General features: G+C 45.2%; 3 protein-coding genes across 4 annotated transcripts; 2 read left to right on the forward strand and 1 right to left on the reverse strand.

Annotated features, from left to right (window-relative positions):
* Positions 1 to 29,472: 29,472 nt before the first annotated feature.
* COTL1 (coactosin like F-actin binding protein 1) lies at positions 29,473 to 50,454 on the reverse strand. Its single transcript, XM_063410506.1, has 4 exons — positions 50,225 to 50,454; positions 49,820 to 49,902; positions 40,024 to 40,181; positions 29,473 to 30,794 (listed from the first exon to the last, which is right to left on the reverse strand). The coding sequence occupies exons 1-4, from the start codon at positions 50,299 to 50,301 to the stop codon at positions 30,684 to 30,686; spliced, it is 429 nt and encodes a 142-aa protein (XP_063266576.1). The 5' UTR covers positions 50,302 to 50,454; the 3' UTR covers positions 29,473 to 30,683.
* Positions 50,455 to 50,618: 164 nt separating this feature from the next.
* On the forward strand, positions 50,619 to 68,405 carry KLHL36 (kelch like family member 36). Of its 2 annotated transcripts, none has more exons than XM_063410505.1 (5): positions 50,619 to 50,758; positions 54,864 to 54,945; positions 58,567 to 59,640; positions 60,573 to 60,730; positions 67,067 to 68,405. In XM_063410505.1, exons 2-5 carry the CDS (start codon positions 54,886 to 54,888, stop codon positions 67,620 to 67,622), a joined length of 1,848 nt encoding a protein of 615 aa, XP_063266575.1. In that variant the 5' UTR covers positions 50,619 to 50,758; positions 54,864 to 54,885; the 3' UTR covers positions 67,623 to 68,405. The 2 variants fall into 2 exon arrangements, with proteins under 2 accessions (XP_063266575.1, XP_063266574.1); XM_063410504.1 differs by lacking the exon at positions 50,619 to 50,758 and adding an exon at positions 54,412 to 54,750.
* A 7,156-nt stretch (positions 68,406 to 75,561) lies between these two features.
* USP10 (ubiquitin specific peptidase 10) lies at positions 75,562 to 121,109 on the forward strand. Its single transcript, XM_063410526.1, has 14 exons — positions 75,562 to 75,718; positions 95,006 to 95,074; positions 97,699 to 97,744; positions 102,202 to 103,206; positions 107,919 to 108,010; positions 109,559 to 109,668; positions 110,089 to 110,144; positions 111,302 to 111,405; positions 112,158 to 112,257; positions 113,410 to 113,590; positions 115,995 to 116,160; positions 117,758 to 117,902; positions 118,941 to 119,006; positions 119,994 to 121,109. The coding sequence occupies exons 1-14, from the start codon at positions 75,698 to 75,700 to the stop codon at positions 120,179 to 120,181; spliced, it is 2,349 nt and encodes a 782-aa protein (XP_063266596.1). The 5' UTR covers positions 75,562 to 75,697; the 3' UTR covers positions 120,182 to 121,109.
* The last annotated feature ends 787 nt before the right edge of the window (positions 121,110 to 121,896 follow it).

The raw sequence follows: 121,896 nt of genomic DNA on the forward strand, positions 1-121,896 counted from the left end.
GGGAGCCCTTTGTTCCCCGGTTTCTGAGCCTCAGCTAACACAGCTGCTCTTGGAGTCAGGGGGAATATCAGGAGTTTGTTTTCCAGTGCCTGTGATCAGGAGGATCCTTGCAATGACCCCACCCAGTCTGGAGGCTCTCAGGGGTAAGGTCTGTAACTGCTGGACTTGCATTGCTCTGCTGGCAAAACCCTCCCTTGCTGCAGCCAGGAAAGCACTGGTGCATTTTCTGTGTGCCGGAATTTCAGAGCTCTGTTAAATCCCAGAGGAGTGGTGTGGGAGATTCTCATCTAGTCCTTACACCCTGCTCAGAAAGGTTGCTAATTTGGTTGCAGAAGCAAGTGCTAATTAGCTGTGTGCATGCCTCCAGCCTCAGCTGAGAAGAGCACTGTGAGCTTCCATGGATGGAAATTTATTTGGCTGCTTCTTGGGATGTTTTTGTCTCTTTGCCTGCTTACTTGGTCCTGTCTTGGATATCTGTTTACAGTGGTATAAATAGAACTTTATTTTTTTTGTCCTTGTCCTGCTTTATGCTCATAACATGCACACAAAGCTCTGTCCATCAGATGAACTTTGTGATGAACAGGAGATTTGTGGAATTCCTTGGTGTGCCCACAATGAAGCAAGGTAGCTCAGGGGATCTCTCATTATGTTTTATTTTCTGGATGCTGAATGCATTTCAGAACCATCTTTCTCTCCCAAAGTGAAATGTGAAAAGCAGTTCTGCTCCAGCCACTGACCTTCATGTCCTTGCCCCAGGTAGAGCAGGAATTCCTACAGAGCTGATATTTTCTCTGCTTCTGAGGGAAAATTTCTTTATTTGCTCTGAGTCACACTGAGTTATCTGTGGCTCTGTGGTTACACAATTCATGATCCTATTCCTTGCCTAGAATTTGCCCAGGATTATCAGAAAGCAGAAACTGGAGGACCTTTATAGGTGTGAACACAAATTTCCCTGATTTATCTTGACTTATTCTGACCATTTGCTCTGAGTCCAGCGAAGATTTTACACAAATGAATGTGGTGTGCAAAACTTAGAGCAACACATTTGTACTTGCATCCTTTGGCTGAGAGGGGGATGAGCTCTGTGGCTGGGGGGAATTCCTGGATTGTAGCAGCTGGAATGGGAAATAGGGAAAACTGAATCAAAAAGACCTTTTCAGTTCTCTGAAGAACAAATCTGACTTTGATTGCCTCTTACTTGATATAATGAAGAGAGATCTTGGGTGGGTTTTGGGTTTTTTTAATTTTTTTTTTAAGAAGTAGCAGATGAACACGGCCAAAAGTGAATGGGAACAATCTGAGAAATTACAAAACTAAAAGAAAATAAAAGCGCTGTGAGGGGTTATATTATTGGCTGAGCTTTAAAGCCAAAACGTGCAGTATTTAATCATGGTCTGCCAGGGTTGTGCTTCATGGATGCCTGTGTGGAGCAGTGAGTTGGTTCAGCAGTGCCCTTGGTGCCCAGTGTGGGGACAGCTCCTGTTTGCTGGGACCCCAGCTCTGACCCCAGCAGCTGCAGCCCCTCCAGTGCCACCTCTCACCCTGAATAAATTCCAGTGCACCTCAAATGGCTGGTGCAGCGTGAGGGCTCTCCCACAGAAATAGTTCATCACCCCCTCTCTGTCTCCAGCAGACAACACAGCAAATGTTTGCAGAGCACAGCAATCCATCAGTCATTACAGTGTCAATCCTATTGCTTCTGAATGGAAATGCGCGAGGGAACTCTATGTACAAACCCCAAAAATATTTCCTGGGCACAGAGCCAAGGCAGAATCATTTAACTACACTGAAGTGCTTCATGTTTGGGGGAGGGTTTTTTTCATGCCAACAAATGAAAGTCGACATGTTCTCAAGGAAAGCAGAGGTTTAATAGAAGCAGTGGTGGCAGAATATTCAATTTTTTAATTGAATTTTGATCCATTTTCCTGAGGCATACTGTTGAAAACTCAGGGGCACATGCAAATTAGGGGCAAAACTCTAATTGGCACATGCATTTGCCATGACTGGAAGAACAGAATGGAAGTGATTTGGGTGTTAGGGGATTAATAATACCCTGAGTCTGAACAGAACGGGGATGTGAGGGGGTGGGAGGTGGTTCCAGTTCCATGAGTGCTGCCAGTGTCAACTCTGGCATATATATAATTAGCCTACTCGATTAACATCTCAGAATAAAAGTGTGAATAGGGGAGCTATTCTACTCTGGCAGCCCCAGGCTGAGGGGCTGGAAGGTGCAGAGAGGCTGAGGGTGGGCAGCAAAACCTTGTGGGCAGAACAGCTGGTGATGAACTTTTGCTCACTGGAGGCTTAGCATTACTTCCCTTTCCCTTGTTCACAGCAAAGCTCCAGTCACAGCCTCTTCCCTGACTGTTCTCTCTCAGAACCTTGTACAGTCCTGCCCATGGCTCCTCTGCCTTTCCTCTGCTGTGGAATCGTGGATTTGTGCTCCTCAGCCCTCCAGGAGATGCTGAACTCCACAATTCACACAGACAAAAGAGGGAGCATTAGCTGCTCTTTTTTTTTTTCTCTGCTCACGAGCAAAATAACCAAGGGAATCCATCCTTCCCCAGAATGTGGAAGCAGGAATAAGTAGCTGTAGAATCCCACAGGGCAGATGTCTGATAACAAATCCATGCATAGCTCTCCCTCGTGGAAAATAAAGGAATATAAGAACCCATTATTACCCGTGCCCCAAGCAGAAGCTTAGCAGCTCGCAGGAGTGACAGCTCAGATTATTGGTGTATTTATAATAAAGTCTTTTAAGTCTGCCACATGGATTTGTGAGTCAGCAAAGAGAGCAAATAGGTCTGCAAGGGACAGGCCAGCACAGAAGGGAAAACTGTCAGGAATTACTCGACCCTGAACATGCCCCAGTCTGCCTCCGTTTCCTTTAGCAATAACTATTGTTCTGGGAACGAGAGATTTATTTTGAATTTCTTTGAAAGCGAAGTGCAGGGAAGGCAGTGAGGAGTGTTGGCTCACCAGGAGCAGGTCAGGCTGCCCGAGCTGGCACCAGCAATGGGGTGAGCTCTGCACAGGGGGGTTCCCCAAATCGCCCCCCAGGCAAAGGCTGCTCCCAGGGGACCCTCTGACCCTGCATCTGCAAATCCACCGTGCATGCTGCAGTAGGTTTGGGGGAACTCATTGCCTCTCTAATGGGTTTACAGCTGGAAATACCAATTTAGGGCTCATAGGAAGGAGAGTCCTTAATCCTGTTCAATCCTTGCAGGGCTGAGACCACCAAGAACCCAGAAAAAAACCCCACAAGAGGTGACTAATTAATTTTAACATTTATTAGTTGTTATTATTTATACAGTGCAGAAGACCTTAATGGTGTGTAATTTTTTTGCACTGAAGCTTTAGAAAAAAATAAATCCCCCTGTTGTGACTGGCCAGAAAGCAGCAGCTGAATGCCATGGCATAAAGGGGAGATTTGAATGGAATGGATGCACAACTGGTACCAAAAATTGGTTGGAATGGAACACTAATTCACATTAGGATCCTCCAAAGCCCTGCTAAACACAGCTCCTAATCACTCACTGATGGTCCCACTCTGCTTTTTATAGCAGTGGTAATCCAGGTAACCTGGACAAACTCCAGCTTGGATAATTACAGTCTCCTGACCTAAATTCCCCTTGGTGTTTCAAGTGAATGCTATTCTTGGGCTGATATCCTTAATAAGCAATTGCTGCCTTGTGCACTCTGTGTTTCACCTGGCTGAGCTGTGTCTCGCTGGACACACAGCCTGTCTGAGGGACATTGTGGGAGGTTTGTAAACTTTGAAAGCCCTTTGCAGGAGTAAAGTGGGAGAGGATTTAGTGTGTTTCATTTTGTATTGCAATTTACAGCATCTACTTAAAAATATTTTTGTTGATATATATCAGATGTAGTAATTAAATCAGATATTTTGGCATAGATACAGGCTCTGGGATGTGGGCATTGGAGGCACTTTAACAGACAGTCCTAGAAATTCAGCTTTTCTTGGCATTTATCACTGGCTTCAAAGAATGAATGCTCATAATTCTGCCAAACACTCAGTAATGAGGATTTCAGCTGAGCATTTCCAGCTTGCTCTTCCCAGTTCCAGCTGGTCAGTACCTGAGACAGATCAGGGGTTCCTGGAACCACATCTCCTCCAGGAAGGCTCAGCACAGAGCACAGACAGAGATCACTTGCAGATGAACCTCCTGGAGTTTTTTTGAGGGGAAAGCAGCAGGTGGGGGTGTTTGGTTTTTTTTTTTTTTTTTTTGGTGTTTTTTTTTTTGTTTTGTTTTTTTGGTTGGTTTTTTTTGTGGGTTTGTTTTTTTTGTTTTTTGTTTTGTTTTGTTTTGTTTTTTTTTGTTTTTTTGTTTTTTGTTTTTTTGTGTTTTTTTTTTTTTTTTTTGTTTTTTTTTGTTTTTGTTGGTTGAAAGCTTTTTTAAATAAAGACTCAAATACGAGGCAACAGCCTGAGGGAAGTGTAAAGCAGATCTATTGGATCACCCTGGGGACATCAGCTGAGTCAACATCAGCTAAATTTACCAGACTTTCCTCCCTTTCTTGATTTCAGTCTGCTCTGAGTGTGAAATATTTCTCTTCACTGCTGTCCCCTGTCTGATTTGTGTTTTTATCAAAGTAATTTTAATCATCCTTCAGCTGGTGCTTGGGCCTTATCTGCCCTCTTTCACCAGCTGCCCTTTGTCACATTTTTGTATGGTCTGAGTTCCTGGGACATTCCTGGACAGGCTCCCTTCACAAACAAGAACAGGAAAGGTGCAAAGCAGGACCAACATTTCAGGAAACAAAGAAATGAGTTTAGAAAGGGATCAGAAGGGAAATTTGGGTCAAACCTCCAGATTTGAGGAAGGATGGGGCAGGAAGTAGGAGGGTGGCTGGAAGGAAAAGCAAAGCTGCTGCTGTTAAAGGATGTGTCAGCAGAGCATGAAAAAGAGGGAAGTAGAAAGGTGGAGTGTCAGCCGGTGAGGATGGAGGCACGAGTAGAAAGGGCAATCCTGGGGCTGGGAACAGGAAATAGCACAAAGCCCCTGCTCAGAGGAACAGGCAAAATTCCAGTGTCCCCAGCACCCCAGCCATGCTGGCACTGCCCCCCTGACTGCTCCCAGTGTGACACCCACAGTGAGCTGCAGCCTTTCCCAGTAAAACCCCACAGGTTTACATCAGGGCATGGCCACAAAGCTGTTGCATTTTCATTGTGCAGTCAAATCCCCAAATTATGCATGCTTGACTGTGTAAGTCCTGTTCTTTGCTTGGACACAGGCACAGTTGGTGTTTTAAGCAGTCAAACAAATTGAGATGCACAGAATGGGCCAGATCATTCCCCAGCGCATTAAACATGGATGAACTTGACCTAAAATCTTTTAAAATTGCATTAACTTTCCTCTGTCTCTAGCAAAAACGTGAGTTATGAATGATGGAGCCAGCTGAGGACACCAATTCCTTGAAAAAAGGACATTATACATGTAAAACTCTTTGTGATAAGCACAAGAATGATTGCAGGTTCAGCCCAGGGTCTTGAATAAAGCATTCCTGGGATTTTGGGGAGGGCTTGGTGTTACTGTGCTGTGTTGCTGCAGCCACTCTGTGGATGCCTGAACCCACAGCAGAGCCCACCATGATATTTTCCAGAGATGTTACAAGAATTAAAAAGAGATTGCAACTTCACTTTCAACTGGCTTCACAAACAGTTTTATTAATGGTTTCAGGATGTGAGTAAATTAAGCAGATTAACTGGGGAGGTTATTTCCTTTTATTTCAATGGAAAGGAAAGTAGGAAAGCCCCTTGCAAACGAACCTGCCGTGAACTCAGTGCTTCTTAGCATAATCATTTTTTGCTCCTTTTCACTTTTGTTTTTGGGCTGCTTTCATGTTTCAGTCTTGGGCAGTTATTGGAGGTAGAGGAGCCCTGCCCTCCCAGGATTGATGTTGTGCTGAGCCCCATTTTCTGTGTAAGCACAGGCTGGAGATGAGCGAGGCAGCTGGGGCAGGAACAGTGTCTGAGAGGAACTGAGAAAGAGGAGAGACTCTGAGGGGAAGTGGAGACTGAAGCAAATTACCAAAACATGGTCAGTGCAGCCACTGTTGAGTGTGGAATAGGAGAACTTTTGTCCATCTGTAGCACTGCTTTTAATCTGTGATTTTACCATTCCACCTCTGCACTCTGAAATGGGTGTGAAATACCACCCTTGTGATAGGAAGAAGAGCTGAGGAGCTGAAACAGCTGCAGATCCAAAACTTTTCCTTGGGGCCAGACCTACAGAAGCCCAGATGAGTCCTACGAATTCCAAAAAGATCCAGTGAAAACTCAAATATTAATATCACAAGCTGGAGCCAAAGGCACTCTTGCTTTGGAGAATGCCTGGAAGAAATGATCATTCAGAGACACAAAATGTGCACCTTCTCCTTAGATCCATGCCTGAGACACAGTGGGCATGCGAAAGAGAAAGGAGACACAGCTCTAGTACACACTAAAAAAAAACCTCTTCCCCTGCCCACAAAAGCCCTTTTCACTGGAGGGAGTTTTTCTTTCCTATTCATCATTTTCCCACCAATAAAAACCTGGTTTGGGGGTTTTGGGAGTCTGGCTCCAAAACTGAAATCTGAAATAAGACAATTCCAATTTTTTTGCACAGCTTCTGCTCTTTCGTGTCAGAAGTCAGTAAAATGCACAGATGCTGGAGCTCATGCAGATGACACAGATATTTCCTGTGCAGTGCAAAAAGCAGTGAGCAAATGCACGCTGTGAGTGCCCCGTTGCACGGTTACCATAGAGACTGCACATTAACAGAGCTGTTCTCCCTATTCCTCCCAGTGATGGAGAATCAGGCACAACACCTTTCCTGCTCTTTTCCCTTTTGTTGCACGCAGACAGGGCGCTGCATTGCTGCTTCTATCAATCAGCAATTGAGATCAATGAAAAACCCATTCTGTGCATTTTCCTCCGAGCTGCTGAAACACAGGCTCAGTCCCAGCACCTCTGGGGTTCAGCAGAGTTCACACCTCAGCTCTCCCCGCTTTGTTCCTCAAACCATGCTCACACAGTTTCCTGTTTAGAAGCAAAAATGGGGCTAAAGAGCTCTTGGTGCTTCCTCTTGTGTCTGTGTGCAGTCGTTTCATCCCCAGAAGCAGCTGACAGTCAGGATATTTCTCTGATAGGCACTTGAGCTATTTTTTCACATTCTCTTCAGTTCAGATGGCTCTTTGTAAGAGCAGTTTCAAACCCTAATTTCAAGTGGCTGAAAAATAATCAGAAAAAATAAGTTCTTTGAGTCGTAAAAGCATTAGCTGAGCAGGCTTTGCTGAGTGTCAGAGAAGCACAAAGCAGAAGGGACAGAACTAATACCCAAGAAAAGCTCTGTGAGCTCTGTAAAGAAGGTACAAGAAATCTGAATCACAGTTCTGCAGACATTGCTGTTCCTTTGCTGTGTTCTCTGCTCTTCTCTGAGCTCTAAAAAAGGCTTCTGATATTTATTAACTCCTTCCATTTAAACATTGTTTTACTGAGTTCAGAGGTAGAAGCTTTGCAGATAAAACCTTTGGGTTTTCGTTCCTCCTTTCTGCTTGGGGAAATTGAAGTGTCACGGTGACCAGGGTTAACAGATGCACCAAAAGGTCAGCAAGGCACGTCATGTGTGAGCAATGAAAACCAAATCTTTCTCTGGTGGGTTTGACTGAAGCCTTTCCAAGAGGGCAAGACTGAAGAGAAGCTCTGGGGAAGCAGAGGGAGACTTCTGAGAAGAAAACAAGTTTTTAAAATACACAGGGAGGTCAGTGCAGTGCAGGTGATGGAGGATTCATATTACAGGAGCCCTCAAAGACCTGGCTGCAAAATCTGCTGAGTGCAGGCAAAGCCCCTCTTCCAGATTATATTCCTTTCCCCAAGATTGATTGTGTCCAGGAGATAAAGGGGCATAAACCAAGTGACATCGTGGTACCACCTTTTCACCACCTTCAAAATCCCCTCCCCGATGTTAACATCTACCCTGAATCCATTTTCTGCTCTGTATTATTTTGCCACTAATTGCACAATAATTCTTCAATTACTGTGGACTGGAGAACAGGGAAATCCATCTGTCGAGTGCTCTGTGTCCTTATGACTCCTCCTGACCTGAATTTGGAAGGGCTTCGCTTTGCACCTCCTTTCCATTCCCTCGGGGTGTTGACTGCCAGGATCTGAGAGATTAAATTGAAGCTCCAAGCCCTGCCCTGCCTCACTCCCAGCAATTCATGGGCTGGCAGAAGGCACAGATGAGCCACATATGAAGCAGCATCTGAATCAGGCTGTAATTTGTAGCCCAGGATATTCAAGTTGTGAAACTGGAGCTGTCTGCCTGCTAGGCGAGGCCAGAAATTGGTGATGTGAAATTCCCTTTCTGCTCAGAGAAAAGCAAGCTTTGGACCCCAGGGGATATCTTTGGGGTGAAGCTGGGAATCTGAATTAGCTGATGCCCCTTTCTCTCCTCACCTGGGCAGGCAGTGGGATTTGGGCAGTGGGAGAAAGAGCAGCCCAGGATCCAGGGTCAGGACTCAGCATCCAGCTGTGCAGGTGAGTCAGGAGTGGTGTCTGGCATTTATTCTTTTTTAATATATATTTTTACCCTGTAACTTTATGATTCTGTTGACTTTTCAAATCCAGTAATAAGCACTTTAACATCTTCAAAGTGCTTACAGATACTATCTCACCTAATCTCCCAGGGAAGGAACATAAGAAAACGATCAGTAACAGATAAGAAACTGATTTAATTTTGTAGAAGAGCTCAAAGATTATGATGAATTAAAGACCCGATGTCAAACTACATCAAAGCAATGGAAATGGGCTGGAACTTTAACCATCCAAGGTTTCTGGTATCCACTCTGAATTTGGCCTGGGTGTGGAGTCCCTTTTCTGGTGAAAGGGCAGAAGAAAGAATTCCACAAAGAGCTGAGCTGATATCCCTGGGGAGCAGGGCTGATGGCTCCTTGGATGGTGGGGCTGCAAGAGCAGAGAGCTCCTCTCCCTCCAGCCCCTCGCAGTGGCCATTTGAGCCCTTCCACAGGGACAGGAGCTCGTGGCTCTCTTGGCAAGTGCCCACATTGCCCTGGCCAGAGCCAAGCCTGCTGCAGCCCTTGCCAGTGTCCCTGTGCTGGGAATAAATGTCACACCAAGGAATAAATTACAGCTGGGAGTGCCCAAATCCCAGAGAAGCGCCCAGTTTGCAGGTTAACACAAAGATTCTGGCTGATTTTGTTACAGGGGAGGCCAGCTGGATGAAAATATTTCTTTTTGGACAGTAGTTGTAGAAGAATGGGAGGACTGGGGTCATAGAAAGCCAAAATCTTTGCAAGTGCCAAGTGCTGGTTTGAATGCTCTCTTTTCTTTCAAGACCTTCAGCTACTCCCTGCATGCTGAGAAACACTTTCTGAAGGGCCAGTTTGAAGTAGTACAGCACAAAAAAAGCATTTCTCCTTCAGAGAGCACGGAATACTAATTTAGGGTTGGCAAGTCGTGGGGAAAAAAAGGCTCCTCATGCTCCCCTTTCAGGCATGTTTCAGAGGATGTTTTTCCCCCCGTCCTTTTTGAATTTAATAATGTGTCAAATTAGGGTTAAAGTGCTCTGTTTCCTCAGCTCTGCTCTGACTTTGAGGCTGTACAAGACCTCCCCAGTTCTGCTTTTCTCTGGCATTGCTCAGATGTGAGAAAGTCCCAAAGGAATTCCGTAAAGGTGCTTGTTGAGCAAAGGAAAGCAGAGAAGGGGGCATTTAAACAAGGCAGGCATCAGCTCCACCCCAGCATCACTGGGTCTGGGTCTGCCTTGGAAAGTTTTTGTCACCTGCTCTTAAATAGATTTTTAGTGAGTCAACCCTCTGATATCAAACATTTGAGCACTGTTTGAGTGAGGGATGTCCCTGCTTTAGGTTAGAGTCCTTGTGTGCTGAGTAGATTGCTCATGTTCAGAACTCCTTTAGGACAAGATGGATTTGTTAAAAAAAAGCCAAAAGAAAAAAAAAAATTCCTGCACGGTTCCTCAAGCTTTACACATCTAAAATCTCCCTCTGTCCTTGTGGGACAGGTCAGGGTGCTTTTGGAAGTGCTTGATGTGCCTCAGTGCCACTGCAGCTGTAAAAAACCCCCTTGGTGCAGAGCTCAGCCCTGCCCTGTCCCACAGAAATCTCCCCAAACTGTGCCCACACTGCCAATACAGACACCAGGAAAGTCTAGACTCAGGTGCAAATTGGCAATAATTTCTGAGCCAGGCTGGGTTTTATCTTGTAATGATGGTTCATTACACTAAATTATGCCCTTAATGACATCTTTGAATTGGTTTATTTTTTCCAAAGAATTAATTATGAAGACATTCTTGATTTGTGGAGCTTAAGTAGGAAAGTGCATCTACAGATGTCATCCAAAACCTGGGTTATAGGATTATGTATTAATCTTTTAGAGCCATGAAAACATGTGGAAATTAGTGTTCAGGTTTTCTCTTGGAGCTCATCCCTGCCACACACGGGACAATGCAAATGTGTGAAATGTGGCAAGGCTTTAAATGCTGTGTGTGTGTGATGGCCATAAACCACGGACTGGTTCACTGTGTAAAACAGATCCACTGCACTCCCAGACCTCCATCAATCTCCAGATTTTTACAGGGGCAGTTTCCTTTTCTTACCTGTGATCAAATAGTGCTTTAGAGCAGGTCTGGCTGATACCTGCCATGTCCAAACCTTTCACACAGAAAATAAAACTGATGTACTGTGAGAAGCAGGGACTTAAATCCCTTTTTATGAGAGATACTGAGATGACTCTAAAGAGCTGTCATTGCCACAGTTGGGGTGGCCTAGAGCTGAAGGGATATTCTAAAATCAATGAAGCTAAACAAAGCTTTTGGAGGGAGATCAAACCAAACTGGTGTTTGGTTCATGTGCTGTGCATTTTCCAGATATGGGATAAATAAAAGGTTGAATGAGGAATGAACAGTAAGAGAGTGAATTGCAGGTATCCAATTAACTCACTAAATCCAAGGCTTTTGGTAACTTAATTATAACTCTGATGTTATAATCTTCTATCCTGCATGAGCAATGTCAGGAAACACAGATGACAACCTGGTATTCATTATATTGACCTGAATTCATGCACAAAGTATTTCAGGTCCTGCAGGTTTTTGGAGATGGATTGTACACTGAGATTAAGGAGAATGGCCCTGAAAATCACTGGGCTCTCTGCAAACATGCACTGCACACGTGGCCGGGGAAAAGTTGCATTTTTCATCTTTTCTTCTCTGGGGAAATTCCATTTTCACACCTGTGAGGTCAGGCCTGGAAATGCCTCCCAGTTCTGAATGGTCTCATATTGGACCATGTAGCTCTAAAATGCACCAAGATTTCCCTGATCTTATCAGGGAGCCTCTTGTCAGGCTGAAATGGGACCAGGTCATGTTCTCAAATCCAGCAGAGCCTCTCCCTGGCCTTTGGCATGACTCCCATGTTTATATTCATGACCATATGTAGTTATTACATGGATGATAAATTGATTTACATGATTAATATCCACATATATAATCCAGAGGGAAGCACAGAGAGCAGGATTGTATCACCCCAGAGTTTAAAGCTGGCTTTTGAAATTATATGTGTGCATGGAGATATCCTGAGCTGACAGCAAGGCTCAGCCTGCTGTGTCGGGCTGTGGCCTTGGTTTGTCCTGCTCCCAAGGACAATTACAGGGGACTCTGTGGCAGGCATTGTTTGGGTTAGAACTTTCTTTTCTTGGTGTAAATCAGAGCCCAGCTCTGACTCAGTTGCAACATCTGCAGCAGAAATTCCTTTAACCCAGCAGAGTGTGGAGCACAGCTCAGTCCTGTTCTCTTCCACCCTGTATCTCTCAGTGTTACCTCAGTTCCTTTGGGACCTTTTGAAAAATACAGAAAAAAAACTCATTCTCAACCCTCATTCTCTCCTTCAGCCTTTTATTTAATAGTTTCTTCTTCTTCTCCCAATGCCTTCTCAATCTCATTTTCTCTTTTCCTTCCTCATTTCATCTAGACTTTGTTTCATGTTGAATAAAGTGCATCTCCTGTAACAGGCAATTTAATTTAAAAAGAGATAACACCTATTTCATTTTTCCTTTTTGCAGCAGTCTCCTTCAAGTAGGCAAAGGTTCTCTGCACTGTGTTCTGTAATTAACTTGTCTTTGAGTCAACCGATATGCTCAACTAATGCAAATTATTTTCTGGCTAAGATCATTTATTGGTTGAAAGAAAATTAATATTTTAATCAAAGTAACATTAAAAAGTAACTCAGCTGGTTTAGTGATTTGAAACTTTGGTGAAAAAAAATGGAAAATTTCCAAAGGATGTCAATATTCAGGAGGATTTGATTGGATCTGAATGGGGTTGTGTTCTGCATCCTGCAGTTTTATGTAAGCCACATTACATTTCATCTTCCAAAATACTCCATGCTGCAGTAGAAAGGATCTTGGGCCTTTCAAAATGTCTTGGAAAAGAATCTGGGGGAGAGATGGGAGAAGTGGCTTTTATCCAGCTCTGACGACTCAGTCCCTGGCTGGAAGGACACCAGTGGCAGGCACAGGAGGATTAACCCTTTCCAAAACAAGGATCATGTCAGTGTTCCTGGCTCCTGCCTGAAGCAGGGTAGATGTGAGAGCAGCAGCTGTAGCAGTGGGGCAGAGACACTGCAGGATGGCTGTGGCAGAGAAGAGGGAGGAAAAATTCAGGGTGCTCAGGGTCCTGTGTGAGCCATCCCCAAGGAGGGTGCGATGGCCTCTCCACCATTCTGAGGGAATCAGAATCCTCTCCTCAAAGCCTCAGGCCAGAAATTCCAGCCACACCAAACCTGGTCCACATGTTCTCACAGAAAGTTCAGGTTTCAGCCATCCAGTGGGTTTGTTCCAAAAAAGAATACAGAGATTTGCTGTTGACTTCAGCCTGACCGAGGTTTCACTTGTAAACTGCCTTAAAATCTCCAGCCCTTGGCTGCAGTTCATTTCTCTCACAAATCCCTGAGGTCATGATTCAACAAAACAATAAATCCAGCTTAAGGGCTCCTTGTGCCAGCTCAGAAAAGTCATGACACAGAATCACATCACACAGAGCACTGATCCAGAGCAAGCAAACTTGCCTATTTGAGTGTATTAAAAAGTAATGAGAAGTTTATGTTGGACCAGAAGTCTCTGTCCTAATGAGGCATCTCCTGCAGCTACTCTCCAGCATTTTTACTCTATCAGAAATGGTCTGTCCTCTTCTAGGCAGGGAAAATGAGGGTGAATGCTGAGTCCTGCACTCAGCACTTCTCCAGAAGCACAATCCCAAGCCAATGTCTGCTGCACATCAGTGGGGATTTCTGACAGATCAGCAGAGCTCTGCTATTGATGATCCCAGAACCAGGGCCCTGCCCCAGCTTGGGGCAAGGGAAAATGCTTGGAAAAAGCAGCAGTGCTTTCACAGAGGCACTCAGAGAACATCAGGGCAATCGTTTCTCTTGCTCCTTCCATCAGGGAAGTCAGCAAAGCTGCAGGGGCAAATCACTGCAAAGGATTCTTCGTGAAGCACAGAAAGAGTCCAGTGAGATATCACCAAACGGGAGAGCAGCTGAGAAACCTTCCAGCTGTACTGGGGACCTGTTCCTGCCCAGTCCATCCCATGGAGGTTCCCTCAGCCTCTGCCAAACATGCCCTGGTAGTAAATGCCTGAAATCAGGCCTGAAATCATTTAAATTCTTTGTCTAGCAAGGGGAAACTCAGCAAATCCTGGAGATTCATTGTTAGAAGTTCCAGACTGAGCTCCTTTTGAGAAACAGAATTGATCCCTGATATCAAATTTACTTGAGTTTTCTGTTGTGGTGTTTTTTTGGGTTGGTTTTTTTTTTTTTTTTTTTTTTTTTTTTTTTTTGTTGTTGTTGTTGTTGTTGTTGTTGTTGTTGGGGGTGGTGGTGGTTTGGCGTTTTTTTTTGTGGGTTTGTTTTTTTTGTTTTTGTTTTTGGTTGGTTGGTTGGTTGGTTGGTTTTTGTGGCCTGAAGCCATCATACATTTGCCTTAACTATGTCAACACTTTTTCTCTGGGAGTTGTGTTATTGTCTCATGATTTTTATTATCCATTTCCATCTGAGCTCTTTGACTCACTCAGGTGCCAGGTGAACATTTCACACTCACTGGGAACATTCTTTATGTTCCCCCAGCCATGCTGCTAAATCCTCCCAGCCAGAGAAACAACAGCTGAGACATCTGAGGTCGCATTCACAATAGCCAGAACAATCCCAGAGTCTCTTCCAGAAAACAAGGAATGGCAATAAACAAGGGAGAGGCTTCCCAGAAAGTCATTTCACAGTGAGCTCAGTCCATCCCAAGCTGCAAAGGATTTTGCAGAGTTTGTGGCAGCACTGCCAGCCATCCCCGATGGAGAATGAGGGGGAGCTTTGCAAATCTGAAGGCTTTGAGTGACATTTTTAGGGCCAGAGTCCATTCTGAACTCTGCTGTTATTCCCCTACAGCTGTTTTGGCTTTATAGCTGTTAAATATAATCTGTGCTGAAAGGGAAAAAATGGAAATGAGTTCATTAGTGATAATGCTCATTGTTTCCTTGCACAGTTTGTGTGCAGAGCACACAGCGCAGTGCAGCCCCAAGACTTTACCCACTGGAGGAGAGCCCCAGAGAGGAGTTTTCCCATGCCACAGCACTGACCCCCTGCAGCACACACAGAGTGTTTTGTTCTGCTCAAGCCAAGGTCAGCAGGCAGATAATCCTAAAACCTTTCCAAAAGCAAACAGAATTAAATTGTGTAACAAAAGACAGTAGTTCAATTTCTTGGAGTCAACCAAAATCGCAGAACTCCTGGAGTGGATGGATTCCTGGCAATAAAGCAAAATCAGAGAGGCAGGGGGAAAAAAGAGAGAATGTAAAACAAAGAGGCATGTAAAATCATCACAATCAATATTTTATTTTATAAGTGAGACAAATGGAAAGGAAAGATTACAGCAACACTGGGGTGGTCAAGATCTCATTGCAGTCTGCAGCTTCTCGCTGAGGGCAAGGGCAGACACTGATGTCCCTCTGGAGCTGTGGCAGGACCCAGGGGACAGCAGAGCTGGGCCAGGGCAGGTTCAGGGTGGAGATCAGGAGAGGTTCTTCCCCCAGAGGTGCTGGCACTGCCCAGGCTCTCAGGGAATGGGCACAGCCACAGCTCCAGGAGAGTCTGGACAGCGCTCCAGGGATGCCCAGAGTGGGATTTTGAGGGGCTGTGCAGGGACAGGAGCTGGGCTGGATAACTCCTGTGGGTCCCTTCCAGCTCAGGATATTCTGTGAATCTCTGAGAATTCATCCAAGCTAATTGTACTTCCTCTGGAACCACAGGATACCCATATTAACACCAATTTTTGGCATCTTGAATGAGTCTGTGATCAATAATGAAAACATTAACCAGGAATAGGTGTTTTACAAATCTCCATGGAGATATTGTCATGGCAAATCAACAATGCCTAGTGTGTGACACGCATTCATATTAATACCTCTAATTCATCCAAAATATTCTGTTTTTTCATTCTTGCAGCGTGCTAGAAAAAGATATCACATCTTGAATGGGATTCTAATTGCTAGCAGAATGCTCAGTTGTTGACAGATACGGCTTCCTGCTGGAAATAAATGTAAACCAGAATAGGAAAGCTGACCTGATCCAAGTGAGGTCTTTTTGAGGTGAAAAACAGAACAATAACCGGATGCAGGTAGATAAAATTTTTCCTGTGCACAAAAATTCAGTGGGACGTGCTGATTTTGCAGAACTAAAGCCTTTCCCAGGAATACATCAATTCCGTTTGGCAGGGAAGAAAAAAAAGTGAAGTTGAATAGTTTACATTTTTTATACTACCTGTTATTTATTGCTCTTTGAAGAATTAACAATAATAGAAATGTCAGTGGTAAGACAAAATTTCTTATACATACACAAACAGTGTATCAAAATCAACACAAAATGGTTTGGTCGTGTAAAAAATATATTTTGCTTTGTTGTAGGCATAACAACTTTTTGTGGGTTTGTTTTGGTTTTCTTTTCTCTCAATGAGTATTTTCTGAAGTTTTGGCTGTGTTTAAAAACTTTCATCATTTGAAATACAATCAAATTAGAGTAGTCAATATAGAATATATAGCCAATATAGAATATATAGCCAATATAGAATATACAGTCAATATAGAATATGTAGTCAATATAGAATATACAGTCAATATAGACTATACAGTCAATATAGAATATATAGCAAATATAGAATATACAGTCAATATAGAATATGTAGTCAATATAGAATATACAGTCAATATAGACTATACAGTCAATATAGAATATATAGCAAATATAGAATATACAGTCAATATAGAATATGTAGTCAATATAGAATATATAGTCAATATAGAATATACAGTCAATATAGAATATACAGTCAATATAGAATATATAGTCAATATAGAATATACAGTCAATATAGAATATATGTGCTTTTATCTTGTGGGTGTGTGGGGCAGAGAGAGCAGGATTGATGAATAAACTAAAAGGATTCCAGTTCCTGTTTTTGGTACTTTGTGCTGTTGGACAGGACTGGAGACTTTGGCCATTTTTTACTTTGTTGATCACTCAAAGACCAGAAATAAACACCTGCTGAGGGAAGCTGTCAAAATGTTTCTTCCTGGCTTTTTAGAAAACAAATTCTGAAGGCTGGAGACAACATGACAAATAAATGAACAGCTCAGTTACCCAAGTGCCTTTCATGAACAAGGACAGAATACAGAATAAAATGAAAGCCCCTGCCAGAACGGGGTTTTATGCTGCATTCAGGCCCACTCAAGAGAGGAGTATATTTAGACATGTGAGGAGACACCAAGAGAGGATTTTCTGTTAATCTGGAGCAGACAAAGCAGGATCCTCTGTTCCTTACCCTGTCATTGCCTTGAGACGTGCAGGGAGGCAAACAGAGGAGCTGTACCACGGGCTCCAGCCCTTGTTCAGGTCCTTTAGCAACCAAATTAAATTGACACCACCCTCAGCCAGGTCAGGGTAGGTACAAGGACACTGCAGGGTCAGTGGGAATGGTGTGGAACAGAATAATGACATTCAGGGGTCTCCAGATGGGTCTCAGCGATTGCCACAATCATATATCACACACCTCTGGCACTGCAGTAAAGAGAAAGGGACTGGAATGATCAAAAAGGGGGTTTCCACATGGAAATTCTCTTGTTCTGCTTCCTTTGAAAAGGACTGTATGTGTTGCATTATTTCCACCTTTGCAGAAATATTTTATCTCAAAAAGAGTCTTATTAAATAATCTCCTGCTGGGATTGACTTACAGAGGGGGGTTATCTGAGCACTCCAGAGGGCTCTGAAAATAGAAGATGGTAAATGCTTCAGTCAGGGAGAAAGTACATGTCTGTTCATAAACGTTAATGTGAAACGTCCCAGTGTGTTGGAGACACAGAAAATTGTGGCTATTGAATTCATTTTCTCACTAAAAATATTCTAGTCAACTCCAAACAGTCTCCTCTCCTCATCTGTGTTTCCAAAAGCCCTCTAAAGATTTTATCTTTGAAACCAACTTCCTTTCCATCTTCTGCTTTGTCATCTTTGCTTTTGGGGTCAGTTTTTCTTTCTTAGTTTCTTTCTTTGTCAGGCTGCCTCCCCTGTAACCAGTGCTGTGTCTTCCACTAAAACACATGTTGGTTGTGGAGGAATCTCCAAGCACAAACAAGCTCCTGAATGAGGAGGAAATCTTGAGGAACTGTGTGGAGAACTTTTATTTTCATGTGTCTTCAACAGCTTGGGGATCCCTAAGTGATCCCTGACCAGATCAGTGTCCAAAGGGATTATCAAAGCATTGCACCCAGAGAAAAGTTAAATGATGATTCAGAGGTGGAGGACAGATAATGTTATTTCTGAGTCAAATTATCCTTCCTTTCCATACTTAATTAAGAACACAATCTCGCTGGGGGCTGAAAAGCTCTGGCTTCAGTTTGCATGGACACATCGGATGTGTCTGACTGCCCAAATATTTCACCCTTACATTTTACAGCAATAGCTGGGGCTATAAAAAGCATGGCAAAAAGCCTATTGATTCCATCTGAACAGGAGCCAGTAGAAGCTGATTTTACCTGGACACTGTTCTCTAACAGATGTAGCTCAGTAATAATTCACGTTGTTGAATCCAACACAAAGCTGTGAATGCACAATAAAAAAAAATCACAGTTCTGAGTCTGTTATTTTCCTCTCTGCTTAATCAACAGGAGCAGATGACCTGTAATAAAAGATTTTTACCATTTCTTCTGCACTGCTTTGTTGAAATGAAATCATCTTTCCCCCTGGAGGAGTGAGAGGGTAACACTGCACCCCATTACTATTTATGAGACATTTTCTCTGGTGATGCTTTCACCACACCACATTTGTAACTTGAAACATGATCAGGAGCGGAAAGCCTGGTAGAATAAAAAGGTTGTTGTTCTGTAGGAAAGGAAAGTGAGGTACAATTTCAGTCCTGGGCTAACAGAGCTTTATCTCAGGTGATACCAGCAGAGGAGATGTTGCTGTAATTTCCTCCCCTGAAGTAATTTGCTGAGGCACATTAATTAGTCACTGCAGCAGCGACCTGCGGTGTGTCCAGCCACAGGGAAGCTGTGAGTGAGTGAGGGGACAGACAAGAGTTCTCCAGTTCTGTTCTGGAAAATACCAGAGGTCCCTGGGAGAGTCTGGGTACTCCCATACCCCTCAGGAGGAGGATTTTCAGGGTTCCATGGAGGTTTATCCCAAATCCACCTCATGTCCCAATCAACCTCATACATCAGGGTGCTGAATGGGAGCTCTCTGTCCCCTCAGTGTTCAGAGAGTTCTGAACATAAACTGTGGATGTCTTTTCCTCCTTTCCCTTGAAACCGATCTGCCTGTGGATTCAAATACTGAATTTCAGGCCTGGCCATGATTTGTATTGGTCTGTCATGCTTAGAACATGAAAAGTGAATGAGAGGACTCTGTTTCTATTCCAGCTCCCAAACCCGTTTCCATCTAGACCACATTTCCCTCACAAAGAACCTTTCAAAAGCAAAGAATTTCAAAAATCACTGCTATGAGTGGTCTGAGAATCTACATAGTAAAGAAGTCCCCAAACGATCTGTCCTCATTGCAGATTTGTTTGTTAGCTTGAGTTTCTTGCTCCAGCAATGGGTCAATTTTCACACACATACAAAAAGATCTTTTGTTTTCCCAAGTGTGTGTGAATTTTGTGGAATTCTTTTAGGATACAGAAAAGCATATCTTTATTTTCAAAGCCTAGCATGCCAGAACCAGTTGCTTTGAAAACATCCTCGCCTCTAACGTGTTTTTTATTAGGAGAATGTACTCCCAAACTGAAATCAGCACCAGTTTTCAGGAAGAAACCCAGTGTGTTCTTACCTTGACATCTGTTGGTATAAACAATGTAGTAAAATGTGAATTTGGAAGAATTATTTGTGTGTATTTGAGAAGAGTTGTTACTGGGCAGTAATTCTGACAGCTGCTGGTACAGGCAGAGCTGCACTCAGTTCAAATATTAAGGCCAGCAGAAAGGAATGATATCATTGCTGGGCCACTCTTGCAGATCACATTTACAAGTTGTAATCAAATAAAAGAAGGAAGTGTCAGACTGGCACAGAATTGTCACCAGGAGCAGCCTTGGGAACAGTTAAGCCTGGAAGGGAAGTTTACAGTGAAAGCTGCTTTGTTGGGATTTACATTTCCAATAAAGCTGAACCCCAGGAGGAGTTTGGCCTGTGTGGGGTGTGCAAGCTGGTGAAAGCAGGATGGGGGCAGATTTTAAACTCACCCAAAAATATCCTTGTGGAACGGAAAGCTGAGAGCTGTGCACTGATACTGGGGATAGTTGCACCACCAGGGCAATAATTAATTGGTAGTTGCCCTCACTGGACTTTCCTGAGCTTAGTTTGACCTTTACTCATTATCATTTTGCACAGGATTTGCCACTCAGAGTCACCAGTGAGCACCTCCTGCCCTGCTGTGCTGCCCAAGGGATGGGTAAGTTACTCTCATTCTTTCTGCAAACAGAGATCGAATTGCTGGGAGCAGTTTAAAGCCTTGAGTGGAAAAATCTGAAAATTTAGTAAACATTTCACTGCTTTCACTTCAGTTTTTGAGCCCTGTGCCCTCCTGCCTTGAGTGAAGGGTCCCAGTTATGGTGTCTGGGGCAGGAGTGTGACAAGAACCCCTCACCCAGACACTGCAGTGCCTGCTCTGTTTTGTGCCTGTGTTGAGTGAAGGATTTGTTATTTCTCGCTGTTTGTCCTGTTCAGATACTTTCAGTTTCTATTCACATGTTGAGAGGAGCTCTCAGTGATGTGCAGGCAGGTTCTGAGCTGTTTGTCTGGGGTGCAGCAGAGCTGGGGGCCCCTGGCCAGTTCCAAACCTTGTTTTAATCTCTCACAGCTCTTTCCCAACACATCTTGCAGACTCTTTTCTGCATTTGGGTCCAACATGCACTAAAATCAAACTTCCTTGGTTTCTTGCCTGGTTTACATTTAAGGGGATGGGCTTGTGCTGGTTTATTTTAATACAACATCAGTTCTAAAACGCTTTTTCCACTGGAAGACTCCAGCTTTTGTGGCTGTGCTGAAAGTAGCATTTGGTATAAGCCATAAACCCTACTTCAGACAACTTAATCTATTCAAAAGGGGCTGAAAAGGAAAAAGAGCTCTACAGCAAACAAAGGCTTGTGTGTCCTTATTTAAGGCTGAGAATCCCATGGCTCTGAGTTTTGCCTTTGGATCCCTCAAACATTTTTATTCCAGCTGTTTGCCCAGTCTGGAGCACAGCTGGCTCACTTTTGCCTCGCCACTAAAAATGCACCTGAGCTCTGTGAAAATGCCCTTTGAATCATCTCTTCTATTATTATACCTGAGACAGGGAAGATGCTTAAAGTTCATAAGGGAGCTGAGATCAAATCTAATCATCTGTGCCCTGCAGACAATTGTATTTCCTATTTGTTAAATCCAATTGTTGGTGTTTCATTCAAGCATCTGCTGAAGAGAGTTCTTGCTTTGCATTGTAGTGGATCAGCCAATTGTTTTATTTATTTCTTCCAGAGGTTAATCACCTTCCCTTATAAAATGTTTGTGTCTACTTTGTTGTTTCAGTTAATCTGTCTTCAGCCTTTTCCTACTGGTTCTTGGTCTGTCCTGCTGTGTTGAGCTGCGAGACACCAGTTCAGCCCCCCAGTAAAATTCATCTTCTCGCCCCCAGTAAAATTCATCTTCTCACCCCCAGCCCCGTGTCCCACCCCAGCAGCTTTTAACTGGATAAAACTGTAATTTGAATCTCCTCTATGCCCCAGGTCAGTGATTCTCAGAATATTCCACCCCTCTCACTCAATTAAATCAGCAGGCAGGGCAAAAAGTGCTCAATTTCTGACTGACTCCTCCGTGCACCCGTGTAATAATCCTCAGATAAACTGATCATGAGATTGCACTGCTTAAAGCCAGTGTTTATCTTTCCAAGCACTTAAGGCATTAAGTGTCAGTATGAGAGGAAAATGAAATGTTGGCAGAGAGTTTTTGGAAACAAACATCAACTGGAATATTAAGAGGCTTGATGCAAGGAGCAGATTTATGGTTTCATCTGACAGGTTCGAGCTCTTAAATAAGGGAGAGGAAGATAATAAATGTCGTGGTATATCTGATTTACAGCTGTGATGTGAGATAAGCTGGCTGCTCTGTACAGATCACAACTGAGGTTCCCTATCAGATCACTCCATAGCTGGATCCATATTAACCCAGTGAGAATCCAGAAGTGGGATTCTCCAGAAACTTTGTGTTTTAGAAGGAAAATACAGCCAGATGCAAGATGCTTCCTGGAAAAGAGCTTAAAAGAGAAGGAAAGTGCTGATTTCTGACTTAAAAACTAATTTTGTCATTCAGCCCAAAAAGTTTTTCATCATCCCTGTCATTCCAACTGAACTAAAAGTGTTAGGGGGAAAAAAAGGCAAATAATTCTCAAACAGAATATGATATCTGGTGACAGCCAGCACATGGATATGGAAAACAGCTGCTTGTGCAGGGAATATTGACACATAGATATGGGCACTGAAACCCCCCCACTGCAAAATGGACAGGAGTCACTTGGCACCTAGAAAAGAGAACGGTGCTTCTCTTACTCTTACAAGGTATTTCTAATAGCCCACAGAACAATCTGTGACTTTGTAACAGGAATCTGTTTTATGACCAAGAGTTAGGGCTCTTTTTCTAAAAAAATATTGGGAATTTTTGCATAAAACTTTAGGAGCTTTTGCAGGATTCTTGCTCTCAAGAGTTGTATTTTAATCTTGGTTTGGAACTCAGCAAAATTGAAACACTGACATTTTAAGTTAAATACCCTTCTGGTGCTCTTTGTTATGGTAACACCCCCTTTTCTGCTGCATTCAGGAAGAGCTGAAAATTCACACTTTGCCTCAGCACACTTCAGAGCTTGTCTGAGCCCTGCATTCAGATTTCACCTGACTTTCCTCACAAGGAAAGTCCCTGCGAGGAGAACGTTCACACCCCTGCTCAGGGCTGGTGTCACCACAGCTCCTTGGCTCTCACCAAGGACACCCCCGGGGCCTCTCTGATCCCTGATTTTGGCAAAACGCTTCTTCCCACGGAAACTGAACTTCAGTGGGACAAGACTCAGCTCTTAATATGTTTAAATCATGTCACTAATACATTACTGGAGCCTTGCCCTGGTGTAATAAAACCCAGTTTGAACTGCTGAAGGGCTCAGCTGCTGCCTCCAACAGCTGCACGGCTGTAATTTGCCAATGGGATGTATTACATCCTGATTACAGTTTCTTTTTGAGTGATAGGCCAAAATTACAAGGCCGAAATGTGGCTAATCATGATAAAGGAGATAAGTCTATTCATCTCCTGCCCGCGTTTAATATTTGCACAGCAGATGCTGTTTGTTCCCTTCAGCTGCCTTTCCACGGAAATTTGTTCTCGTTCTGGAGAAGTCTTAAGGTTAATGAAAAATTTTATTGGACATTTTGATGGTGGAGAGAGGGAGAAAGGTGAAATATCTTGGAAGGTTTCTCTTTGTTTCCCAGCCCAGATAAACTTACACGGATCAGCCAGGCCTTGAAAGACAAGCAAAGTGAGCTACTCCAGGCCAGAAACAAATGTGTGGGAAAGATGAAGAGAACAGGGATGAAGGCCTAAGTGGGCTGTGAATGTCATTTATTGCCCTCATTCCCACCAAGCCCTACACAGGCTGCAATTAAACCTCCTATAGGTGATTCAGCTCACTGGGCCATAAAGCCAAGCCTGAGATCACAGAATCCCAGACTGGACTGGGATTGAAAGGGGCTTAAAGTTCATCTCCTTCCACCCCTGCCATGGCAGGGACACTTCCCACTGTCCCAGGCTGCTCCAAGCCCTGTCCAGCCTGGGACACTGCCAGGGCTCCAGGGGCAGCCAGAGCTGCTGTGGGCAGCTGCAGGAACACATTGCACCCTCACAGACTAGAGATAACCCCAAAGTGTGAGGTCTGGGGCAGAGGAGATCTCCTTCAGAGCTCAGTGAGAGAGGTATTCCCCTTCCACAAGCCCCTGGGTCCTGGGGAGGCTGTGGAGATGCCCCAGTCCCTGCTTGCAGCTGCCCCTGCTCTGTTGGAGATGCAGAGTCAGACGTGGGCAGGTGAGTGTCCAGGGGATCAGGCAGAGAAACCAGCCTGGAGCTGAGCTTAGAGCCTGTGTCCTGACTGAGCTGAGCTTAGAGCCTGTGTCCTGACTAGAACTGAGCTTAGATCCTGTGTCCTGACTAGAACTGAGCTTAGAGCCCGTGTCCTGATTGGAGCTGAGCTTACAGCCCCTGCCCTGACTGGAGCTGAGCTTACAGCCCCTGCCCTGACTGAGCTGAGCTTAGAGCCTGTGTCCTGACTAGAACTGAGCTTAGAGCCTGTGTCCTGACTAGAACTGAGCTTAGAGCCCGTGTCCTGACTAGAACTGAGCTTACAGCCCCTGCCCTGACTGGAGCTGAGCTTACAGCCCCTGCCCTGACTGGAGCTGAGCTTACAGCCCATACCCTGACTGAGCTGAGTTTAGAGCCCCTGCCCTGACTGAGCTGAGCATAGAGCCTGTGTCCTGACTGGAGCTGAGCTTACAGCCCCTGCCCTAAGCTGAGTTTACAGCCCATGTCCTGACTGAGCTGAGCTTACACCTTGACACAACGTCCCTGTTTGTGCCCTGTTGTGGAGCACTGAACCGAGCTGAGCTGAGACAAATTGTAATTTATGTCGTGCTCTTGTGGTGTGCCAAGCATGAGATCCCAAATGCACCACAAATAATTGATCTCAAGCTTTTGCCCTTCGTGTCCCCGTCTTGCTGCTGCTCTGTTTTTGCCAATTGTTTCTTGCATTGTTAATTCTAAGCCAGTCCCATCCCGTAACTCCCCAAATTCCCTTCCTGTCCCTTCCCCCCTGTGCAGACCCCTCTCCTCGGTGCCCTGCTGCCAAACCTCGAGCTGGAGAGAGTCGATCTCTCCGGGATGCCCCAGGCAGAGCCTCCTTAAAGCCCGGGCTAATCTGGCATTACACACCCTCGGGCAGGGCCAGCGCTGCCTGGCTCAGCTATTTTCTCATCTCCAAAGGCCTCCTTCCTCCTCCTGGAGTGGGAATTTGCTGCTTTGACTCCTCCTGGAGTGGGAATTTGCTGCTCTGACTCACTGCAGCCTGGTTTTCTCCATGCTCCAAGCATGACTTTGCCTCTGGGTACCAAATTTTGGGGGCTGCCCCGGTGTCCTAAACACGTCCCGGGGTGTCACCCATTCCCTCCCTCCCTTCCCACCATCTGCACTGCACAAACCCAGCCAGGGCTGGCTGGAATGAACTCATCTGCTACGTGACTCTGTGTTCATCGAGATCTTTGGAGGCTGCTTCACTCGGCTCTGTTGCTTCCTCCCTGCTAAAATTGGATTCTGCCTCGGATCTGCCGCACTCCCAGTGGGGTGGGAGAGCAAATCCTTCGGCGATGCCAAATATAAAGCAGCCATTGATCCCTTTCCATCTGTTCCTTGCCAGACACAGCCCCCGGAGCGCTGCTGGCGCTGCTGACACTGTCCCAGCTCCCACAGCAGGGTGTCCCCACGCAGGGCACAGCCCCACGGAGCCACCACACCAGGGACACCACAGGACACAGCTCCACGTCCTTGGAGCCTGGGGAAAGGGCTGGGGAGGCACAGCCAGGCTCTGAATGCTAAATGGACAAAAACCAGGGCACCTGAGTCTGTAAAAAATGCCTTAAAATGAGAAAAAGGGAATAGCTGCTAGCATCAATCCCAGGGCGTTACTGCTGTGGGCAGGAGAGGGGTGAACACAGCCAGAGCCTGAATTCCCGGGGTGTGGGGCCCTGGAACACACGGGCTGCTGTTCCTGCTCCAGCTCCATGGTGAGAGGCCCCTCCTGAACAAAGATCTTGTGCTCCAGGAGGAACACCAGTGCAGTCTGGTTTACGTCAGTAAGTAAAAATACAATTTTCAGGAGGAATTTCTTCACTGAAAGGATTGTCAGGCATTGGAAGGGGTGGAGTCACCATCCCTGGAATTGTTCAATGAGCAACTGGAGATGTCACTCAGTGCTCTGGTTTAGGTAACATGGTATTGTTGGACTTGATGATCTCAGAAGTCTTCTTCAACCTCAATGATTGTGTGATTCCGATTTTCCTAAAACACTCTGGGAGCTCCTGATGAGCAGTGTTAGAGCAAGAACAGGCATTTTCAATTCCTTCTTTGCCTCCACCACTCTGGGTGAAAACACCCCAGAGCAGAGTCCCTGATGCATCTGATCAGAGCAGCCACTGGCAGACACTGAGCTCCCCTGGGGTCCCAGAACAGAGACAAATCCCAAATTTATTTTGTGCTCTTGTGGTGTGCCAAGCTCTTGTGAGATCCTAAATGCAAATAATTGATCTCAAGCTTTAGCTCTTCGTGTCCCAGCCTTGCTGCTGCTCCATTTTTGCCAATTGTTTCTTGCATTATTAATTGTTACGCACAGAAGGAGAATGCCTGCAAACACTGTGGGGTAAATACTTTTCCAGCCAAGCAGGAGCAGACCCCAGAGATGAGTTTTAGGCTGCAGAACAGATTGTGACTTAGGCCAGGCTTGTGCAGCTTGAGCTGCTCCTACCACCAGTGTAAGGGTTTGACATAACACCAGTAAAGTCAGTCCTCTGAGGGAAGTGAAAACCATTCCTAATACTGAAGTATAATCAGCATTCTAGAAACAAAGCCATTTAATGGCTAATTCGGATTACTCCTCAGGAATGAGAAGTACAGAGAGAATGAAACATTTAATTCTGGAAACACATTTTACCCCAAACACTCCCAGGCATCCCCCTGGGATGTGCATTCATCAGCTTGGGCTGGGTGTGTTTCCAGGACATTCTTTGTGACCAAGATAATCTTCTGTTTGACTGAGGCTTTGACAAGCAGGGGCTGGGTTAACTTGGCTGTTGCAGCGTTGTCAGAGGGACAGGACTGCACAAACAAGAACGCCCTGGTGGGTTTTCAGCACTGACACTGTGAGGCCAGAGGCAGAGCAGCAATGCTCCCCTGCACCTCACCCCAGCAATGCTCCCCTGCACCTCACCCCAGCAATGCTCCCCTGCACCTCATCCCAGCAATGCTCCCCTGCACCTCACCCCAGCACTGCTCCCCTGCATCTCATCCCAGCACTGCTCCCCTGCACCTCACCCCAGCACTGCTCCCCTGCACCTCATCCCAGCAATGCTCCCCTGCACCTCATCCCAGCAATGCTCCCCTGCACCTCATCCCAGCAATGCTCCCCTGCACCTCATCCCAGCAATGCTCCCCTGCACCTCACCCCAGCAATGCTCCCCTGCACCTCACCCCAGCAATGCTCCCCTGCACCTCATCCCAGCAATGCTCCCCTGCACCTCACCCCAGCACTGCTCCCCTGCATCTCATCCCAGCAATGCTCCCCTGCACCTCATCCCAGCACTGCTCCCCTGCACCTCACCCCAGCAATGCTCCCCTGCAATTCATCCCAGCAATGCTCCCCTGCAATTCACCCCAGCAATGCTCCCCTGCAATTCATCCCAGCAATGCTCCCCTGCAATTCACCCCAGCAATGCTCCCCTGCAATTCACCCCAGCAATGCTCCCCTGCACCTCATCCCAGCACTGCTCCCCTGCAATTCATCCCAGCAATGCTCCCCTGCAATTCATCCCAGCAATGCTCCCCTGCAATTCATCCCAGCAATGCTCCCCTGCAATTCACCCCAGCAATGCTCCCCTGCAATTCATCCCAGCAATGCTCCCCTGCAATTCACCCCAGCAATGCTCCCCTGCATTTCACCCCAGCAATGCTCCCCTGCACCTCATCCCAGCAATGCTCCCCTGCACCTCATCCCAGCAATGCTCCCCTGCAATTCATCCCAGCAATACTCCCCTGCACCTCACCCCAGCAATGCTCCCCTGCAATTCATCCCAGCAATGCTCCCCTGCATTTCACCCCAGCAATGCTCCCCTGCATTTCACCCCAGCAATGCTCCCCTGCAATTCACCCCAGCAATGCTCCCCTGAACCTCATCCCAGCACTGCTCCCCTGCAATTCACCCCAGCACTGCTCCCCTGCAATTCATCCCAGCAATGCTCCCCTGCACCTCACCCCAGCAATGCTCCCCTGCATTTCACCCCAGCAATGCTCCCCTGCAATTCATCCCAGCAATGCTCCCCTGCAATTCATCCCAGCAATGCTCCCCTGCAATTCATCCCAGCAATGCTCCCCTGCAATTCATCCCAGCACTGCTCCCCTGCACCTCATCCCAGCAATGCTCCCCTGCACCTCATCCCAGCAATGCTCCCCTGCACCTCATCCCAGCAATGCTCCCCTGCACCTCACCCCAGCAATGCTCCCCTGCAATTCATCCCAGCAATGCTCCCCTGAACCTCACCCCAGCAATGCTCCCCTGAACCTCATCCCAGCAATGCTCCCCTGCACCTCATCCCAGCAATGCTCCCCTGCACCTCACCCCAGCAATGCTCCCCTGCACCTCATCCCAGCAATGCTCCCCTGCACCTCACCCCAGCAATGCTCCCCTGCAATTCATCCCAGCAATGCTCCCCTGCAATTCATCCCAGCAATGCTCCCCTGCACCTCACCCCAGCAATGCTCCCCTGCACCTCATCCCAGCAATGCTCCCCTGCACCTCATCCCAGCAATGCTCCCCTGCACCTCATCCCAGCAATGCTCCCCTGCAATTCATCCCAGCACTGCTCCCCTGAACCTCATCCCAGCAATGCTCCCCTGCAATTCATCCCAGCAATGCTCCCCTGCAATTCATCCCAGCTTTTCCCCACAAAGTCCTTCATAACATCAGCAGGGTGCTATCCCTACCCAGCCTGCCCTAAAAGATGAAATTGAGGTTGGAAAAAACCCAGCCCAACTGATTCTTTGTAATTACTCTTATTCATTAGGCTCCTTTTTCTTTCCCCCACAGGGATTTATCCTCATATCACAAATCACTAATTCCTTCTCATTTTTCTCATGTGTTGCTCATGCAATGCTGCACTAGTGCCTGCAAACTTGATATTCCTGTGGTCAGCCTGAGATTCCATGTGCCAGGACACCACAGAGGTTATTCAAAGAGGGAATATTGGATTTTTCATGTTCCAAGAACTGGATTAAGGATAGCAAAGCAACCAGAGCCAGGGTGATGCCTCCACATCCTCCATCCCTGGACCCAGCTTGCCAAAGGCTACACAAGTGCTCCATTTGTCTTGCTGAGATGCCTTTGGAGGCTGAGGAAGCTGATTTGCCTCTGCTGAGCTCTTTCTTGAGCCCCCACCACGGCTGGTGCCCATGAATTTCTTGTGATGGTGCTGCCAGGCTTCAAAACCAGGCTGAGATTTGTGCCACAAGGCATCAAATTAAAGTTTATCGTGGTCACTGAACCAGTAAGGCAAAGCCTCTGAGCATCACAAGCTCTCTGCAAAGCTCCTTCCCATTAGTTATGCCTGTCAGTCTTGTAAAAAACAACCTTTTCCCTTCTTCCAGGGCAAGGTTTAGGAAGCCCTGTCCAGAATTGTAATGCCCCACGTAACCCTGTGCAGGAATCTGCAAAACTTGTCTGAAAGCGTTGTTCTTGTTCCCAAATCTGTTCCTGACCTCTCTACATTTATTTTCCGTGGCTGTGAAATTCTCTCTGACCTAATTACAATTCCCACTTGGTGTTTTGGCGCTGGAAATGGAGAAGCAGAGCTGCTGAACAGAAAGTGTGTCAGGTGCACTGTGGTCACCTCTGCCTCTGGGAGCAGGGAGGAGCAGGCAAGGGCTGCAGGCTCTGGGATCATTTCACATCTAAGCCAGTGTTTAATTCTCCCAAAAACCCCAAGATTTCAGGAGCTCAAAGCTTTACACAAAGATTAAAAAACCTCCTAAATACACGGGCTTGTTGCAGGGAAGGTGAAAGAACAACAGAGTCGCTGAGGGCTGTTCTTGAAAAACATTTATTTCTGTGATGGATTTGTAGCGCTGACTCCCAAGCCCCACAGTCTCTCCCAGCGTGGAATTCTGGGGACAGTTACCTTTGATGGAAAAGAAAAAAAAAGCCATACAAAGAAGCCCCCACAAACAGTTTGGTACCAAACTGAGCCCAGCTTCTCTCTGGGCCTCTGCTGTTGAATTTTTAACCCCACTGGGGTGGAGCTGCCCTGCCCCATGGATGTTCACTGCCAAAGGCCCCAAAGAACCGAAGATGTTGTGTTTGACTGCAAAATAACCAGGGGGAACATGGGCAGGGAAGGATTCAGCGGCTGCTATTTTTTTTCAGACATCATTGAAAAAGGAAATCTATGCATTTCAGTTTCACCTCCTGAGCCCCAGCATTAGGAAAGTCAGATACAAACCCAGAGACCAACGTACACAAAATAGCGACCAAGTGTCCAGACATTTCTAAGCCCCTCAGTTTACTGTGCTGTGAGACCTCCAAAAAGCAACAAAACCCACTTCAGGATTGTGGTGGACCTCATTTTTAAGAGGGAGGGACAGAGATGCAGCACAGAGCATAGCAACTGTCAAGCAATGTTTAAGGCAAAATTATTCCCATTTATCAGGAGTCAAAGAAATTTTTTGTTTGTTGGCTTTGCTGTTTAAGCTGTTAGATAACATTTCAGCTGGACATTTCTGCTTAGATGATTTAATCAAAGTTTGAGGGAAGTCATCTCAAGCTGATCTGAGCCTAAAACAGCAAAAAATGTTATTCCCAAGAATATCAGTCAGAACAAATTCTTCAAAAATTAAAGTAATCGATGTTCAGAACTCCCCCAAAACTTTCTTCCCTCAGAGACCAGGCTGAGCCCAAGTAAAACACACAGACATGAAGAAGGGCACATTGGCAAGCCTCTACAAACACAGGGCTGAATGGGACCAAAGCAGAGCCAAACCTAAATTCCACAGGTGTGAGAACACGGACAGAGTTATGAGTAAAAAAAAGGGGGAAAAAAGAAAAACAGAGCCCCAGAGAGGAATGTTTCATGAGAGAGAATGGAAAATAAAAGTCCTCTGTATGCAAAAAAGGGAGTTCTGAGGTGCAGCCACAGAAAGCTGGGGAGTTCAGCTGCCTCATCTCTCAGTGTTAGTTGGTTGTGCCTTTGCCCTCCCCTTGAGATCCAGGTGATGGTGCCAGGAGGTTCCTGCCTTTCTTTACTCAGTCTGTGCATCATAATTAGCCCCCCCTGCTTTCTTCAGCTCGTTCTTGATGTAATCCTCGTCCAGCTCTTTGTGGTCACTGATCACAAATTCTTTGGCAAAGTTCTGCAAGAGATGAAGAAAAAAGCCTGTTAAAAAGGGGAATATTTTCTAAGTAGCTGAATGAAGAGGGGTCCAGCTTCCCTGGGTGTCTGAGCTGCATACCCTGATCTCCTGTGGCTGGGATGACAAATAGAAAGCTGTGGATGAGACAGAGGATTAGTGAAGGCAAACCACAACACTTAACCTGGAAAAATGTCATGTATCTACCACCACAGTCACTGGCTGCAAGAGCCAGTGCAGGGGTGCAGCTGCTCCTCCTGGAGATGCACAGGCTGGGTTAGGTCAAGTTCCTTATGTAGTATGTAAACTAAAACACTCAAAATTATTGACCTGACTGCCACTGACCCTCAGCATGATCTTGGGCAAGTCACTAATCCCCTCTGTGCCCTTTTTAGGGCCCCTTCTCCTAAAAAAAGAACAGCACCACACCAGAGTGCACTAGGGTGTCCCACCTGCCAGCTGGGGGGAGAGTGCCTCGGTGAAATACTGAGCAGCACAGGGATGGTGATGCCTTAGGTTTTAACTTCCATATTTTCCACTTTCTGTACTGCATTTGTGTATAACTCTGAATTCATGTGAAGAGTTAGCAAGTTCTCTTCACAGTTTAATCAGACAAAACAATCTTTTTGCAGCCTGAGAACCAAGGGCACCATTGCAGCTCAAAAAAGCTCACCGTTCAGGCAGCCCAAAAAATATAAACAACAGTGAACTGAGGAAGACAACCTGGGAGGATGGGACCTCATGACCTGAAGCTGTAATTGGACAATTAATCCCAACATGCAGATGGACCAAAACTCACAAAACTGTGAAACCTCGTGACCAGGTGTCCATCCTGGCTGGAGCCCTGGCCAGGCTCTTGTGCTGCCCAAGGTGCATCCTTTGAAAGCCTTTTTCAAAAATATCCACTTTATTCCTTTAACCTGTCTTAGCCTCTGTTCTGGGTAGCCTGATAAGGCATGGAAGGTTCCAGGAGCAAACACAGCTCCTGTAGAGGATTTAAGGCATGGAAGGTTCCAGAAGCAGACACAGCTCCATCAGTGGATTTAAGGCATGGAAGGTTCCAGGAGCTCCTTCAGTGGATTTAAGAAATGGAAGGTTCCAGGAGCTCCTTCAGTGGATTTAAGGCATTGAAGGTTCCAGGAGCTCCTTCAGTGGATTTAAGGCATGGAAGGTTCCAGGAGCAAACACAGCTCCTGCAGTGGATTTAAGAAATGGAAGGTTCCAGGAGCAGACACAGCTCCATCAGTGGATTTAAGGCATGGAAGGTTCCAGGAGCAAACACAGCTCCTGCAGTGGATTTAAGGTATGGAAGGTTCCAGGAGCTCCTTCAGCGGATTTAAGGCATGGAAGGTTCCAGGAGCAAACACAGCTCCATCAGTGGATTTAAGGCATTGAAGGTTCCAGGAGCAAACACGGCTCCTTCAGTGGATTTAAGGCATGGAAGGTTCCAGGAGCTCCTTCAGTGGATTTAGGGCCTCCTCACCCTCAGCACAGACCAGGTCAAAGCCTGGACACTGCCCCAGGCAGGCTCTGCCCTGTGCTTGGTGGTCCCCAGTGACCCCTGAGGACACAGGATGGACACCCCTGTGCTGCAGGGCAGCTTTCTCCCTGCTGGAGAGCCCTCTGCAGCTCCTGGGAGCTGGGCAAGCCCCGGGCAGAGTGCTGTGAGCACAGAAAACCTTCCTGGGAGCAGAGGGGGATCCCGGGTGCCTTTGGGGCTCTTGTCACAGCAGTGGCAGCTCGGGGATCTTTTCCCTTTTCCCTTGTGTGCCCTTCCTGCCTCACAGCAGGGCTGGCCTGGCATCCACGTGTGTGCACAGCCATTTCAGCAAACAGGCTCTTTGCTGCTCGCTTGAGCATTTTCCTCCCTTTCCTCACAACTGAGAGCACTGCGAGAGCCTCCCTTCCCCCACTGCACAGCATGGCAAACACGAGCATCCACGGCACTCTGCCAAAAATGGGAACTGAAATCCCGACAGGATCGCTGTGACACCCTGGGAAAGCTGCCATACCCGACCCCCGGGCAGTGAGATCCCCAAAACCTGATGGGAGCAGGAGGCAGTGAGCTCCCAAAAGGTGATGGGAGCAGGAGGCAGTGAGATCCCAAAAGGTGATGGGAGCAGGAGGCAGTGAGATCCCAAAAGGTGATGGGAGCAGGAGGCAGTGAGCTCCCCAAAGGTGAAGGGAGCAGGAGGCAGTGAGATCCCAAAAGGTGACAGGAGCAGGAGGCAGTGAGCTCCCCAAAGGTGACAGGAGCAGGAGGCAGTGAGCTCCCAAAAGGTGACAGGAGCAGGAGGCAGTGAGCTCCCAAAAGGTGATGGGAGCAGGAGGCAGTGAGCTCCCAAAAGGTGATGGGAGCAGGAGGCAGTGAGCTCCCCAAAGGTGATGGGAGCAGGAGGCAGTGAGCTCCCAAAAGGTGAAGGGAGAAGGAGGCAGCACTTCTGGAGAGCAGCAGGCTCTGTGTGCGGGGCTCTGGCACTGCACAGCCCTGGCACCGCGGGGACAGGGGGTTCTCACTGTCCTCGGAGTCCCAGCCAGGGCACAGCTCTGCATTTGGCAGCGTCTCAAGGGTCCCAGCTCGGGAGCAGAGCCGGGTAAAGGAGGGGGATGCAGCTTGAAAGGGCCTCAGCACCTCTTTCATGCGCTGGGAGAAGAGAAGGGAGAGGAAAGCAGCTCCCTCCTACCCCGGGCTGTGGCTGATCCTGTTCCACACTGCAGGAAACCCTCTCTGCCCAGAGCTGGGGCAACTCCGGGAGCCTCGAGTGCCCTGCCCTGCTCTGCCCTGCTCTGCCCTGCTCTGCCCTGCCATGCCCTGCTCTGCCCTGCTCTACTATGCAAGAACAGTTCTGCTCCACTGCCCGCAATCCTGGGGATCACTGCCCATGTGGGCAGCACAGACTCTCATCCACGGCTTGGCAGAGTCCAGGGAGAATGGGAAAGACATTGCTTTTTGGAGAAAAACAAATTTTTTTTTTCAGGATAGAAATAGAGAGGCAAACTGCCCAAACCATCAGATTTACTCATGCTCACGAGTGACCTACTTCCAGGCCTCCAGGGTGAGATCCCTGCAAAGCTCAGCTCTTGCTAAGACCAGCCCCAGGATTTTCAGCTGTTTGATGCTCACTGAGGTGTGCTGCCTATGCCAATTTTGAGCTGAGCCTTTTCAATCCCTTTCCTATGGCACCAGGTTTAACAAATTCTCCTCACCTTGGGACTCAGATTATCCAGGACTACCTGATTTCAGGGTGAGTCTTTGCCCTGCTTTAGTGACAACTGAGGCAGGTCCATAAAACCATTTCTGAGAGGGATTCCATGAAAAGTGTATTTTACAAATGTGGGGAGAGTTTTCTTCAATGCCCACTCTGCAGAATCCAGCTGATTCTGAAATTAAAACTGCAAGTGCACTCATGCCCGAACAGAGGAGAATTAATTACACAAAATAATTATAATTTCTCAGATGCCTTCTCAGCTGGACACTTATCCAGCTAACTCCTGGGTGATGATCTGTGGGCATCAGCCACGATTTCACACCAGCACCACCAAGACACCTTCCAAGGAATGAACAGCAGTGGCCAGATGGGTTCTGCTCCCAGCCACTCTTAAATATCCTCTTAGCTGACTGGGCCACCTCTTGTGCCAGATTTGCACCCTCAGAGTGCAATCTGGGTCACTGCTATTAATAACTCTGCTTCACTCTGTTCTCTCAGGGTCCTCCTCGGCTCCTCACACTCCTCTTACCCACCACGGTGTCTCCTCAAGCCTGCCCCCAAGGAGGGAAGATGCTTTTGGTGAGTTTGGTGCCTGGAATTTCTGATTTTAACATCCTGCTTTACCTTCTCCAGCCACAGTCTCCCTCATCGCTCTGAATTTACTGTCTGAGCTCTCTGGGGCTGAGCTTTTGTTCCAGGGTGCAAATCCTAAGGTACAGTGCATCACTCTGATGCTTGGGCCCTTGATTTGCTGACATGTGTCTTCATCTTACACCCTCCACTTCCTTTTCCCTTCTCCTCCCCCCAGCCCCAGGCTTTCTACAACCACAACCAGCCCTGCCAGTGAATTCTCGCCTTTGTCTTCACCCCAGTCACCAGCAGCCTGCAGATAACAAAAACAATAATGCCATTTATCTTTATCACCCTCACAACACAACAGCGACCACAGCCTCTTTGCTTTGCCTCTCAAATCAGTGAACAGGACGCAGAAATACTGAGATTCACTCCTGGTTCTCCAGTGCACCTCTCTGGCACCAGCTCCTCTCTGTGCCTGAGCAGCAAAGGTCAATTTTGGAATTCCATCCCCCGTGTCAACCTCCACAGCAAAAGGGCTCCGACCATGCAGGAGCACAGGAGGAGCCTGCAGCCCTCCCTGGGAAGCATGAAATTTGTGCAAAGCTCAATCCTTCTCTTCCAGCCAACTTAAAAGGGAAAAAAAAAAAAGGTGGAGTAGATTTTCTTCCTCTTCCAAGCTCTGAATGTTTAGCATATGGGCCGTAAAATTTCCCTAAATTGCCCAAGGGAAAATCCATGTGGTGCAGATATTATACCAAACTAGGTCTGCAGAGGCCTTTTTAAATCCCTGGCTGAAGCCAGGAGTAAAATCCTTGTCTAGTCTACACACACTTGGGTTTTCAGCAGCTACAGATGGTGCCAGGTAGCTGAGCAGCTCCTTGCCATTTTTTATTTATTTTATCTTTACTGGGGCTTGGAGCAGCTTCTGCTGATGTTCAGAGTCCTCAGTTCTGCTGTGCTTGATGCCACCACTCCCATGCACTGCTCATCTCCTCCCCAGTGCAGATGCAGTACAGAGGAGATGACACCTCCCAGGTTTCTTTTCCAGCGTGGTCTGAGTCCCAGGCCTACAGCAAACCTGCTCCTGCACTCAGCTGTCAGACTCCAGCTCAGCAAAAACCCTCTCTTCAAATCTACTCCCTGCCAATTTTACAGGGACCAGTTCCAGACACTGAGAGAAGCCCGTCCAAACCTCTGCAGACACTTGTCTCAGCAATGGGAGCTGCATTTCAGCTGCTCTGCAAATTCTGCCTGTGCTTCATCCCCCTGGAAGTCACAAGTCTGTGTGTTAGACACAGGGCCATGAGAAGCTGCTGATTCTCACCCTCCTCTCTAGACTGGGAGTTCTTGTAAATCCATATCCATTTGGTATGGTCATTACAGTAAACCAGAACAGCAAAAACAGGCAAAAAGGAGAATTTGGTTTGCCTTCCCAGCAGGATCCCACTCACACTCATGAGTAACTCTCAAAGCCACTGTGACATAGCTGATCCCTGTGAGTTTGATTTCCTGAGTGCCTCTAACAAAGCTATTAAACCTTCTGGTTTAATTTAGCTATTTAATCTTCTGGTCAGAGCTCTGTACTGATATGAGAAAACCAAAGCACATACAGGGAATTCTGTGTGATCCCAAGATCAGGGACAGGGACCCCATCAGTGGCTGCCCCCTCATGGGACACCATCAGCAGGGCAGTGAGGAATCCAGAGGAAAAGGGAAAGGTGAGCAAAAAAAAAGATCTGGGCATGAGCTGCAAAGCAGGAGCTCAGCAGAGCTGTTGACATCACAACAGCTAGATGAATTCCTCACCAAAAATAATGATGAATAAAATGCCTCGAATATTTGCTCACAGAAACAGAGCTGTTTTACCCTGAATATGAATTAGGGAAATAACAGAGCACATGACTTTGTGGGGGAAGGAGTGCTGATGAAAACAGACAAGACTGAAAATCCATGGAAAATCAGACAAACTGGCAAAGATTGGGCAGTCCCGTTGCTGGGAGAGTCCTGCAGGACATGAATTCAGTCCTGTCAGGAAAAAGACCCCAGTGCTGCCTAAGGAAGAGCTAAAATCTCCTGGCAGGAAATGCAGCTATGAAGGGCAACGAGTTCACAGAGAGGAAGGAACACTCAGAGGGGAACCAAGTCCTGCTCCCAGTTCTGTGGTGTTCACATCAAAACCACCCCGTTTCAGCACCAGGTGCCACCCCCAGTGCCACAAGCCCTGTGCCTGGGCTGGTCCTGCTGTGGGGTGTGGTGAGCACAGTGCAGGGGACACCAGGGCTGGGGGTGCTCTGCCAGGTCAGCCTGGGCACAAGGTGACACACAGATCCTGCTGCCAAACAGAGGCAGCCATGCAGGAGCCACTGTCCCATAAAGTTCCCGGTTTTTTGGATTGTTCTAGGGGTAGGTTTAGACTCCAGAAATGATCTCCCAAACATCTTAAGCAACTGCCTGCAATGTTGTGCCACTTCTTCCCCCATTAGATCTGTCCTTGGCATGGAGGGAAGCCCAGTGGATAAAAGATGGACCTGTGCATCCCCCTGCTCCCTGTCTGCATTTGCACAGCAGTCTCACACAGTGGGACTAGGCTCGACCCTGAGAAGATACAGATAAACATTTGTTCCCCATCCTGGCCTTACTTCCAGTCTGCTCCCAGCTGGACTGCTTGGACCAGGCTGCAGGCTTGAGCCAAGATTTCCAGCTGAGTTAAGGAGGAAAGGATGGAAAAATAAATGGCTGTGAGGGGAAAAGAAAGCTCCTGATAGTTCCTCAAATGGATTTTTCTACAATCCAAAAGAAGTACAATAAACTCAAACCCCATTTTTCAACAACATTAAAGAGGTAATAAACATAGGTCTGAGTAGGGCCAGAAGACCTGGCTCTCATCTGGCACAGATCAGAAGAACCACAGCTATTTGTAGCAGATGAGATCCATCCCTGTCTTTTTACAGTTATTACAGCTAAAAATCAATTGTCCTTTCTTCCTGAGAGGTTTTCTGGCAGCCTCCTGCACTCACCATCAGCACTGCCTCCCAAAACTCCTCCCCGGGGATTTCACAGCACCTGCTGCCCCTTCCAAGGGAGGGACACAACAGCCAGGGCAGCCCAGCTCCTCTCTTTGATGAACAAAGTTCACCCCTTTGTTCACAGCCCACAGGCTCCTCCTCACCAGTTAATTCCCTTGTGTTTCCCTTATGGCTGCTGCTCCTGGGAGCCCATTAACCATCCCAGTGTGGGATCCTCTTGATCCCAGGGCTGGGCTGTGCTGGCAGGAGCTGCCTGAGCTTTCACTTTGTGCGGCAGGAGCAGGAACATTTATTGGTGTTTGTTCAGCCCCAGCTCACCAGCCCAGCACGGGACACAAAGCAGGAATCCCCTCACACTTTGGTTTTAAACAAAGACCCACAGTCACTTTGGCAAATAGGACAAGACTGTGAGAGCCCTTCAGGTTTTACTGAGCTGCTCTTCTGGAATCCCAGCCTGTCCCAGCTGTTCAAAAAGCCTCCTTGTGCCACCCTTCCACGGGGTGATGCACCTGAGCTCAAATGCTCCTACATCCCATTCAGGGCTTGCAGACCAAAAAACTCCCACCTGAGGGTACTGCTTATTCCAAAGGATGAACCAACACTGACTCAGATTTGCAGTTTATCATTACAGGAAAAAAAAAAAAAAAAAAAAAAAAAAAAAAAAAAAAAAGGTGTATTTTTCTATGTATAACTCACATCTCAAATAATCTCTGGAAAAAATGGAAGACTGAGAATGTACCTGAAGGTCAAGGGAACTACTAAGAGTGAAATAGCTCTGGGATAAATTCCCTCCCTTAAATTTCAGTTGGATTTTCTTGTCCTTGTTGATTTTAACAGATTATCTGCAAGGTCACAGGCATAAAAAGAAGAAAACAGTTCTGCTTTTATCTCACTCCACTCAGAGGGATTCAGTTGCATATCAAGAACTATTCAAAATACAATGTCAAGATAATTTCTCGTGGACAGGAGATCACCACTGCTGTGACATTCAGAAATGCTTTGCAGGGGTTTATAGACAGGGTTGCTCAGTAAAGTGTATCAAGCACCAGTTGTATTGTTTTTGTATTTTAGTACAGACTAATTGGAATATGAAAGCTTTTAACTAACAGCCAAGAGTGGTTAATGCTCCACCAGATTATTAACTTGCACGGACCACTAATCAAAGATGAAACGAGTGAAATTGCAAATTATATGTAACAGACCTAGGGACAGATCTGAGCACAGTGCTCAGGAATGCTCTTCAACTCAACAAGACTACATTGTCTAAACAGATTTTTAAGAAAATCTTGGGCTTAGTGACTCATATAAGAGTCATTCTTTAGTACTCTATAATTTTGTCTTCAGCTACAATTACACAGCTTCAGCTGCTCCCCATGAGCAGAAACTCACTTTCCTATCTCTCAGGTGTCATTCTGGAAGTTTCTTTGGAGAACAGACACCTCTGAGACCCCTCATTCTGAAACATTTAGCACCAGAGTTTATCTTCTGGAAGGACAGGGATGTATTATCTTCCTCATTCTTCTTATCTAAATGTCTTCTGTGTCATATCAACTACCAAAGAGCTGAAGGGGGCTTCATTCTCACCCTTCTGTGTCCTGTTGGGAGATTTCCTTACACAGGCAGGAGCTCAGTTATGGAGGGGATTTAATTTAATCATCAGCCCATTCTCCAAGAGCATAAACAAAACCATTTCTCAGGCTCTGGCGAGCTGGTTCTGTTTTGTTGGAAGAGCTAATCTTGCTTTAAATATTTCTCCAGGAGAATCATTCCGAACATGAGCATCCTCTCCATCACAGCCAGGTTTCAGCTGTGGCTCTGTGCAGCCTCCCTCGAGTCACTTCTCTCCTGGCTGTTGTTTGTTCTCACTTGGACTGGGCACATTTCTCCTTCCCCTGCTACGCCCAAGGCCAAACAAAGCCTGTTCACATCTAGTTAGCTATTAAGAGTTCGTTAATTGGTGCAATTGGGACTTCAGACTTGGGGTGATTAGCCCCACAAATTCACTGTGCAAAGACAAAAGGCCTCCGGTGAAGTTTAAACAAGGGTGTGGGTTTTCCTGTTTAATTTTACCTGCTTAACCTAATACTGCTCATGGTCATTCAATATTGAATTATTCCCACGTCGAGGAAGGGGATGGGAGACACCTCGGTGGTGACAAGGAGGGGAGTGCATTAATTCCCTCCTCATGAAATGGCTAAGGCAGCCTTAAGCTCAAAAGGTGCTTCTTTATGCCTGAGTGCTCAAAGGGCAGATGTTAAGCCTTCCTAGGAGGAAGAGAGGCAATAGGAAATTGTCTCTTTTTTTAAAGGATTAACTCCTGTGTTGGAGGGAGCCAATCCTTCCCTCTCCCTCCCTCCTGCTGGTGCTCGTACAGAAAGCAGTGAGGGGAGCTGGTGGTTAGGAGCATAAAGGAGATGTTACCTGTACTACCTCCTTGACCAGAGTCTTGTCAGTGCCAGTCTTGGCTCTCTGCAGGCCACTGACATCCTCTCCAATCCAGGTGATGAGGGCAAACTTCACCCTCTTGCTCATGGCATCACCAGTGGTGAATCGGACAAAGCCGAACAACCGCACGTCATCTGCGGAGGAAAAAAGGGACAAAACTGGTTAAACCCAGCAACATCCCTGCCTTGTCCTTTCCCAGGGTGAGCTTATTGCCCTCAGACACCAGGGCAAGGCACTGATCCCATGTTTCAGTGACAGCATTTGGGAATCAGGGGGCTGTACAGAGCTCTGCTCGTATTCCCTGCGTTTACAGGGTGTGCTCTGCCCATGTTAGCTCTGCCTCCTCTGGGTTCTCTGAGTTACTGGGAGGAAACTGGCTGAGCTGGACACCCCACAGCACAGTGGAAATGGCTAAAACACAGTCAGCAGGCAGGTCAAGAGCACAGAGCCAACCCCAGTTACACATTCAGCCAAACGGTTCATCTGCAGGTGAAGAAGGGAAGAAAGTGATATCCTGGTGTCTCTGTCTTACAGAACAACAGGATTAGGGTCACATTTTATAACATCACCAGAAACTGGCCACTGTGCAAATCTTTCTCCCTCCTTCCATCCATTTGTGGCTCACTTGTAGCATGAGTTTACAAGAAGGAGGGGAGGAGAAGGAGGAAAAGAAAAATCTACAATTTTCCAGGTGTGTTTTTCTACTCCTTCTGAAGCCCTGGAGGGAAAAGTCCTGGATTTTAGAACTGTGCCGATCTTTGTTTCACAGCTGGTTTGTGCTACCTCACACCAGACTGATTCAGCCTGGCCATATGTGTGACAACCTTGTAGAGTTTTATCTCAAAGAGCTCCTTCCTCCATCTCCTGGTGACTCATGGAGCCTTCCTGGGCAGGAGCAGCATCCCCTGCATCCCCAGGCTCCCCGGGATGCTGGAGCCTTCCTGGGCAGGAGCAGCATCCCCTGCATCCCCAGGCTCCCCGGGATGCTGGAGCCTTCCACCAGGAGGGGCAGAAGGCAGAGCAGAGGGACACTTGTGCAATTGTGGAACATTCCTCATCACGGCTTCTTCACCTCCCAGAGCTCACTCGAGGCCTTTTAAAGGAGGTGACTCAAAGCAGAAGAACAAACCTGCTCTTTGAGAAGGCTCCTGGTAATCCTGGCACACTTGTTGTGACCAGTTCATCGTGCCTCAGAGGGATTTTCTGGGTTGACTAATTGCCAGGTGAAAATGTAGGCTCCAGGTGTAGGAATGAGTGCCAGCATCCCCAGCACGCTCCATGAGCAGCCAGGACAGAGCTCTGGAGACAGGGGAGGAGCAGCTCTAAGTTGCTCCCATCCCTGGAAAATAAGCTGCTAGAAATCAATGTAAAAAAAAAAAAATTGGGATATTCTCTGCAAGCTGACATATCTCAGAGCTTCTTTAACACTTTGATTTGGCAAAGTGTGGACAAAGTCCCCTTGATAAAAGAGAAGACTTTTTTTAAGTCTGACAAAAATCCACCTCTGCTCTCCCTGTTTTGTTCTCTCTGTTCTTTTTATATTTTTTGTCACTGACTGAATAATACTGGGCAAACTGGAAAATGGATGTTGGGGGGGTGTGTGAGCCAGTACAGTGCTCAAAACAAACTCCTCTGAAGAATTCAAAATAGAAACAAAGAGAAAGATCATATTCAGAGGAGAAACCCAGCTGGATCTCTGGAAGGAGAGAAAGAATCAAGAATGCAGGCAAACAAAACTTCTCTCTCGGTTTCCCTGCTACTGGTGAGTGTGAGAAATGCACGTGGAGACTCCTGGTTCTGAGAGCAAATCCTCTTCCCAAGATTGATTAGAGCCATGAATGAAGCGACAGCCAGGAAATACCCAAAGTGAAGTGGGACAGTAAATCCCCTGAGGTTACAGCGGGCAGATCCAGGAGAAGCCTTGCTTCCCCAGCCCTGCCACCAAAGAACAATTCTCTGCCCAGAACTGTTCTGTGACTCCTCTGGGGGCAGCCCTGGAAGGATCTTTAGTGGCATCGAGTGCTGGGACCTCCTGCACTGCACGGGGGTCACTGAGCAGCCCTGGAAGGATCTTTAGTGGCATCGAGTGCTGGGACCTCCTGCACTGCACGGGGGTCACTGAGCAGCCCTGGAAGGATCTTTAGTGGCATCGAGTGCACTGCACAGGGGTCACTGCCCTTCCCACGGAGCCCTCAGTCCCCACCTTGAGCCTGGGGGGTTTCACCCCTGCCCCTTCTGCCAAAGGCTGTCAGAGGCTGTGCTCCTTTATAATAAAGAGAATGGAAAAAGGTGATGAATGTGAAAAATCGGTGCTTTTTCATAAAAGAGAGAGTTCCAGGGATGTCCCATGCCTGGAAGTGTCCAAGGCCAGGTTGGATGGGGCTTGGAGCAACCTGGGACAGTGGAAGGTGTCCCTGCTTATGATGGGGCTGGAATGAGATGAACTTTAGCACAAACCATTCTGGGATGCTGTGAATTTTTCTGCCAGATCAACTTCCATTTTACATTAACCCACAGCTCACGGGCAGCAACAGGATTTGATTCTCAGCAGAACTTTCAGTGCTTGCCCATCCTGGCTGAAAGCAGCTCCGGGACACTAAAGAGAGCCAAACCCAGCAATTCCAGCTTTCATCCATGAGATCACCTGAGCATGAACAACTCTTACTTCACCGTGTTCAGTCCAGGGAAGCTTCATGAACACCCGAGCTTGGCCTGGGGCTCTGAGTCACCTCCTGGGCAGATTTTCCTGGGGCTGCTTCACTTGTGGGGGCTTGAAGGGGTCACACCCCAGCTGGGTCCTGTCTCCTCCTGTCTCCCCACCCAGTTCACATCGCTTCTCTTCAGCTGCCACCGCTTTCAGCCCTGGGTATTTGGCACAAATGTGACGCCTTAGCTCTGTGTGAATCGCGCTGCTCACAAAGCCGGGAGGGAATGTGAATTGGAGCCCTGAGCAATTAACATGTCTCTGTTCCTAAAAGGGCATCAGGGACGGATGGAGAGGGTTTTTAGCGCTAGCTCAGCCTGGGTATAAGCCTCTGCAACTCAGGTCAAAATCCCCGAGCAGAAGTGGCTGAGTTTCACAATTAGGCTGAGGCGTGTTCGGAGTGATAAGGGGATGAAAACACAAGTTCTTTCCTGCTCCCAGCTCTCCTCTTTCACAGTTAATCAGTTCTGCCCTGCCGGATCAGCTCCCCACGCTGAGAGTCATCAATGCCATCAGTGCCAATTCCCGGGGAAATCTCCAGGCATTAGCATCCACCACCCCCTTCTCACACAGAACCACTCACGGTGGTTTTAGGAATGTGCTGGGAGCGAGGGGAGCAGAACAAATCAGAGAGAGACAGCGCAGACTTCCCCTGAAAGAGGAAATCCTGTGCAACCCCCTTCCCAGCACTGAGACAGGAATTGCAGGGCAGATAGAAGCAAATAACTGATGTGGGGAGACAGAAATAGCAGCTTTATTTGAGATCACACCAGATCCAGACAGCAGAAATTAACAATGTTAATTCAATTAATACCACGGCTCCTTTCACAATGGCTGGACAAACAGTGAGCAGGGCAATGAATGCCTTAATGAGCATCACTTGGTATTTCTCTCCAAACTCTTTATTTATCACTAAGGCAGGATGTTCCAAATATTCTGATTAAGCTGCCCTTGGCTGTCAACAGAGCTTGATGCCAAACTACAGAGATTTCCTTCATGGTATCCTTCCCTTTTTCTACATCCACTCGAGTGCTTTGGTTCAGCTGTACTGAAAATTTCCCCATTAGGCTGAAATGCAGTGAGTCATCAGTAAAAGATAATAGCTGCAGGAAAGAAATACACTGTCAAAGCGTCACGGTTCTCTGAGTGGCCAAGCCAGAGATGTGCCACGATAAAAACACTGCTCCAGCTTCACCTGCCTGCTGAATCAAGGTCACAGGCAGCAGGGCAGGTGATGGGCTGACCTGCTTTTGTCTCCTGTCCAACATGAATTACTACAGCGCGTGGCAGGTTCCATGCAGATTTAATTTCTTTGCCTCAATTGGATTAATTTTAGATTAATTTGTCAATTTTCCACCTCTTCAGTCAGCCCCGTGGTCATGTGGCTACGAGTGCAGACAGAAATGTTCCCTACCTCTTCCTCCACTGTTTTTTTCCTCTTAAACCCTGCACTAAGCCCACAGATCTCATACAGGGCTGCCTTGAAAACCCAACGTGTTCATTAAATCATCTCAGATGTGTCTGAGCCCAGGGCCACCACAGGGCTCTGCTGGGGCACCAAACCTCCTCCAGGTGACTCGGGGTGGCTGCTGTGGGGAAAATGACCCCACAGTGGCTTCTCTGCTCCACTGAAGCCACCAGGGGGTTGCTGCAGGCCCAGGGACAGTCATGGTTTCTCTCCTGACCTCGGCAGATATTGAGGGCAAAAAGGGGAGTGGGGGAAAAAGGAGACCCAGCTCTTCCCTGAAGGAGGCAATGCTGGTGTTGCTTGGCCAGAAAGGTAGACCCAAAACAAAGGGCAAAAGGTACAAAGATCCTCTTTCCCTGTGCCCCCCATGGGATGGCAAAGGCAGACCCACAGCCACAGCACCTTCATTAAACGTCCCAAAGCCAAAGAGTCCCCGTCACTGCAGGCCCTGAGCCGATGGGTTACTCCCACAAAAAGCAGGGGGAAGATTCCCTAAACCCACACCCTGTCCACAGGCTAAGCCTGGGCTGCAGCTGGCAGCCAGGAGATGCTGTGACCCTGCCAGGAGCACGTCCACACTGGCAGGGAGGGCACAGGGGCAGGGTGACAAATTCCATAAGCCACCGTGGCCCCGGGTCTCCCTTTAAATAGCCAGTAAGGGAAAGCAGGAGAGATGAACGGCCAAGAGGAAAAACAAAAGCAGTAGGAGATTGGTTTACAAGGCCCTTTTTAGCAACTTAAGATGCAGCCAAATGCAGATAAGCACCTATCTCATTATATGTCCTCGTGTGTTTTTACAAATCTTTCCTACAGCCCCAGGTGCCAACGTAACCGTGGTGATCTCTCAGCTCACAGCTCCTACATTTCTAATGTGCAGCCCAGGCTTTCTGGGACAATTGATCTAAAGCCCAAAAACCTTGTATTTTTATTAGAAGCCGATTCTATTTCTATTTTCTAATATTTTATGTCAACCTCAAATGATTTTATGGGGTATTTATTTCAGACCAAAGATTTTCTGTTCTTCCTGCTGCTGAATGGCCAGTGTGGTTTTAAGCTGATCTTTTCAGACACATGAATAACTATCCCATTTCATGCTGTCATTGCAATTATTTATCTGGACTGGGGCTTTCCAAATAAAAGGCTCATTATTTCTTTTGTCAGAGATGCATTGAAAACAGCTGTTCACATATGGCATGGGGGGTGGAAATACAGTCTTCTGACCACTCCATTGCTTAATGGCAGAATACACATTAAAAAAACGAAATTAAACCACGGACAGAGCCAATGTGATGCTCTGTAGCTTCATAATGCAGACACTGAGGCAATGTCCAGGGCAGTCAGGTACAAGAGACACACACAAAAGTTCCACAGGATGTCATTTCAGTTCTACCTCCTTCCACTCTTCTCAGCAACACCATCACCAGCCCAGCTGTAAGACTTTGAAATGAAAAACATCACAAAAAAAAAAAAAAAAAAAAAAGAAAAAAAAAAAAGTCCTAAGAGCTGTCACATCCTTCCATACAGTAACCTTCAACTCTTATCTCTTTCTGGCTTCAAATGTACCAGCTCAGCTGATTTTTTTTTCAAAGTGCCCTGATGGCATGTAGCACTAACCACCAAATTAATGCTTCCTCTGGAGCCAGGCCATCTGCAGAGGCAAGAGCTGGAGCTGGGAGGTAAAATGGATCAGAAGCCTTGAATTAAGTCCTTGTTTAATGCAGAGGTAATCTGTGCTGCTAAGACCAACCAAAAAGTCCTCAGCAGAAGACACAGGGGGTGTCTGCACGGGGTGTTTAATGACCCTGACACAGTGAATGTCCTCAGCTTTGGTGTCCATTCTCTCTGGGTCAGACAAGGGCCAGCACAGGCAGGACATTGGCCACCAGGCAGGCCTGCAAGAGGAGGAGCCCCCAGCAGCCACCTCCAAATCACACAAGGATTTTCCAGCAGCTTAAACCAACCCCCCTTGGCTTTTCTTTGGGATGGGCTGGAGGAGAGGTGCTCCCACTCGTGGGGCTGGCCTTTGCAGGGCAGAGGGGATGAATGCCTGGCTCTAAAGCAGGGTCTGCTCCCTCCCAGGCAGTGTTTGAGCTGCCCTGGGACAAACAGACCTTGGCAGCCACAGCACTGACATGCACAGGTCCCTCAGGCTGTGTTTGCAGCTTCACCCCAGGGCCCTGAACAAAAGGGCACTGAAGCAGCTCTTCTTCCAACATTTCCTTCCTCTAAGAGTGGCAATTCCTGTCCCCAGTCTGGGATGGGGAAAATGTGACAATTTAATGATGCTGTTTGTTAAACCTTTCAAAGCTTAGTGAAGATCTAAGGCAGGAAAGACCCCACGCCAGGGTCTGTGAGGTGCAGGTCTGAGGTGAGATGTGTATCCAGGAGTACAGCAGGGGAGGAATGGACCCAGAGCAGGGCCAGCAGCAGCTCCTGGCTCAGGCACGGCCTCACTGCCCCAGCTCAGCACCTCTGCCCCGTGTGCTCCCCCAGCAGCCCCAGAGCAGGGCTGGAGCTGTGCAGAGCTGGTTTGTGACACGGCCTCCCTCAGCTGCTACTTCCTCTAAATGAAGCAATTTCAGTTTCTCTCCTTCCCCTTGTCCCCAGCCACGCTGGTTCCTCAAGGAGGATTGCAGAGTCAGTGATGGGCATGGAAAGGGTTATGGATGGGGGAAAAAAGGCAAAAACCCAGCCCTGTTACCAACAGCCCCTCCCAGCCCCCTGAGCTCTGTCACTGCCACATCTGCCACAAGCAAATATCACCCAGAGTGATACAAAATCCCTCCCTGGTCCCAGAGCACCGGGAATCAGCGGTGACCCCGCCCGCGCTGCCGCCCGGTGCCCGGCAGGGGAGCAGGGTGGACCAAGGTGCTTTTAAAAAGAATGGTTCTTAAAGAAAGGATGTTTGCAGCTCGGAACGGCCCGAAACAGCTGGGGCAGGAAGCGGAGCAGAGCGAGCCCTGAGGGTGACTCTGCACGCTGAGATTTGCAATCCCAGCTCCTGCTCTGGCCTCCAACCACCCAATGATGCTCGGCTTCACCAAGGGCAGCGCTTGGTGGCTTTCAGGGCAGTGTTTCTGACACAACAGGAATTCGAAACAATGAAGTTTATTCTGATACCAAGGGCTTTTAAATTTTTAATCGCATTTTCTGAAGCTGTTTGCATTGAGAGCAGCTCTTCTCCCCTCCAGTGAAATGTAAAAGGAAATGGAAGAGACCAGGAGGAAAGAGATGTAGCAACAAGAAGAAATAATATTTAACAGCTTTCCCCATCCCTTGCTACTCCTTTTTACTGATTTAGTTTCAGTAGAAATATTCCAACCAACTCTACTTCTGCTTTCTTCCAGATGGGAAGGAAAGCTCCACCTTCACTGCTGGCACCAGGTTTGATTCCTGACTGTGTCTAGCAGGCCAGGTGAAAGTTTGCTGCACACATGGAGGCTCCAAAACTTCCATTCCTTCCTTCCCCAGCTGCAGCACCCAAATTCGTGGGTGGAGGAAGATCCTGTTCAGCTCTCAGGCCAGGACCAGGCACCTCAAATTGCTTTTTTGTTAAGCCTCCAGCAGCTGTGGAAGCTCCAGAGGTGGGCTTGAGGACAACTTCTTGGCCAGGGAGCAGCCCTCAGCAGGTGCATGCCAAGGGAAAGGGAAAGAAGGAACGGGGAAGGGGAGCAATGGAAAGGGATTTAGCTCCTCATTAAAGGTTAACAATAGGCCACAGCCTACCCCACGTATTTAACTCTTCCCTTACTGAGCTTATTTCTAATATATGGAAATTTCCCTTTTTCTGCCTTGGGGCCAGCTTGGTTTGAACACCCTGATTATAAACTCTGTTTATAAACCCTGTGAAGAACACAAATGTGTTCTCCAGAGTGCAGTGTGTTCCTCCATTCCTTGTCATCCTCATCCTACCCAGCCCAGCTCGTGCCTGTGCTCTGCCAAAGCTCCTCTGCCTGCTCAGCCACTCCAGAAAAGGATTCCCTTTGCCACAGAATGGAGAAGAGAAAGTTCTTAAGGGGCTCCCATCCAGAAAAAAAGAAAAATTGAAAATCAGCTCAGACAACAAGAAAGATGTGGACTGTATAAAGGCAAGAAGAGAAAATAAATGGGGAGGGCTCCCCTGCAAGCCTCAGGTGTCTGGAAACACTGGAGATGCTCGGTTATGTTGGCCAGGAGAGGAGACAGAGAATTGTTCCCTCCCAAGGGAACAATCAACCACTGCCATGAGCCTCCAAAGTGCTGAGCCCCGGGATTCCCTGGATTCCAGGTAACTGCTTTTCCCTTCTGTTGCCCACTAAAGAGAGTTGAGTGGGAAGGGGCTCCTGCAGTAGAGTGATCAGCTCTTCTGACACCAACCACAACAGGACTTTTCTCAGTTCTGAGAATTTTCCCTGCAGGTTCTCAAGAACAGCTGGAGACAAGTGGCTGCATTAATCTCAGTGAGACCCCACTGCCAACATCATCAGAGCAGAGCAGCCTCAACCATCTTCATTTCATGGCTCCTTTCCAAGGGCTGAAATACACTTTTCTCCTGTGACTGATCAGACCTGTCCTGCCCTCAGTTACATTTCTGGGGGTTTTCCGTTCACTCAATAAAGCACAGCCAAGCCCCAGGGACGGGCACTGCTCTTTCCACAGCCACGGGACTGCCTGAGGTGTCCCCGGGAATTGCCCCACCTTGGGAGGGCAGACAGTGCTCAGCACAACTCCTGCACAGCTCAGACACAGAAATCTGAAAATACAGGTGAATCACAGCACCTGACTGTTCAGTAACTGGCTGAGCGAGGGAGACTTCGTTATAATCCAGTATTAGTAAAAAATCCTCCAAATCTCACCTCACTTGGTGACATTGTTAACCAACAGCCAAGACCGGAGGAAAACTGAGATAAAAACCAAACTCTGCTTTGGTGAAATTCATCAGAAGTCACGATCAGACGAAACTAAACACTCCTCAATTTTCATTTTCCCCGGGCTTTGTTCCTCCCCTGAGTGTTCCACAGCCGGCAGCTCAAGGCTCGACTGCCACGTTTAAACCTGGAGCCGCAACAGTTGCGGTTGTGCAACGCCACATCTGCGATTGTTTGCAGGGCTGTATTGTTCAAGCCCAGCTTTGCAGCGAGCACCCTCCGCTCGGGGTTTGTGCTCTTAAAAAACCCCAGCGACCCTTCCAAGCGCAGTTACTTCCGCGCTGTGATTTTCAGAAGAATTTCAGAAGTATTTCATTCCCAGCCATCTGTATGGCCGCATCTTTCTAGCCACCACAATTGAGTCGGTTTTGCTGTGAAATCGCATTTCCAAGCCAGGCGACGGGTGCTTATCACGCGTTTTATCTGGTTTATAACCGAGGAGCAGCGGGAGATTGTGCAGAGCGGAGAAAGGGCCCAAAGGACCTTAAGTCTAAGGGTGAAACAAAGGAGCCGCTGGACTCTGGACTCGAGGGAGCTGCACTCTGTGGAGCTGGAAGGGCGATCCCGCAGGACAGGGCGGGCACGGGGGAGCAGCAGCACTAACCCAGCTCCCCGAGTTTCTTCCCGTCCTTCCCCCTCGCCCCGGGCAGCGGGGAGGGCAGAGAGGGGCAAAAGCAAAGAGACGGAGCTTACCTGTGCACTTCCTTTTAAAGGTTTCGTAGTCTACCCCTTGGTCTCCAGGGACGATCGTAGAGCCATTGTACTTAAACGTCACCCTTCGGGGAGGGAAAAGACAAGGGGATAACACGGTTAGAAGTCACCCTTCCGGATGGGGGAAAGGAAAGGGGAATAACATTTAAAAGTCACCCTTTGGAATGGGGGAAGGGAAGGCGAAGAATACATTGAACAGCCACAGTCTTAAGGAAAGGAAAGGAGGAGGTGGGGAAGAATAGACTGTAAAAAACACATCCTTTAGGAAGAGGGGAAGAGGAGAAGGGAGCAAGGTCTGTAGAAGTCACGCTTTGGGGAGCAGGGAGAGAGGACGGGCAATCGCAGCGCAACGCTGCCCGTCCGGGGGGATGCCAGGGGGCCACCTACCAGTTCACCTCGGTGGCATCGTCCCTGACGAGGTTGTACGCCTCCCTGCACGCCTCCTTGTCGATTTTGGTGGCCATGGGGCCGAAGGGGAGGCGGGCAGCGCGGAGCGGCGCGGAGCGGCGCGGAGCTGGGGGGGCCGCGGCCGCCGCTGCTGCCGCACGGCGCTGAGCGAGCCGAGCCGAGCCGAGCCGACCGCCGCGATCCGCGCCCGTCCCGCCCCCGCCGCCGCCGCCGCCAATGGCTCCGCTGGGCCCGGCCCTGCCCCGGCCCCTCCCGGCGCGGGGGGACCGCGGTGATGCAATAGCCCGGGGACGGGGGCGCGGGGGCCGCGGGGCTCGGCGGGGGCCGCGGGGCTCGGCCCGGCCCGGCGCCGCAAGGACCCGCCGCGGGGATGCTTTTGCCGGCCCCCCGATGCTGCGGCGGCCGCTGAGGGCCGGCAGGAGGAAGGAGGCAGAGGCGGCGCCCGCGATGGAGCAGGCGGCGGCGGCGCGGCGGGGCCGGGGGCCGGGCCGGGGGTAGCGCGGAGCGGAGCAGGTGAGCGGGGGGCTCGGGCCGGGGCTGGGGGCGCGGGGCCGCGGGGCTGCGGGGGCTGAGCATCACCCGCATCCCCGGCGCTGCGGGCGGCCCCGAACGGCGGCTGCGGGGTGACTTTGGGTGGTGACAGCCGCTGCTGGGGCAGGTGTGTGAAGGCGCTGGGGCCCGGCTGTGTGTGTGTCGGTGTGTCTGTCCGTGTGTGTGTCCCTGTATCTGTCGGTGTGTCTGTCGGTGTGTCTGTCGGTGTGTCTGTCTGTGTGTGTCCGTGCCTGTGTGCGAGCGGCTCGCCCGTTCCCATGCAGCGATCTCCCCCTGCCGGGCTCCCCGCGCCGCCCGGGAGCGGTCCCGCATCTCCGGAGGTGCTGAGCTCCGGAGGTGCGGGTTTGCGGGTTTGCGGGGCTGCCTGGCAGGCTGCGCTTCAGCCCCACACACGGGGACAGGGCTCTGCTCTGCAGAACCCGGCTGGAAATAAACAGCACCCGGTGATGTCGTGCCCAAGGACTGGAGTGCTACAAACCAGTCCTTAGGCATTTCAGTGGGTTTCTACCCAATGCCCGTAGGGCTGGCCTTGCAATTGAATAAAAACTACATTCCTTGATAAAAAGTATCACATCTTGTCTCTTTTAAAGTTTGCAGGGGATGATGATTGCTCGTTTCGCATCAGCGCTGTCCCTGTGGAGGCTGAGCAGTAGGAGCCTCATGACCACAGGGTTACCGAGTGCTGTCACACAGCTCGAGGGACAAGAGCTCCAGCGCCAGCCCTGACTGCCAGGGACCCTGCAGTGCCCCAGAGCCCCGCAGCTCCTGCCAGCTGCAGCCCCGTCCCTGGGTGACGTGAGGCTCCCGGAGCTCCGGGGCCCTACAGGGGCATTGCTGCAGTGCATCTCTGATTCGATGAGGTCATAGGAAACAGGGGAATATTTCTGAAGTCAGTGCAAGTGTAGGACACTGGGTGAATCACACTCGGTATCTGTAGGCTGCAGGCTCTGGATGATAATATAATCGCACACTAATACTTATGGATTTATATAGATTTTCTTTGGTTTTAGGAACACTTTCATTTTTCAAAAGCCTTTGTGCTGACCATTATCTGCTCATAAATGTATTTTTGTAGTCTGCATTTATCATCCATTGGCACTCGCTCCTGTTTATACCTGTAGCACTGCTGCTTGTCCTTGTCCCTGTCCCTCTGATCCCTGATCCTCAGCTCCTGATGTTTCCTAGGGCAGAGGTGGGTGACTCCAATGTCATCCCCTAGGAGCAGAGAATCTCGTCCTTGTGCACGTCTCTGACCCAGTGGCTGGAGCATTAATTCTCTTAATTAGGAACTTCATGCCTCACAGTTTTCAGAGCCCCATCCAAACATCAGAAACGCACATCTGTCTCGTGGGACCAAACCTCTTCTCTTTGCTTCTCTTCCTTATCTTTCTCACCTTTTCATGCTTTTTTTTTTTTTTTTTTTTAATCCATGGAGGGATAAGTATTGGGCTCAGTTTCATCAGGCTGTAACCGGAGAGAAGAAATTGGAAGAAATTACCTACTTTTTTGACTTTGGTGAGCTCTGATTTGCTTTTCATATGGCAGTTCCAAGATCTCCAGAACATGGGGCTTTTCATCCTGCCAGGAAGATGTCACTGGCCTGGCAGAAATACCTGTCCATGTCACAGGAGTCCTTGGAGAGGAAGCACAAGAGAAAGTGAGGACTTATGGACGTCCTCAAAAAACATCTCCAGCAGGCATGAAGTGTTGGGAGTCTGGATTGACCTTCAGCTGTCTAGACTGTACCATGAGGTTCAGGAAGGGTTTCTGAATATTTGGAGGGAGCTGAGCAAACAGGATGGCTCTGCACAGCCCTGTGCCCCCAGGAGCATTACCTTTATCTTGAAATACACCCTTGCAAGTGCCTTGTCCTTGTGTCTCTTTGCCATCTCCCCCACTTTCTCCTTCTTCTCCAACCTTTCAATTTGCCTATCCCCAATCCTGCTTCTCCATCCCTGTCTTTTCTGTGCAGAAGCAGAGAATGGAATGGAGAGAACAGTGCTCTCCTTCAGGAAGAGGCTGCCCTGAATTTTCAGGTCACAGTCAGCATTGGGGTTGTCATTTTGCAGGTCACAGTCAGCACTGGGGCTGGCAGCAAAGTGGGATTTCACTCAGACAGTCCATGGTCTTTACCGAGGTCCCCATGGTCACAAGGGCTGCAGGAGAGACCAAAGCTGGCAAAACCACGTTCCATCTCCAGACTTAGTCATCAGTAGATGAGGCCAAGCCCGTCATCCCCTCTGGTTTTGTGGAGCTGGCTGGGTGCTGCTGCCCCAGCACTGGAGCCATGGCCTGCAGTGCAGGTGGCAGAGGCCAGGGCAGGTGGAGGTGCTGGCACTGGGCAGCCGTGGCACACTCTGGTGTCACAGGCTGTGCACATCATCCTCTGCCATCCTCTGCAGCTGTGGCACACTCTGATGCCACACACTGTGCACATCATCCTCTGCCAGCCACAGCAGCCTTGCCACACTCCTCTGGTGCCACACACTGGGCACATCATCCTCTGCTGCCACAGCAGCCGTGGCACCACCTGGGACATGTGTCCAAGCTGGGCTGTCCTTGGTGGGAGCAGCTGCAGCCTGGACACTCACCCGACCTTCTGCTGTCCCGGGGACAGCCCCTGGAGGATGCCCAGCAGGGCTGGCTTAGCAAAGGGCTTTTCCCTTGGAGCTGTGAGGGGAACACTGCACTGAAACTGGAGCCGGTGGGTCTGTGCAGTGTCTTTGCTTCTGATACCCCTCCTGAGGCAGGGAACTTTCAGCCTGCTGCTCACCAGGATAGGGCTGTAATTTTAAGCCTCCTGGGCCATAATGAACGAGGGAAAGTCCCATAGAAGCAGGGAGAGCCCCACCGGGGAGGCGAATTTTGGAGGTCAGGTAGTGTCATGCCAGGTAAGCAAGAGGAGATGGTGATGGGCTTTCTGGCTGCACCCACCGCAGAGTTAATCTGTACAAACCAAACACGGCGTTCCCTGCAGCCAATGCCCCTGGCACAGGCCCTGCCAGCACCATCCCTGACCCGGCAGGGACAGCCCCGAGGGGTCCTGTCCGCACATCCCCGGCCCGGGGCAGGCAGCCCTGAGCTCCCGGTGCTGGCCGAGCATCCCGGGGCAGGGAACAGCCCCGAGCTCCCGGGATGTGCTGTCCGTGCATCCCGGGGCGGGGAACAGCCCCGACCTCCCGGGATGTGCTGTCCGAGCATCCCGGGGCAGGGAACAGCCCCGAGCTCCCGGTGCTGTCCGTGCATCCCGGGGCAGGGAACAGCCCCGAGCTCCCGGGATGTGCTGTCCGTGCATCCCGGGGCAGGGAACAGCCCCGAGCTCCCGGTGCTGGCAGAGCATCCCGGGGCAGGGACCAGCCCCGAGCTCCCGGCATGTGTCTGAGCATCCCCGACACCCGGGGCAGGGACCAGACCCGAGCTCCCGGGATGTGCTCTCCGTGCACCCCGGGATGTGCTCCCCGTGCATCCCGGGATGTGCTGTCCATGCATCCCGGGCAGGGACCATCCCCGAGCATCCCTTCCCGGCGCTGGCTCTCTCCCGCGGGGTTCCCTCCCCGCCCCGCCCCGGTGCCTCCCCCGCCGCTCCCGGCCCGCTCCGGGCCCGCCCCGCTCGGTCCCGCCCCGCCGGCATTTCCTGCCCAGGGCGCGGGGCTCGGGCCGGCTGCAGCCTGCAGGAATTTGTCACCGCTTTGTTTTCCGCGCTGTTTTCCGCCGGGATTTCCCCCCCGCGGCCGATGTAGCCGCGGGAGCGGGGCCGGGGCCGGTCGGTGACCGCGGCCGGGGGGCTCCGGCCGGCCCCGGGCAGCGCTGGGCTCTCAGTCCGGAGCTGCCGCCGGTCCCGGCGCTGCGCTGGGCTGTGCCCAACTTGTTGACACAACCGAGCTTTGACAACAGCGGGGAACGGCCCCGAGAAGGGGAAAACATATTATTTTTTTAACGCGGACATTTGCCAGGTGCAGCTCAGCACGTGGCGGGGTGGGAATCGCGCTCCCCGTGCAGCGCCAGCCGCGGGTGAGCGCCCGGGAGCGGCTGCGAGCTGTGAACATCTCCCGTGCCTTTGTTGCAGGAGCGCTGCGGATCGGGCGGTCATGGAGGGAACCCGGCAGAGCAGGATCTGCCGCCCGCACAAGATCAGTGAATCCTCCAAGGTTCGTAAGGTTTTGTGTCGCCTACCAAAAAAAAAAGAAAAAACCCCTCACGGAAAAAACAGGGGTGGTGGGGGTCGAGGGTCTCCTTTGGGCGGACTGGTTTGGGGGAGTGCGAGCATTCTGAGCTTTTAAAAAGAGGGATGGAAATGGTGGTTTACCTGCTCGAGTATTTTTGGTGGAAGTTGCTGCCTAGCGATTAATGGGGAAAAAAAGGAAAAGCAGCAGCAAATGGGCATCTGCTCATCATGACTCATAACTTAGAAACCCACATTGCTGCAGCACAGTAGTTTCTCTGTACTAAAAATTCAGTTATGAAATGTGGTGTGTTTGTTTTTTATACTGATCCATCTCGTAAAATCCAAGCTCGTTACAAAAGCAAAGCTGGGATTACTCTTTAGATTCAGTCTTGGTTTTGTACAGTCTGGTAGTCTTGATTCTGCAAACTCTGGGCTCACAGAACCTGGGCTGTTTGCTTAGGTTTGTGGGGTTCATTTTCTTTGTATCAAATCTCTGCCTGCACAAATACATTGTTTTTATTTGTGAATTCACGGAAATCCATCTCCAGCAGCTCTTTATGCAGGTCCTCAGGACGATTTATAAGATGCTAATAACAGCTGTAATTATTATGTTCACTTTGTTTCGTGCCAGTGCAAGCTGCTTTTGTGCTGTGGTTACAGGAACTGCAGAACAGGTACCTTGTAATACCAGAAAAAAAGCTGGAAAAGAGAAACTTTTCAGTGCCTTCATCTGTCTTACCACAGCTGAACGAGCCAGATCTCATTTTCTTTTGCACCATTGATGAGCAGCAGTGCTGCATTAACAGTCTGAGGGAAATTAGATCTTTGAACTCAAAAGAAGCTGAAATTCTGCTCTAACACAATTGATGGAAGATAAATAGGACTAATTTTTAAATGCATCCCTACCAATATAATCTTTCCCTCAGTGCTGATCCTGTCTGCCACTTAAATGCTTTAGTCTGAATGTAATGATAATTCATCACATTAAAAATTAATTAACTTGACAGCATTGTTTTATTTGCTTGCTTAGACAGCAGCTGTCACTATCTGTTAAACTTAGAGTTCCTGGATAATGCTAAGGCTGTTCTACAGAATATAAATAGCTTGAGAAAGATGTTCAAGTTCAGTATGAAATGAGCCTTGGTTTGGAAATGTGCAGCTCTCAGCTCCTGTGTGTTGCCCCCTGAAGAAATGAACTCCCCAAGTGGCTGAAATATTGTTGCATATTTGCAGTTGCTGCATCCCCAGTGCCTCCAGTGCAGTGTGGAATGGGTTGGTGCCTGGTTCCTGGAGCAGCAGCAGCTCCACATGGCAACAAGGATTTCAGGAGTGCGAGTTGCCAGGCGGATCTGAGGGCAGGATTACGCTGCTGACTCAACATCCAGCTCAGCACAGAGGGATCTCTGGCAAATCTTATATTCCGCTGTAATCTTGTTATGCGTGAGGGTGGTATTAGGGAATATTAGAGAGAAATGATCAGCCAGTTCCCAGGGATGGGAGGGAGGAGGGGGTTGGTTCAAGGCAAGGATTCGGTTCAATCCTATCCCCCATGAGTCAGATTTGGGAGAAGGTGCTGCAGGTTGTTATTTCTTGTCTGTTCACCATCAACTACCCCTGATTGTAGCTGCCACAAAAGTGTGGTTTATCCTTTGCCATATTTCTTCTTCTCCCCCTGCCTTCCACCACCTGGATTCTGCTTAGGCTCCTGAACAATATCAGCTTCTCCCAACCTCAGGAAAACACAGATAAAAAGCTTTACAGTCCTTAAACCCCCCCCTTTTTTTTTTTTTTTCTATGACAGATCTCTGGCAGTTTTATTCCTCAGTGGAAGCCACTTTGTTGTCTATGCCATAGATCCCTTTTTAAGTTCAGAGGTGTGATGAGTATAAGGCAAATTAAGGAGTTTTAATCCTTTTAATTACTGAAGCCTCTTCCCTTAGACTGGTTAAACTCCGCACACTTGAACGTCCAGAGCCATTCCAACAGCAGGATTTTTGGCAGCTTGGGCTCCATTGTTTAGAAAAGAACATAAGGAAATAAAGAGAATCTGCTGGGATGTCCCACTAAGAGCAGCACATTTGGTTGTTAATTTGGGTCTCAAAAAGCCCAAAAAGGCTCTAAGAATCAAACCCTTTCCACCCAGAGAGGGTCCCACTGTAGTTTAACCAACCCAGCAGTGGCTTTTCCAGATGGCTGTGATCCTGTGCTTTCTGCTTGGGCAGCCAGGAGAGCCACAGGTCATCAGGATTTCTAGGAGAAGCCACGGTTTGGTGATGAGAGGAAGGGGGAGTGTCTGGGAGGCTTGAAGAGACCTCAGGTCACCTGTGTGACCTTTTCGGGTGTCACCTCTGGTAGTGCAGCCTGGGGGTTTAGGACAGGGCAAGACTCAGACAGGACTGTTCAGAGCTGCCTTGAGTGGGACACAGGGATGTGCTTCCATTCCACCCCTTTTCACTCCTCCTACAAGTTCTCACAGGCTCTGCCTGGTTTGGATTTGGTAATTAAAGTATTTGGTATTTGCATTTTCTTTAACCTGGCTTTTATTAAGAGACATCACAAGGTACCTGACTGCGCCATCACACATTGAATTCCTCCCTAGGGTGGTCCTAGAACTTCACTTGACATTCTGGACTGACCAGCAGTGTTCAGTTCGTGTTCTGCAGGACATTTGAGGGCTAACAAAATGTTTCCATCTTGGTTCCCCCTGAGGCTGCTGACGTGAGTCTGTGAGAAAAGAAGCAAATGCTGGTCGCCTCAAAAGCTCAGTGACACGTCCAGAGCTGGTGGTTACAATGTGAGGACCAGAGGGATCCCAGAGGGGCACTTAATGGATGTGTCCTGAGGGCATTTTCCCTTTTCTGTAAAAGAAAAATATCTGCTCCTATTCATTTAAACAAAACCCACCTCAGCTTCTGGAAGCGAGGAGAAGCCTTGTGGGAATCAGCTCTTCACATGTGTGGCTTTGCACATAAATAAACAGCTATTACTTCTGAGTGCAGTGTGTGTGCCTGGAATAATGTGGGAAGAAAGGGAGGGATTTTACCCTAACAAGCTTAGAAATGCAGAGTTCTGGAAAGATTTAAGAGGGGGTAGCTGTCAAGCAAGCAGTAACCCAAACAATACATGGGCTGAATGAAAATTCAGAGTACTGCTGCGTGTGTGTCTCCCACTCCAAATGCTGTGCGAGTAGCTGATTTGGGAGAGCTCTGTAAGGAGTCATTTGGGGGACAAGGAAGAAAGGAAATGTCAGCAAGATGTCTCCGAGACAATGAGTGGAAGAGTTTCAGAAAATTGTGCCTGTATAACTCATCAGGGAGGAGGTTTCAATGCAGCATTGTGAGGGAAGGAAGAGTAAATTATAAAAAAAGGGGAATAGGAAGCAGGAAAAGTTTCCATAGGCCTTTCAAAGTGAAGGTGAGGAGCTCAGGCTCGTACTGTATCACTTGCCAACTACTTCATGTCAGAGTTTATTATAAATGAGAATGTGCAACACCAAAAAGCTGTGTCTGACTTAGGCATGACTGCGCCTAGTGGGAAAGGACATTCCCCTCTGGAGCTGGTCTTGGGGAGGTGCCTCCTGCCTGACGCTGTTTGTGTTCTCCAGGTGTACAGGTGGGATGACCACTCCAGTCTGGTTCTGCAGAGCCTGAACGAGCAGAGGCACCGAGGCCTCTTCTGTGACATCGTGCTGGTGGTGGACGAGCAGAGAGTCCCGGCCCACCGGAACCTCCTGGCCGTGTGCAGTGACTACTTCAACTCCATGTTCACCATCGGCATGAGGGAGGCCCACCAGAAGGAGGTGGAGCTTTTCGGAGCCTCCTACATCGGTCTCAAGGCCGTGGTGGATTTCCTGTACGGCAGCGAGCTGTCCCTGGACGGAGGGAACATCGACTACGTGCTGGAGACAGCTCACCTGCTGCAGATCTGGAAGGTGGTCGACTTCTGCTGCGAGTACCTGGAGAACGAAGTCAGCGAGGAGAATTACCTGTACCTGCAGGAGCTGGCCTCCATCTACAACCTGAAGCGCCTCGACTCCTACATCGACTCCTTCATCCTGCAGAACTTTGGCACGCTGTCCTTCACCCCGGACTTCCTGCAGAACATCTCCCTGCAGAAGCTGTGCCAGTACCTGGACAGCAGCGACGTGCAGCAGGAATGCGAGCATGACCTGCTGCAGGCCGCCCTGCAGTGGCTGACGCAGTACCCAGAGCGGGAGAACGAGGCTTACCAAGTGCTGGACAACATCCACTTCCCCTTGATCCCCAAGGGCGACCTCCTGCACCGAGTGAAGCCCGCCGTGTGCTCGCTGCTGCCCAAGGAGGCCAACTGCGAGGGCTTCATCGAGGAGGCCGTCACCTACCACAACAGCGTGACGGCGCAGCCGGTGCTGCAGACCAAGCGCACGGCGCTGCGCACCCGCGAGGAGCGCCTGCTCTTCGTGGGCGGGGAGGTGTCGGAGCGCTGCCTGGAGCTCTGCGATGACACCTGCTTCCTGGACACCAGGAAGGGACAGTGGGTGGCAGAAACGCCGCTGCCGGCGCGGCGGAGCCACCACTGCGTCGCGGTCTTGGGAGGCTTCATCTTCATAGCCGGGGGCAGCTTTTCCCGGGACAATGGAGGGGATGCGGCGTCCAATCTCCTATATAGGTATGATCCCCGCTGTAACCAGTGGATAAAGGTGAGACTTGAGCTGTATTATTTCTCTGTTCAAAGTTCCTTTATGATTTAGAGTTTTTACTCCTTTTCTGGCAGAAGGACAGGGCTTGTTGGAATAGTCAGTACGGCAGCACTTCTGAACGAAAAATCAAGTTAGTTAAGCTGGAGCAGCTATTTGAGTCCTTTGGGGGAATGCTTAAATTACACAAAGAGAAAAAGAGTTTGGGGCAGATGTTCAGCTTCGTTTGGGATTTGGGCATCTAATCTGAGAAATTCCTGATCAGCATCCGCCTGCAATTCTTTAGATTACTTCTGGGAATAATGCTGGAATGGACTTGGAGGGAATTGCTTGGTTCATCTTCCTCAAACAGTAGTGCATATAAATCAAAAATGGGTGTGATGTAAAAAGGAAATGTCTCTGACAATTATCGATTGTCTCTGTCCTAGATGTCCCTTAGAACAAGGTCTTTTCTACCAGTCCTGCCACAAAACCCTTCATCTGTGTGGGTCACTCCATCAGGCACTCCTTGTTCCTGTATGGACAATCATGGCTCCCATATGGACCAGTTATGGTTTCCATATTGACCAGTTATGGTTTCCATATGGACCAGCCATGACTCCTCTGTGACTCAGTCGTCCTGGATGGTTCACTTGTACTTTTCAGTGATCCCAGTACCTGTTTTTTGCAGAGTTTGGGAAGGAATTCCTAGAAACACAAACGTTTATAGAGTAACCTGTCTCTTAGATGTTTCCTGTTTTCCCCTTGTTTGAAAATGGATGCTACTGCAGAGAAACAACTGTTGTATGAATATAATGGTCAAAACCAGAACCTCTCCTTACCAAATCATGGGGAGGAGTAACTGCCCCTATCCATCCTCAGACAGAGATAGATAACCCCTTAGTGCCTTGCCTGCCAGACACTGGAAGATGCCAGCAGGTTGTTTTCTTTGCCAGGTTGCCTCCATGAGACAGCGGCGAGTAGATTTCTACCTGGGAGCCATCACGGACATGCTGGTGGCTGTTGGTGGCAGGAATGAAAATGGGGCCCTGTCTTCAGTGGAGACCTACAGCCCTCAGAAGGACTCCTGGACCTACATAGCAGGACTGCCCAGGTACCTGAGCTGTTTGGGAGTTCCCCTGTGTTTGAAGAGTGGCAGTAAAAGGAGTTTGTGTGATTTTAGCTGATGAATGGGAACCCTGGAAGGGAGGGAAGGGGATGTAAAACCACTGTGGCATCAGCCTTATCAAACCACAGCAGCAGCTGGGATCTGAGCAGGCAGCGTGCCTTGTGTCAACGAGGTTTTAAATTTCATCCCAAGGTGCATCTGGAGGATGGGAGGGAGAGCTCTGATCATTTCATTCTACAGTTCTTACAAAGCTTTTCCTGAGGCCACTTGGAGTTGAGTATTTTCAGAAGCACTTTTCACATCTTGGTCAAAGGGATTTGTCATTTCTTTGGCCTTACTTTGTCACCTTGGTGTGATGGTTTTCCTTGTGGGGTGTTTCTCTGTTTGGCTGTCACAGCTAAACTCATTTACCTTTGTTGGAAATACAGAACTAAGGCAAAATACAGGCAAATGTGAGGCTGTCTCTCTGTCTGAGTTAGAACTTGGCTGTTCTGCTTTTGAGAGGTTTAAGCCCTGCAGCTCTTGTGGTAACAGACAGGACATTGCTGTGTCTTGAATCAATGTCAGTGACTTTGGAAGGACAGCAGGACAGCATTTCATTTGCTGGCAGTGACTCAGATTTAGTGGTCTCACATTTGTGGGAATCACAGGGACGTTGGCTCTGTGGATGGTGTTTCCATGATGTCTGAAAGCTCAGCAGCAGTGCTGGCTTTCCCAGTGCCATTTTCACAGAGCAGGTTCCTGCAGTTTGGTTTGGGAGCCCAGGGTTTTCCCCTGGTCCCTGAGCTGCAGAGCTGCAGAGCCAGAGGCAGCCAGTGAAGGCACAGAAGGTGCCTGTTGTCCAATTCTATTTTGGGCAGGTGCTGCAATGCAAGGCTGATCCAGGCTAACAGCTGGGCTCCAGTGCTCTTCACAAGCAGGCTGCTGTTTTATTTCTGCTCACATAGGCACATCCAGCAGCTGGGGCTAAACACCACAGCCCCTCCTGGGAAGCTGTGTAGGAGAAAACCTTCAGGTCCTAAATCCTTCTGTTGACTGGGGTCACCTGTGAGGTGTATCCTTATGGATATTTTTACTCATAAATGATCCTGGGCAAGTTCACACAGTTGGCTTAATCCATAAAAAGGGGCAGTTGTATGCATATTCAAACTGCTACCTGTGTGCTGGCTTTGGGAATTCTGCAGCTGCAGCATTTAAGGTGAACTTTGACTTGTGGGTGTTAATTTTCTATTAGATTGCCAGGCTGGCCTGCTTGGATGAGGCAAAAGTCCCCCCTTAGGGGACAGACCCCTCTTACACTGCAGGAGTGGGATGAATGATTCCTGCATCCAAATAAATGATTCTGCATCCTCTCTTCCTGTTGCTCTGTCCTTGTGTCAGCTCAGCTCTGTGGTGAACCAGGACAGCTTCCCACTTTTCCATGCAGCTGCTGTTTTGCACATTTAGGTGCCTTTAGTTAGATCTTAGTGGACTCTTGGCACCTTTGGATTTTTTGTCTTTACGGCCCTTTTTTTCCCATTTGGTGCTGGGCAGTGAATTGTTTGTGTGTTTCTGCACAGAAGGAATAAGGTAAAAAGAAGTTTATGCAGGTTGCCAAAGGCCAGACTCAGAGGTGAACAACAGGAACCTTTCTGCCACACGTCCAGTGTTTGAGCTGGGTGAGTAGTGGCTCTGGCAGATTTGGGGCTGCTGAAAAGGTCAGGGCAGCCCTTCCTTGAGGTACTTCAGCTGGAGCTGTTGGAGCAAGTACAGAGGAGGCACTACCATAATCAAGAGGAATGGAACACCTCTCCTAAGAGGAAAGGCTAGGAGAATTTGGATTGTGCAATCTGGAAAAGCGAAGCTTCACAGTGACCTAACTGTGTACTCAAGTGCCTGAAGGGAGCCCACAGGAAAGATGGAGAGAGACTTTATAAAGGCCTGGAGTGCCAGGACAAGGGGGAATGACTTCCCAGAGGCAAGAGAGCAGGGTGAGATCAGATATTAGAAAAAATTCTTTGCTGTGAGATGGTGATGTACAGGTTGCCCGAAGAAGCTGTGCTGCCCCATCCTTGTGAGTCTGTGATTTGCTGGCAGTAGAGGAAGGATGAGAGATGATTCTGTGATCCATTCAAGACTAAAAGCGTTCTAGCTACAGTTCCTGCTGCCTGCTCCAGCCTTCCCTTCAACGCACTCCTCAGCTGATGTCTGTTTTCCTCCTCACCACATGATTTTGTTCCTCAAACAGATTTAAGTTCCTGTTTCACTCAAATAACATCTCCCCCAGCACTATTCTAGCAGCAAGACTTTTCTTGTAGAGGAAACCAAAAGCTCCAGTCCTCTGCTTCCTGCCTGCCTGATCAGGCAATATATCCTAACGAAACCACCTTTTTTCCTGCATTTTTCTGTTTTCTCCCCTCTGAAGAGAACACGTGCAGGTGTTTTGGTCCTCTTGAGAGCATGACCACCAGAAGCAGACTTTTTGGTGCCATTCCTGGCTGCCCCAAGCCAGCAACTGCCTGGAATCCTGTTCCCTGGAGTGACAGGCTCATGTTGAGGTCATTCTGGGGTGTGGGCTTGTGTTGTTCCACTCGAGCTGTGTGGGGTGGGACTCTCAGGGGCTGTTTGTTAAAGCTTCTACGCTGAACATCCAGAAAATGGGTTTGTTTTGCTGCTTCCCATGGGTTAGAGCTTGCACATGTGTGGAGATGTGCAGGGGAAAGGCAGTGGTTGTGTCCTTGAGCGCACATGCCAGTGCCAAATCCCGTGTCCATGCTGCACTTTCACTCCTCTAAGGAAGAGCTTTACGGGCTCTCCTTTATCTCCTCTTACCCCCGTCTCCTTCCCACCCTATATGGTCAAAACAACGCGTTGTTTTCCCTAAGCACTCTCTTGGAAGGAGCTGAGCTGTTTTGACTGAACTAAGGCTGTCTTGCTGGAGAAGCAAAGAGCCCCTCGGGGCAGATGCTTTGCAGGGAAAACTTCAGCCAAGTCCTCTAAAGGGTGGACCTGGTCCAAGCCTGCTGCAAGGGAAATCGTTTTGCCTGACGCTCATTAGGGTCCTTGGTTGTGGGATACCTTTCCCTTTCTTCTGAGAGGTCCTATATTTTTTGCCCCTTTTCCCAGAAACTGGGAGCAGTTTCTGTCGTAGTTTCTAGCCCGGCAGGGAGCAGCGGTGGCTGACGAGCTTGGCAGAGCAGGAGCTGGGGCAGTGTGTTCTCATCCTGAACAGACCGTGGAAAGGTCTGCATGAAATTAATTGAGTGGCCCTAGGTTAAAGTTTGGCAGAAGAACTGAAAGCTGTTGTGTGAGGAGCTGTGTTGGAACAGGTTGGGGAGTGATGGGATCTGCTCTGCCCGTTGGGTCATGAACGATCCCGCAGGGCTACAACAGGTGGACAGCGAGATTCAGAGCAACCACAACTCACCTGGACTTTGGTTGGAGTAGGGGATTCCCAAAGCTTCAGTGAGTTATATGTTCTTCTGTCTCGGACAGTAAATGGTAGGTTTTCTAGCATTTGAATGGTGTTACTGGGTCAGGAACTAATTTTTCAGCGCTGTATCTGGGTTAAGGCATTCAAAATCAGCACCAGGCTCCGGCAGATGTTAAAATGAAATCTCCTTTCTTTTAATGGCCCTGCTTTTTTCTGGCCACTCTTGCAGATAACACTGCCAAAACTCTCAATGATCTCTGTTGAAGGATGTCTGGACCCACTCTATTGATCTATCTGTTCTGTTGCCCATTTAGAAATGCCCCTTTCTCAATCACAGGGCTTGTAGAAAGTATTTGTATTGATTGGTTTCAATTTAGCATCTATTTCATGCAGTTCCTATGAAAGTGATGCTATTTCAGATGAGCTTTCAGAAGTCAGCAAAGTGAAACACCTCTGGTGCACTTCAGTAGGAAATTGTCCTCCACTGGGCAACAATCAATAACAAATTGATGGTCGATTTGGTGCTTCAGAACTGATTTTTTCTGTCAAACCACTCCCTTAGCTGTTGCTGTTCCCTGGACACATTGACGAAGGCAAATGAACCAGATCAGTGCTTTTCCTGCAGCTGCCTGTGCTGGGCTTCGTGCCTGTGCTTGAGAGACAATGGCTATTGCTTGCTTGCCTGTACAGAACTCCTCCAGATCAGGAGAATATTTAACCTCCTTCTCCAAAGGCCACGCAAGTTTTTATTAACTCAGGGTGATTTTTCCCCTGCATGGTGAATGCAGTGTGATTGCCACCAGCAGTGCAGGAACGCCGGGCTCTGGGGTGGGTTCAGTGTCCTTGCACTGTCCTCCTGCCTCCTCCAAACTCCCTGGTACAGCACAGCCTGCAGGCAGCTTGGTTTCATGTGGGTTTCAAGTCTGCTGCAGCTTGAAATGAACTCAAGCAGTCCATCCCTTCCCCAGACTGAGCATTTTTAAACCCGTTGTGTGTGTGGAGAGAAACACAGGCTCTGACAAGCAGCCCAGGAACCACTGGAGGTGGAAAGTCCCGGTTCTGGTCTGGGAGAGACCTCAGACAAGGTGGAGCAGCATCTCTGGGCACTTCACCTGCCGTGGTATTTCTGTCAGGGGTGAAAGCCAGGGTGGTTCATGTGCTCAAGGTACTTCATGTCCACTAGAACCACTGAGCATGAATTAACTGCTTCCATCATGAGGCACATTGAGAGCTGTGGAAATTCTGAGTTGCCTTTTTGGGTAAAGCTCATAACTGTACCAAAGTTCTTTCCTTTTTTCTTCCTGTCTTTTCTCCTTCCGTTTCTCCTGTCTTCCTGTCTTTTCTCTGAGAGGCCAAGAAGCAGAACAGCTGTGAGGTCACCTCTGCAAGCTCTCCAGCCCCCGTAGTTCAACAGACTGTCCTGGTCACTCAGCATTATCAGCTCAAGACTGTCAGGGATTTTTCTGCTTCTTGTAGCAGAAACCTATTAAAATACTGATTCAGACAGGGATCAGAGATTTCAGCAGGCATCTAGAATAATAACCACCTTTTAGCTCGGCTCAGAAGCGTTGTGCTTGCAGGGTAAATGTGGAGTTTCTTTTCTAGTCCATCTTTTTCCCTTGGCACAGAAGTGCTGGCACTCAGGTGTGTGGAAGATGTTCCGATAGCATTTGTGTGGCTCAGAAAAACCATTAGCCTGCGAAATAAAAACAGCTCAAGGTTCTCTCCGCACAGTTCAGCATGTTCAGGCATGGTTCAAAGGGTAAAGCAATGCTAGCAGAGGTTTGTCTGCTGTGGAGGTTGCGTTGTCTCAAGTGCCTGACTACAAAGGATGGTGGTAGAGCTCGTGAGTGCAGCGGGATGAGTACATTGCTCTGTGCCCTGTGGGTATTGAATTGTTCAGGCTCCTTGTGAGAACCAATTCGCTGTGGCTGGTGCTGCATCTTTTGACACCCCAACTCCCCCAAAAGAGGAAAAAAAGATGTGTAGGAACGATATGTTCAAAGCAGCTGCTGCTGCTTTCCACTTGGCTTTCTGCTTCTGAGAGCTCAGAGGGGTTTGATCAGAAATAGCCGAACGTGAAGTGAAGAAGAGCCTGGAAATTTAGGTTTGTAGTGGCTTTATTATGATGATTAAAGGGGGATTCTCTCTGCCCTGTGCGTGCAGCATTCATGGTGTTGCTTCTAGCATCTCATTTTCTCTTACTTCACCATGATCTGTGATGGACTGGGGTCTGCTGCTTTGTCCTGGGGTGACCAAAGAAGTTCCCACCTGTAGGGCAGCAGTGGCAGAGCAGAGAGATGGCTCACGGAAAGGACACTGCCTGTGTTGGGACTGCAGCTGAACTGGGCAGAGAGCGCCTGTGGGTAACAAATGTGACCAGTGATCCTGAAGCTGTGCAAGGGCAAGGCAGCAGCAGTTTTCTTCTTGGTTTCTCTTGGTTTATCCTTGCTGGTAAGTCTGAGAGGTGTCATGATTATTTCCCCTTTCTGTCACAGAAACTCTTACTGAGATGTGGATTTTTTTTCTCTCTCTGGCCCTCTCAGACTGATGTGAGCTAAGCACTGGAGCAGAAAAATGGGAGTGAAGGTCATGCCAGTAGAGCAGGATGGGCTATTTCTGTTGTGTGACATACTCCAGAGGATGCATTAAAAAGTGATTGTCATACCTTAGTGCTCTGTAGCAACCAGCTATGGAAAGGATGACTTAAAAGTGATTGTCAGACTGTGCACTCTGCAGTACAGGGTGAGGCCCTGGGAAATAGAGGAGTTACTGGGTAACTGCCAGATCAGGGATTCTTCTGCCTTTAGTTACTGTTTATTTGCTTCTTGAACACAGTCTCTGCTGCATGCTTGTGTGTCTCGATAAAATCCGTAAAATCTCGTTAAAATCCTGTTTGTCTGCCCCAGGTTCACCTACGGCCACGCTGGCACAGTCTACAAGGAGTTCGTGTACATTTCAGGAGGCCACGATTACCAGATCGGCCCCTACAGAAAGAACCTGCTGTGCTACGATTACCGCACGGACGTGTGGGAGGAGAAGAGGCCCATGATCACCGCCAGGGGCTGGCACAGCATGTGCACCTTGCACGACAACATCTACTCCATCGGCGGCAGCGACGACAACATCGAGACCATGGCTCGGTTTGACATCCTCAGCGTGGAGTCCTACAGCCCCCAGTGCAACCAGTGGACCAGAGTGGCCCCTCTGCTGCAAGCCAACAGCGAGTCGGGGGTGGCGGTGTGGGAAGGCAAGATTTACATCCTCGGAGGCTACAGCTGGGAGGAAGCTGTCTTCTCCAAAACTGTCCAGGTCTATGATAAGGAGAAAAATAAGTGGTGCAAAGGAACGGACTTGCCCAAAGCGATTGCCGGAGTGTCCGCGTGTGTCTGCGCCCTGAAACCCAAAACAGAGGACAAAAAGAAAAAGATAAAAACAAAAAAACATCAAGATCGAGGAAGATGACCACCCCTGGATAGCCACCCTTGGATGGTGGACTCTGAAGGGACCTTGTATTTAGACATTTCTATCTAACCTTTATTCTTTTTCTTTTTAAACAGGGTGGGGAGGGCATATTCTGAAGCCTCCGAAAAGGTACACTTGAATGTGGCTTTTGGATTAAACTCATGTTTAAGGTAAAAACAACAAAAGAAACCAAAAACTCCCCCTCTTGCTGTACAGAGGGTGATATGGCCAGAGAGGTTCCACTGCTCTCCTGAATGTTAAAGTTTAGGCTTTTCTTTCTGTGGTTCATGGCATTTCCACACACATCGTATTATATCGACATTTTAAGGAAGTTTTTAAAAACAACTTTTATACTTTTTTATACCACATTTTGCTAACTCAGTCTCTTTTGCCATATATTACATTGTTGACTATAGAAGCTGCTGCTCTGTGCTTGTGACCCCATTGTTGGTGTCAGGAATTCCTCGTTTGATGATCTTTGGTCTCTGTGTGGCTTGGCCAGGGCATGGTGTAGCTGTTGGAGCAGCACTGCCATTCCTGGCATTGTCAGGCAGTCAGCTGGAATTGGGACTATTGTTTTCCCTCCAACCAGCCAACTCCATTCCGTAGTCCAGGCAAAATCCACTACAAGTTTTCTGGCATGCCAGGTGATTCCATTCTGGATTCTGACTGAAATCCATTCTGGGTTTTTGCTCCAACTGGGCAACTCCATTCTGGACTCTGGCTGGAATCAGGTCCGGGTTTTCACTCCAACCGGGTGACTCCATTCCACAGTCTGGGGGGGGGGAAAAAATCCATTCTGGGTTTTTGCTCCAACTGGGCTGCTCCATTCCATACTCCAGCTGGAATCTGGTCTGGGTTTTCACTCCAACCATCTGGCTCCATTCTGTACTCCGGCTGGAATCTGGTCCAGATTTTTGCTCCAACCGGGTGACTCCATTCCAGAGTCTGGGGAAAAAAAATCCATTCCGGGTTTTTGCTCCAACTGGGCTGCTCCATTCCGTACTCCAGCTGGAATCTGGTCTGGGTTTTCACTCCAACCATCTGGCTCCATTCTGTACTCCGGCTGGAATATGTTCCGGGTTTTCACTCCAACCGGGTGACTCCATTCCATACTCCGGTCCGTTTTTTGCTCCAACCGGCCGATTCCATTCCGGACTCCGGGCAATTTGGGACTATTGTCACAATTCCAGCGCCCCCAGAGCCCGGCTGCAGCCATGCTCATAAACACGCTTTATTTCAGTGACTGCTGAGCGGCTGAGTGGGTTTCAAGGGCTGTGGTTTAAAGTTCAGCTGTCGATCATTGCTTGTATTTCTTTTCTCAGTGCTCCTCTCCCATCTCCCTTTCCATGTATTTCAGATTTTGCCTTTTCTTCCATCTGGTGTATGTGCAGGTGATATCCTGCTGCACTCATTCTTTTGTCTTTTTTTTTCACCTCCAATTATTTGCCTCAATAATAGGAAAACACTGAGAAAACATTTTTGCACTTAATTTGATTTGAAACTCTGGTAAATCTAAGACCACGCAAGCACACGTTTATTGAAAGAGGTAACAATATATTTCTGGAGTGCAAGGAGGTTATATGTTGTTTCTTCAGTGCTAAGAAAACTACTTGGAATTAATTTTCTGAAACTCTTTGAGGGTTTTTTGGTGGTTTTTTATGAGGAAAAAAGCCTCAGGAGTCAGTCTTTCATTTACATTAATGTATTTATTTTAAAGTCTTTGTATACTGCATGAGGTAATGGTTACTTTTTTTTAGCCTAAAAATGAATTCAAAACAAAACCAAAAAAAATTACAAATGAAACATTTTGGTTATGATAAAGTCATTGACAATTTTTGGCATTATTTTTTTAATATCTGAAATCCTTGCTATGTTGACTGACAACCACTAAACTTCTGGGGGACATTTTCATGTGTAAGTATAGAACAAAAATTTCAATGAATTGCTTTTTTTCTGTTACTGGGCTGCTTGTTACTATATCCCCTCTTTTAACGTGTTTATGGATTACATTAAAGTCTGGGAACAATAAATCCAGTTTAGAGTATTGTATTCATCACAGTCTGATGTCTTGTGTATTGGTTTCACTGAGGTTTTCCTTCTTGATTAATTGGAAAAAAATAATCCTGGAATCATTTTTCAGTGAAATTCATCATAGTGGAAACATTTTGGTTGTAAGGTAAATTTAACAATATCAAGTAGAAATAGAACGTCTTTAGATAATTCATCTTTTCTGCATTTTTGTGCTCCAGGCAGTCAGAAAAGACAAGGGGGAATGGCTCCCCACTGCCAGAGGGCAGGGATGGATGGGATATTGGGAAGGAATCCCCGGGGAGGATGGGGAGCCCCTGGCACAGGTGCCCAGAGCAGCTGTGGCTGCCCCTGGATCCCTGGCAGTGCCCAAGGCCAGGCTGAAAGGGGCTTGGAGCAACCTGGGACAGTGGAAGGTGTCCCTGCCCCCAGCAGGGGGTGAAGCAAGATGAGTCCCTTTAAGGTCCCTCCAAGCCTAACCATTCTCTGATTCTATGAAATTGCTTTTCACATTTTTGCAGGTCTCACAAAAGATCCAATCCAGTTTGTAGGGTGGTTTCAAAGACAGTATTTCATGGGGTGTAGATAAACAATTCACAATTTCTTAACGATAAACTTCATTTCATGAACAAAAGACAGCTTCAGCACTCATCAAAGCAAGCCTTGTTTCCCCTGGTCTGTGTTTTGGGGAAGATACCAGAGCCAGAGGATGTGAGTGAGTGATCTGTGTCATTAGAGGTTATTGGGGGATTCCACCTGTTGTTGCCAGAAGATTTTTCCATTACTAAAGGAACAAGCAATCCCATTTGCACCTCCAAGCCCATGGCAGGGAGCACTTCTAAAGGCAGCGTCTGGCAGAGTGCCCCTGAATTTTGGTTGTTGTAGACCCAGGCGTGGCTGATCATTCTTTGATTTGGGATGTTGTGGATCCAGATGTGGCCAATAATCCTTTGATTTGGGATGTTGTGGATCCAGATGTGGCCGATCACCCCTCGATTTGGGATGTTGTGGATCCAGATGTGGCCGATCACCCCTCAATTTGGGATGTTGTGGATCCAGATGTGGCCTGTCACCCCTCGATTTGGGATGTTGTGATCCAGATGTGGCCGATCTCCCCTCGATTTGGGATGTTTGGATGATTTGTGGCTGATCATCCCTTGGGAAGGGTCAGCAGACAGCACAGGGAGTTTGGAGAACACCCACGCTCCCCAGCGCTGCACGGCTTTGGGGAACTGGTGTGCTGGAATTTCTGAAAAATGAAAGGGAGGATTTGTGTGACACGAGTGGATTTCTGCTCCGGTTTTTGAGGGCTGAACAGTCCTCTCGGTGAGGAACTAGGGTTGGTAGAGGAAAGGTGTATTCTCCTGGTTCAGCCTGGCTCCTGAACCAGCACATCCCACCCCTTCATCCGTAAGCTCTGTGAAGCGTTTTACTCTTGCCAGGAAGCACAGCTCTTTCTTCCTGCCCCAGGGAAAAATAACTACTGCTCTACCTCATTTTTAAAAAGGCTTCCATTGCCAACTTCTGAGGAAAGCTTGTTTTACCTGAAACAAAGCAGCTACCAGAACCAAAAAGAGGTTTGCTCTTCCCACACTTCCATGCCTATATTGTGGCATTGCCATGTCAAGGAGCTGCTGCCTGTAACTCTGACATTAGATAAAAAGTCCCTCGAGGTACCCTGAGGAAAAATTACAGCCTGGTATGAGATGCAGTTGTTTGGAAGGATTGAGAAAGAAGATGAAAATATTTTTGTTCTCGAGTCAAAATTTTAAGTTGAGAAAAATGTGCTGGTGTCTTTTTGCGTAAGAGATCAGACTGCTTTCAGTGGTTTCTTCCAAATACTGCTGATTTTCTGGGAGCTGTTTAGGATTCTGAATTCTTGCATGACGGCAAAACAAGGAGTTGTGTGTCTAGGAAATGTAAAGAAATAATTTAACCTTCAGTATTCTTTCTGAGAGCAATTTAACTTGCAGAAAACAAGCCCAGATTTGAATTGTGATTCTTCCCTTGCTGGTATGTCTTAGCGAAGCTCTGACCAGTAAGACAAAAAAAAAAAAAAAAAAAAAAAAGAAAAAAGCTGGCGTGGCAGGCTTTAAGTATTATTTGATTTCAGCTTCTTGAGCTATTTCAGTTCTCATGAATGCAATAATGAGTGAGATGCTAATTATTCCTTCATGAACTTATGGCTTTGGGGTGTCTCAGGGGTCAGGTCAGGGCAGACGGTGGTGTTCTGTCACGGCGCTGTGAGAGTCAGAACACAGCTCAGCTACTCACAGCTTCCTCCTCCTTCCTGGTAACTCCACACAGGGAGGACACAGCCCAGTCACGGAGCTGTTGGTGCTACACACATTTTTTAGTTCCTCCTGGAACTTGGAGTAGCTTTGGGAGAAGACATATTTTTGTTATTAGGATGATTTTTGCCATAATCCGGTCTGGGTTTTCACTCCAACCAGCTGGCTCCATTCCAGACTCTGGCTGGAATTCGGTCTGGGTTTTTGCTCCAACCAGCTGACTCCATTCTGGACTCCAGTCTAGATCCGGTCCAGGTTTTTGCTCCAACTGGCCAACTCCATTCCGTATTCCGGATTGGGATGATGGGTTCGGTGACAGAACATGAGGAAAAGGTGAGATGGAGGCTTGTTGGTTCTTTTGGTGCTCCAGAACTGAAAGAGATGATTGAATGAGAAGAGGGAAGACTTACATTTAAGATAAGGGTGAATAAGTCACAATTAATTAGCCAGAAGTTCTGCACAGATAATTGAAACACTGAGTCAAACATCCACATGATGTCCACTCTTCAAATGTGTTTCTGCTTGAACTAGTCCATGCTTAAACTTTTTACTTCAGCAATTCTTCTACAAATGTCCAGCAAATTTAGGGATATGGAATTTGAAGTTAGGTTTGCATGAAGCCATTCTTGGAATTAAATAGCTGCTGTTTGTATCTCGTGCTAGCTGTCTGATGTCTTCCACCTGCAGAACCATTCCTGCCCTTCTGCTCTCAGGTTCCCTTTGCCCACTCCCAGTGTCTGCTGCTGGCCTGGGACATTTAGGGCTCAGAAAGTTCAAAAAATATTACCAAGGTTGATAATTCTACAATCTCTGATGCTGACCTAGAGCTGGCTGGTTCTCTACTGAAAGCTTAAATATCCCATTTTTAGTATGAGCCAACTGACCCTCGCTGAGGTCCATCCAGGGAAGGCGACTGCTTCTTGCAAGTACTTTATGTAGGCAAAGCCCTTATTGGGCCTAGAAACTGTTGGGATAAAGGCTCTGCATCTCTGAAAAAAAAGTCCTGGGAGCTCCTGAAGCTCTTGGCACCAGGAAGAAGCTCTACAAGGACAGCACTAAACCTCCTGAAGTGCCGCAGTATTCCCTCTGTCCCTGAAAAAGTGGGTGTGAGCATCCCGAGTGCTTCAACTCCTCAAAAGTCATCCTCAGAAGTGCTCAGAACTCGTGTGTACAAATCTCATGGGCACTGTCACGAGCACAGATCTCATGACCTTGTGAAATCCCACGGAGTCCCCAGCACTTTGCATTTCCAGCAGGATAAGAGCAATTACAGCAGTACCTGGAGCCAGATACCCTGGGAGTGGTTTATCCAGCTCTCGGGCTGCTGTTAGACAATCCTTTATTTCCACAGCCGTGGACCTCATTTGTTTTTGATAAATTCCCATGTTGTTAGGAACATTAGTCCATGAATCTTAAGAACATGGATATGCAGAAAGAAAAATACGACACTGGTTATTTTTTTTAGTTTGGAAATGCAACTTGTTGACTTGGAGGGATAATTCACAGCCACTGGCATAAAGGATTTAAGAAAATACGACTGATTTACGTAATGAAAGCAGTAATGAAATAACACTCCACTAAAACCAGCAAAATTAATAAAACTGAACTGAAGTGGAACTTTGCAGCAGATAAGTTCCATCAAAGCAGAGTATTACAAAAAAAAACTCCTTAGATTTTTAAGAAATATCATGGTAAAATGCCAACAGATTTTATAATTAAACTATACTAAGGTGGGATAAAATTGAGCGTGTTTAAAATGTTGCTGAATGAGACAGTGACATCCTTTCTCAGTTTTCACCCTCAGCTTTGGGTTTTAACAGCCTTGGTATAGAATTTTCTCCTTTCCAGGCTGAAGACACTGTGCTCATTTGTATTTTGAAACAGTCAGTTTACTTAGGCACCATTGTGGGCAGAAGGGAATTTTGCCTTCAACCAGACCAGCTACGTAAGGGTTTTCACTCCATTATTTACCTTGTAAATTAGACTCCCGAGGGGAGAGGGGCTTTCAGACGTTTGAAATGCTGTATGCAAAAAGCCTGAACATTTGTCTCCCTTTTTTGTTTCTCCCTTTTAATATTAACCAGCCATTTTCACTGCCGGTTCTCTGCCTCAGGACAGCACAGCAACACTTGCGAGAGACAAAAGCGAGGGAGCGGCAGCTGGGTGTGTCAGCTGGAAGGGTAAAGGCTGATAGACAAAATCATTTACTGTCATCAGCACAAGTAAGTGTTGCACTTCACAAAACAGGAGGGACGTGTCCTTGTCGTGGAGACAGGAAGGAATCTTCTCCTCACTTTCTGTGAACAGCCAAGGATACAAAGTTCTTGCGTCCTGTCCTCTTCCTTTTCTTCTTTTCACCTTTCTCACTGATATAAAGTTGTCCCTATCACTCGCTTCCCAGCCGAAGTGGACTTTTGTAGTTTAAGGAATAAAAAATATGGAGTAAATTAGCGATTAATGTGATGGCTTGATGGCTTCTTGCCTGGGGGGTTCAGTATTGCTATGACTCAATCTTCTCAAAATCATGAGATTGGCTTAGTCATTCCTTTTTTTTTTTTTTTTTTTAAGATACAAACCCTGAACCCATTCCTATCCTGGTTATTTGGGACAGAGTTGGGACAGCTTCACTCTGGCATCATCTGGGCGTGCAGCCTTACCTGTGACCTGCCAGAGTAATCCTTTGCACGTGCCCTTTTACAGATGGGATTTGGACCTTAGGAGGAATTTCTTCACCAAAGGGGTGATTAAACATTAGAACGGATTGTTCAGGGAGGTGGTGGAATCACCGTCCCTGGAGGTGTCCAAGGAATGCCTGGATGTGGCACTTGGCGCTCTGGGCTGGCTGACAAGGTGGGGGTTGATCACAGGTTGGACTCGGTGGTCTTGGAAGGCTTTTCCAACTTAATCAATGAATCGTAGAAATATTTGGGTTGGAGAGAATCTCTGGAGATCAGCCAGTCCAACAACCTTGCCAAGGTAGGGATATCTGGAGTAGGTGACAGGAATGTGGGCAGGTAGGGTCAGAATGTCTCCCTCAGAGGAGACTCCACACCCTCCTTGGGCAGCTATTCCAGAGTTCTGCCACCTTCAACCAACAGAAATTCTTCCTCATGTTGAGCTGAAACTTCTCGTAGTTTAGTTTATGGCCGTTGCTTCTTGTTCGGTTGAGCACCACAGCAAAAGTTCTGTGCCATCCCGGCACAGGTGCCCAGAGAAGCTGTGGCTGCCCCATCCCTGGGAGTGTCCAAGGCCAAGCTTGGAGAGATCTGGGATAGTGGAAGGTATCTCTGACCATGGCAGGGGGTGAAACTGGATCATCTTTAAGCTCCCTTCCAACCCAATCCATCCCACGATTCTGTGATCCTTTTGCCACCCGCCCTGGCGACTGTTTAACATGCATTAACGAGACCCCCTCTCAGCCTTCTCTTCTCTAGGCTAAACCCGCCCTGCTGCCTCAGCCTCTCACAGGCGAGACGCCCTGTGGGGTGTTCCAGGGAAGCTTTTTCGGCCTCCTCGCCCGCCTTCCCGCCCCGCTGCCCTCAGGGAGGCGGAGCCGCCGCCGGCCCTTTTCCCTGGGCGCCCTCAGCTCCCGCCCCGTGCGCGCGCAGCGGGCGGGCGGGGACGGCGCATGCGCGGTGCGGCGCGCGCCCGCCCGCCCGGCCCGGCTGGTGCGTGCGAGGGAGAAGATGGCGGCGGCGGGGGCGGCGGCGTGAGGGGCCGGGACCGCCGAGCTCCCCGGGGACGCGGGGCGCCATGGCCCTGCACGGCGCGCAGGTACCGTCCGGGCCCGCGGGCATCCCTGCGGCACCGCGCCCGGACCCCGCCGGGCTCCCGGAGGCGGGAGGGCCCCGGGGTGGGGGGGGAGCGTGGTGGCCGGGAGTAGGCCCAGGGTGATTGTGCACGTTCATTGAATGTGCTGAGGGCGGTGGGGCGGCCTCGCTGGCCGCTGGGACGGCGGATCCGGCGCTCCCGGGGCGGAATTCCCATCCCGGAGGGGTCCGGAGTGCGGGGGGTGGGCCCCGCGCCGGTGTCGGTGTCACCACGCCGGGGCCCGGGGTGGGGGCTGTCGGTGCTGAGCCCCCGCCCGAGGGTGGCTCGGACAGAGCCCATCGCTCCGGCTGCTCTTTTTTATTTTTTGGAGAGGAGGAGAGGCAGAAACGATTCTATAACGAGAAGGGAATAAGGAGATTTGTAAACTAATCCTCCCCCCTCCCCCCCGCCCAAACACTCGATAAACCCCGGCGCATCGGGGTGCAAAGGGCTGAGTGTTGCAAGATCGCCGTGCACGGGGATGCGTGTGCGGATTCCCTGCATCCCACTGGCCGAACCAGCCGCCAGATTTGTGCACCGAGTGGAAAAAAAACTGCAGTCGTGGTGGTTTTTTCGCTGGAAGTTTACAGCTCGGTTCCTGGGCTAATCCAGTGTGTGCTTAGAGCGAATGATTGAATGGGTTCGCTTCGCTGTTTCTTTCCCTTAAGGTTTTTCTCCCAAAGAGCTTGAAAGCTGGAATGTCAGGAAAATCGCGTGGAGCACTCAATTGTTTTATTTGCAAGACTTGGAGCAACTTTGTTGTTTAGCAAATAATAAAGTTTAGAAAACTGTGGTGGCGTTAAACGTAATTTTGTTAAGGATCCTTGTCTTCTCTCATAGAAAGCACATTTCATAAAATGTAAGTCATTTCGAACAGGATGATGCTTTATTATGAGTTCTGTGGGTTTTGATTTTTTTTCTTCTGAATGAAGTTAAGTTACACATGAAATGAAGTTGTACACTGGTGGCACTGACACTGATTTTTCCATTTTAAAAAGTTTGTAGACAGTGAAAACTATACCGACATTTCTTGTCCAGCTTAATTTATTTATGTTTGAGAAAAAAGTGAGTGCTGTTGTTAATGTGGATGTTCTTAAGGCAGCTGCAGTGTCTTGAGTTTGTTTCAAATAAGAGTAATTTTAAAATTTTGTGTCCTTTCATTTCAAAGGAAACTCACTTACTCTTGGACCTTTTTTACTGTCCCAGTGAATGATTTTTGGAATGCAGATCAGAAGGATTCAGTGTCCAAATCAAGAGTTGTTTCACTCCCTGCTTTCTCCCCCCTCAGCAGTGCATGTGGTCAGTTGGATAAGTTTGGTGTTTAAAATGCAGCTTTTTTCATGATTTGGGGGAGTTAAGGACACGTTTTGGTCTGTACATAATTATGTTGGTGTACTTTAAAACAAAACAAAAAAAAGACTGATGATTTAGTTTATGGTGAAGTGCTCCATAGCTGAAATTAAAACTGGGCTGTAAATTCATCTTTAGTAGCAACTTGAGCATAGACTATTTTAAATCATCCCCCTCTGTAAGTAAAGGTGGATTTTTGGGTCTTGTGAGATTACTGCTTAGTTATATTATTTGTATTCTGTAGTTTATATATAATATGGAACACATATATTTGGGAAGCACATTTGTAAGATATTATTTAGCTAATGCTTTGTTCATGTTATTAAACACAACCTATTTTGGGGTTTTTTTTCAAATTTAACCAGTTTATTGAGATGCTGTCTGGGGTTTATGTGAGTACATCTTCCAGAGCACTGCTGTGGTGCTGAATAAAGGTAACGCTGTTTTGGATCCTTTAGGATGAAAAGCTTCAAGATAAGTTCAGGGATGCAGTTGTAGATGTGTTTCCTTTTTGTTTTAGAATCGTGGTGTTACAGATCAGTAGAAGAAATAAGAAAGTTTTGATGAAAGTTGCCTGTTTTGAGTACAAGATAAATAAGATTATTGAGTCATTATGTTCAGGTCATGGTGCAGTAGTGTGTTCTTCTTTATCTGTAATTTGGGTGTACAGTGATTGAGGATTTTTTTGTCGCACAGGGGAAAAAACATCCTCAAGAAAATCCTGCTGCTCCTCCAGCTAAAGTGCAGAGTCAGATTTGTGCCAATGGATGGATTCATGGATTAGTGGGCAGAAATATTTCATCAGTCAGTTTGCACATTGTGACAAATGAATCCCGAAACACCATCACACCGAATATTTCCGAAAGGACGTTGATTTTGGGTGGCCAGCTCAGCAAGCACAGAAGTGTTTGATTGCACAGTTTAGATATTGCTGGTGGTTTGTGCCTCTATTCCATGTCACTATTTCATAATCACCTCAGGAGAGGTTTAAGTGTTGCTGTCGGTGTGCTGGGTGTGTGCTGACTGTACTCACAATCTGTCCTTTTTTTAAGGTGAGCTAGAAGTAAACCTGCTGTATCACTCTATGACACTAAAGATGTTAAGCTGATCTAGTTAAAACCACTTGTCATCAAGGGCATCTAAAAATCTTTAAAAAAAAGACAGCTTAAAAACTATTTCCCTGTTTGCAAAGAATCAAACTCTGTGGGAACTGTTTAAACAGTTGTTTTAGCCACTTTTTCTATTGTTTTTCATAGAAAGAATTAACACAGACCCATCATTTGTAAATCCTGTGAAAACAAGTTAAGCAGAAGAAAGGATACCATAGCAGAATGAATCATTTATGCTTGTTTTGTTCTTTCACCATTACTGTGGTGTCAAATGAACTCGGTGCCATTTTAAATGTACCACGTTGCCCCCAAACCCAGCTGAAGCGAAAACCAGGCGAGTTTGAGCTGAGAAAAAAAAAGCTGAACAAGCTCCTCGGCTGCTCATCCTCACCCAGGTTGTGTCTGGCCTGGCAACCAGCAGAACTGGAACTCAGAACATGGCATGCAACCTGACTCCCTGAAATACTGCACTGCAAACTGCCTCTTTTATGGCCGGCTTGGAGGGCTGTTCCCTGGCAGGGTGTAGTTTGATGTTTCCTTAAGCCAGGGCCTTTTCTAGAACACAAAAAAAAAAAAAAGAAAAAAGAAAAAAAGCAGCAGTCTGCAGGCGTTTGTACTGTGCTGCCTTTGCAGTGCCTTGCCTGATGTTTGTGGTGATTAGGAAATTGATGTCTTGACAATAATGTCCAAAAAATGGTTCTTATGCAGCTGGATGAGTTTCTTGTGCACATATGTGTAACGTTGGAGCGTCCTCGTGGGCAGAAAGAAGTGTTTGGGGATGGGGCAGTTGGATTCTGTCAGGTTTGTGAAATTCTCTGAGGATACGGGGAACACCCTGAGCACAAAATTCAAGGTGGCCGTGGGAAAGGGCTGCTGAGGAGTAGAATTGGAGGGAGTGTGTGAGTGCCCCGTCTTGCTGCAGTTGCTGTCCCGTGTCTTTTAGGGCTGAAGAAGCTGGATTTGTCTCTCCTCACTTCTTTTCCATCGCTCAGGAGGGTCTGGGCTCCTCTTTAGCCCATGGAGTGAGTAGTTACTCCAGGATTCCGTGATCTTCAGGCTGCAGCTGAAGCTGGGAGTTTCGGTAGCCAGAAGGGATCATTTGCCTTGCTAAAATGTGAATGGTGAATCCACACAGAGTAAAGTGGGTGAATGTGGGTTGGTTGACTTAAAAAAAGGAAGTCTGGGAAAACTGACATAGAACTTAAATTTGGAACTATATGGCAGCATGCAAATAGGCTAAAACCCACAGGTTTTGTGAATCACTGCTATTTATTCTGTGCATTCTAGACTATAGCACTGATGTGGCGACTTCTTAGAATGGATCCAGCCATTTACCTATTAATAAATCCAGTTTCTGTAGGCAGTTGCTCAGACATACTGGTCTTTCCATTCACATAGCTGTTAAAATACTTGTAGAGTTAAGTGGGGTTTTGTTTATAGGTAAACTGAGCAGTCTCGTTTCTGTTTAGTGATCGACACACAACATGCTGTGTCGTACAAAACTGCCAAATCTGTTATAATAGAACTTGCTGGCCTTGGGCCATTGGATTATAGTCATTTGTCACTCTAATGCCATTTCAGCAATGTAGATGTTCATTTCCAAAGAATTAAACATGCTGGAACTGCGGTTTTTCTTTCTGATGGAAGTGTTTTATGTGTGATCATTAAACATACAACTGGGGATTAGGGAACAAAGGGTTATGCTTCATGGTGAAAAAAGTGGGTGTGTGTACATGTGTGTGTTTGTATATTCAGACATTCCATAATAGAATAGTCTGGTATTTTAAAATTGGGGTTCTGAACCCTGTTTTGGTTTTATGAAATTGTAACAAAGGTATTTAAGACTGTGTTTTAAGTATTTCCAATAATGGGACTGTGTTGGTTATTTTTAAAACACTTGAAAGGATTCTATTTTGTTAGTGCTCATGTTAATATATTCATTAATGCTTTAATAGAGTAAAACTTTGAAGTACATTAGTCTTTTCATTTTGTATTTGACTTTCTAATACCTAATTTATTTCCAGATGTTCTTGATATTTTAAATATATGTAAGAACTTTTCCTCCTTGTTCGACAGCATACGATTTATTGATCTTCAGTGTGTGCTACAAAGTGTTTTTCTTCACCTGTAGTGAGGCAGGAGGAAGATTAAAATCACAGTAGCCCTAACAAAGTGTTTGTGTAAGGCTTCTTTGAATCATACACCTTGTGAAAAAACATCTGTTCTTCAAATCAAGAAAGGCTTGTTGAGATTCTGTGGTCGTCACCAATGTCAGTGCCGTAGGAAAGAAATGTTCAGGAGCACTTTGGGGAATTTGCTGCTTGTAGTGTTGTATGTGAATTCATATCATGGATGGAAGCTTTAAAAGAAGAGCTGTGTGTTATTTGCATTGGAATTGTAGCAGGAAAGAAAGGGATATAGATGAGCTGCCATCGAGGGTGATGTTAACACAAACTGGAAAACCACTTAAGGGATCTGAATTTTCTTCACTTTGTTAAAAAAGTAAATACCCTAAGTAAGGCTCAGCTTTGAGGTGGAAGAGAAAAATGCATGATCTGTAAGAAGCTGCAAAGAAGAGCATGTCTCTAAAGGTTGTGTGAAAAGATGCATTTAAGAAAACATGCAAGAAAGTAGATTTTCTTCAAAGAATTCTGTGTGTGAGAGACTTCTTATTTTGTTTGAACTGCACTGAGCAGACCAGCAGAAATAGCTGAGTTATTCCCTCAGTGCACTGGCCATGTTTTTTCATACAACATTTAAAGCCTGCTGTAGTGATTCACAGATTTCCTGCCTCATTTTTCCCCGAGAAATGTTGCAGGCTGGCAATGGATTTGCCACTGTAACTCAAAATGCAGAAGTCGTGTATCATTCATACCAAGAAGTGAAGGCTTCTGGTGTGAAGATGTTTTGTCTTGTTGGAGTGGGATTTCTTTGTAGGTACTATAGCAAACCTGTTATCAGTAGGTAAGATACTGATAATCCCTTGAGTTCTTGGTGCAAGAATTAGGCTGGATGGAGAGGGACATGCAAAAAGTTCAGTAATATGTTTAATGATTGGAGCAGGCAATTAGATTAGTTGTATTCAAATAATAATTTTGGACCATGTTACTTAGGGTATTTGGTTCAAAATGAGGCTGGTACATCGTGTGAGATATGGCCTTGTCGTTTTAAATACAAGTAGATAGGGTGAAAAGGGGAGGGAAGTCAAGCAGAAAGAAAAAGAGTCTTTGTCAGCACAGGTAACAGCTGAATTGCGAAAAGAATCAAGTTGTCTTGAGTTCCAGTCTGCTTAGTCTATCCATTAAATCTTATGGGTTCTAATAATAGCTAGCTGACCAAAGAAAGTAAGAAATAGCCCTCTGATGTCCTTACAGCCTGGAAATCCTCACTTTCTGTACTGCTGCTGCCTTTGGGGTACAAAACCAAAACCACAACTGTTTGAAAATGTCTGTGGAGCACTGTAGTTAATTGTTACAAAGTTGGAAAAAAGTCAAAGATAACTTATTGAGTCAATTTCCACTTATTTAGGCAGTACTCCTTTTTTTTTTCAGCTGTGGGCTGTGACCATAGACCATTGCCCTTAACAAGAAGCTCAGACTTCCACATTTCATCACACATAGTGAGAACTCCCATACAGAACTTGAAACAACAAGAAGTTTATGCAGTCAGTGTGCTTTCAGAGCAAGCAAGAACGAGATACATGAAATTGTCATCGTGGCATTGCAAGCGACAGAAAAGCCAGCACAACCAGAAGTGTGAAACAGGAGCAGTCAGCTTTCAGAGCAGAAGAAATAAAGCTCTTGAGTTTGTTGCTGTCAACAGGTTCTTGGTCTCAGTCTCTTAAACTTCAGCATAGTCCAAACATATAGGTTGTGGTGGCCCCTGGGTCACAGTGGCCCCTGGGCTGTGTTGGTCACTCTTGTTGCTGTGAGTCCAGCTAGCAGATGCTGCCTGGTGTTGCCACAGCTGAGTTTCCTGAATTGGAGAGGATAAAGGCAATGGACGTGTATTACACTTGGCACTAATGATTGCCACATTAAGGCTGATACAATTTTCTGATTTGGTGTAAACACATCCTTGAAACAGAGATCTCCCCAGGTTCTCATCCCTGTTGAGCCCTGCAGTGGTGTGCACGTTTTTTCCTCTTTGCTCTGTGCTGCTGGCAGTGGTGGGTACCAGGGGCTGCAGCTGGGTCATAGGGGTCCCTCCTGCCCCACTGGGGGCTGAGCTGTGTAACCTGTGTATTTTCAGTGTGTCTGAAACTGTGACTTCATAGTTGGTCTGAATTCCCCATGGGTTTTTATAGTTAGAAAAGAAATAAGCTGCGTAAAGGTGTTTCTTAGCCATTTGGTTTGCAAATCAAAATTTTCAAAGTATGTGTGCTCTAAATGTATTTATTTTGTTACAGCTTAATAAAAAGCGCTTGTAATTAATGAACAACTGCTCACTGGTCAGGTCTGAGTGTCCAGCATATGCAGTGTGTTTACTGAGTAGCCAGCAATATTGATAATGGCAGACATCACTAATGTGAAACTTAAATCTGTTTGTGTTTTCTAGTTCAGTTTGTGTTTGCTGCCTTATTTGCAAAACAACAATTTTGAGTAATTCGTTGTTTTACCAACTGTCAGTATGATTTGCAAGATCTCTTAATTAGATTTGGGACCAAAGGAGGCAATGTACAGACCCATGAGAAGCATGTTCTTCCAAAAGCTGCCTAAATTGGTGTTGTTTGAAAGTGGAAAATCTTACGGGTTCAGAGTGTGCAGGATTGTGAGGGTTGAGGGTGTGGTTTCGTTGTTGTTGCTCAGCCTTGAGTGCTCTGCCTTGTGGGGCAGCTTGATTGTTCTTCTGTGGGGTGTGCAAAGCCATGGATGGATGAGGGAGGAGAGCAGGAGGTGCTGGAGAGCAGGGACACTGCAGGCAGAGCTCTCCTGCCTTGTCCCTGCTCGGAGGGAGCTGAAGAGTCAGTGCAGAGCTGTGCTCCTGCTCTGTCCGTATTCCCGCTCTGAGGCACCAGGATGAGCAGGCCAAGGAAGTGGGGACTCCACTCCTGCCTGCACGGAGGGGACACGAGCTGGGAGTGTACCCTGACCTCTGAGCGCTGGGGGCTTGACCAGTTCGTCAGGAAACTCTGGTTTAATCGCCTTTTTACCTCAGAAAGCAAAAGAATTTTGGTATCTTTGAGACTGTAAATGCATTGGGAAATATCTGGAGTGCTGTGCTGTGCACTCTGTTCATTCATATGTGTAAAAGAATTCTGAATGCTGACAGAAGATCTTGTACAAGGAAAGATGTAAAGTAGCAGCATTATCAGCGTTAGTCTTTTGAAATGAGCTACTTAACTTTGACAATTTTAAGACTTTATTTTTTTTTGCAGTATACCTACTGCCATACTCATACCCAGTTTTTAATGCTGTCACTTAAAAATATGAGTGTTTAGTATTCTTACTGTTTGGGGTTTGGTGGCAGCAGTGTATTAATCTGTACATTTGTTTTAACAGCTATGTTGCATCTACATAAAATTGTTTTGCAGATACTTAAGCTCTAAAACTGTCTGGGGAGGCGGTGGCAAGTGTGTGGTGTCCCAGTTTTCAGTTTAACTTGCAAACCCCTTCAAAATACAAAGTTGCTGTCATGGGTTTTACCAGATCCTCACAGGTTTCCACCTGCCACGTGTTGGGCTGGCAGAGGAGGTGGATTGCTGAGAATTCCCTGGGAATCAGAGCATGGGTTGGTGTCCTCACAGGACATCCCACATCCATGGTGTCACCTGGTGGAGTCCTGGAAGGGGCCGGAGTTCTTCAGGAGAAAACATAGCAAGAACCTCTGCAGAATATTACTCTCAGACTTCAGCTGATACAGAACTTAAAATATTGGAGCTTTATTATGTAGTGATAGTTGTGGTTCATTTCTGTGATCCCCATGTGTCACTCACCAATCGTTGTGTTTTTCATATATTCTCTGGTTTATTTTTGGCCGTTTCTCTATCAGATAACCCATTTTTGGCAGGTCACAACTCGCAGAGGGGAAAGTCTCATTCTTCCTTGTTCCTAGAGACTTGCATGTTCTGCTTCACACTAGTTCCTCAATTCTTTAACACTCCTTCCACCAGTGGAAAAAATAAGTAAAAAAATAATCTGGATCATTTTTTCTCAGTTTGACAGTAATCACCTTGCTGATCATTCAGCCTGTGGAGAAGAGATGAGATTGTGAATCCAGCAAAATGTTCTAAGCGTTCAGCTCTTCAAAAATTAAGGGTTGAGATGTGAAGTTAGGCCATCAAAACAGACATATGAGGCCTGGGCAGGTGGGCTTAGCTGCCTTCCAAAAGTGCTAATCTATGTTCCTTGTCAGGATGGAGTCCAGATAGCTAATTTTTGCCTCACCTAATCTTAGCCATCCTAAATCCTGCCCTGAGTAATTGCTTGTGAAAAGTGCTGTGTGGGTGACTCGTTTGCTGAGGTGCTGTTGGAGAGAGATTTTAGTTTTCCACACTGTTTAGTGTTTAATTCAGAGGCTGTGCATTCTTTTCTGATTTTTCTGTATATTCCAGTGTATTTTCCAGCTTGCTTGACAAATAGGAACAGCAGTCTCCTCACTGCCCAGGGTGGAATTGTTCTCTTGGTTGGTCTGTATTGATCCTTTGAGGTATTTGTCCTCTGTGGAGAGTGATGGAAATAAGCAAAGAAAATATCAAACATACACAAACTAGTGGGAATCTAATGAAGACACAAGCAGTCTGAATTTTTGTGCAGCTTTGCCTTTGATTGCTGTATTTTAGAAGCATAATTTTTAGTGTAATTTCCATATTAAAAATTGTAGGGTGCCATCCTGAATATTGGCTGCTGTATGTGCAAGGCTGGCACCTTCACCTGCATGGAAAGACACTCACTGTCCAGGCATGTGGGGCAGCTCACAAGAGAGGGAGTGTGAGGTACAAACTGGAACTGAATTAAAGAGATTCCTCACAACAGCAGAAGGATTACATGACTCCAGAATTTTGGGTGATAGTTCAGCTTTTGGAAGGGAGAGTGGTCTGGCAGGCATAAAACCCATTCTCAATTTCTTTTTTTCCCCTTTGCTGTCTTTACCAATAACTTCCTCTGTCCTTTAACTTTACCAATAAGATCCTCTGTCAGCTCTTCATCTATCTCTTGTTCCTCACCTTTAGCCTCATCAAACCAATTGTAATATTTTTGAAATATGTGCCCATATTTAATCTGTTTCATTTCTTAAAACTCAGATTCTTGTACTTTTTACTCTTATAGCTCTACTTCTGATTTTTTCTTTTTTAAAACCTCCTCCAAGTCTAGATCTGTTATACTTCTTTAAACCATGGATTTGAAGGATCAAAGCAGCCTGTGAGGTAAATTGAGATACAGTAAGAGCAGAAGAAAGGCTTTGCTGTGGCAGGGCAGTACCAAGCAGCTCTGCAGTTTTTGAGCTGGAAGCTGTTCCAGGAAAAGCCGGTTTTTGTTCTGGTGGCCCAGAGCATCCTGCCTGGCCAGGGTAGGAACTTTCTGGCTCCTGGATGCTGCGGACTGTGGGGATGGCAGGAAAAATGCACGTGCTGCTTTTCCCCCTTGAGGAATTTATCGAAGCCTGTGGAGAACAATCCTTCAGGATCTTAGCTGCTGGAATATCTGCTAAATAAAGATTCTGTAACCCACAGAAAAAGGTGGATTTATGGAGTGTGCCTGGAAATTGGGTGGACAGTGAGGTGTTCCAAGGTAATTTATTAATTAATATGGCCCAAACAGTGTTCTCCAGATGCAGAACTGATTTTACCACCATGCTCTTGGAACATCATCCCACTGAAGGTATCTGGCACTGAAGGTTGCAGCCCTAATGATTTTAGTTTGGCAGAGAAAAAAAAAAGACCAACACCAAGGGTTTTCTGCTGGGAAATATTAGATAAAATTACTAAGGGATTGTTTTGCCTGCCCCACCTGTAATAAAAGAGTAGTTAAACTGGCTGTGTTCTTGAGGAAATTCATGTTCCAACTTCTCTCTCCTCAAAGCTTATCATGCAGTGGTAAACCAGAATAATGCAAGTCTTAATTATTTTTGTTCTTCATGATAGGGAGAGTTTCCAATTTGCACACAGACTCAATAAGCAGTTCAGTGCAAGAGGAGCCTGCAGAGCTTGAAGTAAATGTGTTTGCTGAGTTATGGGCTACCAGCCTGGAGCTGGTGTTTTCAAACTTTTAGAGGGTGTGCAGAGATAGAGCCTTGGCCAGAGGTGTTTTACCAACCACTGTGCATGAATTCAGAACTGGGGAAGGACCAGTCTCCCTGTTTGGGAAGTATTTATTTTTCATTTGATATTTGTGAAGACTGCCAGCTTGGAGATTACGATAGGAAAGTATTTTTGTTTGGCTTGTATTTAGATTTAACATAGCAAGAAAACAGATAGGAAAATGTTACTACTTCTGTTTATCACAGGCAGATGTTCTGTGGGTTTGTAGTGGTGGTGGAAAGGTGTCAGAAATTCCTTCTTTTGCTCTCCAAAGAGCCAAGAGTTGATGTAATCACCTCTCACAATTCTGTTACCTCCCTCTCGCTCTTGCCTGGGATGCACTTTCCAGGTATTCCTGCCGTAGTCCCCAAATGCCTGCTCTTCATTGCAGCTCTTGTTTATTATGTGTGTGTTCCTGCCTTGGGTCCCAGGGGAGGGTGCAGAGAAGGTATTTTCTCATCAAGAACACCCGATGGATGCCACAGGATGCATATAAAAAGTTGTATATAAAATGTGGATACAGTTCTCCTGTCAGGAGCCATTGCTTGATGATCAGGTACAAGTGCTACAGTTGCATTGCCCTCCTTATGCTGTGATTATTTACAGAATAAGATCGTGCCTGTTTTGTGGGCTTTTTCTTTGGTGTTTTGTGGAAAATCTGAAATGTGAAGCAGCAGAGGTTTTCTGCTGGTGGAGTCCTAGACATGGGAAGATAAGGAGCCTTTTTGGAACAGCTCACTCAGAAATGCAGTGGTGTCTGTGTGAGATGGGTTGGGTTCTGTTCTTCCACTCCCTTTTTCTCCCCCCTGCTGACTACACCGACCATTTTATGGACAACCTCCTTGGGCTGGATGCACTTTATGGCAGCTGCTGTTTGAAATCGAGGAGTGCCAACACGCACCTCATTATTGGAAATAGAATGAGGAGCATGCATAAACAGAACTTGTTTGGGTGTAAGAAATTGGCTCGTCTTTTGGCAGGATTTTCTGTGGTTATTGTTTGGTTTGTTGCTTTGATTTGAAGTACGTTATGTAATTGATAAAACGTACAGCCTGCTCTGCTTTTGTGAGTGTTTGAGTTACAATATTCTGGATAAACTTGCTGAGATCCATGTTGTGCTCCCTTGGTTACATCAGGCTGTGGGGGTCAATTGGTCATTACTGTCCTTCCAGTAATGTGACCTGTGCTTCCTACTAGCCAGAGATCTGGCTTTTCCTCTGACCAGAAAAGGACTTTTTGAGGATGATAATTACTATTTTTTGTTCCCATGAAGGAATAAAATCCATCAGATTAATTCATTTGAAACATGAATTTCTTCAGCTCTAAGAATTCTATAATAACATCCAAAAAAACCCTGAATTGAGGGGAAAAAAAGGGGGAGGTTTGGTCATGCACTGTATTTTTGAGCCTTTGATAGCTTAAATGGTGGGCAGGCAGAGTTGCACTGACTCATGGGCTTAGGTGACCTACATTTACCTAGCTCTGATCTTTCTCCAGGCACTATGGAGATGTGTTAATGTTCTAGTTTTGAGCTGCAGGCTAATGATAAAGGACTGGCAGCTTCACTGAGAGTTTGCTTGTATTTGTTGCATTTTCAGCTGTTAAAAGTTCTAATATGCAACTGCTCCACCTTAAAGAGTGGCTCATTTGCATACGTTTGTGTTTATAAAAGTCAGCTTTATTCTTCATAAAGAGGATATATTGATATATGCTTTGCCTAAAATATTATTTAGGCTGTGGTACAGCTGTAAATACACGGCCAGTGGTTTTCATAGCTCCTGCTTATGGGATGCTGGTTGCAAATTCAAAATCCAAAAAAAGCCCAAACAGCAGACCTGTGTCTCAGTTTCACAATTTTGTCTGTGCTTTTTTAACCATTTTAGTAATAAGTTTCTTGAGATTTGTTAGTTTGTAAAACCTCCTCTCCAGTTACATAATTATCTGTGTACAAAGACTTGATGACTTTCAGCTCAGAGGAAAGGACAACCTGTGGGAAGGCTGCTTTTTCCTACATTTTCTATAAAAAAGCTGATAAACCTTGAGAAACTGGGAGAGCAGCAAAGGGTGAGGAAGCAATGCCTTGTTTGCTGGGGGGATGACTAATGGGAGAGTGTTTTCTCTGCTAATAAAACCCGAGTGCAGTCAGATGCATGTGCCCTTTTTTCCTTGCCAGAAAACACACTTCTGTCTGAATGCTTCCTTTTCCTGCTCTACTCCAGCCTACCCCAGTGCTGTAAGCCCGCTTTGTAGGAGAAACTTGGTGGGTAAGATTATATTTGTAATAGATATATGTACAATTTAGGGTATACATCAGCTGTGTCATCATTTCAGTTCAAATGTGAACTAGTTCAACTTGTTCAATCTTCTGCTTAGACATTTAGTGAGGGCAAGGAATAATCCAGCTGTAAAAGCTGTATTTTTGACTCCTTTATGGAAAAGCAGATGAAGTGGGAGTATTTGCAGCTTAAACTAATTTGACTGAAGATCTGAAGCTGTTGGGTGGTAGATGAAAGCCACGTTAATGCTTTCTGAAAGCCAAAGTTGACGCTTCATTTTCCTGGCTTTCTTGTAGCGCAGGTGATCCCAGGATGATGATGCAGCAGCAGTGCTATTTCTACCTATTTTTCTAGGACAAGCAGCTGTGGAACACGTACTCCTCCTCCTTTTATTCCTCCAGGACAGTGTTCGTGCCGCTAGACAGGAACACCAGTGGAGATTTCATTACAGGCAGTGGGGGAACATTTGCATTCATTTTTTAAAGTGGTTAGGGGGACCACAGCAAAAACCAGTCAGGATGGGGAGAGCCTGCAGGTCAGGTATTTTAATCCTTTGGGGTCTTTTTCCCTCCTGCTTGGAATTATTCTGTTGTTGCTGCTTTTATCTGCATTGTTAAGATGCTGCTTGGTGATTAGAGTTATTACACAAATATATAAGTACTTTTACTTTCATTCCTGAGTGGTAGAAAACATATCTTCATGGATAGATTTGTTTGGTTAATTCATTTTATGTAATTTGTGTTAAAATCTGGCTGCAGATAGAAGATATAAAGGTGATGTTATTGGTGAAATGATTTGTTCCAAGTGTAGAATCTCTCCTGGAGTGCAGCTGCATGTTACACTGCTGTAATCACATTGGAGAGATTAAGTTAGAAACTGAATCCAGTTTTGTTGTGACTGGAAGCATCAGAAACTGAATCAGCAGGATTTGGGATTTGCTCTAAGGAAGGTGTTTAACATGAGTATTTTTCTGTAGAAAATAAATGTTTAGAGCCAGGGATTCAGTACAGGGAACCTGATTCCTTGCAGCATGTCAGACTGAACATGGAAATCGGTGACAGAGGCTCAGGAGTGAGCTGGAGGCACTGTTCCAGCTTTAATAATTTCACCATTCAATATTCCTGACTTGTGTTATAGAAAAAATATATTTCAAAAATGCTGCACTTTTAAGAATATTCTGATCTGCAGAATATTTGTGTAATATCCTAGTCCTCAATTTTAACTTTGAGAAGAAAGTCAAGTTGCAGCTCTTTCTTTATCCTCTCTTCAGTTGCACAGGAAGCAGTTCAGAGCTACAGTGTTAACTGGTTCTTTAACTGGTTATTTTTAAGAATTTAGTTGTGTGGGCTTTTTTGTAGTCCCAAGAGTATGACAGTATTTTGCATTCAATGCCCAAACTTTATTACAAAATCTTGGTAGGTGGAAATAAGGCAAATAAATTAAATCTGAAGTATGGGAACACCCATGTCACCAGCAGTTTTGTGAGAAAAGATGCCATTTTACAATTGCATAAAGTATGTTTAATTTTGCATTTTTTTCTTTAATTAATGTGCTGGTTGTTGTTAGTGTCAGTATCAGAAGGGAAAGATTTTAGTTATGTCCTATCTAAAAGTACCTCATTTTTAAGGTTTATTCAAGCATTGTTAGTTTTATTTTCATCATTGGTCTCATACATGTGACATCTACAAGAAGACATTCACATTTGAAAACTCCCAGAAGTTCAGAACTTGTGTCTGTTAAAAACAGGGTGGAAAGCAGCCCTTGTGAATAATTGTCTCTTTAAAGTGATTGGTTATGGAACCTCAATATGGAAGATACTGGATGGAAAATACATAAATACTTGATTGTGTAGTATAAGCAAAGCATTTGATTATGCTGGTGTATGTTTGCTCACATTAGCTGAGTCATGGTAGTTTTAGTATGTTTGTTAACACTGTACATCTCTGGTAAATGGCCAGATTGGGTTATTGCTGGGAATTGCAGAATGGAATCGATCCATCAGTATAGTTTGGGTTTGGTGGTGATTTTTCCATCCCAGAAAAGTTTGGTAGCTCTGATGAGGAGGTGGAAAGGTCGCAGAGGTAGAGCTGCCCAAATCCCCTCTTCCCAAGAATTCCACAAAGCCTCATTCTTCCCACACACCTTTCCTCCCCCCAGAGGAGGTTATTATTTATTTCCCATCTGCTTTTTAATACAGTTGCAAGTGGAAGGTCGTCGGTATCTGTTTGATACTGTTCTCATACTGCTTTTAATGTGTGACAGACATGAGGCTCCGCAGGCGTCCCTAGGGACCCTTGAGCACGCTGAGTGCAGGGTCAGTGACGGCTCTGCAGAGTTAAACCATCCAGGGAGGAGAGCAGCGTGAGATACGTGCTCCCAAAAACGCCACAGATCCCTTCCCAGGAGCCAGGACAGACAGACAGCTCCTAGAGAGGTGTGGGGAGGGTTTGGGAAGGAAAGGGAGGGCAGATGGGACTGAATTAAGCTTCTTAGGGATTAGGTGTCTTTAAAAGTAAGTCCAGGGTATCGTTACATTTGGAAATTTTCAGAACTTTCTCCCAGTGTTCTCTTTAGATTTTCTTCCCCATTCAGGCTTGGTGTGAGACTGGATCTCCTGAGCTTTATCCTTGCTCTCCTGTGAGTGAACACTGACACCACTGACTGCTGTTTACGTGCTGTTCAGGCAGCTGTGTTTTTGTCTGAGGCTATAAATCAAAATCAATCATTAGGTCAGCAATTGAATTTAAACAGTGTTGGAGAAACCTTGATTTTTTTTTTAATTTTATCTTAAAATGAAATTTGTGTAGAGCTATTAATTAAACCGTGACTTTTCACGGGTAATACCCTTTAATATTTTGGGATTGTCTGTTGCCAGATCCTCTGAGTTTTTGTGTTATTGATGGGAGCAGGCCTGGCTTTGCTGCCTGGGCCAGGTGAGCTCTGTGCTCACGTGCAGTGCCCGAGTTGTTGGTGCAGGTGAAAGGCTCTCGCTGCCTGGGCACAGCAGTGAGGGAGCAGCACAAGCAGCTTATCTCAGCACAGCACAATCTCTCACCTGCTCCAGGGCTGACCCTGAGCTGTCTGTGGCTGACTCCCACTTTCCTTGGAGCTCTGAAGTCCGTCTTTTATCCCTGATCGGGACCTTGGAGTGTTGTGATGTACAGGGTCACAGATTTGGACAGCGTGGGGCAGGTTAGCTGGGCACTAAAGGCATCAGTGGTGCAGTTGTAATGCTTGTGTGTTTCTTACACACTTGAAAATACTAAAATTGGACTTGAAATCATCTGAAATGAGTTTGGCCAGGCTGTAACACCTGCTGATGTATCTCTGCCTTGTGTTAAAATGTTACTTATAGAGTGGGGGGGAAATTAATGCTGATTGTGAGTAGCTTGGTAAATTGTGTGAGTAATTTAATTAAATGTGTGGTGTTCCAAGCATTAGATTTTATTTGTCAGTTTGGAAAAGAAGGCAACTTTGAGAATTTTGAGGTTAGGTGGAGTAATTTTGAGAGTGCAAACAAGTTAGGACCCCAAAAGCTCATGCTGATAATGAAGTTATTCTTGCAAGGATGTGCTGCTTTTTATAAGACCTTAGTCTGCTCTTGCTTAAGAGAATTTTTTAATTTTTAAAGAGAATAATTTAATTTTTGCTTAAAATTTTTTACTGCTTGGGCATTTAAGATACAGGAAAACCTTCTAAAATTGAATAAATGGTGCAGGGTAAGCACTGCAGCTGTGCTGATGCTGTTTTAGAGCTAAACAAGTATTTCCTTACACAGGTAACTTGTGGAGTGCCAAATACACCGATTCCTTGGGCTGGATGGATGGACAGCAGGCAGGGAGTTACAGTGTCTTTCAAATTGCTTAAAATACATGTTTTTTTCCCCCTCTGAATCCTTTTTTGGGTAGAGATTGTTATACTTGCCAAGGGATGTGGTATCACAGTTCTTTTTCACAAGTGCGTAGTTGTCTCAGAAAGGGTAGAAAATTCTGTGCAACTTGCAGAAGTTATTTCTGGAGAGATGAGATGAGGAGGTTGGTTAAACATGGGCAGGTTTAATGTCATCAGTCCTGTGGCCTGAAGTTTATTTTGCAACATTAATTCTCTCAGTTATCATGCAGGGATCTTCTAACTGGTGATTTAATGCTGCATTGGTAAATAAAAACAAATCAGATCAAATTCTGTTTATTTCAAGCCCAAACGGGATGGGTTTTTTAAGCTTTAGTCTGACTAGGATGAGATGTTGGTAAATATTTAAAGTCCTGTTTTAAATTATGCAGGAAGAGTTGCATAGACACAAATTTCTCTGTATGAATACACCATTAAAACAGTTCATTAATATAGTATTAATGATACCTTTGTTCAATTTTTGTCTTGTGTTTCCTCATTAAAAACGCTCAGAAAGAAGTACCAGGCCTGTGATACTTTGCTTAAAAGTGTTGATTAATGAAATTACTGTATTATATTATTAGATGGAGAAATTTGGGTTGGATTTATACAACTTTTAATAGACTACACTTGGCATGATTGTTTTGTTCTGTTACATGACAGTATCAAAAATACCTCCTAAAACATAATTTTAGTGATGAGTCAGCAAGTGATTTTCTTAGGTTTTTTTTTGGAATATGACAAATTCTAGTTCATATGTTGCTGAATAAAAATGCCTTGGTTATATTGAAAATACAAACCAAGCCTGTGCCAGAACTGTGAAACCACTTGGGTGCAATTTAGGGATCTGTTGGGTTTGGGCGTTGGATTCTCCCTTGGTGGGCAGCAGTTGGCTGAGGGAAGTGTTTTTGAAGCATTAAATGTTTAACTGTTCTTCACCCTTTGAATCGCAGATGTTCCAGTTTGTTTTGACTGTTCGAGTTGTTTGTAGTCCAAACCAGATTACACTGCCAGTTTTTTAAAAACCCTGGAGGTCATTAAAACGGGCACACTCTGCCACACGTAAAAGTGGTGTGTGTGTAAATCACTTTTTGTATAAGAAAAGGATGGTCTGTAATTGCTGTGGAATTTGGCTTTCAGTTAAGCTTTGAAATTTATGAATGTAGATGGCTGTGAGTCATGTAAACAGCAAATTCCATTGGAATAAACCACCTAAAGTCTGGAAAACAATCCAGTGATTGGGTTGTTGTGTGTGCAGTGTGTGGCAGCAGCCTGCACTTCAGAAGAGATGATTTCCTAGATTTTAGGAATTCTTTTCTCTGGCTCAACTCCCACTCTGATTTGTTGTGTCTCGTTCCAGCCAAGCTAACGATTTACCATGAGCAAGACTCGACACTGCTGAAAAAGCTTTTGTGGTGGGAGGGTGGAGGAGAGCAAAGAATTGTCCAGAATGACCCTGGGAGAACACGGAGATAAACGGGAGTGGGGGCTGTGATGTACTGGGCCAGACTGGCCTGCTTTTATCCACATGCCAAGAGTGGTGTTTTTCAGTCCTCTTTGTCTATTTTGTCAATTTATTCAGCTCCTTGTTTAACTTCTTTCTGTCCTAATATCTCTGTCCTGAATAGTTGGGTGCTATTCAGTCAATTACAGCTGGAGGTAGAAGTTTATAGAAATTTCCAGGTGCTGTGAAATGCCAGCAGCTCAGGCCTTTTTATTGGGAATCTTTTGTTTTCTGTAAATTAAATTTCCCATTTTAGTGTAACTTTCTTTGTGGTCTTGTTAGGTAATTTTTTCCCGAGATTAGCTGGATGCAAAATATCTGAAAAGCTGCAGGAAGACAATGTTAGGGGAAGATGTGTTATCTTAGGTTTGTTATGGAGAATTTCAGGCACAGGAATAACAGAATTGATGATTTTTGTCTATTTTCCTACACCTGAGCAGTTTCAGTTCTTTGTGCCCTCAGGTACGCTTAGTCTTGTGTAACTCCTCAGTTCAGCAGAACTCTGGAGAAGTAATTATTGGTATTTTTTTTCCTTTTTTGAGGAGTTTAGAAGGCAAAGCAGCCTTTGCGTGGGGCTTGTATGAACTGATGCAACTCCTCACCCCACACCATGGTTTTAAACTGGTGACAGGATGAGGAGCAGTTTGTGATCACTCCAGGGGGAATTTGAAGGAAAATGCTTTGTTTACAGTCTCAGAGCCTAAAGTCCTTTGCTGAAGATGTAGAAAGGAACCAAGGTGGGAGTTGGGATGCAAGGTAGAGTTCCTGACTCCCAGCACATGGGTCTTTTTGAATTCTAGTACCCTAATGGATTTTAATATGAATTTATTAATTGTATTGAATATGAGTAGTTCTTTAACAAAGATCCTTCTCTTTTGTTTTTAGTATATTTTTGGGGAGTTCAGCCCTGATGAATTTAATCAGTTCTTTGTGACTCCACGATGCTCTGTTGAGGTAAGATCTACTTTAACCTTATTTTAGAAATAACGTGAAAACTCCATCTCTTTGTGTAAATTTGAAATAGAACAATACAAATATTTATCATTCACTTGGCTTGCTAATTTATGAACTGAAAATTTTATTCAGTGGTCGTCTTTCCATGTATGTGGGCATTAAGTAATTTCAGACATAAATTAATGATTCCACTTTCTGCATGTCATCATTCACAGCTGGACTAGCTGACAGTAGTGGTGGGATGTTGGCAATGAATTTTCCAGCCCTGTACCTCAGCTTTGGTGGCTTTTTTTAAGGGGTGGATACTGAGAACTTTCCCAGCAGAGTTCTTGGTTTCAAGAGGGGCTTCCAAGCCTTGGGAGCCTCTTGAAGCACAGGGTGTGTCAGTGTTTTTGGCCAGGTGGAGCAGTGCTGACCCTCAGAGCTGTGCTCACAGGGAAGGCTGTGTGTGAGGTCTGAGAAGTGCATCAATAATGAACTAATTAATGACAGAGAGAGCCACAGAGTGAGAACAGTTGTCTCTGTGTGTTGGAGTTCATTACATACTCACATAGAATTGTAGGCTCTTATTCTCTGTAGCTCTTGGTAGAGAATGATGAAACCATTTTCCTTCATAGGGAAGAGTTTGATCCCATTGTCCTCATCTCTAGACTTGAAAAATAGTTTTCCTCAGGGTCAATTTTTAAATATTTCCTCCAGACATTTCCATTCAGACATTTCAGTCATGCTTCCATCCTGCCCTCACAACATAAAGGAAATGGAACACTCTAGCTGCAGATGGGGAAATCCTTTTGTCACAGTTTACAAACCATTGTTAATGTGACTTAGTTTCCTGTAGCTTAATTTTCCAAGGTTAATTAGTGTAATAAACGGCTGAACAATGAAAGGGCATGAAGGGAATGGGGTGGGGTGGGGAGTGAGGGAAGTTCAGAAAGGAAAAAGAGCATTTCTGCTTTTTTTTGAGAGGAGAGCTGTGTGTCTGATCTGTGGGAGGCAGAAGAGATCTTTAGGTAATTCCTGTTAGCTGTGATGATCCTGCTCTTCTCCCACCATAAATGCAGTCACAGCAGTGGGACATTTTCATCCCATCTTGTGTCACCTGAAGTGTCCCCATCAGCTGTTCAGCACTTTAAAGATGATGGAAATGTCATATTCTGTGAAGCTGTTCTCAAAGTATGAACCTGCAGCACAAGAACCAGTGTGACTTCATTTTCTCAATGTACCACTTACTGGTTAGCTGTCAAAATAAAGAGCTGTTGAATGATGCTCCTTAAGTTTGTCCTTGATCTGGTTCAGTTCAATGTTTTAATTACCTGCATGATGAAATAAAAGTGATGCTTATTAGTTTTACACTAATTGGTGTAAAAAACTGGTCTGAAAAAGGCAGGGTGAAATTCAAGAAGGACGAGCCAGAGATGATAATCTGCATTTATGTTTGATACACATCAAACTGTCCCTCTGAGGTCCTTTAACCACAGACCAAAGGGGGACTCTGGCAAGGGAGTAATTAAAGCTAAAGGGCAATATAGGCTGGAAATTAGGGAAAGGATTTTTATGGAAAGAGTGATAAACTATTGGAATTGTCTGCCTGGGGAGGTGGTGGAGTCACCATCCCTGGGTGTGTGTAAATAAAGCCTGGATGTGGCACTGGTGCCATGGTTTAGTTGAGGGGGTGTTGGGGCTGGGTTGGACTCGATGTTCTTGAAGGTTTATTCCACCCTGGCACTTGTGTGATTCAGTTGTCTAAAATGTCCCTTTTACACATGACATTTTGGCACATGTTCTGTCTCGTACCTGTTGGTTGGGATGGTTCACATGACCCAGCTGTATGGAACAAAACAGCTTTGCAAAAGTGCTGTTGATTATTCAGATATGTTGGGGACCAAGAGGCTGACTACTTTTTTTAAAATCTTTGTGTTCTCTGAAGGTCTTTGCCTTGGATAAAAACCAAAATTGCAAGGTTTATCATAAACTGTTTGTTGTAGACATTCAGAGTATTTTTTTTAGCTCCAACTAAAATTATATAGAACCTCTGTTTAAAATTAGTATGGAACTTGACCCACTGATTCTCATTTTTTACTTGAAAAGATGAGATATTAAGATGTATTGAGGTTCATAAATGGATTTACAGCATGTGGGTTTTTTATATACTTTTGCAATAGAATTTTAGGAATATTTTTCTTGCCGTTTCTGATGCACTGGAGCAGGATGAGAGTCAAAGGGTTTAGGTATTATTGTTGGCTGTGCAAAACTTTGTTTCATCCTTCCCCAATTTGGTCTGTCTTCAGCTTTTGTCTAAAAAGAAGTTACGTTCCTCATCCTAAAATGAGTAGATGAAGAAAGATGCTGATGCTGGGAGGTGAATTGTGAGAAGTTGGTGAGCCTGTAGTGTGTAACCAAGATAATCTTTATCTTTCAGTACTTGTGGTAATCTGCAAGGGCGCCTGAAGCTGCAGTGTGGGATTTGATAAATATAGAAGCATGAGTTCAAGGCATCCTCTCTGAAAATCAAATCTCAATTATGATGTTATTTTTAAAAGATTCGGATGTTTCATATGAAGCTGATATGAAATGTTCATAGATTTGCTTTGCCTTTAAATAAGTTTCATTTCTTTTTTGTACAGCTCCCCCCATACAATGAAACAGTTTCATGTGGTATTAAATCCACAGGTAAGTTTCATGATGGTAAGAAAACGAGATTTTTTTTTTTTTAACTTCAAGGTTGTGACACTTTCCTGAGATTTACTGTAACCTCTCTTTAAATATAATTATTAGAACTTGTTCAGTACCTACACAGGTATATATTAGGCAGGTTGGTTTTTTAAACTTTACTGACTGGTATCTGTGAGAGGTTTTGAAAATCCTGCATTGAACTCCAGCTAATTACAATGGGCATCTTATTCCTCCTTCACTGTGCTGCCACACAGAGTCCTGTGGGAACACTGTAGGATGTGGCTGTGAAAATGAGAGGGGTGAAAAGCCATAGCATGAGGATTTTCTAACAGTTCCAGCAAGACTGCTCTGTTCTGTGCTCCTTTTGACTCCTGTTTCTGCCTGGCTTGGCTGTTTTTCTGGAGAATCATAGTTTGATTTTTTTTTTTAATCTCTTGATAAAAGTGTGACTTGGTGTAAAAATAAATGACAGAGTTCCCCTTTTAAAGCTGTAACACTCACAGGTCTTCTGCCTCAACCCATACCTCATACAGCCTGACCTTGCTTCAGAGTTGCAAGAAGTGGACAGGTAGGTAGGAGTTGCCCTGGGATCCTCACTCTAAATAGTTTTAACCAAACTTCTACAGTATTTTAAGCAGCAGGTAAATTAGTTTTAGGTTCCCTCCCTGAACCAGAGGAGAACAAGCAAGCTGAGACTTGGATGTATATGAGAATGACTCCATGTCTCCTTAGAAAATCATGGAAGTATCTGATTGAAAATTTCTCAAAAGTGCTCAAAAGGGGACCAAATTACACATGAGTGTTTAAGAGCAGCTGATCATTGTGCTTAGAGACTTTGGTCTTCCTTTTAAAGATAAGATAGGCAGTCAGAAAGAAGGACCACAAGTCTCATTTGAGAGCAGATCAGCAGCACTTCTGACAATTCAGGAGTTTTATTTAGTACAGCACCAGTTTTAGGACCCTCAGTAGTTCTAAGTTAAAAAGGTTCTTTACCATATGGTGTGAATTGTGTGTTGGTGACAGGGACATCCAGTCATCTGTTGCTTTGTCTAACTAGATTTGAGTTTTGTTCTTTCAAACTGATATTTTAATGTTCACAAGCCATACAGAAAGATGGTTTGTACAAATGTCTTTCAGATCATTCCTAGACCCTGAGAGAACCCCTCCCAGCCCTGAGATTAGGTAATGACAGCAAATTAGGTTTTGCTTAAAAAATGTCTTTAACAAGCTTGCACTGTACTGTGCATGGACATTATCACTGTGATGGCTGCATAGGAGGCTGTGCAAACTAAACTGGAATGCTTGGTTGTGCAGAATATTTATATTTATATTTATATATAGTGACACACACTTACCATGTTATTCCCCACAGTGTTCATTTATTTCTGCACTTATCTTCAGTGTTTAACTTTATTACTGAACCAGAATATCTGTTAATACCTACTAGAAGTAAACAAATCATGGCTTAAGCTCTAATATGCAGAACTCTGTTCACACTAATTAGTACTGTGCATTCACAGATTTTGGAGTTGTACACAGACTGTCCTTGGAGCATCTGTTGGTTCTTGTTTCAATATGTGATCTGTTTCAGTCCATTCAGAAACAGAGCTGTGAAATAGATTGAAATAAAGATGCCCTGAAGCGAAGTGGAAAGTCAAAACAAATAAGACAAAAAATTACCTCTTATTTTTCTCAAATCAAATTGATACAATCTTACAGCAACTGAGCTTCTGCCAGCCATTCCTTAGACTAACTGTACAGTAGCTCCTGGTATTTAGTATTGCAATCCTGCTGTGAGGTGCAAAGATTAGTTGTTCATCTGTAACTTCCTAATTTGTGTTTTCATGCTACAGCATCAGTTACGCTCTGGGCAAGGTTTCAGCCTGTGGTGTTCATTGTCATAAGCCCTGAGTGGGCTCTTGTGATTGTTTAGTGTACAATAAACTGATAAATTCACCAAAACTAGAAAAAATGCTCCTTTAGATGATGTTTTTTTCAGGTTAGCTTTGGGTCACCCAAGTGCTGGGAGCTTGCTGGACACAGAGGAGCAGCACAGGAGTACAGAGGTGATAACCTTTACCTTGGGCTCTGATTTACTAGACTTGCCCATGGAGGAAAACACATTCTTTGTTTTGAAGCAATTACTGGTTTTTTTTAACTTGGATTTTGGAAAAGAAGTAGTCCAGGGTTATTTGAACTGCCAGGGACTTGAAATGTGCCCAGTAATTCATTTGTATCAAGGCTGGAGGAACAGTGGGTGTTACCAATTGTTGTCTGTGCTTTGTGCTGTTGTAACAAAAGGCAGAAAGAAGCAGCTCTGGGCTCATGCTTGAGCTGAGGAGTCACTCCATAAACAGATGAACCGATGAGGAATGGTTTTGTTGTGGATTTATATCCCTTACAGCCCCCAAAACTCCACATTTGCATGCAAATGAAGCAGTGGCAGGGTTGGAGCTGTGTGTTCACAGCCAGCCCTGGAACAGGAGGTGCTGCCCGAGCCCTCCCAGCCCTTCCCTCTCCAGTGCAGGCACAGCTTCCCCCTCCCTGGCTGCTGGTTTAAAAAAGGAATTTCAGCCCTCTCTTCTGGCTGGTGATGGCTCCTCAGTGATAGCAGAAGTGGTTGGTGAATGGCTGACAGGGTGTTTAAAATGCTTTCTCACAGGCAGAGGGGAAAAAATTAGAAATTTGAAATTCACTCTCTTCCTAAGAGGATTTAGAGAAGCCAGATGTGTGTGGAATTTTTACCCTTTTTTTTATTTTTAAAAAGTCTCCTTTAGTCTGACTGGCAGCAAGATGGAAATTGATATGTGACATGTTTGCTTCTCATTTAGTCAGGTTAATAGATCACAGTAGAAAAGCAATTAGCATCTTTATAATTGTTCATTAAATCATAATATGTTGGTATTGCATGGATAAGTCAGACCTCAACAAATGTTGAATGTTTGTTATTCTTCATTTGATATTAAAAAATGCAGATTCTTGTTCCTTTCCCATTTTTTAAAGCAACAATATTTGTTAGCAGATTTTTCTAGAAAATATCTGGAATTGCAAAACTTTTATATTGACAGTCATATATCAAAATATTCCTTACTAGATTGTTTTCCCATCGGATTATTCCTGTAGGTGTGTGGGTAACTTCTTTTCTGGGAATTGTTGATTGCTTTTTGTTGTGTTTAAAAAAAAATTTCACCTCATTTTTAGTGAGTCTGTGATGTACTTGAAAATACATATCTGTTGATATGTCATGCATAATGTAAGTTGCACAAAATTTTATAAGTTTGGTGCTGTATCCACTGAATTTCTTTGGAAATAATATCTAGTGTTGTTTGGTTCTGTAGTAAGTCTTAAAATTTGGAAATGTGACTTTTATCATTGAGGAAACACAAAATATTAAATTGCAATGTTATTGAAACAGTTCCGTACACATACATAACTTAACAACCTGCAGAGCTTTAAAATGTCAACTTAAGTTCAAAATTCCTGAAACTGTTTCATTAATTTTATATCTTTTCTCCATAGTTACAGAAATAGTTGTAGCTGAAGTATTCAGTGTGACCAGTTAGCACACATACATTATAACAATAAATAAATTCCAGGAAATTGCAGAACTTGATGACTGAAAATATTTCGTGATACTGCAGCCTGCCATGAGAATATTGCTTAGAGTTTCTTCAGTTCCAAGGCAAATAAATAAATCAATAAAACAAACAAAAAACCCCTGTTCATAAGTTTTCAGTACAACTTCTATGTACAAGTTGAATGCTGATTTATGTTGAGGAATGTGTTGTATTTCATGTCATAAAATTCTGGATTTGTGTATGTCATTACTCTCATATAGTAATAAATTTAATTTTGATAAAATTAAAGTTATAAATCAGCCTGGAGGCTCAAGAGTTTTAACTGCAGTGTTCCATGCAATTAATAAATATATTTTTCAGTTATTAAGGATTATGGTAAATGATTATGATAAATCACACCAGGAAAACCAAATCCAGCCCTTCAAAAAGCAAATTTCACATGTGGGAAAGTTAAAAAGGCAAAGGCTTGGATTTTGTAGTTGTCAGTTGAACAGACTGGCTTGAAAAAAGCATGGAATTAAGAATTACACCATATTTTATAGGCAATTATCCAGTAATTAATTTAATGCAGATTATTCCTATAGACATTGGTCTTTAATAGCTTTTCTGAGGAGGTGAATTTAATAAGGGTTATTAGGAGCTGTGCAGTGATTTGGAAATTACATAATTCTAGTTAAGAAAACCTGAATCATACTCTGCTGTCTTTAAGAAACTGATCCTTTGAAAGTCGTCATGGTTGAGAATGAGAATTGTTTTTGTTTGGGAGAGCGTACTTTCTTTTCAGAGTTACAGAAAAATAGGAGAGTGTTCCCCTTGCTTTTGTAGCTTTTTGCTTCAGTGTGATTCTCTAACTGAGATTTGCTTTCTCTCATCCAGGGGAAGAGTATCAGAGAATTGAATTTGGTGTTAATGAAGTCATTGAGACTCAGTCGTCTGTCCTGAATAACACCGACTACAGTATTTCGAGTACTCTGAATCCTCAGGCTCCAGAATTCATCCTCAGCTGTGCACCTGCTCAGAAAACCCCAGAAGATGCTCTCAGCGACACAAACTACAACTCCATTGACTGCCAGTTCAGCGACCCCACCCTGGCTCTGGACAGCGGCTCCAACGCCGAAAACGACGGCTTGGCCGGAGGCCTGGGGCAGAGGGAGCGGAAAAAGAAGAAGAAAAGACCCCCCGGATACTACAGTTACTTGGAAGACGTCCCCGACGGCGTGGCCGCCCCGGAGGCGCTGGTGAACGGCCACGCGGCGGCCGCGGGGCTCAGCCTGAGCGCGGAGGACGCGGAGCTGGCAGGAGACCTCCCCTCGCTGGCCACGCCGAGGACTTGCGGCAGCCCCGCCAGCTCCGTGGACTTCCTGGCCGGAGGCGCGTGTGCCGAGGCGGGCGCCAGGACTGCCGGGCAGCCCGAGGTATGCCGCCTTCCTCACTCGGAACAGTTGTGCCTCCCCTCGGAGGCCGGCACAGAGAGCCCCCTAAGGACAGCTGGTGTCCAGCCTTACGCTGGTAGCGATACTACTGAACCTCTGGGCGTTACTAATGGACAAACACTTGAACCCTCTGGGGAGGACACAGCTGCCAATGGGGTAGAATTGCACACTGTGGAAAGCACTGACTCAGACCAAGCTAAGCCTGAGGAAGCTTCACCTACTACTGAGGCAACGGTCCCGCTTGCAGGATCTGTCCCTGTTAATCAGCCTGCAAAATCGTGGGCTAGTCTTTTTCACAATTCCAAGCCCTCTGCTTCCACATCTGTGGTCTATGTTGAGACTAAGTATACCCCTCCTGCCACATCTCCTCTGGTCCCTGAAAAACAGGTTGAAGTCAAAGAGGGGCCTGTTCCAGTTTCAGAGGATCCCGTAGCCATAAAGATTGCAGGTATAGTTAATAGACACGAGTGGATGGTACACTGGAAGGGTATTAACTCTGCTTGTAAACAGGAGTGTGCAATACTGATAGAGAACATTCCTCTGGTAATGAGCTGGCTGTTCAAACCCTGCCTGAAGGATGTCACTGGAATAATGCAGTTTGTATCCCCCTGAGTAAACACGCCGTCATTATCCCAGATACAGGGAAGCTATTGCTGCTTGTCATACAACTTGTCAAACAGTCTGTGGAAGTGATCTGTGGTTTCAAACAGGCTGTGTGCTGTTACAAAAAGGAGAATATGTTAGGTTTGTTCAGAAAACGGTGTGTTATATTATGCAGTATTTGCAGTTCTGTAGTGTATTCACTTACAAGAAGAGTATTGCTGTATTTGTACCAAACTGGCTGAAATTCCTGCACACTAAGCAGCAGTTGAAGTGTAATGGGTACACAGATCTTGCTTCAGAAATTTCAGTTCAGAAAATATCATATTTACTAATATGCTTTTTGAGGGAGTCTATCCTTCCAATTTAACCATTATAAGCTGTAAGCTCTGTATTGCTTTATCCACAACCAGTGCTAGGTGTTCCCAGTTCAAGAATAACCCTGAGGAGCTGTCCAAGAGAGGACAGCAGCACAGGGAGTACAAAAGCTTTGACTCGTGGTCCTGTCATATTTATGAAATGCTAGAAACTGCAGGAGGTTGGTTGTGCAGATTCAGCCAGAAATCCTGAAGTTCTCCCAGCTTGGGTGCATTTTGTGTCACTGACTCACGAGTGTTGGAACCAAAGTAATTATTTTAAATCTGTGAAGTGGTCCCTGTGTGAGAAGGCTTTGTGCAGGGTCCTGCTGTTTGTGCTGCAGGTTAATTTACAGGTACAATGCTGTTCTCAGTGTGACAGCTTCAAGTCAGATTTGCACACTGAACAGAAGCTGACCTGGAGATGATGTTCAGAGTGCCCACAATTGTGTGCTGCCTCTCCTCCCCTCCTTACTCAGCAATGGTTTCATTACTCAGAATTGTCTGTTGAGAGAAAAGCTGTCAGAATAATTTATATTTCAATGTATTTTCCACTTAGGTGTCACAAACACTGAACTAAAATATATATATATATATATACACATATATATATGTAAAGCAGGTGATTACAGTCTGTATGAACTCATATGGAGAATGTGGTCTTAAAATCTCAAGCTATCATTTGGTAATGATTTTTAACTTAAAACTATTTCATGACCATCATAAAGCTACAATTGCTTGCCATAAATGGAAAAGGTTTTTTATCTTGTCCAAGTTGTTCCAGCTGTAAGTTAACTTTTGAGACTTTTACTGTTTCTGTACTATTTTTTGCCACCAGGTGGGAGCAGAGCTTTTTATTTTGTCTTCAATGTAGTAAAACACAAATGTAACTTTTTCTCAGTTTTCTCCTGCACCTTCACTATTAGCTTGCTGTTTGGGCAGAGGAGTAATCTGAATATAGATAAAAGAAAATTATCTGCTCATTGTAGCTGATTTAGGTAGGAGTTATTGTTGCAATTCCTGTAACTCAGATGTTTGTGATTTCAGTGTAAAATGTTTATTTGAAGATCTCAATGCCATGTGATCAGTGCCTTGCTCTGTAGAAAAAGGTGTTTTTCTTTATTTTCTTTATATGCCCTTGAGTGTTCTCTGTCCTATTTGGAAAACAGGTACCTGAGTGCTTTGTTCATCCACCCACACTCAAAAAATGTGTACCAAGGATTTCAGTTCATGATTCCCAGACAGATCAGTTGCTCTGTTCTGTATATATTTAATTTCAACTCTGCTGCCTCAGTGATCATCCCCGTGTGAGGGTCTGAGTGTTTGTCAGGTGTGTTCCTTGTTTTCCCTGTGGCTGAGTTGAGATCCTCCTGTTGGATTTGCTGGGAATTCAGCTCATGCCAATGGGAATGAATTTTTGGCCACAAATGCCATAGGGTGCTGGACACAGGTAAACTGCACCTGAAGCATCCTGAATTAACAGGCAGGATTAACAAATCAAATTAACAAACAACTCAGTGTTGGAGTGCTGGGGTCCTTCTGCACAGTTTTTATTTAGAACAAGTGCTCAGCACACAAGAAGAGAAGTTGCTTTTCCAGGGACAAATTGTTGGTTTGTACTTTAATTTCAGCAGTTATTACAAGGGAGGTTAATGATTCACAGGCACCCTGAAAATAATTTAATGCTGCTCAATTCAACCTGCAGAGATCTGTGATTCCTTCAGCCTCAAAGACAGAAGCTACACAAGATAGAGAAATGATCAGGACTAGAAAATAAATAGACAAATTGCAGTCTCTGGGCATTCCTTCTGAAGGAAAATCTCATAACAGCAGCAAAAATGGAAATAAGATTTAAAAACCATGGAAAATGCAGAGTTAATTTGTCTCGGATGATGCTGGACCATGGTTGTAAATCCAAATTTACAAAACAAATTCATAAAGAAGATGGTGATTCACAGTTCAAGAATAGTGAAGAATGCCAAGACTAGTGATAAAAAGAAAAAATCAGATGGTAAGAAAGGTCTTTCATGTTATACAGTAGAAGATTTTTTTCTCATTGTAAAGGTAGATAAATGCTAGAGCAAGAAGTTCTGGAGCCATCCAGGGTCTGGGGGGTTTTTTAAACTTGAGAAATGCAGCCTTTTGTACATTAAAACTGCATTCTTACAGAAATGTTTTTGTTCAGGGTCATCCAGCACTGTTATCCTGGGATTTTTTAATCATTGTCCAGATTGGAGGAAAGATCAGAGTGACAGAGACAATATCCTCTAAATATTGTCCTAAGCCAAGTGTTCAGTTCCTAACTTGTAACCAGCATGTTAAGCCAAGTGTTCAGTTCCTAACTTTAACTCTTCAGCATGGACACCATATCCACAGGGCTTCTCTCTAATTAAATTCAGGACTTGCTTTATTTAGGAAATCACCTTGTTAAAAAAAATGAGCAGTAATAACAAAACCCAATGAATGAACTTCAGCAAAACGCTTTCTGTTTACCAACAGAAATATCTAAGCATTGCCTCATTTCACAAATTAGCAGCCTCCAGAGGAAATGAGTTTTCTGGCTGATGAGCTTTCCAACAGGTTTTGAAATTTAAAGTTTTTCTCAGGTTCTAAGTGTATTTTTTCCTTGTAAAAGTTCTTTTAGTTACTGTGTGTTAGATGGAAACTGGAAATGTGCTGTTGAATGTAATTGCTGTACACAGACCCAAGTCTTTGTTAAAAGAACCAAAACTCCAGGAATTGCACTGGAGCCTGTTCACAAAACAGCTTTGTGACCACAAGAGGATGCTAAAGGTCTTCTTAATATCTTTATTTAGCATGATGCAAAAATGGGGAGGAAAAGAGCTCCTGTAAAAAGTTATTGATAGACACAAAACTAGAAGCTTTTTCTGTTACTTTCATCTTTATTTTCAACAATGATGAGTTATGTTAACAGAAATGTTGTGTGTGAACACAGTTCAAATGTTGCTGCTCTAACAACACTTTCTGAAGTATTTAAGCAGTAATTCAATAACACATTTTAGCCTTCAATAGAAAATAATCTTATTCTACATCTGTGCTTCATCATCTTCCATTCTACATTTCTTTGCTGTCTGCTCTTTCAGGTGACACGTTCTTTAGGTAGTAGACAACTGAATTGAGTACTTCTCCTTTTTTTGGTCAATTTTGCTTGCTTAGAACTGATGTTATCTGCAGGAAATCCAATCTTATAGATGGCTTGGCAGCAGAAGGATGTGGATTTTGTTTGCAGCTCTGCCACCTCCTCTGCTTAGCAGCTTTGTACCTCTGTTTTTGTACCTATATCACGTTATTTTATCTTTTTAGTCCTGTAGTGAACAGCTCAAATTCTTTTAAGTTTATAGCATATAAGAGCTTTAGAGCCCCTCACATTTATTGTAAAAATAAATAACCCCACTGGCACACAATTGCTATATTTACATGCAATTTATATTTTGTCTTGTACACACCTTAGTTTGCAACTTTAAAGTATATGAGCTGCAGTATTTTCTTTAAACAGTTCTTATTTAGGTATCTAAATAACAGCTCAGGATTCCTGGAAAAGCTCCCTTTGTTGCTTTTGGTTTCATAACTGGGACAGACTAATGTGCAGTGGTTTCTAAGTTTGAAACTTGGGCTGTTGCTGAAGGTTTTGAAAGCAGGAAAGAGCAGGAATTATGTTATGTAAGGCTGTTATCTCGTAGATTTTGGAAGTGTTAAACAGAACAGCCTGTTCTGAAGGTGAGGGGAACATCTGTCTGTGTGTTTGCACTGAGACGATTTTGTTGTAAGATAGTGGATGGTGAAACTTCTAAACTGAGACAGCTGCGTTGGCTTCATCGCTCTTCAGAGCAGAAAAATGTGGGAAATGCTTCAAAAAACTGGTGACAAGTGATTCCAGCTAATGGCATTTTATATCTGTGTAGCAGTATAAATAAAATACTGGATTTAGGAAAACAAACATCCAGTGCAATGGCGGTGATCAGGTTTGTGTCAGCATCTCCTGATTCGAATCCTGGGATGTCTTTGGAGGAAGAAAAATCTGCTTTGGAATGTGAGCAGTGGTTAAATGGAGTGGAGATAATTTCCTGAAGTTTCTGGGAATCTTGCTCATTGATTTGAATTACTGTGTAATGCTGCAGCAGATATTTGTTTAATGGCCACAAGAGTTTTGTCGATGCTCAATTTACTGTTTCTCATTCTGCAGAAATACTGGAAAATGTAAGACTAATACATAAACCAGTGTCTTTGCAACCCCGAGGGCTGATCAACAAAGGAAACTGGTGCTACATCAATGCTGTATCCTTCCCTGGGAAAAAATTAATGCTCTTAAGTTGATATTTTTATATTATATCTGTCAGAGTTTTTCTGGATTGTTCTGGTAAGTATTTTATAGAAGTGTTTTGTTTTCCCAGATCCTGCTCCTGTGGTTAAAATGTTGAAGTGTAGCAGCCAGGGGGATTTTGGATCATTGAACCTGGTGTGCAGGGTTCCTCTGCAATCCTGTTTGCAGTTTGTTACCTGTGTCAAAATATTTCAGAACTTCTCCTGACTGAAAGCCTTGTAATTTCTAGCAGTGTTTCCCTATGACTCTGTGCATCCATTTAAATGATTATTTGTCTTTTGCCCTTGAAGTAACTGTTCTTTGACTTGGGCTTTGTTTTGCAGTTTAGTGGATCATTTGGGTTTGTGCTGAGCAGGTTGTCACTGTCGTATCATCTATGTAAAGCAGCATTTAATTTGAATTAATCCTAATACAATCTTACATAGGGAAGATGGGCTTGCCCTTAATAAATTGGGGTTGTATTCCCCTGCAAAAATAACTTCTACCTTGAGGAACAGAAAGCACTTTCCCTCCATGCTATGTTATGATATTAATAAAATATTATTAATTAATTAATAATTAATGAAGTAGTAATAATTAAATTAAAAATTGTCTCCCATGTCAGCAAGGCTGACTGCAAGTGACACTTGGGGTACTTCTAGTGCTGGTACTGCTAGTGAAAAATGTTAACATCAGTGTCAAGACTGATCGTGGCAGATCCTAACAAACCATTTCTAGGCCAGTGACTGCTTTAAATAAAGCTTCTATCATATGTAACCATTTCTGCACTTTTTTGGTTGTATATACTCTGCATCTTAGCTCCCATTTTTTAACTCTTGAGGTTTTACAATGCAAATTATTACTCAGTTTTTGCACACTGTGGAGATGAAATTAATCTCTTCAGCTGTTGAGATCCATCCCTGATTTTGTCATTTCCCTTTCCCTCCCATGTTTTAGTGCATTTCCTGTGTTCACTGCTCTCCCCAAGTTGTGATGCTTTTAGAGAGTTATTCTTCAGCACACTCTGGAGTTTTCCAGGTTGCTCCCAACTCTTTGCAGTGCAGCATCTCTCACATCTCAGCGGGTTTTGCTTTGGTTTCAGGGGTGACTCAGCACCTTTAAATTTCAGCTGGTTTCTTCCATTCTTCTCAGAAAATGTGTTCCAGGTTATCTGCTGCCAAATTTCAAATGGTTAATTCTCTAAAGTCTTTCCTATGAAAGTTCTTTTCGTCTCCTACTCTTGGTTGAAATGTTTCAATACACATTAATGAAAGTTTTTGCCATGATTAAAATGTCAGTAAAATCACTGCATGTTACAAGATGCTGGGGGTTTTTTAATACAACTTTGGTACATTATTGATTAACGTTATGATAAAGCTTCATCTTCTTTTCCAGTTAAATTCTTGGATTGATCTACCTAATAAAACTGCACCTCTGTTCTTTGTATAGTTTTGCATATAATTGAATATTTGGTTAATACACAGATGCCATTTTCTGCATATTTCCTTAATGCCACTGCATAGACCCTGCAAGCCTTGGTTGCTTGCCCTCCAATGTATCATTTAATGAAGTCCATTCCAATGTATTCCAAATCGCAGAGGCCGTGCACCTCCACACCAATGCTAGACAGTTTGTAAGTAGCTTGGGAAAAAAGGAATGAAAGTCTGGGATCTGACTAAACTCCTTCAGAAGTACCTAACAACGACTGTTAGAAGTTGATATGTATGCAGGAGTTTTTTGTGTGTTTTTGGGTGACACTTATAATGAGCTTGGTGTTTTCCAACTGCTTGGCTTGTCAAGGAAGATAATTCCTGTTGCCTTGGGAGTATCAGTTTTGTGTAGTGTTTAATGTGCAGAAATGAACTGTGAGAGGTGCAAGGACCAGCCCAACACCTGGATGGATTTTTATGTCTGAATTTTACCCATGTTTCATGGTGATATTCTTTGATTTTGTTTCGTTTTGGCAGTCAGAATGACAATTACCTAATTTTATTATTTGTTCTTCTAAGTCTTAAATTGCTGCTCATGTCCAGTTGCTTCCCTTCTGTTTCAGTGTTCGTTTAATGAATGAGTTCACTAATATGCCTGTACCTCCTAAAGCAAAGCAAGGTGAGTGGGAACAGGGGCACAAAGCAGAAAATGATGGGGAGAAGCCTTTGGGGTAAAGATCTGCATGGGTGTTGCACCTTGGATTCTTTTCTTCTTGTACAATAGGAACAGTTTTATTGAAGGTTCACTTAATTGTGAAGATGCCTTCTAAGAACATGCCCTTTCTAAGAAAATCAGTTGATATTTCCTCCACTATTTTCCTCCACTTCCTTTCTTACATATTTCCAGCTGTTTATTTGCTCAATTCTGCTCCTTAAATCCTGAACACTCACTGATTTGGAACAAAATGGGGCCATAACAGGCTCCTTCAGCAGTTGGAGATTGCCTGCAGGAATATTATCCTGGATTCTGATTCCAGTGGGAAAACTTCAGACATGTCTGACTTCTCCTAATAAATATTAGAAGGCTCAATGATGATTATGTAGTGAGGAATAGCATATTTTCTGATGCAAATAAATTATCTTCGAGGTTTCAGTTGTTTCATCTTAATTTTAAACCAAGTCTGGTATATTGCAAACTTGTAGGAACAAGCACATTCCTGAAACTATTCTTTATGTAACATGATAAGGAAATATCAGGAGGAGCTGGTGGTTCCAGTGATTTCCAAACAGTTCAGACATTTCTGTGGTTTCTTTCTGTAAAACAAATCTTACTGGCTTATGCAACTTACTTTCCTTGTAGGTCATTGCCTTGTGCAGTTTTCAAGTGTAGTTCTGAGGCCTTGAATTGCCATTAGGTGGAACATTCTGTCAGAATGTTCTTGGGGTTTTTATTCTGCAGTGAGCAAAAGTCAGCTGTTAGAATTGCAAATACACAGAAGGTTTAAGGACGTGTTCTTTCAGTACAAAAGAAATGCAGAAATGCAAATAGCACTGAAAGTGTTTTTTTATGATGGCTGTTGATATTCTTGTTAATCTTCTTAGAACTTTTCCTGACTATTTGTAAGTTTAGGCAGGTAGATATGTTTTAAAACAATGTTTACAGATAAGAGTTGTGTCTTACAGCTTCTGAGCTCAAGACCCCAAACCTACAGTAAAACTCTTAGCAAAAAAAGTGCTGGACTCCAAAACTAATGATGTGTGAAGAGACTGTTCAGGTATAATGTAAAAACCCCTTTGATTTATTATTACTTACATGAATTCTTTTTCACCTTGCAGCTTTAGGTGATAAAATAGTGAGAGACATCCGACCAGGGGCTGCCTTTGAACCAACCTACATTTACAGGCTCTTGACGGTTATAAAGTCAAGTCTGTCCGAAAAGGTGGGACTGCAAATCCTTCACTTGTGGAACTGCATTGCAGGGCAGTCACAGTCCTTAAAACTCTGCAAAGCCAAACCTCAGGCTCTGCTCAAGGGCCACTAAAATCAGCTCCTTGAGAGTTCATGTAATGAGGATCGACTGTCTTGGGACCTGATTACAGGAAAATGTTAATTACAAGTTTAGCAGTTTGATGTGTCAGAATAATAAAAAAATTACTATTGGAATGGAACATCTCTTTTTGTAATGGAGTTGCCAATTGATTTACCTTTAGAAATGAGCAGTTGTTCATTTTTATGAGCAATTCAGCTAACACTTATTAAAGGTCCAGAAACTTCAAAATACCTGTTCAGGTTTAATTTCAATACAAAGAAAAGATAATAATTCAAACTATCCTTTGATTTGGCCTTGGTTTGACAGCAGCTTTCAATAGTGGTTATAAAAGAAATGGAGGGGAAAAAATTCCAACTCACACGTTAAATGGAATTTGTATTGAGAAAAGTGCAGAATTCTTGTAGCCTTTGTGGAGCTGATGTGTGTATTTACTGCTTAGCACAATGTGGGTTTAACTGGTTAAAAAAAGAGTTCATTTTATAATAAAATCAAAGCTTTATTTTACATAACTTTAGACTGAGTAGTTGCTAAATTAGCTAAATTAATAGGAAAAAGCTAAATTTGTTCAGTGTCATGAACCTTCTGTTGAAAGAAAACCATGAAAATATCATAGAATTAATTGAAAAAAATACTCTGTTCAGGGCAGGCAAGAGGATGCTGAAGAATACTTGGGATTTATCCTCAATGGACTACATGAAGAAATGCTGAGCCTCAAGAAACTTCTCTCTCCAAATAATGAAAGTTAGTGGATTTTTATTTATAGCTAACAATCATTTCAAATACTGTTTTTATGTGGTGATTCCATAATGCAGAGTAATGCTTGGAGTAGATGTTGAGTTAAGGATAGAATGCCATGTTTTAGAGGACTGGGACATAAGCAAATAATATTTTGTTAAAATCTGGATACAATGAGTGCATTCTGCCCAGTGTATGAATATCTGGAGAGTTACTGGGTTTCTGGAAAGGCATCGTGCTTCTGTCAATACTCTGAAGGACAATATCACATTTCTGGTTCTCCTAGACAACAAAACTCAATATTACACATTTTTACTGAGCCCAGCTAAGCATGATTTGGGGCTAACTAATTGATCAGTCTTGTTTCTCATTTATAACACCTGCAATGTCAGTGTTTTTTGACTGTCCATGGGAATTCAAAAATGTATCAGTGTCCTTTTCACTGATCTTTAAACCACCGATTAAGATTTTTTTTCCCTAATACAAACCAACATACTCAATTATTTTAGGATTCCTACTGACAAAGTTGGAGGAGAATTTACTTTGAAAGAATTACCAGAATTTATGTGCAGAGTAAAATGTCAATTTAGTTTATAGAGGCTTTGGCTTGAATCCCCTTTACAAATAAAATCCTGCAGGCCTTAGCCGAGTAAGAATTCAGATCACTAGTTAGTAGGGTAGATTATTTAGGGTATAAAGTCATACCATATTTTGTTCCTTAGCTGTGTTCGCTTTAGAACCTCCTGCCTTTGGCACTGGCTGGGAAAATATTTGCTAAGCCTCGGGTTCCCTGTAAAATACCTGTGCAGAAAAGGAGTTGTATTTAAATAATGGCATAATTCTGTTTCCAGAATAACACTTGACTTTCTAATTTTCTACCCCATAAATTTACTACTAAAAATACCTCAAACTTTGCTATTTACATACAGTCACCAGTGAGCTGCCTTCTGTTCATACAAGGATGTGTCATGCTGGCAGCGACCTGGAATATGCTTGCTCTCTTTTTTAATTAAAACCCTGATGCACGAAAACATTTTCTCCTCCAAAAATCATTTGTATTGGGGTTTTTGCCTTTTGTATTTTGTATTTGTATTTCATATCCTTTCTCTGCCTGGATGTTTCCTCTATCCAAACCCCCACTGTGTTTTTTCCTTGAAGAAGTGTCAGTGTCCAACGGCCCCGAGGCTCAGAGCATTCCCAGGGAGGAGGAGCAGGAGGAGCAGGGGGAAGGCAGCGAGGATGAGTGGGAGCAGGTGGGGCCTCGGAACAAGTCCTCGGTCACTCGGCAGGCTGACTTTGTCCAGACTCCAATCACTGATATTTTTGGTGGGCACATAAGGTACAGTACTTTTTCCTACGAGTTCTTGACTTGGCAGTGGCTGAATCTTTTAAAACGTCTTCAGTGAACAGATCCCAAGCCCTGAACTGCATGTGGAAAAGGAGTTTGGAATATTTATGCTTTGAGTGTTGTCTAAGAATTACAAAGCATTTTAGAGCTACCTGATTTTTATAACCTCTGAGGAATCTCATCTCATGTTGTAAATCGGATCCTGAGAGAGAATGAGATTTACAGAGTTAAATCTTGTCAGTAAAACAATGAACTAAAACCTAAAGTTGTGAATTTTAGCTTATTCAGACCCTTCATGCTTCCCAGAGAAAGCTGTGTTTAACAGTAAAGAAACGTTAAAGGCAAAAGAAGTCTGGAAAAATGTAAATTGCTACAAGATGGTACTGGAATGAAAAGAATGCAAGCTATCACTTATATGCAGGTCTGATACCAGACAAAGGCAGAAAGTAGAATCTGAAAGAATATTTCTTGGAAAAAAGCCTCCTGACTTGTTTGGAGAGATATATAATTTAAAATGAAAGCAAAGTAAACACTAGCTAAAAACATACAGCAAAACAAAACTGCTAGACTTGAAGAATTATTTTTAAATTGGAGACAGACACTTAATTGCTGGTGTTTGACTCTCTGTGTTGCCAGATATTGAGTCTAGAAGTGTGAATAATGTGGGCTAGTGCCTTCTGCCTTGGAAATGCTCTGAAATTATTTATTCTTCTGGGGTTTGAGCCAGACAGCTGGTAAATAAAATTACATTTTCCATAGGATTTGGCAGACAGATGTTTGTAGATATTGATAGAGTCCTGCATACCCAAGGTGGTGTTAATACCCCAGGAATATTTACCAGAATTTGTCTGGTAATGTCTACATGATTCCAGCAGTTTTTATATTAAAAACACAGGGATGATACAGTTTTCTGTAGAAGTCCACAGAAAATGATATAAAGCAAAGGTGATACTGGAAAAAGGCAAAAACTTGCACTGAGCAGCAGAACCACAGGATCCAATCCAACCTCTGCTGGCAGCAAATCCACTTTATTTAACCTTCACACCAGGGCACAGCTCACCACAGAAACAGCATCCCATGGGAGGCTGGAAAGCTTCATCCTCAGGGCTGGAGATGGGAAGGGCTGAATGTAAAACTGCCAGTAGAATTCCACTAAAGGAAAGCACCAGAAACTGGAAAAATCCAATGGGGAAAGCAGTGAGGAAAAGATGATTCGAGTTGGCATCTTTTGTCTGGGGAATCTTCAGGCTTGGGGATTTTTAGGCTGTTCTCGAGAGGATTGAGTCTATTAAATGTCTATTTAGGCATAATTACTTAAAAACCCCAGCCTGTGAAATCTTTCTTAACAACATGAGGCTTAAGTGAGAAAGTACAAAGTTTTCCTGAGAATTCTTGCAGTGTCTGAGTAATTTTTTCATTGAAAATGATGCATTTTCCCCTGTCCAGCTGAGATTTGTAATCTAATAAGAGACATTGTTACAGAAAGCTCATAACCCAGCAGAGGTTTTGCTATCAAATCAATTTCTTCATATCTTGTCAAGAAAATGTCCTGAAGAGGTGTTACAATATAATTTCTTTTATTTTTTTAAATAAAAGTGCTGCTGTTTTTCATGCGTTCTCTTCCCTCTAAAGGAATATTAGATATTTTCCCTCTCTAATATTATATATTTGCCAATATGAAGCTGCACTGGCTTTCAGTGCTTCGCCTGAATAAAAAAGGCTCTTTTGAATATCCTCACATTAAAATTACCCTGAACATTAGCATTTCCTACCTGACCTGGAAATATTCCAGCATGGGTCAGAGCGCTGTTAATTATAATTCTGATTTCAATATATAAGAACGTAATAATTTATATACATGAACAAAGTCTGGATGAAGAAAATGAAGTGCCAGTCCTCAGTGAAGCACAGTTTATATTTCCTATGGCAAGATTTAAGCAAACAATTTAAAATCACTGTAACATTAAAGAAGTGACTGAAAAGATTGTGTATTTTTATTGGAGAATCTGGAATTACCTGTGATTTTTACAACAGATAAGCACTGGCACTTTGCACTTGTGAAGAGCTGTTGGAAAACTAACAGAGCCAGGAGGTGAATTTTTTTTAAATGCTTATCAAAATTTTCCAGCTTTTCCTTTAAACTTTGGATGCTTATCCAATAACTTTGCATAAAGAAAACAATTCAGTTGCAATCCCATTCAGAATACTCTTAATAGATGTTAGAATCATTTCAGCTGGGGCAAGTTGTTAAAATTTGATGTTTAATCTTTATATTTTTATGTGTTGCCTTAAATTAAATATAAATTGATTACTTAAGTAACTAGTTTTTGCTTAAAGGTTGTGTCTGGTGGAAAATCACAGTTTATGACATTTAGATTTTTTTGTTTCTCCACAGATCTGTTGTTTACCAGCAGAGTTCCAAGGAGTCTGCCACGCTGCAGCTTTTCTTCACCCTGCAGCTGGACATCCAGTCGGACAAGATCCGCACGGTGCAGGACGCCCTGGAAAGCCTGGTGGCCAGAGAGTCTGTGCAGGGATACACCACCAAAACCAAGCAGGAGGTGGGTTCTGTTCACCCCTTACTCACAGCCAAGTGCCAAACTTTTAATTTTAAAGGGTTTTCATAGAGCTCTGGCTTTACAAGGAGTTGTTGGAACACGCTTCAATAAAAGAAGTGTAAATATTTTCAGAGTGTCCGGCAGCACTGAAATGTCAGCTCTGAAACAAAGCCAGGCCTGTAGATAGCTGGAGTTTGAGTTGATGTAATAATTTATTTGGGATGATAATGGAGAATACTCTAAATTAGCAGGCTGAACTGTGGTAAATATATATATTATATTCAATATCATAATTTATTGATTTCTGGGAATTGCCAGATGGTGTTGGTAAAGAAGCAGCTCTTCAGATTAAATACTTTTTGATTTTACAAATAATACCTGATAGTAATAATTGCAATAGAAAAGTACTAACAAGGAGGAAAAGCATGCCTTTGGTTTGGCAGTTTGAGAACTTGTGATAGAGGATAATAATTAAATTTCCCTCACTGAGGCCTTGCCTTGTTTCCTGTGGTGGGCAGTGGTAAAGGCATCTCTGGTGTGCAGGGATTGCTCACATGGAAATTCCACGTGCACTATTGGTAACTCTGGAACTGTAGGTGTTCCTCTGACATTGTTGTCTGCAGTTTTCAAATTCCTCCAAGGGAGAACAGGATCAGATAAAGAAAGGATGGTTCATTTCCCTTGAAAAGCTAAAGATGAATAGCAAAAATCTGTTTGCCTTAGATATTCAGAACATATATTTATCCAGTTGTTTTCCATGTGAAAGAAACATTAGCAAGCTGATTATGATTTACCACAAAGATCTTGTTTTGCTTGCCATTCTTTTTTTTTGTGTTTTACTGCAAATGATTTGAAGTTTTTGACTGACAACCCAGTGCTGGGTTGGAAGAAATGAGTGTTCAATTAGGTGCTGCATGTTATTTCAGAGTTTTGATGGAAATACAAGCACCCACAATGTCTTCCAGGTCTTTTTTCCAGAAGAAATTCAAATTGAAATAGTTGTTTTTGTATTAAAATTGTAGTAAAAACACTGAACATGCTGTCTGTAGAACCTTGGAAAGAGATAATACTTTTTCCCCACTAATTTCTATTCAATGCGTAGGTTCTAGCAGAATTGAGCCATGTATTGAAAAATAATATGCTCATGGTTACCAATAAAGAGATTTTTCTCAATTTAAAAATGGAGAAAAACCTTAAGCAGTTATTTTGAGAAATATTTTTATGTCTTCATTTCTAGGAAGGCAAAACATTTTTGTTCTGCAATTCTGAGCTTGGCTCCTGGTTTCCAGGCAGAAGTTTTGTGGATTGTTTGGTTATAATTATATAAAAATTACTACTTAGTAGAGAAAAGTGTGGTCATAACTCATGTTTTTCTCTTTGAGTATACGGAGTTCTCCTTTGAAACAACATTAGGATTGAAGATCCAGTGGGCTTTAAGTCACAAACGAGCATTTATCATAAATTAATACCGCAGTAATAACGAATCCGGAGGGTTTGCTGCTAGCGTATTTAAAATGAAACACTTATTCCTTATTTAAAGGGGGAATTTTGAGGAGGTAACAAAAGATGACAGGTTTCTTCCTCGGGGTTTGTGTGTCAGGTGGAGATCAGTCGAAGACTCACCTTGGAAAAGCTGCCCCCCGTTCTCGTCCTGCACCTCAAGCGCTTCGTGTACGAGAAGACCGGTGGATGCCAGAAGCTGATCAAGAATATTGAGTACACTGTTGATCTGGAAATCAGTAAAGGTAGAAGATCCATGAGCAGAATTTCCTTCTCTATCATGGGAAAGATAATGTTGTATTTCCTACAAGTGTCTCTGCTTTTGTTTTCTCCCACACAGGATTTTGTCTTCATCGTTGTCTGGAAATTTGGTCATTTGGGTGAATCTTTTGTGGGGTTTTTTTATGATGAAAGATCTTAAAGCCTTTGGCACTTCCTAGACAATGGGTTGGCCAAATGAGAGCTTCATGTGGATTTACTCCATAAGGATATAGGCTGCTGCAAATATGGGAAGTGATCCTCTTGGATCTGTGTCCCTGTCTGCAGAAGGCTGTTGCCAATATTGGATATTTTTATTACAAATTTAATTCAGAGAAATGTCAAATTATTTAATTAATGAGTGGCTGCTGGAAGGAAACTGGTGTTTTATGAAAATACAGCCTGAAGGTAGACAATCCATAGTGCAGAGGTTAAACAAGGATCTTTTATTTAACAAGTATCCTAGGAGAAAGTGACTTTAATAGTGTGAGATTGGAAATTGTCCAGCATCTGAAGCTTGCCAAGAGAATGCCTTTTGTTTTGAGCTGACAAATGGACTCTATAGCCAGCCAGTAGCTCAAACAGGAATAAATAAAATCAGTGTATAGTCATATCTCAACTGAGATCTGTACCTTGTCAGGCAGTGCCCTTTTGTTTTACTTAGTATTTTATTTTGCAATTCTTCTTTAGGAATGTAAGCGTGACTTGGAATCTGAAATTGATTCTGTTATTGTCTGACAGCAGGAACGAAATGGGGAAAATGGAATAGTCTGATCTTTTACTCTGTCTTTTTTTCCCTTCATTTTTTGGTGGTATTTTCAAACCTTTCATAAACCACAGTGTTCAGCAAACCTGCAAAGTCAGTCTCTTGATTACCAGTTATTAGAACCATGACCATTCTTTTAAGGCTGCAGAAGAAATTTCAATTAAATGTTCTCCTTTGTGATAGCATTGGTTTCTCTGAAAAATAATTGATCCTCTTGATATACAGGATTTCTGATGTGTGACTCCTTTTCCTCCTCCAGAGCTCCTATCTCCTGGTGTGAAAAGTAAAATTTCAAAAGGCCAAAGAACCTACCGGCTCTTTGCAGGTATTTTATCAGTGTGGTCCCTCTATTGCAAATGCAGATCCTGCATATGGAATTACAGAAACTCTGGGTTACATTGAGTGTTTTCTTTTCAGTTGCACCGGAGTAGCTTGTGGGTATCAGATTCTGGTGTTTGGGGTTTGTTTGGAATTAGGAGATTTGGTGTGCTGGAGAAACACTTACTTGGCCAAGGGCTGGGAGTGCCAGGACAAGGGGAATGAGGGTGTCAGAGGGCAGGGTTGGATGGGATATTGGGAGAAATCCTAAAGCAACTCCTTGGTTTTACAGCCAAATCCCAGGGCACTGTCCCAGTTTCCTTCACTTTTTCCAGACCAAAAGATTATTTGAACCATTGAAAGCTGAGATGTTCATCCCACCCAAGCCTCTGGTGTCACCCCATTGGGATTGACATGGGCATTGACTGCAGGCAGCTGGAAAATCCCATTTTCTACTTCCCCTTGGGCAAACCAGTCCCAGTAACCATCAGAAATCCACCAGGGGAATATTTGGGATGGAGATTTATCTCCTAGGACACATGGATAGTTCCTCCCTGTGAGGGTGGGCAGAGGGTGCCCAGAGCAGCTGTGGCTGCCCCTGGATCCTTGGGAGTGCCCAAGGCCAGGCTGGACAGGGCTGGGAGCAGCCTGGGACAGGGGCAGTGTCCCTGCCATGGCAGGGGTGGGATGAGATGAGCTTTAAGATCAAACTTTTAAGTTTGATCAATCTTTCAAGATAAAAAAGATTAAGATTCCATTTTCCCCATCCCAAACCAATCCACGATTCCACACCCACCTGTGGACTCTCCAAGCTCCCTTGCCCCAGAGCCGGGGGTGTCCCAAGGCAGGGCATGGAACCAGCCGAGCTTTCAGCTGCCATCCTCCAAACCAGGGACTCCCCAAACCCCGAGCTTTGCCTTCCCCCCAAACCATCTGCCCTGTGGGGTGGTGCAAACCCGTGGCTCCCATCTGTGTCCCCTCTGTGTGCCCACAGTGGTGTACCACCACGGCAACAGCGCGACGGGCGGGCACTACACGACAGACGTGTTCCAGATCGGGCTGAACGGGTGGCTGCGCATCGACGACCAGGCCGTCAGGGTCATCCACCACTCGCAGGTGGTCAAGGCTGCCCTGGAGCGCACAGCCTACCTCCTCTACTACCGCCAGGTGGACCTGCTGTGACCCTGCCACGCCAACATCAATACCTTTTCTCCTGTAAATGCTCTTCTGAGTGAATCTTCTTCCCTTTCTTTTATTTTTTTTCTTTTTTTTTTCTCTTCTGTTTTTTCTAGATTTTTTTTTTCCCCTTTTTATCCTTTTTTTTTCTCTCCCCTCGCAACTATGGGATAAGAGTGATAAAGGAAGCTGCCGTTTGTGCACAACGTAGCTTGCGTTGGCTTTTTTAGGCTTTGCGGAATGGAAGCCTCGTGAATCACACACAAAAAAAAAAAAAAGAAAAAATATTAAAAAAGAAATAAAGTTCATCCGAGTTAATGCTGAATCCTAAGATGATAAAAAGGGGATTTGCATTGAATTCCCACTTTCTAATTGCGTAGTAGAAGAAAACCCTGCACCAGCAACAGAACTTGTAGATTTCTGTGAAAATGTTTTATCTTTACTTCAGTAAAAAAAGAAAAAAAATCTTAAAAAAAATAATAAAAAGCTCTCTCTGCTTCCCCAATAGTTTTTTGATAAGTGGTAAAATATGAGCCGATGTGTATGAGATGGAAATGGTCCTTTGTGCTTCAAAACATGTACAAACTGCAGAGTTGCTGGTTCCTGATAGGAAGACACATTTTAATAATTGTGCGATGAGAAACTGCTTAAGTACACATTGCAGATCAAATATTTGGAGTTAAAATGTTAGTCTATATAGATGGGTGATTGTAACTTTATTGCTATTAAGAAATTTCAAACTGCATTTATGCTTCTGTGTACATGAAATTAAGAAAATGGGCAAAATAATTAAGATTGATATTTCTTTAAGTCTGCTTTGTTTAATTTTGCTGTCTGCTCTCCTATAATGTTGAGTTCCTAATTGTACACAGTTTAGTGATACCTAGAAGTATAAAGTTGTCGCCCATCAATAAAAGTCACAAAGTTGGTTTAAGGTGTGTGTGTGGGTTTTGTCTTTCCTCAGGTGTGAATCCGACCCTTGGGAACTCCAAAGGTTTCTGTGTAGCACTTCTCAAGGTGTAGGGAGCCTTCCCCAAAGGAAGTGGAGATGATTTTTCTTTGCTTTTACATCATTTTGAAACTTGAGAAATGTTACGGTTTTGCATTCAGGTGGAACTGAACTTGGAGGGGAGAGGGAAAGGGACATGGCAGTGCCAGGGCTGAGCACTGAGGAGAGGGATGGAATTCCTTGTGTCCTCCTGGAAACCCTGCCCTGTTGTTTCTGGAGCAGATGATGTTTTGTCTGTCTCTTCTTCAACCAGCTGACATTGCCCTGGAGAACTTTCGGTAAAAGTATTTCCTTGATCATCTTCCTGTTGCTTTCTCTAAAAAAACTCCTATCTATTATTTAATTCTTTGATAATAATGGTGTTCTGTCCTTTCATTTCATCATGGGATGGTGGCAGCTCACTGACTTGCCCTGACTCTTCCCAACCCCATGGGGTGGTGCTGCTCTGCTGAGAAGGTTTCATGATGCTCTGGCACAGGTTTGGATGTCCAAATGCATTGTTATGTTTTTGCTGCTCATGCTTGATTTGCGTTTTCTCATTTACAGGTGGTGCCTGCTCATGGTTTTGGTGACATTCCACCAATTCCAAAAGTTTCTGTGCAAAGCTCACTTGGATTTTTGGCTGTTTGCAGGGAAAACCTCAGCTCCTGGAGCTGCTGAAGGATTGGTGCTTCCAGGGCATCCCTGGGATGGGAATTGCCCCAGAGCACCA

This window comes from Prinia subflava, chromosome 13, assembly GCF_021018805.1.
Source record: "Prinia subflava isolate CZ2003 ecotype Zambia chromosome 13, Cam_Psub_1.2, whole genome shotgun sequence".
NCBI lineage: Eukaryota > Metazoa > Chordata > Aves > Passeriformes > Cisticolidae > Prinia > Prinia subflava.

Bases quoted from the DNA above. Each gene is read 5' to 3' on its own strand.
- USP10 (XM_063410526.1), top strand. From the start codon at position 75,698: ATGGCCCTGCACGGCGCGCAG. The intron at 109,669-110,088 runs GTAAGTAGCTTG...CTTCTGTTTCAG, and splicing joins ACACCAATGCTAGACAGTTT to TGTTCGTTTAATGAATGAGT. The intron at 117,903-118,940 runs GTAGAAGATCCA...TTCCTCCTCCAG, and splicing joins TGATCTGGAAATCAGTAAAG to AGCTCCTATCTCCTGGTGTG.
- KLHL36 (XM_063410505.1), top strand. From the start codon at position 54,886: ATGGAGGGAACCCGGCAGAGCAGGATCTGCCGCCCGCACAAGATCAGT. The intron at 54,946-58,566 runs GTTCGTAAGGTT...TGTGTTCTCCAG, and splicing joins AGATCAGTGAATCCTCCAAG to GTGTACAGGTGGGATGACCA. The intron at 60,731-67,066 runs GTACCTGAGCTG...TGTCTGCCCCAG, and splicing joins TACATAGCAGGACTGCCCAG to GTTCACCTACGGCCACGCTG.
- COTL1 (XM_063410506.1), bottom strand. From the start codon at position 50,301: ATGGCCACCAAAATCGACAAGGAGGCGTGCAGGGAGGCGTACAACCTC. The intron at 49,903-50,224 runs GTAGGTGGCCCC...CCCTCCCCGAAG, and splicing joins GATGCCACCGAGGTGAACTG to GGTGACGTTTAAGTACAATG. The intron at 40,182-49,819 runs GTAAGCTCCGTC...TTTCCTCCGCAG, and splicing joins CTTTAAAAGGAAGTGCACAG to ATGACGTGCGGTTGTTCGGC.